Source organism: Oncorhynchus mykiss, chromosome 12 (assembly GCF_013265735.2).
Source record: "Oncorhynchus mykiss isolate Arlee chromosome 12, USDA_OmykA_1.1, whole genome shotgun sequence".
NCBI classification, from domain to species: Eukaryota; Metazoa; Chordata; class Actinopteri; order Salmoniformes; family Salmonidae; genus Oncorhynchus; species Oncorhynchus mykiss.
In genome coordinates this window covers 18817572-18958310 of record NC_048576.1, presented here as the reverse complement: position 1 = coordinate 18958310, position 140739 = coordinate 18817572, and the positions used below count along the sequence as shown (strand labels likewise).

The 140739-nt window shown below is 42.1% G+C and overlaps 2 protein-coding genes and 1 pseudogene across 2 annotated transcripts; 2 read left to right on the top strand and 1 right to left on the bottom strand.

Annotated features, from left to right (window-relative positions):
* The first annotated feature begins 8403 nt into the window (after positions 1–8403).
* Positions 8404–20093, top strand: LOC110536808 (annotated as a pseudogene).
* A 3216-nt stretch (positions 20094–23309) lies between these two features.
* Positions 23310–25257, bottom strand: LOC110539124 (relaxin-3 receptor 1-like). The gene has a single exon (XM_021626096.2). The coding sequence runs from the start codon at positions 25024–25026 to the stop codon at positions 23764–23766; it is 1263 nt and encodes a 420-aa protein (XP_021481771.1). The 5' UTR covers positions 25027–25257; the 3' UTR covers positions 23310–23763.
* Positions 25258–50933: 25676 nt separating this feature from the next.
* On the top strand, positions 50934–125192 carry LOC110537130 (ankycorbin). Its single transcript, XM_036939132.1, has 18 exons — positions 50934–51077; positions 53942–54021; positions 90463–90593; positions 96541–96629; positions 98414–98458; positions 100880–101044; positions 102014–102084; positions 115248–115354; positions 115567–115754; positions 116153–116181; positions 116672–116758; positions 117180–117269; positions 117573–117722; positions 118069–118170; positions 118369–119901; positions 120519–120680; positions 121743–121808; positions 121908–125192. The coding sequence occupies exons 1-18, from the start codon at positions 51026–51028 to the stop codon at positions 121992–121994; spliced, it is 3234 nt and encodes a 1077-aa protein (XP_036795027.1). The 5' UTR covers positions 50934–51025; the 3' UTR covers positions 121995–125192.
* Positions 125193–140739: the final 15547 nt, after the last annotated feature.

Genomic DNA, 140739 nt, shown 5'->3' with positions numbered 1-140739 from the left:
GTACCAGGCGATAGGCAGGCTCGAGGACTGCCTATCACTCAATCACAGGACCTAATGAAGAGATAAGTCTTCAATAAAGACTTAGAGGTCGAGACCGAGTCTGCGTCTCTCACATGGATAGGCAGAACGTTCCATAAAAATTGAGCTCTATTGGAGAAAGCAGGAAGCCAGTGTAGAGAGAACACATTCTTATTTACAATGACAGCCTACCAGAGAACAGTGGGTTAAATGCCTTGTTCAGGTGCTGAACAACAGATTTTCACCTTGTCAACTCTGGAATTCGATCCAGTAACCTTTCGGTAACTGTCCCAACTCTCTAACCACAAGGCTATCTGCCACCACATCATGTTTTGCACCATCATGATGATGATGTGTTTTGCACCATCATGATGATGACGTGTTTTGCACCATCATGATGGTGACGTGTTTTGCACCATCATGATGGTGACGTGTTTTGCACCATCATGATGATGATGTGTTTTGCATCACCATGATGATGATGTGTTTTGCATCACCATGATGATGATGTGTTTTGCAACATCATGATGATGATGTGTTTTGCATCACCATGATGGGGTGTTTTGCATCATCATGATGGTGTGGCAAGTGACACTTTGCTTCTTGAAAACCTGCTGGGACTATATTAACAGTGGACTAATGAAAAAATATGATTTTTCCTTTAAGTTATCATGGAGTTAATGTGATTATTTTGACATTTTAGAAGTCCTTTTAGTCATGAGTAAACAGTACACGACCCTCAGAGCTCACTCAGTCAGTCAGTCAGTGATTGCGTGAGTGAACAAGCATGTGAGGAGGTATTTCAGTGTACTAGCGAGAGAGCAGGCGGACTCATTGATGGCAGGGAAACCGGCACAGGGTGGTGTGAGTTTGTGTATAGTAGGCTCTAATCCAGCAGATACTCAGTCATGGTTTGGAATTGAGAGAGGGGTGGCACATGACCTGCTAGTCACTGGTATGTGGAGGTGTGTGTGTTTTCTTCATACAGAGAGGATGGTTGTAATGATATTTTTCTTTTGTGTTGTTCATTTGCTTTGCAGTCACACGGCCTGAACAAAAAATATTCCTTGACCTTCGTTTTGACTACCCTCACAACTCACAAAAATGTATTCGCTTGTGAAATAAGAGGATAAATGCATGGAAATATACAAATAAAGAAACCAAAACATTTCATGTTGTGTTGAAAAAGGCCATGTCCAAGAGCTTTGAAGTATCTATGGATTATTATTTTAGAACTAGAGTTGTTTCCATCTCTAGATGTTTTTAGAGATTAGTGAAATGTATTATTTTTAAGCATGTGGAATGTTAATAGGATTTATGGTTTTGGTTTTATATCCATTAATTCTAACTCGCACTGTGTCTCCAACCATCAAATTAGAATACTGTGAAACTTTAATTCCTTGACAGAATAATTATTCTCATCTATGACTGCATTTTCGGACGATTTATAAGGGTCTGTACTCCCAAAGTTGTTGACTGTTTTTTATTCTAGGCAGTTACTGTAGCTAGCAGTTCAAGACACATTTCAGTTGAATGCATCCAGTTGTACAACTGACTAGGTATCCCCTTTCCCTTTCTCAGCTGTTAGCAGCCATTGGCCAGCAGTTTCTTACTGGCGATAAAAACGGATGATTGCCACCATTTTATGTTGTTGTTGTCATTACTCAATTATTTAATGTAACAAATCAAACACAACCTCAAAAATTCATGGTAATTAATGGTAAACCTGTTAACAATTCATGTAGACTCTGTGTTTATTTGAAACAGGCAATTATTTGCTGAAATGTATGCTGTTGCCCAGTTGTTTGAGACTTAGAAGAAAGAAAAAAAGATGGTAATGCAGATGTGACTTTTTCTAAACTGCTTCTTTGGATGGATACAAAATGGATAAAGTTGTACTAGTTTCTCTGCAATACCATACCGTTTACCATAATGGAAGGAGGGGGCTAGGGTTGCAAAACGTTCAATAAATGCCATTGTTTTCCTGAAATCCCAGTTGGAGGATTTTCAGGTTCAGAAGGGAATTAACAGGAAATCTAGAATTCTCCAACAAGGATTTCTGGGAAACCAGGGAATTTATTGAAAGTTCCCTAGAGGGGGCCAGTGAAACTATATATACATTACATACATATAGCCTACCATGTCTTTCTCTATATATGGCTCTAGAGAGGGTTTTTGATATTATAGTCAGGGAGTATGCACGAATGTGCAGTGACATTCGTGGTACACAAAATGCATAATTTATGAGAACGTTTAATTTGCAAGCAGGTTTCTTATAGGTAGGGTGCAACATTTAGGGAACATATTGTGTGTCCAGACTTAATGCAGGCAGACACTTGACATCCAATCCTAGTTTGACACACTCAAAAGTGCTGCACAATTTATGAGAAAGATTGATTTACAGGTTTCTCATTGTAGGGTACTGGTGTAAGAATTGAGGGAACATATGTCCAGATTATTGGGATATGTCTAACAGAACAGGCCACTTGTTCTGTGTGCAGGATCACACATACTACGTGACAAAACATATTTATCATTACTCTCAGGTTCTATGAGATAACCCAGCCTCAACATTGGATTGTGACATGAGCTTTATGTTCAGATGTAAGAAGCATTCTTTTATAAATCAGACCTTGTGGGTATTAATACAGCACATGGTACAACCACTACAGGCAAATGTTTTTGCAGATAATCATATGCAATCCAGGAATTGTACTGTATTTATAAACATTTGCCTGAGGTGATTTTGAAAATATTAAAAATTTCCATGAAGATAGTGTACTCAATATCTGATGATTGCTTACATTTACATAATTTAGCAGACACTCTTATCCAGAGCAATTTACAGTAGTGAGTGCATACATTTTCATACTGGTCCCCCATGGGAAACGCGCCAAGCTCTACCAACTGAGCCACACAGGACTTGGGCTATGACTAGTGGCCTTGGGCACCCATCACCTGACCTGATAACCAATCGGTATTGTGCATGTTGTCTTTTGCAGGGCTAGGGGGTGCCTTTGGGTACTTAATCTTAATCTTGTATTGCCGCTTTGCCTGTTTGATGGTTCAACTGAGGGCATAGCAGGATTCCTTATAATCATCTGGATTAGTGTCCCGCTCCTTGAAAATGATAGCTCTAGCCTTGAGCTCGCTGTGGATGTTGCCTTTAATCCATGGCTTCTGGTTGGGATATGTACTTACATTTACTGTGGGGACGACGTTGTCAATGCACTTATTGATGAAGCCGGTGACTAAGGTGGTATACTCCTCAATGCCATTGGATGAATCCTGGAACATATTCCAGTGTGTGCTAGAAAAACATTCCAGTAGCGTAGCATCTCACCACTTCCGTATTGAGCAAGTCGCTGATACTTCCTGCTTTAGTTTTTGCTTGTAAGCAGGAATCAGGAGGGTGGTGGCGTCATGGTGGTTACATTGTCATGCTGTGGGGATGTTTTTTAGCGTCAGTGACTGGGAGACTAGTCAGGATCAAAGGAAAGATAAACGGAACAAACTACAGAGAGATCCTTGATGAAAACCTGCTCCATAGTGCTCAGGACCACGAAGGTTCACCTTCCAACAGGACAACGACCTTAAGCACACAGCCAAGACAACGCAGGAGTTGCTTCGGGACATGTCTCTGAATGTCCTTGAGTGGCCCAGCCAGAGCCCGGACTTGAACACGATCGAACATCTCTGGAGAGACCTGAAAATAGCCATTCAGCGATGCTCCCCATCCAACGTGACAGAGCTTGAGAGGAACTGAAGAGAGGAAACTCCCTAAATACTCTAAATACACCATAAATACAGGTATTCCAAGCTTGTAGTGTCATACCCAAGAAGACTCAAGGCTGTAATCACTGCCCAAGGTGCTTCAAAAAGGTACTGAGTAAAAAGGGTCTGTTTTTTAAAAATACATTTGCAAAATATTCTCAACCTGTTTTCGCTTTGGCATTATGGGGTATTGTGTGTAGATTGAGGAAAAACCTTTTTTAAGCTGAAACGTAACAAAATGTGGAAAAGTCAAGGGGTGTGAATACTTTCTGAACGCACTGTGTCTCTCTTTGGACCATTGTGAATAGTCTGTATCCATAATAAAAATGTATCATCACTGTGTGAGACATACATGTATGTGTTTAAATGTCTCTTTTGTGTTCATACAATTGTACATACAGTGGGGCAAAAAAGTATTTAGTCAGCCACCAATTGTGCAAGTTCTCCCACTTAAAAAGATGACAGAGGCCTGTAATTTTCATCATAGGTACACTTCAACTATGACAGACAAAATGAGAAAAAAAATCCAGAAAATCACATTGTAAGATTTTTTATTAATTTATTTGCAAATTATGGTGGAAAATAAGTATTTGGTCAATAACAAAAGTTTTTTTGTCTGTCATAGTTGAAGTGTACCTATGATGAAAATTACAGGCCTCTCTTATCTTTTTAAGTGGGAGAACTTGCACAATTGGTGGCTGACTAAATACTTTTTTGCCCCACTGTATGTAGGATATTAATTTGGTGGTGAGAATTGTCCTGTAGATGAGCTTCGGAATATTCATAAATTCACTGGAAACCCGCACTAACAAGTGGCGGCCCATCATTCAGGGCAGAGCCCCACCTGTTTTGAGCCCCACCTGTTAGCTGAAAGAAATACATCTCTATTTTTTTCCTGTTTTGCATGTTATTTTGGCATTAATACGTGTCACATATCAGTTTGCAAACAATAAAAAAACAATCATTGAGTTAGTAAAGGCGCATACGAACATGGTCTCTTATTTGCTTTCTTGAGTAAGACAGCTCCAAAATGCAGGTGTTTCAGCCTAGCTCAATGCTTTCCGTGGTGGTGAGGCAGAAAATACAAGGGTTGGTAATGTTCTCTAATTGCACTCTGATTGGTTGGCTCAGTGTTCTGTCACTCATGGGGACGCTATGTCACCGCAAAATCTACAGGGAGAGCTCAAAAGTTCAAGCCCCTTGGTTGCTACCATAGAGTTACTTTAGAAGTGCCCATCCAAGAAGACTCAGGGTCATTGGCTACAGATAAAATTAAGTCAAATCACGTTATATCTACTGTAGCTTTAATTGGACTGATCATGTCAACGTCACACATTCAAAATCTCAGCTAGCAAGCTAGACAAGCAGTCATCGTCATGAATCTACTGGCAAATGTTTTTTTTAAATTACAGAAATTCTATATAAAATGTATCGATGCTCTATGGCCATGGGACATTTAACATTACTCAACAAGTTGGAAATCGCAAATTCAACTATTTGTTTTCTTGGAAGGAATCAGTGGCTAACTACAAGTGTTGCAAACCAATCACTAGCCTGCTATTCAGTGGAGTGGGTGTGTGGTATACGTTTGGGTTTAAGGGTCTCTTTCCCAGGCTTAAAAGGATAAACATTCAACACCATGGGCCAGAAAAGGTTGAATACATTGGCCATGCTGTCAATCCAGCATGACTTCTCCGCATTCAAAACTACTGGAAACTTGGAACTGGGAAATCTCAGAATTCAGTGAGTTCAAGACAACTGGGAACGAGCTCCAACTGGAGACATACGTTTTGAATGGTCATCCAACTTAGAATTCCAAGTCGGGAACGCGGTCCTCTTTCTAAATCTCCGACCTGAAGGTCACTGAAGTCATGATTCAACCGTGTTTTCTAAACCCAGAGAATGCCAGACTTTGATGACAAAGTTTGATGACAAAATTTGCCCACAAGGACCGCCGCTCCACCTTCCTGCTCAAGTGAGCACAGCAAGGTGAATCCAAAAATGTATTGTATGCTGCTGCATAAATTATGTAATATACCAGGGAGATATGTATACTGTAGCAAAGAAAGTAATACTAAGTGTATGTTGTGTAGTAAAGTGTTAGAAGCCTATGTGCCTCACCCTAATAATCTTCCCCCCTCATCACTTAGCCTACTGTTCTGACTTGGTGATGCACATGCATCCTATAGCCTGTGTTAGAGAAATGTAATCTTTTAATATTTTAAGAGCATTCATTGCCTGCTTATATGCCCCTTTATTTCTCCTACAGTTCTGACTTGGTGTACAGGGAGAATACTGTAAGAATGGCCCGTGTTCTGAATTCTGTCGCTGTACATTTCAAAAGTCCTGAATAAATAGTTATATTGCCTACGTCCTTCCTAGCTCACTCATTAATGTCTTAGTAAAAATTACGGATTGCCTCTTATCCTCTCGTCATCCTCTTATTCCATAGTTTGTACATCTCAATTGTCAGTAGAAACCATATTTCTTTAAGCAAGTCAGCCATATCAGCTATGTTTTTTACAAAGGCGGTAAATGAGGCTGAATGATCTGTTTTGCTGCCAGACAAGGTTCTGCTGATAGCCAGGTGTAGCAATGGTAAAGATTCACTCCATGGTACTGAAAAGAAAGCCCTGCTGTGGGACAGCTTTATGTGGGCCCTAACTATTTGTGGGCACCGTTTGTCACCGTTCTAGTACAATTAATGTATTGTTTAGTGTTGTGTAGCGGCTTTGCTGGCATGCATCAAAAAACATTTTGGGTTTTTGCCCCACCAAGATTTAGATGCTAAAATCACCACTGGCACTAACACACGGTCTAGACTAATTTTGACCAGCTAATAGCCTAACCACTGATCAAACAACATTATGTACAACATGTTAAAATCCTCTTGCTGCAGGATTATTTTGCTGTTATAATTCAGGTCAAATTAAGATCCTACATGTGTAGCATTGAAATTAGCTCTGGTGTGTGGCAATGGTGACCACTCCCCAGTCATTGCGAGATGTGAGAATTGTTAGAGGACAAGGGTCATGTAGTTATTCTTAGTTACCGGCGGCAGCTGGATCGCATGCATGGATACCTTGATGTTGGTGAGACCAGGCAGTCGTCAGGGTGTAAGACAGTCATTAAAAGTGTAACTCTGTGTTGTTGTTTTTGTTGCACTGTTTTGCTTTATCTTGGTCAGTTCGCAGTTGTAAATGAGCACTTGTTTTCAACTGGCCTAGCTGGTTAAATAAAGGTGAACTAAAATAAATAAATAAAGGTTATAATGTCACCTCGTTCACACAGATAAAGTAATTGAAATGGCCATTATACTGTATTACATGTATAGGTAGCTCACGTCCTGGAATTAAATGAATGATATGATCTCTAAGGCTCAGACAGTCATTCAAACCAGTGCTCTGAATGAGATTCATTGAAACTCAGACTAGCATTCAACAATTCAATTCAGCACCATAGCATTTGACAATGGTAATTTAATGATGATGGATATTTATGCCCAGTGAGTAAATATAGCTGGAAATTAACGATGACTTTGCAGAAGTAATTCAAAAATCTACGAAAAGAGTCAGGAAGTACTTACTATGAATCCTTGCTAAAGAAGACTCTTTTGCAGGCAAGGTTCTCCATTATCACAGTAGCCAGACAGGGCACTTTGGTGCAACCATATAGATTCTCATATTAATTTTCGATTTTGCAGAAGCATTCCTGTAAAGGTTTATGGGGAATATATTTTGGGATGATGATTCGAATAAATGTATGCTGTCATGACAATCTGTGTACACGTAAGCAATAGAAAAACGTTGAATCCTACAGAACACAGAACTATGGTATATTAAACCAGAACAAACTTAAAGAAAGAGCACATGGTTTTAAAAAACAATTCTCACCCATTTCTTTAAATGTTTTATTTTTTAAATTCCCTCTCTTCCTGACTTGTTAAAACATATATATTTTCAGCATAAGGCTAGTGTATCTGTCATTAGCTACTAGCTTTCATCTGACGTCTTTATTCTTATCTGACACCCTGCTGTTCCTTGTTCTTTTTTAAATTTCCTGTTTTTGACATTCACTGACTCCCTGCTGTTCTGTGTGAGACCCTCTGAAGTCTCATGATCTAATGATCTGCCATGTGTGTGTCTCTCTATTGTGTCTGTCTGCAGAAGTCTCATGATCTAATGATCTGCCATGTGTGTGTCTCTCTATTGTGTCTGTCTGCAGAAGAAGTCTCATGATCTAATGATCTGCCATGTGTGTGTCTCTCTTGTGTCTGTCTGCAGAAGAAGTCTCATGATCTAATGATCTGCCATGTGTGTGTCTCTCTATTGTGTCTGCCTGCAGCAGAAGTCTCATGATCTAATGATCTGCCATGTGTGTGTCTCTCTATTGTGTCTGTCTGCAGAAGAAGTCTCATGATCTAATGATCTGCCATGTGTGTGTCTCTCTATTGTGTCTGCCTGCAGCAGAAGTCTCATGATCTAATGATCTGCCATGTGTGTGTCTCTCTATTGTGTCTGTCCGCAGAAGTCTCATGATCTAATGATCTGCCATGTGCGTGTCTCTCTATTGTCCGCCTGAAGCAGAAGTCTCATGATCTAATGATCTGCCATGTGTGTGTCTCTACCCTGTTTCTGCCTGCAGAAGAAGAGGATAACTCTGAAGTCCTGTATCCTGGCTATGATTAACATACCCAGTCACTACCGCTGTCTCTGTGTCACTCACTTGCTGGGATGGACCATCTTCCTCTGCAACAGGCTCTTCTTCACAGACTTCATGGGACAGGGAGAGAGGAAGGGAGGGAGAGAGAGAGACCATTAAAGGACAAACTAATTATATCACTCAGACTACTAATGATTGCCCTTATTTGACAGTGGTCATAAGAGAACTTAATGTTTTCACTCCATTATGCGATCGAGGTTCATCACTGTGTTCATTAAAAGGCTTCCTGTTTATTTATTTAGCACCATCACAACATGCCCTGATTGGTGGGTAGTCTCTCGTCACAGCCTTGGCTGATTTGGTTCTGTGTGCCCAACTATTAATTGCTCTGTAATGAAGACATTGACAGACCGGCTTTATGGTGGTCAGGTCTCATCTGATCTGTATGCTGATGACTGCTCTTACGCAGGCTGCTGTCACATGGTGGTGGTGATTTAGTGGTTGAGACTGAGGCAAACTAAGCAGCAGGTCAGACCTAAACATACTGTGCTTTCACTGTATCAATAGAGAGCCGTGGCAGATGTTCTACACCTGCATTGCTTGCTGTTTGGGGTTTTAGGCTGGGTTTCTGTACAGCACTTTGAGATATCAGCTGATGTACGAAGGGCTATATAAATCAATTTGATTTGATTTGATGTGGTTTATGTTGTTGACACATGGGATGGAACTTGTTAACTGTTACAAGCTACTGTACAGCACATGCATTTTAAGATAAATACATCATCGTCCTCCATCACTTCATGCAGGCAAAGGCTTTTATCTTAACCCTCAACCACCATACCACCACTTATTGATTATATGTCAGAGGAGTGGGTAGAGATTGGAGAGACATATTGAATCAAACACCACATTTATGTAAGTAACTAGTTCAATTCGTATTCAGCTGTGGTGGTGACTTTGTCTCCATTGTGCATGTAATTATCATAATTATGATAATCATCATACTTGGTCATAAAGTGTGTGTAATAATGGTTATTTGTGTGTGATGACAGATTGTGTATAAGGGCAACCCGTATGCGGACCATAACTCTACAGCCTATGAGCGGTATGAGAGGGGGTGGAGATTGGATGCTGGGGTCTCTGTATCAACTCTGTCTCCTCTGCTCTCTATTCCTGTTGTGTCGCAGCATTCATAAGTAAGACATTATTGACAGGTAGCCTAGTGGTTAAGAGCATTGGGCCAGTAACTGAAAGGTTGCTGGTTTGAATCCCTAAGCTGACTTGGTGAGCATGGAGATGTGCCCTTGAGCAAGGCACTTTACCCTAATTGCTCCTGTATGTTGTTCTGGATAAGAATGTCTACTAAATGACTAAAATGTCAAACGTAAATGTAATTGTAGTCATCCAATGTCCACAATGTGATTTAGCTCCAGGGTATTCGTGTAGTCACCCAATGTCCACAATGTGATTTAGCTCAAGGGTATACGTGTAGTCACCCAATGTCCACAATAGAGCCGTAGCTAATATCCTTTGCGAATGTTTGTTTTGTTGTAAAGAGACTTACTTCACTCCTGATTCTAAAGCTTATGAGTTCATATCTTGTCTGCTCATGTCCAAACAACACAGGGAACTTTCCACAGAAGTTTGCTCCGAGCCTGCTTGGCGACTGTGGTAACATGTTGTGTGACACACACTGATGTAATAACGCATACCCTTAAGCTAAGTCACAGCACAGAACGTATTCAATCATTCACTGCATAAGTGCATAGCAGATGCTTATAATTTCATTATTGTTCGGTAATTTATTTAATTAAGTAAGACTTACTTGTCTTATACTTAAACTCCAATCACTGAAAGTAGAGCATGGAGAACAAACCAAATTGATTTTCTGTCTATGGAGAATAGTGACACACATTTGCATGCATTAGATCCAATGCCAGTAAGCAGAACAGCAGGCCATCGTCATCCCATGTAACTGAATTACCAATGATGACGTGTTTGTTTATTCAGTGGCATTCACATTTTTGACACAAGGAAAGCAAAGTAATAAGGAGCACTATCGCAACACTTTGCTAAAATAGATGAGGGATAAGAAATGGCTTATTCAAATCCCAAGCAGATAGAATTTTTGTTGTGCCCTTGAGTAAGAAATCACTTCTCTATTTAGTTATACCTGCAGTCTTCTTAGACATGTTGCATGTTCTTACACAGTAGTATATACTGTAAAAATAAAAATAAATCTTACTTGGCAGTACCAATCCACATACCGTGTAAAGATGAAATCTCCCTCCCTCTCTTCCTTCTCTCTTTCTACGTCTGATGTGTCTTCAGATGTCCAGAGGCTGCTGCAGCCCTTCGTTGATCTGAAGGGGCTCAACTTTGTGGGATACTTTGTGTTTGGTCTGGGCATCAGTCTGATCAGCCTGATCCCCAACATCATCACCACCCTCATCCTGTCTTCGGAGTCATGTCCAGCACCTTGTACACCATCCCCTTCAACCTCATCTCAGAGTACCATCAGCAGGAGGAGGTCAGTACCCTCTCTCTCTCTCTCTCTCTCTCTCTCTCTCTCTCTCTCTCTCTCTCTCTCTCTCTCTCTCTCTCTCTCTCATTGCCTGGTTCCACGTGTTTGTCCAACTACAATGACCATAGGAGTTGGCAAGACTGCACAAACAGATATCGGACCAGGCTAGTCTCTCACCTCCAGATAGTTATCATGGAACTGACAGTGGGTTGTGCATTCTGGAGCTGTAAATGCTTACATTAAAAGTTAATAATGTGTAGAGTTTGCAAAATTCATCCACCACCTGTCTGCAGCTCAAATATGGAGTGATGCGAACAGCTGCCCTTTTAAACTTGAATGCTCACCATGTCATTTACCACAGTGGAGAGGTGACCTCCCCTTTTCCTTTTGATGGAGGTGTAAAGGTACTTTCCAATTATCTTTATTGATTGGCTCTATATTCTGGTTTCTGTCCAAAGTGTCATAAATCACTTGTAATTCACATAGCAAATGTAATCCCACTGTAGGTTGGTGTCTGTGGAATACTTGAATATCATCTATGCCAAATTACTTTTTACCCTAATTTCTTTTGAGTTTATTCCAAAACTGTCTAAATCAATACCCATCACCCTCCAAAGAAGAGGGAATTTACCTGCCAGCTTGGCCCGAAAATATTTTTGGGTATCACAGATTGTTCTGGCAGTTCTCACATAAAAACTTAATTGTGAGGAATGTGTAACTTGCTTTTTACATTTGTAACACATACAATGTTTGGGAAAATCATGCTGAAAGGGGCCATTCTTGGCCCTTTCAGAACCTTTTCTAAATCCACTTTGAGCCAGGAGAGATTGACATGCATATTATTAATGTTAGCTCTGCGTGTACATTTAAGGATCAGTCGTGCTGCTCTGTTCAGGGCCAATTGTAATTTGCCGATGTCCCTCTTTGTGGCGCTTTACCATATGCCTGGACAGTAGTCCGGGTGCAACAAAACTATGGCCTGTAGGTCTTGTTTTGTTGATAGCAATGTCAAGAAAGTAGAGCAGCGCTTTATTACGGACAGACCTCTCCCTATCTTAGCAATATGTTTTGACCATAACAGTTTACAGTATTTAAGGTGCTCCAATGCTTGGTAAATTAATCGCACAAAGTCAAAGACCTAAAAATCCTACAGCCTATCCCACCCCGAGCTGCAACACTGACAGGCTAGGGGCTGTCCACACTTGAAGAGCTGAGTGAATATTTGTTTTTAGAAGCTCTGTGCACAGGCATGACAGTTGGTATAATTTACTTGAAGCAAAAGTCTACTGCAATGAGACTTTGTCCTTGTGTTTCTTGGCTATTTACATTGTTATGTTCACAAGCTTGGTTGTTTTTCAATATTTGAGTTTCAACTGCTAGGGAAGAGAAGACAACGCAGCCACAGATAGAACAATGAGACAGATATTTCACCGGATGTGTAAATGTGAAGCAACCGCTTGGCATTTCCACTCACTACCCAATATGGTAATGAGAGGAAGCCCAGTGGCTGGCAGTGGGAGAAGATGGATTTTGGCCAACATTCTGCAAATGTTCTCATCGATAGTTCCCACTCTTCCCTAGTTTTCTGTTCCCAAAACTAAAATCTGTTATGAACAGAGTTGGCTACGTTTTAAATACTTTAACCTTTGTCAAAAAAAAAAAAAATGTTGTTTAGGAGTGCAAAGGCGAATTTAGTTATTGCACACGTGCACTTCACAGAGTAGGCGTTCCCTAGTGGAAATATGCAGATGTATGCTAGAATGGGCTAATAGGACCTCCTTGCTTGTTCTGCCCACGATGATTCATTTGTTCCCATTGGAAACGACAGGCTGGGGTCTGTCTTGGTTTATTTATACAAATCTTTGACGCAGTCAGACTCTCATTCTCACAGGAGAATGACTCAAGTCGCATTGCTACGGAAATCTCCCACCCTTACAGGGACAGGTGAACATCTGTTAAACAATATACCACATTACTTCTTATTAGTAATGCATTTATTGTTTTAGAAACATTACAAAGCATGCTCATCCATTTTTGTTTTGTTGGTGTAATTTTTGCTGAAAAAAAAAGATTTTGTCTGGTAAAAATCTGAATGGCTGGTAGATTTTTTAATTTACCTGACACAGTGGCTGGTGGACAAAAAAAATACATTTTTGGCCCTGATAATACTATATTGAATGCATTAACAGAAATGACCATAACCAAACAAACATTGCAGATTAGAAATGATGGACAGTAACGGTAACTGTAGGCTACTAACTGGTGATATATGTAATGGGGAATTGATAGACAGCAAACAACGCACACAATGAAGTTATGAAACAATGAATACGCACAAAAAGGAGGTAGTGAGCACATCCTGGAGAGAGACGTACCTTGTGCATCTGAGCCACAATCCCCATATTCTTGGTCCGTGTCATCCCTGCGGCTTCTTCAATGGATTAGTCCACTGAGAGAGGCGCAAATCAGACAGGTCTGGTGTGATACTTAACTTGACATTTCTGCCATCCATCGTGAGATCGTGGGAGGACAACCAACCTTTCAATTAATGGCAATGCATTTCTAATATGCAATAAATGCTAGGTTACACAATTTCTTATAATAACAGTCTCCAGTATCATCATTTCCAAGCAAACAAAAACAGGGAGAAGGTCGTATCTGTAGACATGCTGAGATAAAAGAACATCCTCTTTGTCAGAATTCAGTCAGCCTTCACAAGATCAGGCAAGTCAGTTAAGAACAAACTCTTATCTACAATGACGGCCTACACCGGCCAAACCTGGACGACGCTGGGCCAATTGTGCTCCGCCCTATGGGACTCCCAATCACAGCTGGTTGTGAAACAGCCTGGATTTGAACCAGGGTGTCTTTAGTGACACCTCTAGCACTGAGATGCAGTGCATGATATTCAGTTTCACTGGCAGATACTGTAGTATGTTCTATAGATGGTCTTAAACTGCAGTAATGTATGTCTGAGATGATATGAACATGACTGGGCATTCAAAAATATCTGTATCCACTCATCATCATCAATAGTGTCTCCCAGGTCTTCCTCACATTTTAGTTTGACATGTTTTGTGTTATTGGGAAAAGCCTCTATCAACCTTAAATACAGTTTGGAAATCAACTTGAGGTTTGTCAGACTGCCTTAAAATAGTTTCAATCTTTGAAGTTTCTGGCTTGTCCAGTGTTTTCTGCACTGAGAGAATAAAGTGTTGTATCTGCAAAAGTTCACCTCAGCGCCGTCACAGACTGGACTTCCCTGGCTGTCTGACCCTGATGAGACCCCTGTCACCATCTGATCCTGCTCAGATGAGGCATGACAAAGAATTACCTTGGTGTACATTTATACATTGTTTTATCCAATAATATAATCAATGGTTCTATAATTGAAATAAGCATTATCCCCAGATCCCAGACTGTAGCCCACCCATCAACTCAAGAAGGAACTTTATACATTCATTGATTGTAATTATATACTGCAAAATTCACCTGTTCTCCGTAGACTGCTCTTCCCTGGCTGTCTGACCCTGCTGGGACACTTGTCACCATCTGATCCTGCTAAGACTGACTGTGCACCATGACAGCATAGTCTGTAGAGCTGTTTATACTGTGTCAGTGTGAAAAGTAGGGAATTAGCTAGGGAAACCGAAAGATCAATAACGTTACATTGTTTTACTGATTCCAATAAAAACGCACATTGCACTGTCAAAAAAAGTCAGAATATCGGTCTTCAATCATTTGGCTGCTGGTTTCATTGTTTGATTCAGGTCTAGTGTGATTGAGGCAAAGATAATAGCTAAAGTTAGTAAGATAGCTACCTAATGTTTGCCAACTTATTGCTAGCTCTAAGGGTACATCAACTGACGAAAACTAGCCAAGTTAATTGCTTTCTGTTGAAACGGGACAAAAAGGATACAAAACATTTTCATACACACCCCAGCTGTTAGATACTGCTACCAGACAGATAACTCAAGCTGCACTGGCTGTGGTAGCTACTAACTAGCTAGGTAGTTCATTCTCTTCAGACAGAACTTCAAGCGAGAAAGGATGAAACATCACCATAGCTAAAATTACATGTTAGTTACACTACTAGTTCAGCAGTTACCTCGCCAGCTACATCAGTCAAATAAAGAGTAGCCAGTTTCTGCTCTGCTCGCTTTTACAACTAAGAGAAAATGCCCCCTTTCTGTCCTTACAACCCCAATCTCACCAATTAACATTACTATAATAGTCTGGCCATAGTTCAGCGTTACCTGCTGAGCCTGTCAATGCTGAGTGATCAACAATTTGTTGGTCAGTATGTGACCTAAGCTAAGAGCAGGTGTGACCTTCACAACAGACACACGTCCCAAAAACCCTCCCCTCTCTTCAGACAGAGAGGACAACCTCCTCCTCTCCTTAAATCAGCAGTCAGCTGTAGAAACAATAACAAAGCCGTGTCCCAGGCCCTGGTTCGGTACAAAGCTGAGGGATGGGGCTGGAGAAATTTAACCACTCTAAAATTCATAGACAGAGCTTTGGATGCAAGGACTGACTATCCATGATATCACAATTATTGCTTTAACCATGTTTTAAGGCTATATAGTGTTTGTTTATATTTTCTTTGTTCAAAAATGTTGAAATAAAACCAGATGTTATTTGGGGTTCTGATGGACTAAGCTCATGAGGCATTTATAAGTAAGTTATATTCTTCAAAAATCAATGGGTACATATCATTAATTCATAAGTCCAAAAATGTATGTGGCTGATTGACCCTCTGAAATCGTTTCTGTTAGATACAGATAAGATTAGCATTCCTGCAACATTATTCTGAGAAATTAAGCTAATTGATTGCACCCAAAATGGCAATTTTAATTTATAGCATTCATCTAATATTTAATAAATATAGTACCTAACATCTGATTTTTCTAACAATGAGTTAGGAATCCAAAGAAATGGTGAAAAGCCACCCAAGGACACCCCACGTCAATCCTACCATAACAACCAGTATATAGTATCAGTTCTCTATCTCTGACAAGTAGTATGGAGCTGCAGCTCAGAGTATTGTTTCTTCACCCTATGTAACATATTCTCAGTGAATTTGGTGATGTTCAGAGAAAATATTAATTGAAGTTGTTAGGTTTTTGTCCCACCCCACATTCTGATATTACCAGGTTCTGACCAATAGATGGTGGTGTTCCCTCTACTAGGTGAAAATCTGACACTTTTGTTGGCCACTGTTTCAAATGTTGTTTCACAAGTCAGTGCATTCAGAAGATATTCAGACCCCTTGACTTTTTCCACATTTTGTTACGTTACAACCTTACTCTAAAATGGATTCAATACCCCCCCCCCCTCATCAATCTACCTACACACAATACCCCATAATGACAAAGCAAAAACAGGTTTTAAGACATTTTTGCAAATTTATTTTAAAAAAAATGAAATATTACATTTACATAAGTATTCAGACCCTTTACTCAGTACTTTGTTGAAGCACATTTGGCAGCGATTACAGCCTCGAGTCTTCATGGATATGACGCTACAAGCTTGGCACACCTAAATTATATTTGGGGAGTTTCTCCCATTCGTCTCTGCAAATCCTCTCAAGCTCTGTCAGGTTAGATGGGGAAATTAGATGGAGAAATTAGTCATCTGAACAGAGGAAAACAAATCCCACAACTCACTGAGAACACAGGACATAGGATGAAGAAACAAAACTATTTGCCACAGCCCCATACTACTTGTCAGACATAGCAAACTAATACTACACTGAATAAAAATATAAACGCAACATGTAAAGTGTTGCTCCCATGTTTCATGAGCTGAAATATAAGGTTCCAGAAAGGTTTCATATGCACAACAAGCTTATTTCTCTCAAATATTGTGCACAAATTTGTTTACATCCCCGTTAGTGAGCATTTCTCCTTTGCCAAGATAATCCATCCACCTGACAGGTGTGACATATCAAAAAGCTAATTAAACAGCATGATCATTACACAGGTGCACCTTGTGCTGGGGGACAGTTAAAGGCTACTCTAAAATGTGCAATTTTGTCACACAACACAACTCCACAGATGTCTCAAGTTTTGAGGGAGCTCGCAATTGGCATGCTGACTGCAGGAATGTCCACCTGCAGTCAGGTTGCCAGATAATTTAATGTTAATTTATCTACCATATGCCACCTCCAATGCCGTTTTAGAGAATTTGGTAGTAAGTCCAACCGGCCTCAACCGTAGAGCACGTGTATGGCATCGTGTGGGCGAGCGGTTTGCTGATGTCAAAGTTTTGAACAGAGTGCCCAATAGTGGTGGGGCTATGGTATGGGCAGGTATAAGCTACGGACAATGAACACAATTGCATTTTATCGGTGGCAATTTGAATGCACAGAGATACCGTGACTATATCCTGAGGCCCATAATTGTGCCATTCATCCACCGCCATCACCTAATTTTTCAGTATAATAATGCATGGCCCCATGTCGCAAGGATCTGTACTCAATTCCTGGAAGCTAAAATGTCCCATTTCTTCCATGGCCTGCATTCTCATCAGACATGTCACCCATTGAGCATGTTCCACCCAATATCCAGCAACTTCACAAAGCCATTGAAAAGGAGTGGGACAACATTCCAAAGGACACAATCAACAGCCTGATCAACTATGCTGTGTGAAGTGTGTGTGGTGCTGCATGTGACAAATGGTGGTCACAGCAGATAATGACTGGTTTTCCCAGTCATGTGAAATCCGTAGATTTGGGCCTAATTTATTTCAATTGACGATTTCCTTATATGAACTCAGTCAAATCTTTTAAATGATTACATGTTGTGTTTATATTTTTGTTCAGTGTATATATACTTGTTGTTGGGGTGAGATTGGCATGCGGAATGGCTTTTCACCATTTCTTTGGATGCCTCATGTCTTACTCATTGTCAGAAAAAACGTTTGGCACCATTTGGATGATAGGTACTATATTTATTGAATATTATATGAATCCTATTAAAATGGCCAATTACATTTTATAATATATTTCAAAATGATAACGTTGCAGAAATGATAATCTTATCTCTTTCTAACTACAGAAACGACTTCAGAACAATCTGAAGTGGTGGGTGTCATGATTTGCTGAAATGACATGGAACTACCCAGATGTGAAACAGGCTTCGCTAAGACATAATGCTTTTCTATTAGTGTTTTGATTTAGAAGTGAACACAACCTTTCAGGATGTAAATAGGGAAAGGTTTGGCTTTGGATGGAAAAAGTGATTAATGAGATTATCTTCGGCCAATCTGCACTTTACCTTATATTCAACCCTTCCTGTCACCTTCAGTAAGGACATCTCTGGACAGCACTTTTCACTGGTTAGTGAAAATATCTATGAACTTAGGACAGTTTTGATCCAAATCTGAATTTGATCTAAATCATTTATATTGTTTATGTTAATATATCTCAATGAAAATCAATTTTCTTTGATATTTAATTAGCATAATCAATCTAAATTATTTGGATCAAATTCAAATTTGGAACAAAACTCTCCTGAGTTTTAAGATGTGTACTATTTTATCCATATTATCCACCTGAGAACATAATGTACCGTAATAAAGTTCCAAATTACTAACTGTAGTCCAGTCTGCCGATGCACGAGGCTGATTAATTTCAGTAGAGATAATCCTTAAATCACTGCTTTCACTATAAATTGGGGAAATACTAATACTGCATAATAAAACAGATGGAATGATTCCAAACAAGTTCATAAGTTACAAAGCAAAAGTTCTCCCACCCTTGCTCCCGGGTGGTCAGCGGTCGAAGGCACTGCAGCTCAGTGCAAGAGGTGTCACTACAGTCCCTGGTTCAAATCCAGGCTGTATCACATCCGTCCGTGCTTGGGAGTCCCATAGTGCAGGGCACAATTGGCCCAGCATTGTCCAGGTTTGGCCGGGGTAGGCCGTCATTGTAAATAAGAATTTGTTCTTAACTGACTTGCCTAGTTAAATAAATAAACACATTTTAAAAATCCTCAATTTCACTACCATAGAGCACATATTTGTAATGTGCCTGCTTTCCACTATCCCCTCTGATAGATTAGTCAATTACACTGATTTATTTCAAACTCAGCTCCATTGCCTAGTAATCTATTGTGTTATCAATTTATTTACTCCCTATTGTAATGATGGGGCGGTGAGTCGGAAGCAGGTGCAGATGAAATGTTTTAATAAAACAACAAAACCAAGAACACGACACTAACATAAGGCAGGACATCAATACACAAGAACAATGCAAACTGGTGAATGAAATGGGGACTGACATATAAAGAGGAGGAAATTATGAAGGTAACGGAGGCCAGGTGTGAATCATAATGATAATGATTCCCAGGTGCACGTAATGATGAGTGCCAGGTGTGCGTAATGATGAATCCCAGGACCGGTGGTTAATATTCTGGCGATGTCGTACGCCAGAGGGGAGGAGCAGGAGCAGACGTGTCACCTACAGTATAGAGCAGGACATGAAAGGGATTTGTGTTAACTAGTTTATTGATTTGGAGATGAGGCATTGCTTCTAATTCTGCTTACCAGGCATGTTCACAAGACTCTTCCCCAGCCACTCTTACTCAAGTATTGTGTCACCATGTCTCCCATTCCCTTCAGTTTTACCACATGCTTTTCACTACATGTTTTATAGTGTGAACTGTGAATACGTTTGTCATGAATACATTTTGTTGTGTGTTTGCATATGTGTGCACGTGTGTGTGCGCGTATGTGCATATTTGTGTGGTGTGCACACTTGAGTGTGAGAGTGTTTCTTATGGAATTTCCAAAATGATTTTTTTCCTCTTGTGACATTATACTTATAAAAATTGAATGTTTTCCATCCTCCCACCGGGTGTAGAGGAACCTGGGGAAAGGTAATCTTGCTGGACAGGATCGAGGCACCGGCATGGATTGTGCAGCGCTCACGTGTATGATGCAGCTGGCTCAGATCATCGTAGAGGCGGGACTGGGTCGTTGGTCAACATGGCAAGAAGTGTGATTGTGGTGGTCCTCTTCACATCAACAATGTCTTTACTTGGTTGTCTGTTCATCGCCCTCCACATCAGATACGTGGAATAATCTCTTTTAATAAAGATATTTACGAAGACCCTGTATTAACCTGGTCTCCCTATATTCTTTAAATCATTTGAAGGGTTTTGTAAATGGCTTCAAAAGATGCATTATACAGTTGAATTTGGAAGTTTAAGTACACCTTAGCCAAATACATTTAAACTCAGTTTTCACAATTCCTGACAATTAATCCTAGTACAAAATCCCTGTTTTAGGTCAGTTAGGATCACCACTTTATTTTAAGAATGTGAAATGACAGAATAATAGTAGACATAATGACTTATTTCAGCTTAAATTTCTTTCATCACATTCCCAGTGGGTCAAAAATGTACATACACTCAATTAGTATTAGTATTAGGTAACATTGCATTTAAATAGTTTAACTTGGGTCAAACGTTTTGGGGAGCCTTCCACAAGCTTCCCACAATAAGTTGGGTGAATTTTGGCCCATTCCTCCTGACAGAGCTGGTGTAACTGAGTCAGGTTTGTAGGCCTCCTTGCTCGCACACACATTCTCAGTTCTGCCCACAAATGTTCTATAGGATTGAGGTCAGGGCTTTGTGACGGCCACTCCAATACCTTGACTTTGTTGTCCTTAAGCCATTTTGCCACAACTTTGGAAGTATGCTTTGGGTCATTGTCCATTTGGAAGACCCATTTGCAACCAAGCTTTAACTTCCTGACTGATGTCTTGAGATGTTGCTTCAATATATCCACGTAATTGTTCTTCCTCATGATGTCATCTATTTTGTGAAGTGCACCAGTCTCTCCTGCAGCAAAGCACCCCCACAACATGATGCTGCCATCGCCGTGCTTGACGGTTGGGATGGTGTTCTTGGGCTTGCAAGCCTCCCCCTTTTTCCTCCAAACATAACGATGGTCTTCATGGCTAAACAGTTCTGTTTTTGTTTCATCAGACCAGAGGACATTTCTCCAAAAAGAACAATCTTTGTCCCCATGTGCAGTTGCAAACTGTAGTCTGGCTTTTTTATGGCGGTTTTGGAAGTGTGGCTTCTTCCTTGCTGAGTGGCCTTTCAGGTTATGTCGACGTAGGACATGTTTTACTGTGGATATAGATACATTTGTAGCTGTTTCCACCAGCATCTTCACAAGGTCCTTTGCTGTTGTTCTGGGACTGATTTGCACTTTTCGCACAAAAGTACGTTTATCTCTAGGAAACCGAACCCGTCTCCTTCCTGAGCAGTATGACGGCTGCATGGTCCCATGGTGTTTAAACTTGCGTACTATTGTTTGTACAGATGAACGTGGTAGCTTCAGGCGTTTGGAAATTGCTCCAAAGGATGAACCAGACTTGTGGAGGTCTACACATTTTATTTTTTTTACAATTTCTTTTGATTTTCCTATGATGTCAAGCAAAATTACTTGCACTGAGTTTGAAGGTAGGAAATACATTCACAGATACACCTCCAATTGACTCAAATGATGTCAATTAGCCTATCAGCAGCTTCTAAAGCCATTACATAATTTTCTGCAATTTTCCAAGCTGTCTGAAGGCACAGTCAACTTAGTGTAATGTAAACTCCTGACCCACTGGAATTGTGATACAGTGAATTATAAGTGAAATAATCTGTCTGTAAACAAATGTTGGAAAAATGACTTGTGTCATGCACAAAGTAGATGTCCTAACCGAATTGCCATAACTATAGTGTGTTAACAAGACATTTGTGTAGTGGTTGAAAAACTAGTTTTACGCCATCCTAAGTGTATGTAGACATCCGACTTCAACTGTACAGTATATGTTACTGAGCATGGCAGAACTAACTGTGTGCAGATCAATGATTTCCATTCCACCTCCCTCTCTTCCGGTGTAGATGTTCTCAAAAAGATCTTGATAAAAACATATGAAGCATTCTAATGTTGTGCAAGGCTTTTATTTTTTTTATTTTACCTTTATTTAACTAGGCAAGTCAGTTAAGAACAAATTCTTACTTACAATGACGGCCTAGGAACAGTGGGTTAACTGCCTGTTCAGGGGCAGAACGACAGATTTGTACCTTGTCAGCTCGGGGGTTTGAACTTGCAACCTTCCGGTTACTAGTCCAACGCTCTAACCACTAGGCTACCCTGCCGCCCCTGACTACTCTCCAACATCAATCCATCTATTAAAGCCTAAACATTAAGAAGTTTAACTCCTCTGAAAGAGATTTACACAGAAGCATGTTTATCGCGTGGTATGCATCCATAGAGATGCAGTATGTCATGCGGGTTATTGTCAATGATGTGCCCCTTGCAGTGCTCTTTATAGTTGGGACCGAGAGACTGAAAAACAGCTTCTATCTCAAGGCCTTCAGACTGTTAAACAGCTACCACTAACATTGAGTGGCTGCTGCCAACACACTGACTCAACTCCAGCCACTTTAATAATGGGAATTGATGGGAAATTATGTAAAATATATCACTAGCCACTTTAAACAATGCTACCTAATATAATGTTTACATACCCTACATTATTCATCGCATATGTATACGTATATACTGTACTCTATATCATCTACTGCATCTTTATGTAATACATGTATCACTAGCCACTTTAACTATGCCACTTTGTTTACATACTCATCTCATATGTATATACTGTACTCAATACCATCTACTGTATCTTGCCTATGCCGCTCTGTACCATCACTCATTCATATATCTTTATGTACATATTCTTTATCCCCTTACACTTGTGTCTATAAGGTAGTAGTTTTGGAATTGTTAGCTAGATTACTTGTTGGTTATTACTGCATTGTCGGAACTAGAAGCACAAGCATTTCGCTACACTCGCATTAACATCTGCTAACCATGTGTATGTGACAAATAAAATGTGATTTGATTGATTTGATTTGAGTGAGTAGGTGTCTGTCAACCCCCCACCTTTCGTAAGCAACTTTACAGGTCACTGCACACCTCTGGCATGCCAATTTTTCCTAGAAGCAATTAGCTCAGAATAAAGGACTAACTGCTGGTGTATGCTCTTATAATATTCATGATTACAAGTGATGTCAAATAACTATCTCACACACTGCACCTCTAAATTGAACTCTGAAAGACAATGAAGGACAGAACATTCAGATAAATGTGGGGGGAGAGAAGAGGGTAAGATAGCCCACTGTTTTTTCCACTTCAATTACTGACTTATAACATCTTTGTGCAACTTAAATAGATTCTGCACAACTGAATACATTCCCTACCGGTTAGATATATCCCAGTAATTGTAAAAAGGCAGTGCAAGTCATGTAAAACCAAGGAGCATGTGTAAGATTTATTTACCACATCACAGTTGTAATCTATCAAGCTGTGTATGTCAAGATGATCCAGGTCTTTATTTTGATGTGCCACACATAGACATTAAAGCCCACAATTTACATAAGATTAACCGACCGACTTATTTTACACATGAATGATGTGCATCTATGAAACACATTTCGAAGAGGGAAATGCCCGTTATTCAGTTGTAACACGATTGAGTGGCATTGGAAAAGGTCTCAACAATACATTTCTGAATCTGTCTAGGCAAGTTTTGGCTTCAATCAGTCCAGGGCATGACACTTCTCACTGATGCGTAAAATTGACAAAAATAGTGTTGATAGAAATAAATAAATACATGTATACATATTTAATAAATAAATAAATCGATCAACACATTAATACATCCAAACAAATCGACTTGGCACCGTTGACAGCTTGGTAGGCTGCATGTACTACGTACTGTTCGGGAGCATATCGTTTCTCCCATTGTAAATGACAACACCAGGTGGATAGAAAACCAAGGCTGGCTCTGCCGGACTTAACGGTACCAACGCATGTCCATGCTCGTCTTGCTCTGGCTTGGTCGTCGCCGTAAATGGTCTCATGTTGGTCACGGATGGAGAAGTTATTTGCCAAAAAAGTTTTTTCAAAGCCTTTCTGAACTCTCTTCTCATTAGACAATATAATATGGGGTTTAGACAGCTGTTAGAGTGCGCCAAACAGACAGACACTGGGAATACATATGCCTGCGTGGTGTAATATGCCCAACTGAAATGCACAAAGTTGAGTTTTATGAGAATTCCCCACGCCGTTAGTGCCTGGTTCGGCAACCAACAGAGGAAGAATGACAGAACCACTATAGTCACAGATTTTGTCACTTTGGAGCGCCTCTTTGCGCTGGAGGTATTCACATTCCTGGATGTGATGAAGCGCAAAAGCAGCAGGTAGCAGACGGAGATGATCCCCAGCGGTATTAGAAACCCGATCAGTACTTTTTGACTATGGTAAAGTCCAAGCCAGAATTGTGCGTCAACGGTGTCTGGAAATTTAACAAGGCACAGTTCCTCGTTGGAGACAGTCGCCGTTGTGGAGAACACCGCATGGGGCAAAGCTGCGGATATAGCAGCAACCCATATAACAACGCTCATAAAGCGCGCGGAGCAGCAGCGGTGACGGCGCCGCCTGCTCTTGAGAGCCGATGCAACCGACCAGTACCGTGCCACACTCATAGCAGTCAGGAAAAACACACTTGCGTACATATTCATCGCTGTCACGTAAGACACTATCTTGCACATGGCTTTTCCAAAAAGCCAGGTGAAGTCCAAAGCGTTCTCCACTGCCCAAAAAGGAAGAGTTAATACAAACTGGAAATCAGTCAACGCTAAACTCGTCACGAAAAAGTTAATGGACGATTTCTTCCATACTTGTTTAGACTTCATGAGATATAAAACAAGGATGTTTCCTATCAACCCCAAGGTACAGACCACAGAGTAAATCACAGAGATTATTATTCTCAGGACGGCGGATCCATCCCCGAATAAATAACTTTTCTCCAAATCAGACAAGTGAGCGTACTCTCCAAAGGACTGGTTCGTTTCGTTAAGCATGAAAGAGAAGTTGAAGTCAGCAACAGGATATAATCCTGAACCTTCCTCGCTTTGTTCCCCATGCATCTCCGACCTCAGCCCCGCACCGCTGCCGCTCAGAAAATCCATTTCATGTCCTGACAGTTGCCTCGGATGTTATGGGTATCCCAAGTGTCGAGACGCACCTGCTGCAGCTTGGTCTCTCTCACAATGTTATGGGTAGTGTTCTTGTTGAGTCTTGCAGAAACACACACAACAACCTGCTAGATGCCAAATCCGCTTTGAAATGGTCGAATCACGATCACAGATGACCATTATCAAGTTTTGAACGGTTATATCATCATGAAGAAATGAAGGGACCCATCCTCTGAGTGTTAAGTGGGGTATGACTTGGAAGGATCTACCTGGGACGTGTCTTATTTAAACATCGCCGCAGGGATTGGACAATGTGCCTTTTTACGCATGTGCATTTATGGCGCTGGCTGCAGTGCTGGTTTTAGGGAGGTTGCTTACATGAGCGACAATGGATCTATCCAAATCTCTTCTCCCCGCTGCAGTACATCTTTAATGGAACGAAAAGGGAGTCATAAACCATTTGAGCTCATGCATTATATCATAGACCCATAATTGTATTACTCTGCCATTAATCCTGGAGAGCTCCATTTTACCTGAAAAACGTATGAGGTAAACTTAAGTTTGTGGCTTCAATTCCACTGCCACGTGATCTGCAGTTGTGTGAGAGAGCCATGCTTTTCAGCTAGGCTTTCTAGTACATTACATACATTTATGTTGATTATAAATAAAAATGTTATCTCAATCATCAACTGTAAACCACTTTTTGACAACTGTTGATGCAAAAGGGATTACTACATATAATGTAATTGATTGATTTGATGAAGTGAGATAATAAAACAATAATTATCTTTATCCTCCTCATCAGTTTTACTAGGCACGTCGCCCTGCTCCACATCCCCAACACTGTCTCAGGACTCGTCTGAAGTGGATAAAGCTGATATGGCAACTTCTGTCTGTAGCATATGAACCGTTTGAGCTACAAACTAATATGACCTACTATGGAAAGGGGAGATTCTCACGAACACGATGGTACTCTCCTTCTGAAGGCAATCCATACAAACAGGCCACTCCAGGACCTTGAGATGATTCTTACGGAGCCACTCCTTAGTTGCCCTGGCTGTGTGTTTCGGGTCGTTGTCATGCTGGAAGACCCAGCCATGACCCATCTTCAATGCTCTTACTGAGGGAAGGAGGTTGTTGGCCAAGATCTCGCAATACATGGCCCCATCCATCCTCCCCTTAATAGGGTGCAGTCGTCCTGTCCCCTTAGCAGAAAAGCATCCCCAAAGAACGATGTCTCCACCTCCATGCTTCATGGTTGTACTCATCCTTCTTCTTCCTCCAAACACGGCGAGTGGAGTTTAGACCAAAAAGCTCTATTTTTGTCTCATCAGACCACATGACCTTCTCCAATTCCTCCTCTGCATCATCCAGATTGTAATTGGAAAACTTCAGACGGTCCTGGACATGCGCTGGCTTGAGCAGGGGGACCTTACGCGCACTGCAGGATTTTAATCCATGACGGCGTAGTGTGTTACTAATGGTTTTCTTTGAGACTGTGGTCCCAGCTCTCTTCAGGTCATTGACCAGGTCCTGCCGGGTAGTTCTGGGCTGATCCCTCACCTCCCTCATGATCATTGATGCCCCACGAGGTGAGATCTTGCATGGAGCCCCAGACCGAGGGTGATTGACCGTCATCTTGAACTTCTTCCATTTTCTAATAATTGCGCCAACAGTTGTTGCCTTCTCACCAAGCTGCTTGCCTATTGTCCTGTAGCCCATCCCAGCCCAGTCTACAATTTTATCCCTGATGTCCTTACATACAGTGCCTTGCGAAAGTATTCGGCCCCCTTGAACTTTGCGACCTTTTGCCACATTTCAGGCTTCAAACATGAAGATATAAAACTGTATTTTTTTTGTGAAGAATCAACAACAAGTGGGACACAATCATGAAGTGGAACGACATTTATTGGATATTTAAAACTTTTTTAACAAATCAAAAACTGAAAAATTGGGCGTGCAAAATTATTCAGCCCCCTTAAATTAATACTTTGTAGCGCCACCTTTTGCTGCGATTACAGCTGTAAGTCGCTTGGGGTATGTCTCTATCAGTTTTGCACATCGAGAGACTGACATTTTTTCCCATTCCTCCTTGCAAAACAGCTCGAGCAAGGTGAGGTTGGATGGAGAGCATTTGTGAACAGCAGTTTTCAGTTCTTTCCACAGATTCTCGATTGGATTCAGGTCTGGACTTTGACTTGGCCATTCTAACACCTGGATATGTTTATTATTGAACCATTCCATTGTAGATTTTGCTTTATGTTTTGGATCATTGTCTTGTTGAAGACAAATCTCGGTCCCAGTCTCAGGTCTTTTGCAGACTCCATCAGGTTTTCTTCCAGAATGGTCCTGTATTTGGCTCCATCCATCTTCCCATCAATTTTAACCATCTTCCCTGTCCCTGCTGAAGAAAAGCAGGCCCAAACCATGATGCTGCCACCACCATGTTTGACAGTGGGGATGGTGTGAGCTGTGTTGCTTTTACGCCAAACATAACGTTTTGCATTGTTGCCAAAAAGTTCAATTTTGGTTTCATCTGACCAGAGCACCTTCTTCCACATGTTTGGTGTGTCTCCCAGGTGGCTTGTGGCAAACTTTAAACGACACTTTTTATGGATATCTTTAAGAAATGGCTTTCTTCTTGCCACTCTTCCATAAAGGCCAGATTTGTGCAATATACAACTGATTGTTGTCCTATGGACAGAGTCTCCCACCTCAGCTGTAGATCTCTGCAGTTCATCCAGAGTGATCATGGGCCTCTTGGCTGCATCTCTGATCAGTCTTCTCCTTGTATGAGCTGAAAGTTTAGAGGGACGGCCAGGTCTTGGTAGATTTGCAGTGGTCTGATACTCCTTCCATTTCAATATTATCGCTTGCACAGTGCTCCTTGGGATGTTTAAAGCTTGGGAAATCTTTTTGTATCTAAATCCAGCTTTAAACTTCTTCACAACAGTATCTCGGACCTGCCTGGTGTGTTCCTTGTTCTTCATGATGCTCTCTGCACTTTTAACGGACCTCTGAGACTATCACAGTGCAGGTGCATTTATACGGAGACTTGATTACACACAGGTGGATTGTATTTATCATCATTAGTCATTTAGGTCAACATTGGATCATTCAGAGATCCTCACTGAACTTCTGGAGAGAGTTTGCTGCACTGAAAGTAAAGGGGCTGAATCATTTTGCATGCCCAATTTTTCAGTTTTTGATTTGTTAAAAAAGTTTGAAATATCCAATAAATGTCATTCCACTTCATGATTGTGTCCCACTTGTTGTTGATTCTTCACAAAAAAATACAGTTTTATATCTTTATGTTTGAATCCTGAAATGTGGCAAAAGGTCGCAAAGTTCAAGGGGGCCGGATACTTTCGCAAGGCACTGTAGCTCTCTGGTCTTGGCCATTGTGGAGAGGTTGGAGTCTGTTTGATTGAGTGTGTGGACAGGTGTCTTTTATACAGGTAACGAGTTCAAACAGGTGCAGTTCAAACAGGTAATGAGTGGAGAACAGGAGGGCTTCTTAAAGAAAAACTAACTGGTCTGTGAGATCCGGAATTCTTACTGGCTGGTAGGTGATCAAATACTTATGTCATGCAATAAAATGCAAATTAATTACTTAAAAATCATACAATGTGATTTTCTGGATTTTTGTTTTAGATTCCGTCTGTCACAGTTGAAGTGTACCTATGATAAAAAATGACAGACCTCTACATGCTTTGTAAGTAGGAAAACTTGCAAAATCAGCAGTGTATCAAATACTTGTTCTCCCCAGTAGGTTTTCCAGTTTCTTGAAATACTATGCAATTGAAACTTATTAAAAAATTAAATGGTCTATTCATTCCTTTTACTAAACACTCTACTTACAGTAGTGATGTCATGTTGTGTCTTGTCTCTGTCCTTTCCCTTCACCCTGTCTCCCTCTGCTGGTCGTTGTTAGGTTACCTTTTCTCCCCCGCTTTCTCCCAGCTGTTCCTTGTCTCCTCTAACTACCCATTCACCCCGTTTCCCACCTGTTCCCTTTTTCCCTCTGATTAGGTCCCTATATCTCTCTCTGTTTCTGTTCCTGTCCTTGTCGGATTCTTGTTTGTGTTTCATGCCTGAGCCAGACTATCGTCATGTTTGCTGTAACCTTGTCCTGTCCTGTCGGAATCTGCCGGTCTATCTGAGCCTACCTATGTTTGGTTATTAAAGAAGCTCTGTTTAAGTTAGTTCGCTTTTGGGTCCTCATTCACTCACCATAACAGAAGAATCCGACCAAGAATGGATCCAGCGACTTCGGATCCTCTCCACTCAGCCGTCGGGATCCAGGGAGCGATGCTAGGCAGACACGAGCAGGAAGTGTCTGCTGCTCGACATGCCGTTGAGACCCTGGCCACCCAAGTCTCCAACCTCACAGAACAGGTTCACCATCTCCGCCTCGATCCACCGGCCACTTCCAGGGCTTTCGAATCTCCGGAGCCCAGAATCAATAACCCGCCGTGTTACTCTGGGGAGCCCACTGAATGCCGCTCGTTCCTCACCCAGTGTGATATTGTGTTTTCTCTCCAGCCCAACACTTACTCCAGGAGCACTGCTCGTGTCGCCTACGTCATATCTCTCCTTATTGGACGGGCTCGTGAGTGGGGCACGGCAATCTGGGAGGCAAGGGCTGAGTGTACTAACCAGTATCAGGACTTTAAGGAGGAGATGATACGGGTTTTTGATCGATCTGTTTTTGGGGAGGAGGCTTCCAGGGCCCTGTCTTCCCTATGTCAAGGCAATCGATCCATAACAGACTACTCTATTGAGTTTCGCACTCTTGCTGTCTCCAGTGGCTGGAACGAGCCGGCCTTGCTCGCTCGTCTTCTGGAGGGTCTCCGCGCAGAGGTAAAGGATGAGATTCTCTCCCGGGAGGTTCCTTCCAGCGTGGATTCCTTGATTGAACTCGCTATTCGCATTGAGCGACGGGTTGATCTTCGTCACCAAGCTCGTGGAAAGGAGCTCGCGCTCTCCGTCGCCCCCCTCTCCGCATCACTACCATCTTCCTCTGCCGGCTCGGGTGCTGAGCCCATGCAGCTGGGAGGTATCCGCATCTCGACTAAGGAGAGGGAACGGAGAATCACCAACCGCCTCTGTCTCTATTGCGGTTCCGCTGGTCATTTTGTCACTTCATGTCCAGTAAAAGGCCAGAGCTCGTCAGTAAGCGGAGGGCTACTGGTGAGCGCTACTACTCCTGTCTCTCCTTCAAGATCCTGCACTACCTTGTCGGTCCATCTACGCTGGACCGGTTCGTCAGCTTCCTGCAGTGCCTTAATAGACTCTGGGGCGGAGGGCTGTTTTATGGACGAGACCTGGGCTCGGGAACATGACATTCCTCTCAGACAGTTAAAGGAGCCCACGGCCTTGTTCGCCCTGGATGGTAGTCCTCTCCCCAGGATTCAGCGTGAGACGCTACCTTTAACCCTCACTGTGTCTGGTAATCATAGTGAAACCATTTCTTTTTTAATTTTTCGTTCACCTTTTACACCTGTTGTTTTGGGCCATCCCTGGCTAGTTTGTCATAATCCTTCCATTAATTGGTCTAGTAATTCTATCCTCTCCTGGAACGTCTCTTGTCATGTGAAATGTTTAATGTCTGCTATCCCTCCTGTTTCCTCTGTCTCTTCTTCACAGGAGGAGCCTGGTGATTTGACAGGGGTGCCGGAGGAATATCACGATCTGCGCACGGTGTTCAGTCGGTCCAGGGCCACCTCTCTTCCTCCACACCGGTCGTATGATTGTAGTATTGATCTCCTTCCGGGAACCACCCCCCCCCCCCCGGGGTAGACTATACTCTCTGTCGGCTCCCGAACGTAAGGCTCTCGAAGATTATTTGTCTGTAGCTCTTGACGCCGGTACCATAGTCCCCTCCTCCTCTCCCGCCGGAGCGGGGTTTTTTTTTGTCAAGAAGAAGGACGGGTCTCTGCGCCCCTGCATAGATTATCGAGGGCTGAATGACATAACAGTGAAGAATCGTTATCCGCTTCCTCTTATGTCTTCAGCCTTCGAGATCCTGCAGGGAGCCAGGTTTTTCACTAAGTTGGACCTTCGTAACGCTTACCATCTCGTGCGCATCAGGGAGGGGGACGAGTGGAAGACGGCGTTTAACACTCCGTTAGGGCACTTTGAATACCGGGTTCTTCCTTTCGGCCTCGCTAACGCTCCAGCTGTCTTTCAGGCATTAGTCAATGATGTCCTGAGAGACATGCTGAACATCTTTGTTTTCGTTTACCTTGACGATATCCTGATTTTTTCACCGTCACTCCAGATTCATGTTCAGCACGTTCGACGTGTCCTCCAGCGCCTTTTAGAGAATTGTCTTTTTGTGAAGGCTGAGAAGTGCACTTTTCATGCCTCCTCCGTCACATTTCTCGGTTCTGTTATTTCCGCTGAAGGCATTAAGATGGATCCCGCTAAGGTCCAAGCTGTCATTGATTGGCCCGTCCCTAAGTCACGCGTCGAGCTGCAGCGCTTTCTCGGCTTCGCGAACTTCTATCGTCGTTTCATCCGTAATTTCGGTCAGGTGGCAGCTCCTCTCACAGCCCTTACTTCTGTCAAGACGTGCTTTAAGTGGTCCGTTTCCGCCCAGGGAGCTTTTGATCTCCTCAAGAATCGTTTTACATCCGCTCCTATCCTTGTTACACCTGACGTCTCTAGACAGTTCGTTGTCGAGGTTGACGCGTCAGAGGTGGGCGTGGGAGCCATTCTTTCTCAGCGCTCCCTCTCTGACGACAAGGTCCACCCATGCGCGTATTTTTCTCATCGCCTGTCGCCGTCGGAACGTAACTATGATGTGGGTAACCGCGAACTGCTCGCCATCCGGTTAGCCCTAGGCGAATGGCGACAGTGGTTGGAGGGGGCGACCGTTCCTTTTGTCGTTTGGACTGACCATAGGAACCTTGAGTACATCCGTTCTGCCAAACGACTTAATGCGCGTCAGGCGCGTTGGGCGCTGTTTTTCGCTCGTTTCGAGTTCGTGATTTCTTATCGTCCGGGCTCTAAGAACACCAAGCCTGATGCTTTGTCTCGTCTCTTCAGTTCTTCAGTAGCCTCCACTGACCCCGAGGGGATTCTCCCTGAGGGGCGTGTTGTCGGGTTGACTGTCTGGGGAATTGAGAGGCAGGTAAAACAAGCGCTCACTCACACTCCGTCGCCGCGCGCTTGTCCTAGGAACCTTCTTTTCGTTCCCGTTCCTACTCGTCTGGCCGTTCTTCAGTGGGCTCACTCTGCCAAGTTAGCCGGCCACCCTGGCGTTCGGGGTACGCTTGCTTCCATTCGCCAGCGTTTTTGGTGGCCCACCCGGGAGCATGACACGCGTCGTTTCGTGGCTGCTTGTTCGGTCTGCGCGCAGACTAAGTCCGGTAACTCTCCTCCTGCCGGCCGTCTCAGGCCGCTTCCTATTCCCTCTCGACCGTGGTCTCACATCGCCTTAGATTTTGTCACCGGACTGCCTTCGTCAGCGGGGAAGACTGTTATTCTTACGGTTGTCGATAGGTTCTCTAAGGCGGCTCATTTCATTCCCCTTGCTAAGCTTCCTTCTGCTAAAGAGACGGCACAAATCATCATCGAGAATGTTTTCAGAATTCATGGCCTTCCGTCAGACGTCGTTTCGGACAGAGGTCCGCAATTCACGTCTCAATTTTGGAGGGAGTTTTGCCGTTTGATTGGGGCTTCCGTCAGTCTCTCTTCCGGCTTTCACCCCCAGTCTAACGGTCAAGCAGAACGGGCCAATCAGACTATTGGTCGCATCTTACGCAGTCTTTCTTTTCGCAACCCTGCGTCTTGGTCAGAACAGCTCCCCTGGGCAGAATACGCCCACAACTCGCTTCCTTCGTCTGCGACCGGGCTATCTCCTTTTCAGAGTAGCCTCGGGTACCAGCCTCCGCTGTTCTCATCTCAGTTCGCCGAGTCCAGCGTCCCCTCCGCTCAGGCTTTTGTCCAACGTTGCGAGCGCACCTGGAAGAGGGTCAGGTCTGCACTTTGCCGTTATAGGGCGCAGACTGTGAGGGCTGCTAATAAGCGTAGAACTAAGAGTCCTAGATATTGTCGCGGTCAGAGAGTTTGGCTCTCCACTCAGAACCTTCCCCTTAAGACGGCTTCTCGCAAGTTGACCCCGCGGTTCATTGGTCCGTTCCGTATTTCTCGGGTCATTAATCCTGTCGCAGTTCGACTTCTTCTTCCGCGATACCTTCGTCGCGTCCACCCGGTCTTCCATGTCTCCTGTATTAAGCCCGTTCTTCGCGCCCCCGCTCGTCTCCCCCCCCCCCCCCCCCATCCTTGTCGAGGGCGCACCCATCTACAGGGTCCGCAGGATTTTGGACATGCGTCCTCGGGGCCGTGGTCACCAGTACCTTGTCGATTGGGAGGGGTACGGTCCTGAGGAGAGGAGTTGGGTTCCCTCTCGGGACGTGCTGGACCGTGCGCTGATCGAGGATTTCCTCCGTTGCCGCCAGGTTTCCTCCTCGAGTGCGCCAGGAGGCGCTCGGTGAGTGGGGGGGTACTGTCATGTTGTGTCTTGTCTCTGTCCTTTCCCTTCACCCTGTCTCCCTCTGCTGGTCGTTGTTAGGTTACCTTTTCTCCCCCGCTTTCTCCCAGCTGTTCCTTGTCTCCTCTAACTACCCATTCACCCCGTTTCCCACCTGTTCCCTTTTTCCCTCTGATTAGGTCCCTATATCTCTCTCTGTTTCTGTTCCTGTCCTTGTCGGATTCTTGTTTGTGTTTCATGCCTGAGCCAGACTATCGTCATGTTTGCTGTAACCTTGTCCTGTCCTGTCGGAATCTGCCGGTCTATCTGAGCCTACCTATGTTTGGTTATTAAAGAAGCTCTGTTTAAGTTAGTTCGCTTTTGGGTCCTCATTCACTCACCATAACAGTGAATGCATATATTTTCGTACTGCCCCACTGTTGGAATTAAACCCACAACCTTAGCATTGCAAGCACCATGCTCTACCATCTGAGCCACATCATCACATCACATCATCACAAACCACTTGATGTCTCATTGTAGGCCTACTCAATTACTGTATTGCACATGTTTTTCTTCATGGTGATGGAAAGTCTACAGGTTCCAAACCTAGATGACCAGCCAATGTACAATACAGTAATATACATTTACATTATGTGGTTTGTAAGGATGGTAAATTAATACTGCAGAAAATTCATTTTAGAAATTCCATAAGAAACACTCTCACACTCAAGTGTGCACACCACACAAATATGCACATATGCGCACACACACATGTGCACACATATGCAAACACACACACATATGCACACACAAATAAAATGTATTCATGACAAACGTATTCACAGTTCATACTATAAAACATGTAGTGAAAAGCATGTGGTAAAACTGAAAGGAATGGGAGACATGGTGACACAATACTTGAGTAAGAGTGGCTGGGGAAGAGTCTTGTGAACATGCCTGGTAAGCAGAATTAGAAGCAATGCCTCATCTCCAAATCAATAAACTAGGTAACACAAATCCCTTTCATGTCCTGCTCTATACTGTAGGTGACACGTCTGCTCCTGCTCCTCCCCTCTGGCGTACGACATCGCCAGAATATTAACCACCGGTCCTGGGATTCATCATTACGCACACCTGGCACTCATCATTACGTGCACCTGGGAATCATTATCATTATGATTCACACCTGGCCTCCGTTACCTTCATAATTTCCTCCTCTTTATATGTCAGTCCCCATTTCATTCACCAGTTTGCATTGTTCTTGTGTATTGATGTCCTGCCTTATGTTAGTGTCGTGTTCTTGGTTTTGTTGTTTTATTAAAACATTGCCTTGTCAAGGTCTATATCTGTCCATTAACACAATACCCAGTGCACTACTTTTGTGAAAAAATATTTATAAAAAAATAATTATATATACAGTGCATTTGGAAAGTAATCAGGCCACTAGACATTTTCACATTTTGTCATGTTCCAGCTTGATTCTAAAATGGGTAAAAAAAAAAATGTAAAAATCATCAATCTAAACACAATACCCCATAATGACAAAGCAAAAACAGCTTTTTAGAAATTTTTGCAAATGTATGAAATATGACATTTACATAAGTATTCAGACTCTTTACTCAGTACTTTGTTGAAGCACCTTTGGCAGCGAATACAGTCTTGAGTCTTCTTGGGTATGACGTTACAAGCTTGGCACAACTGTATTTGGGGAGTTTCTCCCATTCTTCTCTGCAGATCCTCTCAAGCTCTGTCAGGTTGGATGGGAAATGTCACTGCACAGCTATTTTCAGGTCTCTCCAGAGATATCCGATCAGGTTAAAGTCCGGGCTCTGGCTGGGCAACTCAAGGACATTCAGAGACTTGTCCCGAAGCCACTCCTGCATTGTCTTGGCTGTGTGCTTAGGGTCATTGTCCTGTTGGAAGATGAACCTTCGCCCCAGTCTGAGGTCCTGAGCACTCTGGAGCAGGTTTTCATCAAGGATCTCTCTATACTCTGCTCCATTCATCTTTCCCTCGATCCTGACCAGTCTCGCAGTCTCTGTCGCTGATATAACACCCCCACAGCAGGATACTGCCACCACCTATGCTTCTTGTGGACTGAGAGTCCTTTGGGTACCGTTTGGCAAACTCCAATTAGGCTGTCATGTGCCTTTTACTGAGGAGTGGCTTCCATCTGGCCACTACCATAAAGGCCTGATTGGTGGAGTGCTGCAGAGATGGCTGTCCTTCTGAAAGGTTCTCCCATCTCCACAGAGGAACTCTGGAACCTTCGGGTTCTTGGTCACCTCCCTGACCAAGGCCCTTCTCCCCCGATTGCTCAGTTTGGCCGGGCAGCCAGCTCTAGGAAGAGTCTTGGTGGTTCCAAACTTCTTCCATTGAAGAATGATGGAGAGCACTGTGTTCTTGGGTACCTTCAATGCTACAGAAATTTGTTGGTACCCTTCCCCAGATCTTTGCCTCGACACAACCCTGTCTCTGAGCTCTACGGACAATTCCTTTGACCTCATGGCTTGGTTTTTGCTCTGACATGCATTGTCAACTGTGGGACTTTATATACAGTAGATAGGTGAGTGCCTTTCCAAATCATGTCCAATCAATTGCATTTACCACAGGTGGACTCCAATCAAATTGTAGAAACATCTCAAGGATGATCAATGGAAACAGGATGCACCTGAGATCAATTTCGAGTCTCATAGCAAAGGGTCTGAATACGTATGTAAATAAGGTATTTCTGTTTTAGTTTTTTTTATACATTTGTACATTTCAAAAAAACTGTTTTTGCTTTGTCATTATGGGCTATTGTGTGTAGATTGCTTAGGCATGTTTTTTAATTAAGAAAAAAAAACAATTGAATCAATTTTAGAATAAGGCTGTAATGTAGCAAAATGTGCAAGAATGTAATGGGTCTGAATACTTCCTGAATGCACTGTAAATAGAGTCATTGAACACTGGTCACTTTAATAATGTTTACATACTGTTTTACCCACTGTTTATGAATATGCTGAATTCTGTCATGGCTCATCCTATATAACTACTGCTGTACACACCCTTTCTATTCATATCTGTCCATATTGTCTATACAAACCATTTATATATGCTGAGTATACCAAACATTAGGAACACGTTCCTAATATTGACAACGTGTCAAAACTTTCTACAGGGATGCTGGCCCATGTTGACTCCAATGCTTTCCACAGTTGTGTCAAGTTGGCTGGATGTCCTTTGGGTGGTGGACCATTCTTGATACTCACTGGAAACAGTTGATTCATACCCCGTTCAAAAGCACTTATGTATTTTGTCTTGCTCATTTTAATCAATTTTAGAATAAGGCTGTGATCTAAAAAACTGTAGTACACGCTCCGAATGCACTGTAAATATATTTTATATCACAATTTTTCAGTACCCCTACTTCCTGTGGCTATTGGTGGTTTGTCCTTTCTGTTATACTTTGAGCAGTGATGAAAAGTAAGGGTTGAAAGAAGAAGAAAGCATTTGTTTTTCAAATAAAAGCGGAAGGTTAACATATGGGTTAACAGAGAACTGTGCTTTGCTGGTAAAACCTTTGAGCGACACAGTGTGATTATATTCACCTCTGAATAGAAAGCTTTGATTTAGCCCCGGGGAGAAAAACATGCATGATACCTGCTCCTCGATTGTAGAAACACATGTCCAAAAGCCATATCAAGACCCCCACATCTCTCTTGCGTTCTCTCACACACACACACACACACACACACACACACACACACACACACACAAACACACACACACACACACACACACACACACAAACACACACACACACACACACACACACACACACACACACACACACACACACACACACACACACACACACACTTTGTGTATTATGTAGGTGTGAGTGTCTCACTTGAAGGCATGTTTGTTATCGTTTACCGTCTCCTCTTCAGAATGGCCTCTTACAAAAGTTCACTTCCCGCAATCCTCTTTTCTATCACTGTCACCTGCCAACCTCTGTCACATACTCTTGAGGCATTGCAACTTAAAATAAGTCACTTTCCTTCAATTGTACTAGCTTGCTTTGAATACACATACTCAGTCGAATCAATTTGTATTCTGCTTAGTAGGAAATCATTTTTATTTTCTTGTTTTACCACAATACTTATTGAGGGTCTCACATCACAGGACCCAGAATAAGGGCTTTGGCACTCTTACTAACATAAAGCCCCTTGTCACCTGTGGAGCATAAGGCCTTTACTGTGACACAAACTGTAAGTGTACACAGGGTTGGGTAGGTTACTTTCTAAATGTAATCTGTTACAGTTACTAGTTACCTGTCCAAAATTGTAATCAGTAACGTAACTTTTGGATTACTCAAACTCAGTAACGTAATTAGATTACTTTCCCCTTAAGAGGCATTCGAAGAAGACAAAAATGTATGTTACCAATTGAATGTCATCTATTGCAGGATACATCAATGTTAAAGTTTACATAGCTGGCCATATATGGATGTTCAATTTTACTTTATGGGTTGGTTATGTAGGCTTCTTCTAACCCATTGCTTTCTACTACATATAATACGATTAAATAATGCGATTAATCTTTACATTAAAATCCAAAGTCTATCAGTATTCCAGTCCTTCCAATAATTGTTATACCCGGTAATTAGCGAAATGCTTGTGTTACTAGCGCCTAATGCAGTAAAAATATCAAACAAGTTTTTTTCTCCTTCAGACTGCATTATTTATTCAAGAATATGTCATGACAGCATGAGAATAATCAGTGAATTCTGCTACAGCACTGAACACAGGGACATCTAAGAACATGTTGTGGAGAGACACCCAGCTGATATGTAAAATTGAAGATTTGCCAGTGTGCTTTTGCTCTTTTGCTCTACTCGCTATGCAAAATCAACCACAAGTCAATGGTTGAGCCCTGGGAAGATGACAGTTTGTTTTGAAAATACTTTCAGTGAGAGACTTGGAAGAAGAGAAAAAGCAATATAACTTTTTCAGTTGAATAGAGTGCTTCCTCTGCTGTTTCTATTCAGGTGAGTACAGAAAACTACATTAATAATTTACATGATATGAATTAACTAGAGGCAAAATACAGTGTGTGAGGCATGATTTACTATTTCACATCTAATTTATAATATTTCCATGGCAAAATTATACCCTAGAGGTAGTTAGCTTGATCTTTTCCTAATACTTTTTTATTTTTGTTCATTTTCCCCAATTTGTAATATTTTGTTAGCAATTAAGTAATGTATTTGGCAGTAGTGAAGAGAAAGTCTAAATTAATTTCAGGTGATACAACACAGGTTACAATAATAGCTTTTTTATTATTATTATTATTCACCACACACACACACACACACACACACACACACACACACACACACACACACACACACACACACACACACACACACACACACACACACACACACAGCAATCCCAGTAGAAGGGTTTGAAGGACATTGTGTAGGTGTCTTACATGAAAGCATGCTTGTTATCATTTATCATCGCCTCCTCTTGAGAATGGCCTCTAAAAATTTATCACATCCAGCAATATTATTTTCTGACACTGTCACCTGGCGACCTATGTCACATACTCTTGAGGCATTGCAACTTAAAATATGTCACCTTGCTTCAATTGTTCCAGCTTGCTTTGAAAACAGATATTCAGGTGAAACATCTTCAGCTGCCAATCTGTATTCTGCTTAGTAGTTTTTATACTGGACCAATTAAAATAATTGGTATTCTCAAAAACAGAAGAAAAATAATAACCCCACTCCCCTAGGACTCTTGATCGACAGCCTAGTCAATTCATTCAGAAAAAAATAATTGACCTCGAGGCTAACGGTAATAGGGTCGGTCAAAGAAGGAGCTGTGTCCCATGGGCATTCAAATGTATCTCTTATCTTCTTCTTCCAAACTTTGGACTGTCTCCTTAGGAAAAAATGCATATACTATTTTTACCCCTTTTTCTGCACTGCGCCCAGCCCGCCACAGGAGTCGCTGGTGAACGATGAGACAAGGACATCTCTACCGACGCTAGGCCAATTGTGCATCGCCCCACGGACCTCCCGGTTGCGGCCGGTTACGACAGAGCCTGGGCGCGAACCCAGGGACTCTGATGGCACCACTGCGCCACCCGGGAGGCCCCTTGGGAGGCCCCTGAGGTTTCTTATAAGGTATAATGCCAGCTAGCCTCCCTGTGAGATTTTAGTTGTACTGTTATTGTCATCAGATAAAACAGTGAGAGAAAGATACTGGGAACGTTTTGTAAACTCTTATTTTCTATGTGTCTGTCATCTTCAACTCAGAATTTGGGAAGAGGGTTGATGACCACAAGTTACTCATGCACACCACATAGTCCCAATACCTTGTTTGAACAGTTAACCTCACACTCTATACTGGTGGCAGGTAGCCTCAAGGTTAGATCGTTGGGCCAGTAACTGAAAGGCCGCTGGTTGAAATACTGGAGCTGACAATTTGAAAAATGTGTTGCTGTGCCCTTGAGCAAGGCACTTAACCCTAATTGCTCCAGGGGTGCTGTACAATGGAGCCCTGGGGAGTTGAAATATGCAAAGCAAATGTTTCCATTACACACTTGTGTGTAACAGGACTAATATAAGCACCCCCCCAGTTATTATTATCTTTGTCATACGGCAGTTTTCTTGCTCCCAGGTCCTCTGACATGTTTTTGTGTCTAACAGCAACTAACATTTGGCCCCTTCAATCGTTCAAAAGCAGTTGCAACAGTTATAGAAGTTGCAATTGATTTTCTTCATCTTTTATAAAGGTTGTCTGCAGTACATTTCCTCCAGTGAGTTTTCTTCGCCAACCATTGTTCATAGACCCAGAGCATCTGTAGTTAAAGTAGAACAAAGACATACTGAACTGTAGTTGCTTAGTATTTTCCTTGTCAATGAAGTGTTTGTGTGTGTGTGTGTGTGTGTGTGTGTGTGTGTGTGTGTGTGTGTGTGTGTGTGTGTGTGTGTGTGTGTGTGTGTGTGTGTGTGTGTGTGTGTGTGTGTGTGTGTGTGTGTGTGTGTGTGTGTGTTACTACATAGGACAGAAATTGTATTTCTAATTGCACAAAAACAAAACAGTCCATATCTGTGTCTACAACTGGAAACATTTTCAAGGACAGTTGAGTTGACAATGTCTTAGATGTCAACTTTGAGTGCCCAAGGAACCGGATTGGATGGTGTGCTGTACATCTCTGACAGAGCATAAAGAACAATCTGGCCATTAATTGTCTGTTTGCTTGTCTATGATAGAACTAATGGGAAAAGAAAAATACAAGTGTCTTGAAGTTTAAAAGATCACCACAGAAAGTATAAAGATGAATATGTGTATAATCTGCAGGTATGAGGTAGGCCTAAAACAGAGACAAAGTTAATTAACAATGGATTAAGCAAGACACTTTTATCTCAGGTAGTGCGGCTGATAAGATATACTTCTTCGGGCTACTCTTCTTCAAAGAATTCTGAAATATGATGAAAGGTGATCTACTGTTGCACAAGACCCCTGTATCTGAACTGATAGAAAGGTAACAACTCAGCCCTAGGTCTAAACTTAAGTTTGACTGTCAGTGTCAAAAACGTTTAAAAGTGCCACATTTTACAGTGTAAGAGTTGCGTCTTTAAATGTTTGATATCTTTACACAGCGCTAACATTTCAAGAACGACAATGGATTAAGCAAGACAATACATGACACATTAGAGATTTAGAAAATCCTCTGAGACAAAATCAAATCTTCAAACTCATACTCCATTGCCTTGAAAATAGTACATTAGTGTCTGTTATAAAAATAAAAATAAACATTGTGAGTGAACAGTGTTGACAGGAAGTATCTCTGCTCTGCTGTGTCTGACTGAGAAGCAAGCACTGGGTGGAGTCCACTAGCTTCCATAGCCAAAAAGTCAGATTGCACAGCCAAAAAGTCAACATGTGATTTTTGATCTTAATTTAAGTTTACGGTTAGGCATAAGGTTAACAGTGTGGTTAAGGATGGAGTTAAGGTTAGAGTTAGATTTAAAATAATATTTTAAGAACATAAATTGTGGAAATGGGTGGGGTTTATTCCTTTGTGCACTGGGGAGAAAGCCCTTTTCTCAAAAAGCTTTTAACACCTCTTAGATGTAAAGTTCCCTGTTTATGCGACCTGCGTGATTCTGGTACCGGTTCAGACCGGAATTTCTGCTTATAAACCAATAAACTGATAAGCTTATAAACTGTGGACACCCTGAGATCGAAATGGCTTGCATTGAGCGAAAGCCCTGGTTCCCATTTTTTGCACCTGTCTGATGTAGGATGTGAAATCTGAAACCACTTGATTTTGGGATGTCCCTCCTACCATTTCATTTTCTCTTCTGACTGTCCATCAACTCCTGACTGAACCAACTCAAACTTCCCCTAACTCTGACGACGCTGAGTCAATTGCGGGCTGTCAGGGAAATTGTAAGGAGTGAAACGTACATCATTTTCTTTAGGAATGTAGTGGAGTAAAACTAAAAGTTGTCAAAAAATATAATAGTAAGTACAGATACCCAAAAAAACGACTTAAGTATTTTTACTTAAGTACTTTACAGCACTGCGTAGATTACATTTTAGATTACATGTCGTTACATTTATTAAAACAACAGTGTTAAACCTTAAGTAACAGCCTTAGACAAGTGTTGTTTCAGAAGATCCATGTAATGGCTGTTGGAAGGAGTGGAGGACCAAGGTGCAGCGTGGTACCGGTTCATCTTTATTATTTGAACGGAACACTGATTAACACAAAAACAACGAAGAGCACGAACGAAACCAAAACAGTTCTATCTGGTGCAGAAAGACACAAAACAGAAAACAATTACCCACACCACACAGGTGGGAAAAGGCTATCTAATTATGGTTCTCAATCAGAGACAACGATAGACAGCTGCCTCTGATTGAGAATCACACCCGGCCAATCACACAGAAATAGAAAACATAGAACACACATAGAACACACAACATTGAATGCCCACCCCAACTCACGCCCTGACCAGACCAAGTTTTCTGGGCCACTCAAGGACATTCAGAGTCTTGTCCCGAAGGCACTCCTGCGTTGTCTTGGCTGTGTGCTTATGGTCGTTGTCGTGTTGGAAGGTGAACATTCACCCCAGTCTGAGGTCCTGAGTGCTCTGGAGCAGGTTTTCAGCAAGCATCTCTCTGTACTTTACTCCTCTCATCTTTCCCTTGATCCTGACTAGTCTCCCAGTATCTGCCACTGAAAAAACTCCCCACAGCATGATGCTGTCACCACCATGCTTCACCGTAGGGATGGTGCCAGGTTTCCTCCAGATGTGACACTGAGCATTCAGGCCAAAGAGTTGAATCTTAGTTTCATCAGTTCAGAGAATCTTGTTTCTCATGGTCTGAGAGTCTTTAGGTGACTTTTGGCAAACTCCAAGCGCGCTTACATGGGCCTTTTATTGAGTAGTGACTTCCATCTGGCCACTCTACCATAAAGGTCTGATTGGTGAAGTGCTGCAGAGATGGTTGTACTTCTGGAATATTCTCCCATCTCCACAGAGGAACTCTGAAGCTCTGTCAGAGTGATCATTGGGTTCTTGGTCACCTCCCTGACCAAGGCCCTTCTCCACAGATTGCTCAGTTTGGCCGGGCAGCCACCTCTAGGAAGAGTTCAGGTGGTTCCAAACTTCTTCCACTAAGAATGAACAAGGCCACTGTGCTCTTGGGGACCTTCAATGCTGCAGAAATGTTTTGCTACCCTTCTACAGATCTGTACCGCAACACAATCCTGTCAAGGAGCTCTACGGACAATTCCTTCGACCTCATGGCTTGGTTTTTGTTCTGACATGCACTGTCAACTGTGGGACCTTATACAGACTGGTGTGTGTCTTTCCAAATCATGTCCAATCAATTGTATTTACCACAGGTGGACTCCAATCAAGTTGTAGAAACTCAAGGATGATCAATGGAAACAGGAGGCACCTGAGCTCAATTTCGAGTCTCATAGCAAAGGGTCTGAATACTTATGTAAATAAGGTGTTTCTGTTTTTATTGAAATAATTTGGAAAAAATTCTACAAACCTGTTTTCTCTTTTCACTATGGTGTAGTGTGTGTAAATTTTTTAGAATGAGGCTGTAACGTAACAAAATGTGGAAAATGTCAAGGGGTCTGAATACTTTCCGAATGCAATGTATACACTGCACTCTAATTTTTGGGACAGTGAAGAATGTTTTCTTCTTTGGGCTCTATACTCCAAAAGTTTGGATTTTAAATCAAACAAGGTTAAGTGAGAGTAAGAGGTTAAAGTGTAGACTGTCAGCTTTAATTTGTGAGTATTTTCATCCATATCCGGTGAACCGTTTAGAAATTACAACACATTTTGTACATCGTCCCCCCATTTTAGGAGATCAAAAGTTTGGGCAAATTCACTTATGTGTATTAAAGTACTCATAACTTTAGAATTTGTTTCCCATATTCCTAGCACTCAATGATTATATCAAGCTTGTGACTCTACAAACTATATTGGTGTAACGTCCATCGTTAAATGAAGACCAAGGTGCAGCGTGGTAGGCGTACATTTTCTTTAATTATACATGTTCCACCAAAAAACAATAAACAACTCAATGAACGTAAAGCTAGGAGTGCAACATATGCAACACAAAAAGACAAGATCCCACAACCTAAATGTTGGAAAAAGGTTGCCTAAGTATGATCCCCAATCAGAGACAACAAGAGACAGCTGCCTCTGATTGGGAATCACACTTGGCCAAAAACAAAGAAATATAAACATAGATTTCCCACCCTAGTCACACCCTGACCTTCCAAATAGAGAATTTAAAGGATCTCTAAGGTCAGGGCGTGACAATTGTCCATATATCACAAACCCCCGAGGTGCCTTATTGCTATTATAAACTGGTTAGTAACTTAATTAGAGCAGTAAAAATACATGTTTAGGCACGATGCAACCTTGAACCACCCAGTTGATAATGGTAAATAATGTATTGTGTCATTTTGGAGTCACTTTTATTGTAAATAAGAATATAATATGTTTCTAAACAGTTATGATGAGGGAGAAAGATACAAATACATAGATAGCAACTTGTCAAGACGCTGACTGTCCACGTGGTCACTTTTAAATGTTTCTAAACACTTCTACATTAATGTGGATGCTACCATGATTACGGATAGTCCTGAATTAATCATGAATAATTAAGACTGAGAAAGTTACAGACGCACAAATATCATACTTTCAAGTCACGCTAACCTTTCACCATTGCAATAGCAGGGGAAGATAGCATTTTGGGGGGTGTATGATATATGTGCATCTGTAACTTTTTCACTCATCATTATTCACAATTCATTCAGGACTATCCGTAATCATGGTAGCATCCACATTAATGTAGAAGTGTTTAGAAACATTTAAAAGTGACCACGTGGACAGTCAGCGTCTTGACAAGTTGCTATCTATGTATTTGTATCTTTCTCACTCATCATTATTCACAATTCATTCAGGACTTTCCGTAATCATGGCAGCATCCACATTCATGTAGAACTGTTTAGAAACATATTCCATTCTTATTTACAATAAAAGAGAATCCAAAATGACACAATACATTATTTATCCATTAATTTCTATAGGGCACAAAATAATCTGAAAAAACCCCCAACCAAAACAAACAGCGAATGCATCCAATAAGTTTGTAGTCACAAACTTGATTTATGGGAATATAGGAATATGGGACCAAATACTAAACTTTTGAATACTTGAAAAAACATAAGTGAATTTGCCATAATTATTTTTCTCCCCGAAAATGGGGGGACTATGTACAGAAAGTTCTGTAATTTCTAAACGGTTCACACAATATGCATGAAAATACTCTCAAATTAAAGCTGACAGTCAGTTTAACCTCATAGTCATTGTATAAGTTAAAATACAAAGTGCTGGAGTACAGAGCTAAAATAACAAAAAATGCTTCACTGCCCCAGTAATTACGGAGGGCACTGTAAATACTGTACGTGCTAAAACACATGACACGTTTCTCCAGCTAGTTCACACTTTTTGCAAGCAGTGTAACAGTCGGAAAGAGACCAGAAACACAGTCTTGAAAAAACATCTTTCAAGTCAAAGTTGTCAAAACCAAGGTATCGTCTGCAGGTGGTGTGAACAGCATATTGGCTATGAGTTTGTATTTTCCAAACTTGAAGATCAAAACCACAAGAGAAAAAAAATAACCACAGTAAAAGCAGAGCCCTGTCTTATCTCAGCCCCCTCACCCCTCGTGCTGAACACATACAAGGTGCCTTCTTCCATGGACTCAGTGGGCTGCTCTACCAGGCCACAGGATGGAGAGATTCAGCAGAATCATATGTTTTGGGGAACACTAGTGCAAACCACCCTCTTGATTGCCTCTGTTTGGAAATTACCTTTATGTCCATCTTTCAATCTGTCAGTGGCTGTCACGTTGTGTTACTCTAAAGCACTGTGCTGTATTGTATCTACTGTGACACAGCTTGCTCTGAGGTTACCATCGTGGGAGGACATGAGGTCAAGCCTCACTCCAAGCCATGGATGGTGTCCCTTCAGGTCTATAATGAGGTCTATAAAGATGGTGTCCCTTCAGGTCGATATAGTCACCTTTGTGGAGGGACTCCGAGACCAGTGGGTTCTAACAGCAGCTCAAATCAAATCAAATCAAATTGTGTTGGTCACATACACATATTTAACAGATGTTATTGCGGGTGTAGCGAAATTCTTGTGTTCCTAGCTCCAACAGTGCAGTAGTATTTAACAATTCACAACAATAAACACAAATATAAAAGTAAAAGAATGGAATTAAGTAATGTATACATTTGAGGACGAGCAATGTCGGAGTGGCATTGACAAACATACAGTAGAATAGAATACGGTATGTACATATGAAATGAGTAAAGCAGTATGTAAACATTATTGAAGTGACTAGCGTTCCATTAATAAAGTGACCAGTGATTCCATGTCTATGTATATAGGGCAGCAGCCTCTAAGGTGCAGGGTTGAGTAAACGGGTGGTAGCCGGCTAGTGATGGCTATATAACAGTCTAATGGCCTTGAGATAGAAGCTGTTTTTCAGTCTCTCGGTCCCAGCTTTGATGCATCTGTACTGACCTCGCCTTCTGGATGGTAGCGGGGTGAACAGGCTGTGGCTCGGATGGTTGATGTCCTTGATGATATTTTTGGCCTTCCTGTGACATCGGGTGCTGTAGGTGTCCTGGAGGGCACGCAAGTCCTGCAGTTACTGGCGGTGCAGTTGCCGTACCAGGCGGTGATACTGTAAGGGGTAGGTTAATTGACTGATAGCCTGTATTAACACCATGGTAATACAGTATCATATTTACAGAGTTCAGGCAAGGACACCATACATACACCGTACTGTAAAAATAATAGTTTTTTTGCTTTCATTTATATTGTGTGTGATTATACTATTTAGAAATGGCCAGTTCAGATGAAAGTATACTGCATAATGTGAACAAGAAAAACTGTGCCTTGAATTACAGTTTCTTTGGGAGTCTAAGAAATCAGTGACAGCCCTCCTTGGAGCTCACTCTGACGAGCAGCAAAGACACACAGTGGGTGGACATAGAGGAGTACTATATGCCGGGCACCTACAGTGACAAAACATAGGCAGAAAACATCATGTTGATCAAGTTGAATTAATCACAGCAACTGTAGACACATTAGGGCCTCATTAGTAGAACATGCGGCATCAATAGTTCTATTCAGGTTGATGTCTGAATGTATTTGTTTATTGAAGATGCCATGAGGATGCTTGCATCACGTAGTGCAAGATACACCAATATCCATTTCAGACATAGGATGTGGAAAGAAAAAGTCTGGATTTCATCATCACAAGATAATTACCTGGTGCTGAACAGTAGGGTTGTATTTTTGTTCTTACCTTTATTAAACTAGGCAAGTCAGTTAAGAACAAATTCTTATTTTCAATGACAGCCTGTTCAGGGGCAGAATGACAGATTTGTACCTTGTCAGCTTGGGGATTTGAACTTGCAACCTTCTGGTTACTAGTCCCAACACTCTAACCACTAGGCTACTCTGCCGCCCCAAATGGCAAGAGTCAAGACAACAAAGTCAAGACAACAAAGGCAGACGCTTGCCAGGTATGGTGTGTGGGGGAGCTGATAGATCTAACTCTATTTATTACCACTTTTTTGCAACATACTGTGTGGGCATTTTTCCAAGGTTAATTACCTTATGAACCAGTCAGATGCCATGAGGTCTAGCTACTTTGCATGAAAGATCAAATGTGCAACTAGAGTGGTGCCAACTTTTTCCTGACAGTTTTCATTTCCTTTCTAGAGGATGCATGTTTCAATGAAAAATAGAGAGGGGCTTTTCAGTGGGCTTTTCAATGCATTCTCAAGCTGACTTGAAACTTAGGCAGGCTACATTAGGTAGGCTACATGGATGAGGTGAGGTAAACATTAAGCATTGGGTTGGGCAGTACATGCTAGTCGCTGGATTTGTTCACACAGATTTTGGATGCCCATAGCACATTGACGTTATGCAAAGATGTGAAGATTCACAGGGCAAGAATGAACTACAGTATAAAGACCACAGCACAGTGAAGACCACAGCAAGGACAAGCACAATAATAACTTTTAACTTTTGTTTTGTTTGCAAAATATATTTCATTATGCAGTAAAACAGGTCCTGTCACTTAATAATTTACAAAATCCATAAAACAAGAAAAGCAGCTAGTTTGAAGGATTTATTTTCTCCGACAATAACACTATTCTCGGTCTACCATTATTTCTAAAATGAATATAGTGGTATTCTTGATTTTCCAAATATTACAACACCAACATCAGACTAAGGATGGATGAAAAGGACTAAAATATTAATGAGAGGAGAGACTCATGGGAGCAGAATTCTCGTTGCTGTAGGACTGCAGCAGGACTTTCAGTACCAATCTTATTCCCAAAAGACCTGTGGAAATTGGGGGAAAATATCAAGATAAACATACAAAATGTTGAAATATGACTGCTGTGCTATCATGAGATCCTTTTCTGTGGATGTGTCAAGTAATGCTCGCCGAAAAGGCTTCTGGAAAAAGGCTTCAATCAATGTAAGAGCTGACAGTTTATTAAATCCAAGAGTAGAAGCCTAAAGGTGGGTTCTACTCTTGACAGAAAAGGATATACGGACACTCCTGACCTGCAAACCAACATTTTATTACCGAATTGGTTCAAATTAAATTAAAGTTAGGATTAGGGTTAGGTTTAGGGTTACGGTTAGGTTTAGTGGTTTGGTTAAGGCTAAGGTTAAGGTAAGGGTCAGTTTTAGATGTTGGTTAGTCGTTTTACAAGTCAGGAGTGTCTTTATAGTCTCCCCACTATGACCGAGCCAAGCAATCTCTTCTCTAGGCCAAGAGAGGCCAGAGAGTGGCCATCTAATAGCCAGATAGACAGGCATTGAGGCATTCAGTTGCTGTTAGATGGGACGTTAAAATGGGCAAAACGGGTGACCGAAGTGACTTTGAGCGTGATATGATCATCAGTGCCAGGCGCGCCGGTTTCAGTATCTCAGAAATGGACGGCCTCCTGGGCTTTTCATACACAAGGTGGTCTATGTTTTACCGAGAATAGTGCGACAAACAACAAAACATCCAGTCAGAGGCTGTCCTGTGGGCGAAAACAGCTCGTTGATGAGAGAGGTCAAAGGAGAATGGCAAGTATCGTGCAAGCTAACAGGTGAGCCACAAACAGGCAACAGCACAGTACAACAGTGGTGTGCAGACTGGCATCTCGGAACACACAACTCGTTGGTCTTTGTCATGGATGGGTTATTGCAGCAGACGACCACACCGGGATCCAGTCCTATCAGCTTAAAACAAGAAGCGGCTCCAGTGGGCATGCGATCACCAACACTGGACAATTGAGGAGTGGAAAAACAATGCCTGGTCCGACAAATCCCAGTTCCTGTTGCGTCAGGATTTGGCATAAACAGAATGAGTCCATGGCCCCATTCTGCCTGGTGTCAACGGTACAGGCTGGTGGTGGTGGTGTAATGATGTGGGGAATTTTTTCCTGGCACACGTTAGGTCCCTTGATACCAATTGTGCAACATTTGAACGCCACAGCATATCTGTAGCTGTTCTGGAGGCAATGGGGGGTCTGACCCGGTATTATATGGGTGTTCCTAATAAACTGTCCACTGAGTGTATATATCTCGAGAGCAGAGCATCTTGCACTTTACAGCCCACACACCCCTACACTATCTCAGCACCATAGTGAGGATGAATGAGTAGAGAGGAAATTACAGAGCATTACCACCATCTACTGGACAGATTTATAGAAAGCACTTCCCATATTGTAACTGCACCAACAGTGTAATCCCTGCAGAGCGTGCAACATTGATGCAATCTCACTCCGGGTATTATGCAGTCCTGACTACAAAGCCCACATAGAAGGAGGGTTTTGGTGCAGTAATTGCCCATCTCTGTTAACAGTTAAACAGAATGGAAAAAAAGGAGAAGACCGATACTATTCAATCCCTTTTTGCTCATGCCCCTCGTCAATTGCTAAAGTCTTGCCATAAAACTCTCAGTGGATGATATTTCACTGCTATTACATCATGAATGAGACTTGAGCAATGATGCTCCTTTAATCTCCAGGGTAGAGTTAGCTCAATATCCAATATGCTGAGGCAAAGTTGAGGTCAGACTGGTAGAGGCTGTTCTTCAGTACTGGTCGTTGCGTTGAGACCTATAGGAGAAGGAGGTCAGAGTGTTTTTGCACACACAGAGTGTGCATGTTTTTGTTCCAGCCCGGTATTGTAGGCAGGGCCGACCCTAGGCTTTTCGGGCCCTGAGCGAGATCTACCTTGCTGGAATTTTTTTTTAGTGTCACTCCTGTTGATGACAGAGAGAAAATAAATGTTTTAAAGAAACTGTCCTTCAATTTTACACCTTTTGCCATGGGACGTAGAGAAAGTGTTGCAGTTTTAAAGCAAGCTTTCTGCAGTTCTACACAATTGCCATGGGACAGAGATTTTTTTGCAATTTTACAAATTTCATGCAATTCTACTCATTTTGCCATGGGGTAGAGAGAAAAAATGTGCAATTTTACAGATAATTTCTTGCAATTCTACACATTTTGCCAGGACTTATGCCATATTGATAATATCTGAGAGAGTGATACAAATCAATCGGAGCCAACTGGAAGTCCCCTGTGTCACGCCCTGACCGTAGATTGCTTTGTATGTTTCTAGTTTGGCCATGGTGTGATGTGGGTATTCTGTTTGTATTTCTGTGTTTGGCCTGGTATGGTTCCCTATCAGAGGCAGCTGTCAATCGTTGTGTCTGATTGAGAACCATACTTAGGCAGCCTGGTTTCGTGCCTTCCGTTCCCAGTTAGTATTCGTCCATGATTACAAGTTTAGATAGCTGGTTTGACTAATTTACCAATCTTAAATTGTTAGCTGAGTGACTGTCAGTGACTGACATAACAAGAGAAAAACTGCTGATGAACAACCAAATTCCAACCTTGCACTATTCTACTGTTCTAACTATTAACAGTAAGTTGAGAGCTAACTGAGTTCCTATATACAGTGGGGAGAACAAGTATTTGATACACTGCCGATTTTGCAGGTTTCCCTACTTACAAAGCATGTAGAGGTCTGTAATTTTTATAGGTACACTTCAACTGTGAGAGACGGAATCTAAAACAAAAATCCAGAAACACATTATGATTTTTAAGTAACTCATTTGCATTTTATTGCATGACATTAGTATTTGATACATCAGAAAGCAGAACTTAATATTTGGTGCATAAACCTGTGTTTGAGATCATACGTTTCCTGTAGTTCTTGACCAGGTTTGCACACACTGCAGCAGGGATTTTGGCCCACTCCTCCATACAGACCTTCTCCAGATCCTTCAGGTTTCAGGGCTGTCGCTGGGCAATACGGACTTTCAGCTCCCTCCAAAGATTTTCTATTGGGTTCAGGTCTGGAGACTGGCTAGGCCACTCCTTAGTTGCCCTGGCTGTGTCTTTCGGGTCGTTGTCATGCTGGAAGACCCAGCCACGACCCATCTTCAATGCTCTTACTGAGGGAAGGAGGTTGTTGGCCAAGATCTCGCGATACATGGCCCCATCCATCCCCCCCTCAATACATTGCAGTCATCCTGTCCCCTTTGCAGAAAAGCATCCCCAAAGAATGATGTTTCCACCTCCATGCTTCACGGTTGGGATGGTGTTCTTGGTTGTACTCATCCTTCTTCCTCCAAACACGGCGAGTGTAGTTTAGCCCCAGACTGAGGGTGATTGACCGTCATCTTGAACTTCTTCCATTTTCTAATAACTGCGCCAACAGTTGTTTCCTTCTCACCAAGCTGCTTGCCTATTGTCCTGTAGCCTATCCTAGCCTTGTGCAGGTCTACAATTTTATCCCTGATGTCCTTACACAGCTCTCTGGTCTTGGCCATTGTGGAGAGGTTGGAGTCTGTTTGATTGAGTGAGTGGACAGGTGTCTTTTATACAGATAACGAGTTCAAACAGGTGCAGTTAATACAGGTAATGAGTGGAGAACAGGGGGCTTCTTAAAGAAAAACTAACAGGTCTGTGAGATCCGGAATTCTTACTGGTTGGTAGGTGATCAAATACTTACGTCATGCAATAAAATGCAAATTAATTACTTAGAAATCATACAATATGATTTTCTGGATTTTTGTTTTAGATTCCGTCTCTCACAATTGAAGTGTACCTATGATAAAAATTATAGACCTCTACATGCTTTGTAAGTAGGAAACACTGCCGATTTTGCAGGTTATCAAATGCTTGTTCTCCCCACTGTATATATATTATTAAATATATTTATTTTCAAATTGGTCTGGGGCCTCCTAGTGGCCAGGGGCTCTAAGAGACCGCTTAAGTCGCTTATGTCTGGGGGCCTTGACTGTAGAACAAAAATCGAACCAGGCTGGTGACAGCCTTTATGGTAATGTGGATTAGATGGACAGATGTAGGCTACCACAGGCAACTTTTGTTGCTTCATTAATCCAGCCAGATGTCTTTGTAACATGGCTTCATGCATGATTCAAATGCTGTAGGTCTGCCATGAAATAGCCTATATATCTGGTGAGGCTAGATTGCACTGATGTTTGGTATCTAAATGTTTGTATAGTAAACCATTCTGCTGAGCTGAGAGAGCAAGAGCCTGATGATATCACAGATGTTCACATTGGATAAACATAGCATTAAAGCAGACATAAACCATCTCATAAGTAAAACAATTAATGTTAACAGTGAGAGAATAGATTTGCATCGGAGAAAATATGAAAAATAGACAGAAGGGCAGAACACTGTCTATTTGTAGCTTATACAGTAGTGTTGCTATTTTTGCGCATACCTATGGGGTGCAGCCTTTAGGAGAAATGTAGTGTGCTTTTGCGTACATGCTATTGCTGTCTACCTATTAGAGAAGTGTGATCAGTCACGTTGGTGTTGTAAACAGTGTTTACCTGTTGTAATTGTTGTCAAATATTACAATAAACACAAGACTATAATTCAATTTCACATTTAGCCTACAAAAGGTTTATTCATGATTGGGAATATGCAGAAATATTTGGTCACGGGGGAGGAATGACGTCACCATTTCAACTGGAGTAACACTCAGTGAGCTAGCTTCCGAGCAGAGCGATAGGCACTTGAATAGTCCAACTTTTAATGTATTCAGCCTGAACCTAGCCAGCATAGCCTATCTAGGCGGGCTATTTGTTCACACTAGCTAGCTATTCCTTTTCTGTTTGTCGATTCTAATTTTAACATATTTCTACCGACTGACAATTTAGTCAAATCTGTAGGCTGTCGAACAGAATATTACTGTGAGTCCCAACTTTTAAAGGGTAAGTGTGCAGCGTGTTCATACATTATTTACAAAGTTGATGCTAGACTGAATTGTTAGCTTGCTAGCTGTTCCTATCTTTTGCTAAAGAGCAAGCGTGGTTGAATGATACAAATGTATCAGAGTACAAATAAAATATGTTGCCGTTGAACGTTGTGCACTAATTGTAGCAATTATATACAGCAATCTATTGCTACAGGCTAACGTTACTGTGACCACCTCAAAATAACTTCAAACCGTGCCATGGGACACGCGATGGATACTTTGTATCAGCCTATACGTTCTGTCCCTTAGTTTGTTTTTATTCATTTGTGCTGGGTAGGCTATTGCGCCGATGAGTGCAAGACACGTTTATATTGCAAATGGTTAAAATTACACAGTTACACATGCATAATAATAAGGGCCAACTCTCAAATAAGTTACCATGAAATCAGAGAAAAGTGTTACATTTGCACATGTTGCCTCTCCCTGTTGCACTTTAGAGACGACTTATTAAAAGTATAAGATGTGTAACTCATTTTTTTTGTTTGTTTCAGAGGCTCACCTGGATACGTGGGAAACTGTATGGACCAGGCCTAAGATGAAGAGTTTTAAAGCAAAGTTTAGGAAGAGCGATGTAAGAACATGCATTACTTTTCAATGGGGTTTTGCGGTTGTGGTGGTATGTTCTTGCCTGACAGAATGCTTTCATTCATTCATCAATCCGTATGGCTCTGTGACTGTCATAGCAATGAAGCCCTCTGCCATAAAGTTATTTCAGTAACAGCCTCCATGGTAGTTTCTCCATAGTTGTGACTGAATCATTTGGGAGTGACTTTTCCAGGCTGTGTTTCCTAAAGATCCTACTAGGGAGTGACTAACTTCCATTGAGTGTGACTCATCAGTAGTCACAGTTAAATAGTTTCCTACTTAAATAAAGTTTAAATAAAAAATGAAGACAGTGACTGTAATCAGACGGCATCAGTGCCAGAGAGGAAGTGTGGCTATGAAGGGGGCGATTTAAACACTTTAAATTGGGTACATCCGTCATCTTGGATGAGTACGTACCTAATCTGGAAGCTGGGGATAAACCAAAAGTCAGGCAACTAGAGTTTTTTTTTTGTTGAACACATTACATTTCATAAATCAATGTACATTTCAGAACTGTTCCAATGTTTTTGACAGGTGGATTTTTAAGGCAGAATACCTTCACTGAAATATGTAGGAGTTGAAGATTCCTTCTGAGTCACTGGAATACTTTGAGTTTTCAAGAGGCCCAAGGCAGTTTTGGGGTGTGATTGTCTATAGGAAGTACTCTGTGCTTAGTACTATTAATGTGCCCATATGATATAGAGAAGATAAGATATATACGTAGAGTATAAACCTAGAAACCTTTATTAGCTTGTAATTATAAAAGTGAGAGACTATATACAAATATTATTTCCACAAATAACAGGGTATTGTATCTGATGCTGTTGTTGTAAAACATAACCATTGCTTATGGCTGACTAATGTATTTTAACAGTGGGAGTTGAAACCCGTGGGTGTTTTTCACATTTGGGTTGCTTAGGAACAGTCCGTCCGTATCTCTGTAACCATCCTCTTTGATAGTTAACACCCACATAACCACTTCTCACACTTGCTTTGCTATTAAAAAAAATAATATTCTGTCCACAAGATTGGCTACAGTTTACTGTTTCCACTGGTCCCGTTAGTGTTAGTAGATAGAACATTATCTAAACTGTGATCCGATAGTCAACTCTCATTCTCCCTGGCGAAACATGCCATTGGCGGTTGTGGAAGAGTCTTGGACTGAATACATTTAAACACACTTTCCAAAGTGTTCACTCATGAAAAAAATATCTGAAGCTGTTGAAGACCTGCCTTTTTAAAAACAGATTTATTATGTTTTGGTTGAATTCTGGTTTTGCATAGAATTCACCCCATCATATGAATTTACTAGTTGAGAAGTGTCTCATGAGAGTTTTTCAAGTTGAGCTATAGGCCCATACATATTCTATGTGGCCTATAGATGGACAGCCTTAGTCAATACCATACCCATGTGTCATTATGTCTATTGACTGAGAAAACCCTCCTCATATACTGTAGTAGTGGGGTTACTGTGGATCATCTAGCTCCACAGACCACATTCATTTTGCTTTCATTAATACCACATACTGTGCTTTTTATAAAGAGCTCATCAAGAGCAATAGAAACAAAATATCCTGATTCTATTTTAGGGCTATGTGTCAGCTTGACCTTGCAGTGGAATTCATTCCAGAGCCAGACATTCATTCTTTTCACAAAAACAAGGAGATCTGGAATGCCAGTATAAATAGTTTTATGAAGTCAGCCATTTGCCAAATAGCCCTTGTAATATAATAGTTATTTTATCCAAGGACTACCACAATGTTAGTGTCAAATCAATGCTAAATGTCTTTCAGGATCCCTTTAATCTACAACGATATACCTGCGATATATATATATATATATATATATTTTTATTTCACCTTTATTTAACCAGGTAGGCTAGTTGAGAACAAGTTCTAATTTATAACTGTGATCTGGCCAAGATAAAGCAAAGCAGGGCGACACAAAACAACAGAGTTACACATGGAATAAACAAACATACTTGATCAAGAATGATCAGGAATTAAGTGGAGTGTCTACAGTAATTAAAAAGTCTTGCTCAGCGCTTCCAGCTGTGTCTTTAAAGTTCATAGAGTACATCCTAGTCCCAGCTACCCTTCCCTATGCACCTCCTCCCCGCCCCCCTGTTTCTCACGGCCCAAGTGCATATTTTTGTTTTGAAATAGGAGACAGACCAGACAGTAATCCTCTAAAGGCATGTCCTCACCTGACACCTCCGGTCTGTTACAGGTTAGCCTATTTTGCTGCAACTTTATCTTACTGGTTAGGCTAGACCCTGTTGCAACTGTTTCATACAGGTTAGACAGTGTTGCATTGACCTGAGGCTGTTACGAAGTGCAAGCACCTTCAAAACCCTAATTGGAACTGGATCATTTATTGTAGACATGTATTGACAGGGCCAGGTGGTGTATATGTACTCTCCCAGTTTAGTATTAAACACATTTAATGTTGCATGAAGGAAACTGTTATATCAGGAAGCAAGCCATGTCTAAAAATAAGTTTCACTGGTAAAGAAAAAACAACAAACAGTAGCAGGTGTCTTACAGTTCCTAGCTATACAAGGTCATCCTAAAGGAGAAGAGCTCATGCATTTTTTTGTGTCTGTGAATACATTGTTAGAATTTTAGCCTAAGCCTTTTTGGCCCTGTTTTTGGCCCTGTTTTTCTGTCTCAGTAAGTCCGTCTGTGGTTAATGGCCAAGCACATTCCCAGAAACCAGGTTATATCCAGTCTGCTCCATCCTAGGCACCAATCAGAAATCCACAGCTGCATCTTGACTACAGAGCCAATCAGGAGAGAACTTGAGACCTGGTCAAACTGCAGGTGACCAGTCATAGAATCTGTTAGTGGTTCAGCAAAAGGAATGAGACTGGCTGGGTGCATCAATGGGACAGGGAGGAGTTCAAGCCTTTTGAAGTACTACGATATTAGAGTCCTTGTGGAGCCCTATTCCTGAGTTCTCTGTGATTTACAGCAGCTAGCTCCCTTCTGGTCTGGCTAAGTTATCATGCACCACACCTATACATTTCACAATATTCCTCATTTGAAATATTAGTGAAATATAAATCTTGGGAGTGTAGTCAATGTCGTTCCGTTAATTAATATGAGAATCGTGCTTTTCCATCTAGATTTACCCCCACACCAGGGTATCGCCAGTGTTTTATGTTAATCTGAGCTCTAGTGTTATTGTGTTTCCTAAAGACTTGTGGTGAGCAGTATCAACAACCTCTGCATCACTCAAGACTGTTGCTTTGTGAGGAGGTGTTAACGTTCATAGTTAGCCATTGTTATGTAAATGACAGATGAAAAGTACCCAGGGCCTTGCCTTGGCTACTATACTTGCCACTATACTTGCCACAGTCAGAGCAGGTTGTCATCTTGGCCAGTGAGACACGGGTGTCGGTCCACGTAGATGGAAACAGAAAAGTCACTTAAACACCTTGGTAAATCCTTAGTGGAAATGTCCCATAGAGTGTTCTTACATTACCCTTCTCCTTCCCAGACAGACTCTTTAGCTTACTACCATACAGTTTAAACATTACACTGCTCCCAGCTGCCCTGCATTGGCTGCTCAGAGGGATTAAGTAAGGCTTGTAAAAACACATTGCCCCCTCCACAACCCTCTCCAGCCTGTGCCTAATTCATGTGTGTGGTGGATTATGCATCCTCGACTCACCAAACACAGCTGTCTGAATGGCTTAGAATGATCTCAGAGCAGACTGTCTCTTATCGCTGTCATCTCACTGAAAGGCCTCTTAATGGGGGACAATGACAGTAAACCAGTGTAGTAGGGCATTAATCTGGGCTGCCTGAAGGGGTGTGGGGGGATGGATCCTCGAGGCTTGTCTTAGGGGGGTCCCAGAGACAGCCCAAACACTGAATTGAGTCTATTAAAAATAGGACCATGCGATTTCTTTATCTGTTGTTTACAGAAGCAGAGAGACAGTAGGGGAACTTCTGGTCAACAACAGATGGCTTGACTCAGTAATTGTAGGTTGAGCTGACTCTAATCTTGAGCATGGTATAGAATGACTCTGTGGATGTTGGAGATGTTTAGTGTGGCACTAATTCTGTCTCTGTTTGAACACAATAATGAGAAAAATGTGTTAATAAATCAAATGTTCCTTGCCTCCCTGGGCTCAGGCTTGTGTCGGTTACTGTATCGCCAGGAATGAGGTAATGGTACATGCCAATGATCACAGTTACTAGAGCAGAGGAAGAGAGAAATGTAAGCAGTGGGGACTAGAGAAGTCAAGGAAGGCCTCACTTTAACGTTAACTTGGAGCATATTGTGTTACTGGATCCATGGCAAGTGAACTGAAAGAGTTCAGGTGAAAAGCTTGGCATGAGATCAATGACAAGGTCATACTGCTATCTGTAAAGATTTGGCAACCTTGTGTTCATTTGTTGTTCTCATAACATTCCTCAGTCATCTGATTTAGCTGGTATTTTGTCAGTTGCTCCTCCTACTGCATAGATTCAGGGTAAGAAGAAGAAGAAGAAAGATATTCACATGCCTTACAGTAACCATGTTACATGTATGAATGTGTGTCTGTGAGGGAGAGGTGTTTTTCCTCAACCCCAATTTCTGAACAGGCATTCAGTCTTTTCAGAAATGTTTATTTATAGAACAGGCTATTTTTGTTAAAGGAAGTGTAGTACTCTGACAATTTTTTATATATGCTTCAAAAGTGACAATTAGGCCTCTGCTCTGGGACATAAATGTAAGGAAACTCCAGCACAATGAACCTCACTCCACCAACTGCAATGGTTCAGAAAATCAACATCTTCACCAAGATCACATATGAGGGAAAACATGTTGTTCTTACTCTTCAACCCATAGCATATACATAGATCCATATGCCACGTTATGTCTGTGACTTTGTGTTTGGCTCCCTGCTCTCTCTCTGACTCAGCGCTCCTCCAACAACAGTCCCTTGTCTGTACTCTGCCTTGGCCTACTCAGAACCTTCACAATAAGTGAAGGCCATCTAGCCAAGCTCAAGAGTCAGCTCTGTGGTGATGGGGAGGGAACAACTGAGACTCTGGGACTTAAGGCAAAAGGAAATGTTGAAATTATAATATATAGCAGAAGTTTATATAGCAACTGTTGATGCCATGGCAATACTGTATACAGTAGAGTGTTTGCATGATTTTAATACTCCACATGTTTATTATCTGCGATTGCTAGTCTAAATAGGCTCTAAAGTTAATTTGACTAAATGTGCGGTTGTGCATTCAAACACATTTTTTGTTGTTTAATACCATGAGGTGATCTATGGGAAAATGTATAATTTTGTATGAAAAAAGAACACTGTTGTGCTGTAGTGTCTGAGAGTGGAAGTCTGTCTGAAACTTACCATATGGTCTTTGTTTAGCCACGATTTCTCTGTGGTTTCCAGTCCCTTATGTTAGAATTTCTGTCATGTAAACGGCTCGAGTCTATTTGAGACTGCTTAAGCAGTTTCAGCTGTTATTTAGTAGAATGGAGGCATTGTTTGGGGACATTGTGCATATGCTTTGTATTAGGAAGTGCTTGAAATGAACATTTAATTGTTTATCGTAAGGCTGTAGATACTATACTTGCCACACTTTCTACACAAACATGCATCGTTGTGGTGGTAGACAGACAATACCCATAGGGACACATTGGCATTGGTGTCAAAACTCGGGTCATCAGCTGTTCCTCTGATTGTTTTGTACAGTTTTCTTTGCTGAGACTGAGAGACATATGGCATTGCCTGTAGCAAGTTTTTGCTCCAGTATAAAACTTTACTCACATTTCAATTATGAAAAGCGTACTAGTCTACACGCAGTAAGATCATGGCTCTGGGGTTTCGGTTGTCTTTGGGGGGTCCAGAGCAGAGAGAGAGTGACTTTTACAGCTGCTGTCTGTCTGCACTTACTGGTATCAGTATAAATCTAGGCTGAAGATTTCACCAGCAGCCCGTAGTGGAAGTCGTTCAGACCAGACCCCAGACTTGGATGCTACTGTAGTATAGTGAGAATACCAGAAGCAGCAGGTATGTCTTACAGTATGTTGCTCTTATTGTGTGGAGAAGTAATCATTGAAGAATTGGCACAGTCCAGTATAGTGAGCATTGGATTGAGAACAAGTCTACATATTGGAAAATTTGGGTGGAATGGCAATCCAGAACACCCCATATACTTTAGTATTGTGTAGAAAGTATATGCCTTGTTTTGCAGTATTTGCAGGAATACTGATGTTGAAGGAACACACTTTCCATGGACTGCTTGATGTTGAGTTCATTGCCCTCTCCCTCTGTTATGGATTTCATCAATATGTAGAGCAGAAGAAAATCTATTGGGCAGCAGATTATGGCTTTAGTGTACTTTTGCCTTAAGGAAATTGCATCCGGGATAGAGCTTTGCAAGATGTCCTCATCTTTGTTTGACTGGAAAACAACAGTGCAATTGAAGCAGTTTCCAGAAATGCTGCATCTGCATTTCTCATGGTTAATCTCTGCTATCCAGGGAAAGCTGTGCTGTTAAACTGGTGTGACCTAGTGAGCATAATTTACAGTGTGTTTATGATGTTGGCCCAGTTGTCTGCTGTACTGTAATGTAAGTGGTACGTTATGTTTATTACATACCTGGCACAGCTAGCAGACCCTTGCATGACCTGTGGCTAAATAAATTATGCACTACAGTTTTTTAGACAGACGGCACTCAGTCTTTTGATGCGTTATTGTTATTATGTAATTAGCAACATTGGTACTTGTTTTGTTGTTTTAGCCTCATACTCCGGTTACTGCTTGAGAGGATGTGGAAGTCTTCTGATGTAGACATTTCCTTTTTGATTTTTGATCTCCCTCTTCCTAATTTAAAAAGTGGGTAAAACTAAACAAATACGTTGAGTGTAGCTGAAGGAATTACAACTTTGCGGGTCAGGTTTGTTTTTTCATTTGGAGACATGGGGGCCTCAGAGGACAGGAAATGGACTCTAGGACAGATTTGGAATAACATTTGATGTGAACATTTACATTCCCCTAATTAATGTCTATTTTCTTTTAATTCTCCAGGCTTCTTAGCAAAATGCTTATGATGACTTGGGATGCATTTGTATATTTGTGTTGCATTCAAAACTTATTTTGTTATTTGCTATGAGGATAAGCATTTAAAGTGATACAATGTGTCACCTAAATGTCTCCCAGAGACTAAATTGATAACCTGTTGGGGTTTTGACAGACACATCCAGTGAGGTTTACAGTTCTCACATAAAGTAGTCCCTCTGGACACCGTACTGTAACCGGACTCACCAGGGATAGAGCAGTTTGTGAAAAACATGCTCGGATGCATTACAATAATACAATTTCAAAAATACTCTCAGGCTACTTTATGGCAAATTTAGTAGGGATGCATGATATATCGGTGAACATATCGGAATCAGCTGATATGAACTAAAAATGCCAATATCGGTATCGGCCAATGTCTAGTTTAACGCCGATGTGTTAAACAGTTGTCAAAGCTGACGTGTATACCTATATAACTTAGGTACATGCCGTAATGACGCCACATAAAATGTTGCGCTATATGTGCAACACAGCATTGGTAACCTAGCCCACAATGTCTGCTGTGTGGATCGAGCAGTCATTTGAAAGAGTAAGAACATTTCAGTGAGACAATTCAAAGTGAAATCCATTAAAGCCAAGATAATGAAATTCATTGCCCTTGACAATCAACCGTTCTCTGTCGTGGGTGATGTTCGCTTTCGCCGACTGGTCGAGCACCGGTACACAATACCAAGTGCGCTATTTTTCAGATGTTGCCCTACCGGAGTTACACAGTAATAGCGTCACTGTTATTAGCTTGAAGACATACATACTTTGGAAAGCCATTTGGGTCTTTGCGTGTCAAAAAAGATACAGCAGCACAGTCAAATCTGTACAAAAAAGTCTGCAAACAAGCAAACACCGGCCACGAACGATGTGTTTACAATACCGCGTTGGTAATAAAGCATCATTTGTTCGACCGCAACTTCTGGGGTAGCTAGTTTTAGCTTGGTACCTAGCTAGCACCAATACAACCAGCCTGAAAACAATGACCAGTGGAAGCTGCAGTAATTTTCATTATTCTTGGCAATGATTTAGGAATCCTTGCGTGTAAGTATTAGCTAGGTTACCACTTGCTGTTCGCCTATTGAAATTGAACTTCAGTTCATGAAAATAAATAGCTAGCCAGCTACTTAACCCTGTTGCCCAAAGCTAACATTATAAGCAGTCGTGCTAGCTTCATCTGGCTAGTGAGGCTCGACTGGACTTGGCACAATAGTGGAATTTGCGGTTTGCCTTCAAAATTACTACTACATACTTTTATTTTGAAGGCTAACTGCAAAGTCCACTATTGTGGCTAATCCTTATTGTGGCTAGCTAACTGTAGCTACTGAAACTGATTGTCGTTTTGCTATCTTTTTAGGGAAGAACATTATTTGCATCCATGAGCTAGCTAGCTTTTTTATGACCAGCACGGTAGGTGTGAGAGGCAACTTTACTAGCATCATAGCATACGTATCGATGAATCGTTGTGACGTGAAATACAAGTGATAGTGTAATAACGCCGTAAAAAATGTATGAAGGCGTTCAATTATTATGTGATGTGCAGTCATATTCAGGTCGTGATTGGTCAACAAGCTTTTTTGACACGTCAAATAGTGTTATCTACTGGTCATTGTTTTCATTTTTGACACGCAATGACCCAAATGGTGTTCCATAGCAATGACCCAAATGGTGTTCCATAGCAATGACCCAAATGGTGTTCCATAGCAATGACCCAAATGGTGTTCCATAGCAATGACCCAAATGGTGTTCCATAGCAATGACCCAAATGGTGTTCCATAGCAAAGACCCAAACGGCGTTTCATAGCAAAGACCCAAACGGCGTTTCATAGCAAAGACCCAAACGGCGTTCCATAGCAAAGACCCAAACGGCGTTCCATAGCAAAGACCCAAATGGCGTTCCATAGCAAAGACCCAAATGGCGTTCCATAGCAAAGACCCAAATGGCGTTCCATAGCAAAGACCCAAACGGCGTTCCATAGCAAAGACCCAAACGGCGTTTCATAGCAAAGACCCAAACGGCGTTCCATAGCAAAGACCCAAATGGCGTTCCATAGCAAAGACCCAAATGGCGTTCCATAGCAAAGACCCAAACGGCGTTCCATAGCAAAGACCCAAACGGCGTTTCATAGCAAAGACCCAAAACGGCGTTTCATAGCAAAGACCCAAAACGGCGTTTCATAGCAAAGACCCAAAACGGCGTTTCATAGCAAAGACCCAAAACGGCGTTTCATAGCAAAGACCCAAAACGGCGTTTCATAGCAAAGACCCAAAACGGCGTTTCATAGCAAAGACCCAAAACGGCGTTTCATAGCAAAGACCCAAAACGGCGTTTCATAGCAAAGACCCAAAACGGCGTTTCATAGCAAAGACCCAAAACGGCGTTTCATAGCAAAGACCCAAAACGGCGTTTCATAGCAAAGACCCAAAACGGCGTTTCATAGCAAAGACCCAAAACGGCGTTTCATAGCAAAGACCCAAAACGGCGTTTCATAGCAAAGACCCAAAACGGCGTTTCATAGCAAAGACCCAAAACGGCGTTTCATAGCAAAGACCCAAAACTGCGTTTCATAGCAAAGACCCAAAACGGCGTTTCATAGCAAAGACCCAAAACGGCGTTTCATAGCAAAGACCCAAAACGGCGTTTCATAGCAAAGACCCAAAACGGCGTTTCATAGCAAAGACCCAAAACGGCGTTTCATAGCAAAGACCCAAAACGGCGTTTCATAGCAAAGACCCAAAACGGCGTTTCATAGCAAAGACCCAAAACGGCGTTTCATAGCAAAGACCCAAAACGGCGTTTCATAGCAAAGACCCAAAACGGCGTTTCATAGCAAAGACCCAAAACGGCGTTTCATAGCAAAGACCCAAAACGGCGTTTCATAGCAAAGACCCAAAACGGCGTTTCATAGCAAAGACCCAAAACGGCGTTTCATAGCAAAGACCCAAAACGGCGTTTCATAGCAAAGACCCAAAACGGCGTTTCATAGCAAAGACCCAAAACGGCGTTTCATAGCAAAGACCCAAAACGGCGTTTCATAGCAAAGACCCAAAACGGCGTTTCATAGCAAAGACCCAAAACGGCGTTTCATAGCAAAGACCCAAAACGGCGTTTCATAGCAAAGACCCAAAACGGCGTTTCATAGAAATCCTGGTTGAGAATGAAACGACTGAACAAATGAACAACGAAACAGCACAGTAAGTGAAAGAAATAGGTTTTGATTATGTTTTACTGGTAATGGGGACATGCATAAATGCCAACAAAATTACTTTTTGGTGTGTGTGTGTATGTGTGTGTGTGTAACTTTTATTTAGCTAGGCAAGACAGTTCAGAACAAATTCTTATTTACAATGACAGCCTACGCCGGCCAAACCCGGACGACGCTGGGCCAATTGTGCGCCGCCCTATGGGACTCCCAATCACGGCTGGATGTGATACAGCCTGGATTCGAACCAGGGACTGTAGTGAAGCCTATTGCACTGAGATGCCGTGTCTTAGACCGCTGCGTTCATGTGTGTTAATTATTTAACTTCTTGACGCTACCCATCCCTGTCGAGGGATCATTTTTGTCAGCAACCGCTGAATAGCATAGACAGTCAAATAACATTACTAAAAAATATTCATGAAATCACAAGTGCAATATTGTAAAACACAGTTTAGCCTTTTGTTAATCCACCTGTCGTCTCAGATTTTGAAATTATGCTTTACAGCGAAAGCAATCCAAGCGTTTGTGTAAGTTTATCAATAGCCTAGCATAGCATTATGTACACTTAGCATCAGGAAGCTTGGTCACAAATCAGAAAAGCAATCAAATTAATCGTTTACCTTTGATCTTCGGATGTTTTTACTCACGAGACTCCCAGTTACACAAATGTTCCTTTTGTTCCATAAAGATTATTTTTATACCCAAAATACCTTATTTTGTTTGTCGCGTTATGTTCAGAAATCCACAGGAAAGAGCGGTCACGACAACGCAGACGGAAATTCCAAATAGTCTTCATAATGTCCACAGAAATATGTAAAACGTTTTTTAGAATCATTCCTCAGGTAGTTTTTAAAATATATATTCGATAATATATCAACCGAGTGTGTAGGTTTTTCAATAACAGTGGGAGGAACAATGGCTGCTTTACTCTGTAGCGCAAAAACTCACTCTGAGAGCCCCCACCTATCCACTTACGCAATGTGATCTTTCACACTCATTTTTCAAAATAAAAGCCTGAAACTGTCTAGACTGTTGACACCTTAGGGAAGCCAGAGAAAAAGGAATCTCGTTGATATCCCTTTAAATGGAGGATAGGCATGCATAGGAACAGAAGGGTTTCAAAATAAGAGGCTCTTCCTGATTGGATTTTCCTCAGGGTTTTGCCTGCAATATCAGTTCTGTTATACTCACAGACAATATTTTGACAGTTTTGGAAACTTTAGAGTTTTCTATCCTAAGCTGTCAATAATATGCATATTCTAGCATCTGGTCCTGAGAAATAGGCCGTTTACTTTGGGACGTTATTTTTCCAAACATGAAAATAGTGCCCCCTAGCTTCAAGAGGTTAACTGTACTAGAATGCTTAAAAGGCCGCAACAAATTTTTATGTGATAGGAGTGAAGCCAAATACGAACTGGCTTCCCTTTAGTCTTTTTTTGGTGTTCCAGGACCATTCACAGTTGAGCTCACTAATTGTGTATTATTTATACTTTTTTAACAAGGGAGGCCAAATGCTCGCTGGCTTCCCTTGCATTCAATGCTACGGGCGGCAACAATGTCATACTCTTTTTCACCAGACAGCATTGGATAGATGGCCTGCCTACACATACAGAGACAGAGGCACTGTTTCGCTCACTTGGATGCTTTCTCTGGTGAGATACAGTTGACGTCGGAAGTTTACATACACTTAGGTTGGAGTCATTAAAACTCATTTTTTTAACCACTCAACAAATTACTTGCTAACAAACTATAGTTTTGGCAAGTCGGTTAGGACATCTTTGTGCATGACACAAGTAACGTTTCCAACAATTGTTTACAGACAGATTATTTATTATTTCTTCAGATTAATTGTTTCACAATTCCAGTGAGTCAGAAGTTACATACACTAATTTGACTGTGCCTTTAAACAGCTTGGAAAATTTCAGAAAATTATGTCATGATTTTAGAAGCTTCTGATATTGATGTAATTTGAGTCAATTGGAGGTGTATCTGTGAATGTATTTCAAGGCCTACCTTCAAACTCAGTGACTCTTTGCTTGACATCATGGGAAAATCAAAAGAAATGGTAAAATCAAAAAAATTGTAGACCTCCACAAGTCTGGTTCATCCTTGGGAGCAATTACCAAAACGCTCTGACTCCTAGACATGAACATACTTTGGTGCGAAAAGTGCAAATCAATCAGCAAAGGACCTTGTGAAGATGCTGGAGGAAACACACACATGAACGCAGCGGTCTAAGACACGGCATCTCAGTGCAAGTGGCGTCACTACAGTCCCTGGTGTGAATCCAGGCTGTATCACATCCAGCCGTGATACAAAAGTATCTATATTCACAGTAAAACAAGTCTTATATCGACATAACCTGAAAGGCCGCTCAGCAAGGAAGAAGCCACTACTCCAAAACCGCCATAAAAAATCCAGACGACGGTTTGCAACTGCACATGGGGACAAAGATCATACTTTTGGAGAAATGTCCCCTGGTCTGATGAAACAAAAATAGAACTGTTTGGCCATCGTTATGTTCAGAAGAAAAAGGGGGATGGTTGCAAGCCGAAGAACACCATCCCAACCGTGAAGCACGGGGGTGGCAGCATCATGTTGTGGGGGTGCTTTGCTGCAGGAGGGACTGGTGCACTTCACAAAATAGATGGCATCATGAGGGATGAAAATTATGTGGATATATTCAAGCAACATCTCAATTCATCAGTAGGAAGTTAAAGCTTGGTCGCAAGTGGGTCTTCCAAATGGACAATGACCCCAAGCATACTTCCAAAGTTGTGGCAAAATGGCTTAAGGACAACAAAGTCAAGGTATTTAGTGTGGCCATCACAAAACCCTGACCTCAATCCTATAGAAAATTTGTGAGCAGAACTGAAAAAGCGTGTGTGAGCAAGGAGGCCTACAAACCTGACTCAGTTACACCAGCTCTGTCAGGATGAATGGGCCAAAATTCACCCATCTTATTGTGGGAAACCTGTGTAAGGCTACCCAAAACATTTGACCCAAGTTAAACAATTTAGAAGCAATACTACCAAATAGTAATTGAGTGTATGTACATTTCTGACCCACTGGGAATGTGATGAAAGGAATAAAAGCTTAAATATATCATTCTCTACTATTATTCCTGCATTTCACATTCTTAAAATAAAAAGTGGTGATCCTAACTGACCTAAGACAGGGAATTTTTACTAGGATTAAATGTCAAGAATTGTGAAAAATGTAGTTTAAATTAAAACATTCGGCTAAGGTGTATGTACACTTCTGACTTCAACTGTACATTCAGCCTCTTGCGAATTGAAGGAAAATGATGAAACACAGATTTCTGACTCGGATCAGGCTCTAAATTGTTTTACTTCTTTGCTAAACTGTATTGCAGACAAGTATTCACCGTTCAAGAACCTAAAGTTAAAGGATAGAGCTAATTCCTGGTTCACACATTAACTATCAGAAAACTTCAGGAGAGAAATTCAGCTTGGGCTGACTGATTCTTTGTCTGACTGGCAGTCCTTCAGACGCTTGAGAAATAGATGTCTATCCCCGATTAGAAAAGCTGAATGTACATACTACTTGAAATATCTGTGAATGGTATAAATCCAGCTGCCTTCTGGAAGATAGTCAAATCATTGAAACAATACTCCACCCCGTCATTGCCCCAGCAGGTTTTGACGGCCTCTGGTCCCATAATATTTACATTTTGTGGTGCTTTTAATAACCACTTTGCCTAAGCAGGCCACTTATTTACAAAAAAAATGCTTCTGAAAACTCTGATTCCAGTAGAGGGAGTCCTTAACTCACCTCAAGCCAGGTTGCAGAGAACGATACATTCCCAGATACACATTCCTCATTTTAATTTCTACCATTTTATGTCTATGATGTACTAAGTGCCTTATTGAAGATCACTATTTAAAAAATCTACTGGGGCTGACTCACTTGACCCTTTCTGCTGCAGTTTTCTGCCACACTTATTGCAGAATCATTAACTTATATTTTTTACTTGACAATTGTTTCTGGTGTTATCCCTAAGATCTGGAAAATGGTACATATCCTCCCCCCTACACAAAGGCGGAGATCCTCCTGATTTCGATAACTACCGTCCGATTTCCAAGCCATCTTGCCTTGACAAATTTTAGTATCCCTGGCCAACTCTCAGCTTTTTACTTCTCATTCTGTTCTTAATGAGCACCAATCTGTTTTTAGACATGGACATAGCAAAGTTTCAGCGGCTACACATTTATTAGATGATGTGCCTTATTGTTTAGACTTTAGACCATAAAAATCATGTACTGCCTCATTTATTGACCTGTCGAAGGCGTTTGATAGGGTTGATTATTTCTTAAAGTTGTCTGAAATAGGCTAGATTAGGCATCTTGCAATTTGTTCATGGACAGTCTAACGGACAGGACACAATGTGTGCATACCTTTTTTTAACGATGGTTTTCTTCTTCTTCAAACAATGCCAAACAAACACATATACAAGACAGCATACAAACGTTCTTTTGATGTTTGAGTGCATCACACCTGCCCAGACCCACCTGCTCACAACCCCATCTCCAGCGTCCTCATCACTCTCTGCCACATTTTATTGTATTTATTTAACCTTTATTTAACATGGCAAGTCAGTTAAGAACAAATTATAATTTACAATGACGGCCTACCCTGACCTCAAGCTCAACCATTTTGTTTCTCGACGTCACCCCCAGAAGTCATTGTTAGTTTTACACATGACTCTCCGTTGTGCTGTAGAATGAGAATTTTGTCTCGTATAATACATTCTATACATTAATTTATACTGGATTAAGCATAAATTTTTGTTAATTGTAATTTTGTTTGTTATGTTCCAACATTCCCTCCATCTTGTTCCAATATAATTTATTTTTAAGTCTTTGTTCCAATAATTTAAAAAAAATGTCATGAATATCCTTTTCTGACTCAAATAGGATTCCTTCAAGATTGCTCTGATGTCCAAAATATTTCAAATATAAATTTCATCATATGTTAAGTTGCATATATTTGAACATTTTACATTGGTCAGTCCAAAATTGCTTTTTTAATTCTGTCATGAAAATAAATGTATTCATTAACAACAAATGTACAGATTCTACTATGTCTTTAGTTTTCCATGTGGACCAATGTATCAGTGAATCCTTTAAACCCATCCAAGGATTGTGTTTTTAGGGAGTGATATTGGTTCTTGTAGAAAATAAGTTAAATTTTCTTCCATATTGGGGGTGGCAGGTAGCCTAGTGGTTAGGGAATTGGACTAATAACCAAAAGGTTGTAAGATCGAATCCCTGAGCTGACAAGGTACAAATCTGTCGTTCTGCCCCTAAACAAGGCAGTTAACCCACTGTTCCTAGGCCATCATTGAAAATAAGAATTTGTTCTTAACTGACTTGCCTAGTCAAATTAAAATAAAAATATTGTTAGTGTTCTTAAGAATGAAATTGTTAATGTTCTTAGCTCCATCCTTTGAAAATATACACGTGAAAAGTTTTTGGAGGTGAGCATGCACATCTTCAAATGTACCCATTGTTCCTCTTTAGTTTATTCAACTATATGTCTCAAGTAAAAGCCTTGAGTGGCGAGTTCATACAATTCCATATCTGGAAGGTTAAAACCACCCTCAGACTGTCACGCTCTGACCGTAGATATCTCTGTTTTCATTATATTTAGGTTAGGTCAGGGGGTGGGTATCCTAGCTTTTGTATTGTCTATGGGTTTTGTAGGTCTAGGTATTTGTATGTCTATGGTGGCCTGATATGGTTCCCAATCAGAGGCAGCTGTTTATCCTTGTCTCTGATTGGGGATCATATTTAGGTAGCCATTTCCCTTTTGTGTTTGTGGGTTCTTGTCTATGTTTAGTTGCCTGTCAGCACTAGTTTGGATAACTTCGCGTTTCATTTGTTCTTTATTGTTTTTGTTCGGCGTTCATTTAATAAATAGAGAATGTACGCATACCACGCTGCGTGTCTTCAGCCTGGTGCCACCTGTACCGGTCCCACGCACCAGGCCTCCAGTGCGCCTCCACAGTCCGGAGCTTCCGGCGACGGTTCCCGGTCCGGAGCTTCCGGCGACGGTTCCCGGCCCGGAGCTTCTGGCGATGGGCGGATCAGCGTAAGGAGGGGTTGCGTCCGGAGCCGCCACCGAGGGTAGATGCCCACCCGGACCCTCCCCTATAGGTTCAGTTTTGTGGCCGAGAGTCCGCACCTTTGGGGGGGGTGGGGGGTACTATCACGCTCTGACCTTAGATATCTCTATTTTCTTTATATTTTGCCCATATAAAGTCTGTTATGACCAAGTATACACTACCGTTCATAAGTTTGGGGACAATTAGAAATGTCTTTATTTTTTAAAGAAAAGCACTTTTTTTTTGTCCATTAAAATAACATCAAATTGATCAGAAATACAGTGTAGACATGGTTATTGTTGTAAATGACTATTGTAGCTGGAAGCGACAGATTTTTAATGGAATATCTACATAGGCGTAAACACCAGTCTCAACGTCAACAGTGAAGAGGTGACTCTGGGATGCTGGCCTTCTAAGTAGAGTTCCTCTGTCCAGTGTCTGTGTTCTTTTGCCCATCTTAATCTTTTCTTTTTATTGGCCAGTCTGGGATATGACTTTCTCTTTGCAACTCTGCCTAGAAGGCCAGCATCCCGGAGTCGCCTCTTCACTGTTGAGACTGGTGTTTCGCGGGTACTATTTAATGAAGCTGCCAGTTTAAGACTTGTGAGGTGTCTGTTTCTCAAACTAGACACTAATGTACTTGTCCTCTTGCTCAGTTGTGCACCGGGGCCTCCCACTCCTCTTCTATTCTATTCTGGTTAGAGACAGTTTGCCATATTCTGTGAAGGGAGTGGTACACAGCGTTGTCCGATATATTCAGTTTCTTCCTTTCTCAGAACAAGAACACACTGACGAGTTTCAGAAGAAAGTCCTTTGTTTCTGGTAGAGGTCGACCGATTATGATTTTTCAAAAACAAAGTGTTGGAGAAGAAAGTAAAAGTGCAATATGTGCCATGTAAGAAAGCTAACATTTAAGTTCCTTGCTCAGAACATGAGAACATATGAAAGCTGGTGGTTCCTTTTAACATGAGTCTTCAATATTCCCAGGTAAGAAGTTTTAGGTTGTAGTTGTTATAGGAATTATAGGACTATTTCTCTCTATACGATTTGTATTTCGTATACCTTTGACTATTGGCATGTTATTATAGGCACTTTAGTATTGCCAGTGTAACAGTATAGCTTCCGTCCCTCTCCTCGCTCCTACCTGGGCTTGAACCAGCAACACATCGACAACAGCTACCCTCGAAGCATCGTTACCTATCGCTCCACAAAAGCCGCGGCCCTTGCAGAGCAAGGGGAACAACTACTCCAAGTCTCAGAGCGAGTTACGTCACCGTTTGAAACGCTATTAGCGCGCACCCTGCTAACTTACTGGTTACACCTGCCTAATCTCGGGAGTTGATAGGCTTGAAGTCATAAAGAGCTCAATGCTTGAAGCACAATGAAGAGCTGCTGGCAAAACGCACAAAAGTGCTGTTTGAATGAATGCTTACGAGTCTGCTGGTGCCTAGCATCACTCAGTCAGACTGTTCTATCAAATCATAGACTTAATTATAACATAACACACAGAAATACAAGCCTTAGTTTCCGGATTCGACCATATTAATGACCTATCATCTCAAACAAACATTTATTCTTTCAGTGAAATACGGAACCGTTCCGTATTTTATCTAACGGGTGGGTGCCCCCCCCCAAAAAAATATATAGTCTAAATAGTCTAAATATTCATAATGTCATAATTATGTAAAATTCTGGCAAATTAGTTTGCAACGAGCCAGGCGGCCCAAACTGTTGCATATACCCTGACTCTGCGTGCAATGAACGCAAGAGAAGTGACACAATTTCACCTGGTTAATATTACCTGGTAAATATGCAGGTTTAAAAATGTATATTTCTATGTATTGATTTTAAGAAAGGCATTGATGTTTATGGTTAGGTACAGTTGTGCAACGATTTTATAAATAATATTGGTATTTCTGTTAACCTGTAACATTCATGTCTACGTGGATGGTATTTATTTACTCCTGTGTCCTCTCAGTACAGCAGGCCATTCATGACCTTCAACGTGGTTTTGACTCCATTCAAAAATCGCTTACTGTTCTTAAACTAGTACTAAATGCTAATAAAAGCAACTTTATGTTGTTCTCTCGGTCTTGTTATATTGACCATGAGGACCTGCATATTTGCACATTGAAGGGAGCCCAAATTGAACACGTTCCCCATTATAAGTACTTGGGTGTTTGGAATGATGATAAGCATTGTAAATAAGAATTTGTTCTTAACTGACTTGCCTAGTTAAATAAAGGTTAAATAAAAAAAAAAAAGAATAGACCACACCTGTTGTTTAGGGTGGGGGTTATGTTTGTCCCATGTCTTTCTTTTCCCTGACCGTCATTTTAGCCACAAGCCCCTCCTGATAATAATGTTGAGTGTTTCTTGTTTTTCCAGGGCCTGGCCCCGACTCAAAAGAGACCTGGGCCGTTTTACACAATCTCTCTCTGGGCTTTCGGTTTCTGAATTGATGTAGCTAATCTTGGTTCAGTTTTATATGCATCCAAAACTAATTGAAAATCTGTTCAATTGTTTACCCTTTGACTTTTTCATTAGTTTGAGTCTAAGCATATGCCTCGAACCCCACTCAAACTGATCACCTGTCTCCCTGTTCATGTTAGACAAAAAAAGCATATTCCAGCCTGAGTTGACCCATGCCGACCCATCACTGATGTGATCCATGTCATTCTACTGATCTGTAGCTAGTGTTTGCATGCTGTTTGATGGGGCTCCCCTGATGCAGCCGGATACGGTATTCTGAGTTAAGAGTTCATTTGTTAAACTCTGGATTAGCCGTTGCTCCAGATTTGTTTTAAATGCTTGTAAATCTGCACTGGTCCCCTATAAGTTAGGCCCTAAGCTCTGAGCAGGGAGGAATTTCGTTCCTCTCACGCCTCGTGCAAGGGCTCATGGAAGTTGGCGCTGACAGACATGGCAGCTCTGCTTCTAGCTCCTAAGCAACTTTGCAATATTTTGTTTTTGTGTGTGTAATTTCTTACATTATACAAGCATTTTGCTTCATCTGCTAAATATTTGTATGTGACCCCCCCCCAAAAAATATTTTGATTTTAGTGTAGTGACTGAGTGTTCTATAAGTAAAGTGTGAATACTTTTTGAAGGCACTGGTAAGTGTGTATTACTGTGCTCTAGCATTTGCAAGCACTAATATTACATTTAATTGCGGGGTTTACTGTTGTGCATTTTATGGCAACACAGCATCCAGTCATGACAATATTACAGTGGTTTTGAATTCCATTCCATGGAATGTCACTTCCTTTGAAACTTGAGCATTGCATTCTGCTTTATTTAATCCTCTAGTGTAGATCTGTCAAATATAATGTTATTAAGGCATCCACATACTGTACCACTGCAGCAGTAGCCCTCCTCCTGTGTGTCTGTCTCATCTACCGTATTACATAGTACAGTTACACGATATTGTTCAGTGTTCTGTTTGGTCAGTTCTGGAGCACATTAGTCTTTTTAAGTTTTATGTTCTTCTCTGTTCAGCTGCAGTTTGAGTAATGCTGGTGCAACCACAGTTCCACAGACATCCCCTGGGTGCAAATTAAAGAAAACTGAACTCTGGATGTGGATGTAGGTCGGAACGGAGCCTGCAATTTCTTTTTTCGCAGGCTCCTCATCAGTATATGCAAAACAATTCATAATAACTGTGAAACAACTTTCTTCTATACCTTTTTCTAAACGTGAACATCTAGATGGAGTGTAGGCCTAATGGTCAGGGAGCTAATGTGGACTTTGACCCCAGTCTGTCTATATGTCAGAGGTGTTGGAGAATAGAACAGAGCAGGCCTGTCACCAAATACAGTAGCTACACTGTGTATCTTTATTAATCTGTAATCCTTGTGGTTAGTGTTAACCCTCCTACACATTCTGTCTGCAGCCGCTATAGTCCCTTTATCTGGCTGTCTGGTTCACTCCCTTACTTTACTTTACACTGACCGAGTCTGTTACTGTCTGTGTCTTGATCTGGTTCACCTCTTGTTGCAATACCACCTACTACTGGTTATTTTACTATACTGACCGATCAATCAAATTTCATCAATCAAATGTATTTATAAAGCCCTTTTTACATCAGTGGTTGTCACAAAGTGCTTTTACAGAAACCCAGCCTAAAACCCCAAAGAGCAAGCAATGCAGATGCAGGAGCACGGCGGCTAGGAAAAACTCCCTGGAAAGGTAGGAAGCTAGGAAGAAACCTAGAGAGGAACCAGGCTCTGAGGGGTAGAGATTATAAGAATACATGGCCAGTAAGGCCAGATTGTTCTTCAACATGTTCAAACGTTCATAGATGTCCAGCAGTGTCAAATAATAATCAGGGTGGTTATAGAGGGTGCAACAGGTCAGCACCTCAGGAGTAAATTTCATTTGGATTTTCATAGCCAGGCATTCAGAGGTCGAGAGAGAGAACACAACAAACTGGATTAGCAACATGACAAGGTAGCTCTTCCAGTGAACAGGTCAGGGTTCCATAGCCACAGGCAGAACAGCAGAAACTAGATCAGCAGCACGACCAGGTGGAACATGTGGACTGGGGACAGGGACAGCCAGGAATCGTCAGGACAGGTAGTCTTGAGGCATGGTCCTAGGGCTCAGGTCCTCTGGGAAGGGGAGTAGAGAGAGAGATGGGAGAATTAGAGGGAGCATACCTAAGATCACACAGGACACCAGATAGATTACACCAGATAGGACAGGTGACCCTGGCCCCCCGGGATATTGACTATTGCAGCATAGATACTGAAGACTTAGATGGGAGAGGTGGCCCTGTCCAAAGTGGACAGGGCCAACCAGCAAGGATATAACCCCACCCACTTTGCCAAAGTACAGCCCCCACACCACCAATGGAATATCAACAGTCCACCAACTTACTACCCTGAGACAAGGCAGAGTATAGCCCACAAAGATCTCCCCCTCCGCATGAGCCAAAACTGGACTGCAAGATCACGTCAGTGACTCGACACACTCAAGTCGAGTATAGTGAGAAAAGCCTGGCACAACATAATGCACCCCTCCTAGGGACGGCATGGGAGAGCGCAAGCAAGCCAGTAACTCAGCCCCCGTAATAGGGTCAGAGGCAGAGAATCCCAGTGGAGAGGGGAGCCGACCAGGCAGAGACCGCAAGGGTGGTTCATCATGGATAGGCAGACCATTCCAAAAATGTTTAGCTCTGTAGGAGAAAGCCCTGCCTCCAGCTGATTGCTTAGACATTCTAGTAACAATAACGAGGCCTGCATCTTGTGACCGTAGCATATGTGTAGGTATGTACGGCAGGACCAAATTGAAGAGATATGTAGGAGAAAGTCCATGTACTGCTTTGTAGGTTGTAGGCTTTGTAGGTACAATCTTGAAATCGGCCCTAGTCATAACAGGACTAGCTTTGGAGTAAAATGGCATGTTGGGGGGGTTCTAGTCAAGATAGCAGCTGAACTTTAGCACTGGCTGAAGTTTATTTAGTTCCTTATCCAGATAGCCGGAGTAGAGCATTTCAATAGTCTAGTCTTGAAGTGACAAAAGCATGGGTTATCTTTGCTGCATAATATTTTTACAAAAAGTTTTGGATTGTTGCAATGTTACGAAGATGGGGAAAAAAAGCAGCTATGGATTTAAAATATATAGACACTACCATTCAAAAGTTTGGGGTCATTTGGAAATGTCCTTGTTTTTGAAAGAAAAGCTACTTTTTTGTCCTTAAAATAACATCACATTGATCAGAAACAGTGTAGACATTGTTAATGTTGTAAATGACTTGTAGCTGGAAACGGCAGATTTTGTTTATAAAATATCTACATATGCGCACAGAGGCCCATTATCAGCAACCGTCACTCCCATTTATAATTTTGAAAGGTTAATTGATCATTAGAAAACAGTTTTTCAATTATGTTAACACAGTTGAAAACTGTTGTGCTCATTTAAGAAGAAATAACTGGCCTTTAGACTAGTTGAGTATCTGCATGTCACGTTCGTCGTATACATAATGAGCGGACCAAGGCGCAGCGTGAGTAGAGTTCCACATATTTATTCAAGTGAACCTTCAAAAAACAACAAAGAATAAAGAAACATGAAGTTCGTAGTGCACATAGCACTAAACCAAAATGAAACAATATCCCACAAATGCAGGTGGGAAAAGGACCACACTAAGTATGATCCCCAATTACAGACAACGGTCATCAGCTGCCTCCAATTGGGAACCATACTCACACCAACATAGAAATTCAAGACTAGAACACCCCCTAGTCACGCTCTGACCTATTGCACCATAGAGCACCCCAAGGGCTCTCTATGGTCAGGGCGTGACAGTACCCCCACCCAAAGGTGCGGACTCCGACTGCAAAACCTGAACCTGGATGGGGAGGGTTAGGGTGGGCAACTAGCGTCGGTGGCGGCTCCGGTGTGGGACGTAGCTCCCGTTCAGACCGCGGATCTGACCCTGAAGCCGGGCTGAACGCCGTGCCCGGACTGGGCACCGGAGCAGAGGAAGGCTCCGGCCATGGAGCGGGACTGGATGCCGTGCTTGGACTGAGCACTGGCGCAGAGGAAGGCTCCGGCCATGGAGCGGGAATGGACGCCGTGCCTGGACTAGGCACCGGCGCAGAGGAAGGCTCCGGCCATGGAGCGGGACTGGACGCCGTGCCTGGACTGGGCACCGGCGCAGAGGAAGGCTCCAGCCATGGCACCGGCGCAGGAAGCTCTGGGCCGTTGACAGTCACCAGAAGCTCTTGACCGTCACCGGAAGCTCCGGAACGTTGACCGTCACTGGAAGCTCCGGAATGTTGACAGTCACTGGAGGCTGAGGACTGTGAACCATCTCTGGAAGCTCTGGACTGTGAACCGTCGCTGGAGGTTACGGGCTGTAGACTGTCACTGGAGTTTCCAGACCGTCGCTGGAAGTTCTGGACCGTGAACTGTCGCTGGAGACTCCGGACTGTACACACGCACTGGTGGACGAGTGCGGGGCCCCGGCACAGGACGTACCGGGCTGGAGAGGCGCACTGGAGGCCTGGTGCGTGGAGCCGGTACAGGTGGCACCGGACTGATGACACGCTCTTCAGGGCAAGTGCGGGGAGCCGGCACAGGACGTACCGGGCTGGGGAGGCACACTGGAGGCCTGGTGCGTGGAGCCGGTACAGGTGGCACCGGACTGATGACACGCTCTTCAGTGCGAGGAACCGGCACATGACGTACCGGGCTGGGAAGGTGCTCTTCAGGGCGAATGCGCTGCAGAATACACCTGACCAACATTTCTCTCCAATCTCCTTCCTCCAACAGCTCCATCGACTCCCCGACAGTCTCTGACTCTATCCTCGGCTCGACCGACAGCCCCTTGTGCCTCCCCCCAAAAATCTTGGGGTTTCTGTCGCCGCGGACCCCGGTGTCGTCACTGTCCTCCTATACTCCCGCCAAGGAAGGGTTTCGCATCCACCCATTATTTCCTCCCATGTCCAGCTCTCCTTTACCTCCATGGTACGCTGCTTGGTCCTGTAGTGGTAGGATGTTCTGTCACGTTCGTTGCATACATAATGAGCGGACCAATGCGCAGCGTGAGTAGAGTTCCACATATATATTAAAGTGAACCTTCAAAAAACAACAGAATAAACAAACAAAGTTTGTAGCGCACATAGCCTAAACCAAAACAAAACAATAACCCACAAACGCAGGTGGAAAAAGGACCACACTAAGTATGATCCCCAATTAGAGGCAACGATCATCAGCTGCCTCCAATTGGGAACCACACTCACACCAACATAGAAATTCAAGACTAGAACACCCCCTAGCCATGCTATGACCTATTGCACCATAGAGAACCCCAAGGGCTCTCTATTGTCAGGGCGTGGCACTGGAGCATCATCATTTGATAACAGGCTAAAAATGGCCAGAAACAAAGGACTTTCTTCTGAAACTCAGTCTATTCTTGTTCTGAGAAATGAAGGCTATTCCATGCGAGGAATTGCCAAGATACTGAAGATCTGGTACAACGCTGTGTATTACTCCCTTCACAGAACAGCGCAAACTGTCTCTAACCAGAATAGAAAAGGAGTGGGAGGCCCCGGTGCACAACTGAGCAAGAGGACAAGTACATTAGTGTCTAGTTTGAGAAACAGACGCCTCACAAGTCCTCAACTGGCAGCTTCATTAAATGTTACCCGTAAAACACCAGTCTCAACGTCAACAGTGAAGAGGCAATTTTGGGATGCTGGCCTTCTAGGCAGAGTTACTCTGTCCAGTGTCTGTGTTATTTTGCCCATCTTAATCTTTTATTTTTATTGGCCAGTCTGAGATATGGCTTTTTCTTTGCAACTCTGCCTAGAAAGCCAACATCCCGGAGTCGCCACTTCACTGTTGACGTTGAGACTGGTGTATTCTTGATAGATAAGATCTAAACCAGGCAGGAACTTGTCCTCGTAGACCTATTAGGGTTTTCAAAGAATGTGGTGAACGATGGGGTCGAAAGTGGCGCGAGGCATGAGGACAGACGCCAGAGCCTTGGTCTGTGTCTTGATCTGGCTCACTCCCTCACTAAACTGACTGTTAGGCCTGGCACAATAATCGTATAATAGAAAATGATGTGCAATAATCGTGAACAAAAAAATGTATACATAGATTGGGGTTAAGGACCTGCGTTAGACTAGCGTCCTGGCCAGGGGGTGTATTTGTACATCAAGTTGCCACACACAGAAACAGGAGATAGGTTCCTGCCCTATGAGCTGTCCCAGCTCGCACAAGCCAAGGCTCGTGCAAGGCTACTTACTTAATACATTTTAGGACGGGTGGGATTCAACTTTATTTTCAAGTAGATATAGTTTAGAATAGCAGTTTTTTTATTCATGTAGAGGGTAAAATTGGTTAGAATTTTATGAACATAACAGCGTTGTCAGGAGAATCTTAATTTCCAAAAGTTCCAAGTTGTCAAAACCATTTTATTTTTGATGTCACCAAAGTATTCATTATGTATGTTGTAGATACTTTTCACAGATGCATTATGATACATTACAAGCTCAAAGATGTTTTCAACAAAATGACAATTAGCTATGACAATAACCGTTTTAATTTGCATGACAATTAATCGTTACCCAAAAATCAATAATCGCCGCAGCCCTACTGAATGTCTGTCTGTCTGTCTGTCTTACTCAACCCTCTCTGTCTATCCTGTAACACTCACTGTATCAGATATTTAATTACCAGGAAATTGCGTGTGATGAGCTGCTGGATTTTACGGCTTGACTTTTCCCTACCCTCAACTAGCTGGCTGTAGTTTGCCTAGCCGACTGGAATAACGCTGGCTATTCCCAAATCTCTTGCAGAGCTGTTTCTCATTACGCTGCATACCAAAAATAGTGACAGACAATAACAGCCAGCAGACACCCAGCCCCTCTACAGTGTCTATCAGAGCTGACCTCGCTGCTCTACTTTCCCCTGGCCCCTACTGTGGCCCTGCTGTGTACAAACTGCAGGTCACAAGGTCCTTCACCAGCACGGCTCAGATAGTGTTACAACAGCAAGGGATACATTCATTTATAAACCAAGCACTGTCAGCAGTAAGCAGTGAACACCACTGTTCAATCACAACACATGGACAAATTAATGCGGTATAAAAGCATTTTTGTGAGTACATAAGTGTCTTCAGAAATTATTCACACCAACTTTTTCTAAATGTTGTTTTGTTACAGCCTGCATTTAAAATGAAGCCTACACACAATACCCCATTATGAATAAATGAATAAAAAATGAAAAGCGGACATGTCTTGAGTGAATAACTATTTAATAACCCCTTTGTTATGGCAAGATTAGTTTTGAATAACTACCTCGTCTCTGTACCTCACGCATACAATTATCTCCAAGATCCGTCAGTCGAGCAGTGAATTTCAAACACAGATTCAACCACAAAGACCAGGGATGGTTTCAAAAAATCTAATCAAACTTTTTGTCACATGCGCCGAATAAAACAAGTGAAGACCTTACCGTGAAGTGCCTACTTACAAGCCCTTAACCAACATTTTCAAGAAGAGTTATGAAAATATTTACCAAATAAACTAAAGTAAAAAAATAATAAAAAGTAACACAATAACAACGCTATATACAGGGGGTACCGGTACCGCGTCAGTGTGCTGGGGTACAGGTTAGAGGTACTTTGTACATGTAGGTAGGGGTGAAGTGACTATGCATAGATAATAAACAGAGTATCAGAGTATCAGCAGTGTATAAAACAAATGGAAGGGGGTGGGGCGCGTCAATGTAATAGTCCGGTGGCCATTTGATTAATTGTTCTGCAGTCTTATGGCTTGGGGGTAGAATCTGTTAAGGAGCCATTTGTTCCTAGACTTGGCGCCCCAGTGCCGCTTGCCGTGCGGTAGCAGAGAAAACGGTCCTCTGACACCGCCTATTATATAGGTCCTGGATTGCAGGAAGCTTGGCCCCAGTGATGTACTGGGCCGTACGCACTACCCTCTGTAGCGCCTTACGGTCAGATGCCGAGCAGTTGCCATACCAGGCAGTGATGCAACTGGTCAGGATGCTCTCAATGGTGCAGCTGTAGATCTTTTTGAGGATCTGGGGACCCATGTGTTTTCTCGTGCCCTCTTCACGACTGTCTTGGTGTGTTTGGACCATGATAGATTGTTGGTGATGTGGACACCAAGGACATTGAAACTCTCGACCCGCTCCACTACTATTGATGTTAATGGGGGCCTGTTCATCCCGCCTTTTCCTGTAGTCCACTATTGTCTTGCTCACATTGAGGGAGAGGTTGTTGTCCTGGCACCACACTGCCAGTTTTCTGACCTCCTCCCTATTGGCTGTCTCATTGTTGTTGGTGATCAGGCCTACCACTATTGTGTCGTCAGCGACCTTAATGATGATGTTGGAGTCGTGTTTGGCCACACAGTCGTGGGTGAACAGGGAATACAGGAGGGGACTAAGTACACACTTGAGCGGCCCCAGTGTTGAGGATCAGCGTGGCAGACGTGTTGTTGCCTACCCTTACCACCTGGGGACGGCCCGGCATGAAGTCCCAGGGTCCTTAGCTTAGTGATGAGCTTTGTGGGCACTATGGTGTTGAACGCTGAGCTGTAGTCAATGAACAGCATTCTCACATAGGTGTTATTTTTGTCCAGGTGGGAAAAGGCAGTGTGGAGTGCGATTACAATTGCGTCATGTGTAGATCTGTTAGGGCAGTATGCAAATTGGAGTGGATCTAGGGTATCCCGGAGGATGCTGTTGATGTGAGCCATGACCAGCCTTTCAAGGCACTTCATGGCTACTGATGTGAGTGCTGGGGTAGTAATCATTTAGGCCCGCTGGCCCTGCGGGTTTATGAATTGTTGACCTGATTAAAGGTCTTGCTCACAACGGCTACCGAGAGCGGTATCACACAGTCATCCAGAACAGCTTGTGCTCTCGTGCCTGCTTCAGTGTTGCATAAAAGGCATTTAGCTCGCATCACTGGGCAGCTCACGTCTGGGTTTCCCTTTGTAATCCGTAATAGTTTTCAAGCCTTACCACATTCGACAAGCGTCGAAACCGGTGTAGTAGGATTAAATCTTAATCCTGTATTGACGCTTTGCTTGTTTGATGGATCATCTGAGGGTGTAGCGGGATTCCTTTTAGGTGTCCGGATTAGTGCCCCGCTCCTTGAAAGAGGCAGCTTTAGCCTTTAGCTAAATGCAGATGTTGCCTGTAGTCCATGGCTTCTGTTGGGATATGTACGTACGGTCACTGTGGGGACGTCGTCATCGATACACTTCTTGATCAAACTGATGACTAAGGTGGTATACACCTCAATGCCATTGGATGAATCCCGGAACATATTCCTGTCTGTGCTAGCAAAACAGTCATGTAGCATAGCATCCACGTCATCTGACCCCTTACGTGTTGAGCGAGTCACTGGTACTTCCAGCTTTAGTTTTTGCTTGTAAGCAGGAATCAGGAGGATCGAATTATGGTCAGATTTTCCAAATGGAGGGCGAGGGAGAGCTTTGTATGCATATCTCTGTGTGGGGTAAAGGTGGCCCTCTGGTTGCACATGTGAAAACCTGGTGAACCTGAAAAACCGGCCACTAGGAGTGCCGCTTCTGGGTGAGCATTTTCTTGTTTATGGCCTTATGCTAATGGCCTTATAGAGTTGGTTGAGTGCGGTCTTAGTGCCAGCGTCGGTCTGTGGTGGTAAATAGACGGCTACGAATAATATAGATGAGAACTCTCTTAGTAGATAATGTGGTCTACAGCTTATCATACAGTACTCTACCTCAGGCGAGCAATACCTCAAGACTTCTTTAATATTAGACGTTGCGCACCAGCTGTTATTGACAAAAAGACACCCCCACCAGACAGCTTCTCTGTTCTGCCGGTGCATTAAAAATCCCTCCAGTTCTATTTTATCTTTGTTGTCGTTCAGCCACGACTCTGTGAAACATAAGATATTACAGTTCTTAATGTCCTGTTGGTAGTGTTAGGTTCTTATTTTTCAGAGTAAATAACCCACGGACACTAGAGAAGCTTTAACCAAGTTTAATTCTTCCCAAAGATTCTGTATAGCTGTAATCAGACAGCAAAACATTTCTCTCCAATGGTTATATACATCCTACTTCAGACACTCCCTCTCTCCAATCCTTAGTTTATGCCCAAGAGAAATAAGGTAACCAGATGCTAACCCTGATTACTCCCTTAAGGGGAACTGACCTCACCCCCTGACCAACTCCTCCTTCACCTAATCCACAGATATCCATCTGTCTGCCCTATATCAACACATCGCTCTCCTCCATCAAACACATTCCAAAACCTTCTGGCTTTCTACAGAGAACCCTTAACTTCTGACACAAAACCCATTATTTTCCACTCTTTCTATTCAAGGCATCTTCTCTATAATTTATTTAATATCTCAATGTTCAAAGTTTAGCCGATTCCAACAGTAGGATAATCGTACTTCATCAATTTTATTTTCCAATGATTGCATGTTATCAAGTAGAATTGATGGCAGTGGGAGTTTACTCGCTCGCCTACGGATTCTCAAAAGGCAACCGATTTGCGTCCTCTTTTCCTTTGTCTTTTCTTCACGCAAATGACAGGGATCTGGGCCTGTTCCCAGGAGAACAGTACATTTTTCTCATTGGACTCGTTAAAGGAAAAATCTTCTTCCAGTTCGTTTTGAATAATCCCACTTCTGATGTTCAAAGTTATTTTCAGTCATAAGAGACATTATGTTCAAAATAAGTAAAACAAATAAGTTACAAACCATGCCAAAAAATATTATTTTTTTGGCACAATTGGTTATGGGCATGTAAAACGTCAGCTATCCTCTTCGGCGCCATCTTAACAGATTCTGTGTTTTCCAATGCCTCGCAAAGGGCACCTATTGAATATTCCTTTGAGCATGGTGAAGTTAATTACACTTTGGATGGTGTGTTAATATACCCATTAGCTATTTATTTCATTTTTAAATGTTTTGTTTAACCTTTATTTAACTAGGCCAGCTAAGCCAGTTAAGAACACATTATTATTGACAATGAGGGCCTACCAAAAGGCCTCTTGTGGGGATGGGGGCTCAGATTAAAAATATAGGACAAAACACACAACGACAAGAGACACCACAACACTACATAAAGAGAAACCTAAGACAGCTTCACAGCATGGTAGCAACTAGAGGTCGACCGATTATTTTTCAACGGCGATACCGATACCGATTTATTGGAGGACCAAAAAAGCTGATACCGATTAATCAGCCCATTTTTTTATTTTATTTTTTATTTGTAATAATGACAATTACAACAATACTGAATTAACACTTATTTTAACTTAATATAATACATCAATAAAATCAATTTAGCCTCAAGTAAATAATGAAACATGTTCAATTTGGTTTAAATAATAAGTGTTGGAGAAGAAAGGAAAAGTGCAATATGTGCTATGTAAGAAAGCTAACATTTAAGTTCCTTGCTCAGAACATGAACATATGAAAGCTGGTGGTTCCTTTTAACATGAGTCTTCAATATTCCCAGGTAAGAAGTTTTAGGTTGTAGTTATTATAGGAATTATAGGACTATTTCCCTCGATACCATTTGTATTTCATTAACCTTTGAATATTGGATGTTCTTATAGGCACTTTAGTATTGCCAGTGTAACAGTATAGCTTCCACCCCTCTTCTTGCTCCTCCCTGGGCTCGAACCAGCAACACAACGACAATTAGCGCGCGCTAACTTGCTGGCCATTTCACTTCGGTTACACGAGCCTCATCTCGGTAGTTGATAGGCTTGAAGTCATAAAAAGCGCAATGCTTGACGCACAACGAAGAGCTGCTGGCAAAACGCACGAAAGTGCTGTTTGAATGAATGTTTACGTGCCTGCTTCTGCCTACCACCGCTCTGTCAGATACTTAGATACTTGTATGCTCAGTCAGATTATATGCAACGCAGGACACGCTAGATAATATCTACTAATATCATCAACCATGTGTAGTTAACTAGTGATTATGATTGATTGTATTTTATAAGATAAGTTTAACGCTAGCTAGCAACTTACCTTGGCTTACTGAATTCGTGTAACAGGCAGTCTCCTTGTGGAGTGCAACAAGAGAGAGCCAGGTCGTTATTGCGTTGGACTAGTTAACTGTAAGGTTGCAAGATTGGATCCCCCGAGCTGACAATGTGAAAATCTGTCGTTCTGCCTCTGAACAAGGCAGTTAACCCACCGTTCCTAGGCTGTCATTGAAAATAAGAATGTGTTCTTAACTAACTTGCCTAGTTAAATAAAGGTGTGTGTGTGTGTATATATATATATATATATATATATATATATATATATATATATATCTCGGCAAATCGGCGCCCAAAAATACCGATATCCGATTGTTATGAAAACTTGAAATCGGCCCTAATTAATCGGCCGACCTCCTAGTAGCAACACTAAAAACAGGTGTCCTTCCTAGCTAATTTTCCAGAGTGGAATGAAACTGCTCAGGGATTTCACCATGATGCCAATGGTGACTTTAAAACAGAGTGTAATGGCTGTGATAGGAGATAACTGAGGATGGATCAACAACATTGTTGGTACTCCACAATACTAACCTAAATGACAGAGTGAAAAGAAGGAAGCCTGTACAGAATTCACCTTACAGCAGATCAATAACTAAAACACAAGGCCAAATACTGGAGTTGCTTACCAAGATGACATTGAATGTTCCTGAGTGGCCTGGTTACAGTTTTTACTTAAATCTGCTTAAAAATCTGTGGCAAGACTTAAAAATGGTAGTCTAGCAATGATCAACAACCAACTTGACAGAGCTCAAAGAATTTGAATCCAGGTGTGCAAAGCTCTTAGTGTTTTCACTTTATCATTATGAGTTATTGTGTGTAAATGGGTAATATATATATATATATATATATATATATATATATATATTTTTGTCCATTTTGAATCCAGGCTGTAACACAACAAAATGTGGAATAAGTCAATGGGTTTGAATCCTTCCTGAAGGCACTGTACATGCTAGAAATGTTGTATTGATATTTGATTTAACAATTCACTTTTTATGTTCCTGCAGTGCACAATGTCATATTGTACATCTATAGGAGCTTTAAAAGGGCCTTTCTCCAGACTATATACATATCAGGTTATCTACAGATCACAGCTTTCAGATGCGTTGACTAGTCTGCTGTTACAGTACTTGAGCTTGATGTTTATAAGAGGATGCATCTCTACATATAACAACAATGTCAGATCATCCTGACAGTATATCTCCTTCACCACTTAACCACTACTAAGAGCAGGAGTTCTACAGGGCAGAAACATGCGTCCACTAATTGTTTCCGCTAGACTTGTCTCACCTAATGCTGTAACAGAGACTGGTCTGAGTTTATCAAAGAAAACCAGTTGTCTAAATCCAGATGCATGTTTGGGAAGTTGGAAACCAGTCAGCTGTAAAGAGGTTTCAGATTTCTTATTGGACTTATTTGTCCACTTAGGTATGTTAGTTTTTAGTCATACCCTGCTGTGTTTACCAGGTCAAATAGTGCCTTTTGCCGGTGTGGAGTTGGGTAAGGTTTGTTATTCCCAGACTGTCTTTGAGTTGTCTTCTGTTACAACATTCCCAAAATTGAATGTTGTAACATCATTTAACATTTTTTATTAGTCGTATGTACAGGATACACACGGGATACACCATCCAATGAAATGCTTACTTTCAGCTTCTTTCTTCGACAATGCAGCAACAAAAATAAATAATAAAAGATTAGAATACGAATATAAAGTAAATTGCTCAGTGGAATAGGATAGTAATTCTTGCAGAAGTATAATACAGGAAAGCACAATTTATAGTAAAATATTTATACATATTTTGGGGGTCAAGTGTTTAAATGTAAAAGGGGTGATTGACTTCAAATGGGTGTGAGACCGTGATCATCTTGGAATTTGAGGTTATGTTAATTGGCCAGGCCAATGTACATGGTCACCAACAGTACCATTGGGGGGGATTGGCACATATCAGACTCAAAAGAAACACTTGGTTTTTCTCTGCAACTTCACTATTAACATTACACTTCGTTATTATCAGTATAATTTCATTATTATTATTATTCAAGTTACTACCTCTAAATATTAGTCTAGTATACAGATGAAGGAATGTCAGATAGGAGAGGATTTCCGAAAAAATACAGATCCCGATATTGACGCACTAAACCATTCACACCAAGTTCGATGCGTTTTTCCCTCCACTTTTCCGAACAATTTGCACAAGGTCACCAACGTTTCTACGGTTATTCTCTGTGGCAATTTGTTGTTCAAAGTGGCTAGAGAGGATGGATGCAGTAATGAGAGAAAAATCATATACTACTGGAAAAATAATATGCTGCTGAGAAGATTAGAATATGGGCTATGCATCCTATAGGATGAATCATGAAAGGAGCTTGGCTACGTTTCAGTCTGTTGCACCCCATTTAATAAGAGAAGAAATTCAAAACTGGCTCCTGTCATCATTCCTAGCACATATGCAGACAAGACACCGCTTTTTTTCTATCAGATTAAAGAGATGAAGTCCACACAGTCTAGGCCTATTTCAGGGATACTTTCTGAATGGATATAGAGAATTAGTGAACTCATACATGCTCACCCACCCACCTAAAAATCCCCATCAATCAAAGCCACCTGCAGCACATTTCACTCAGACACGTAAGCAAATCAAATTTGTCCTTTACGAAAAACGTATTAACTTAGCTTCAAATCCTTTCTGTAGGATAGGAAAAAAATGGTCTACATTATAGGATGATGCTACATCAATGTAGCCTATCATATACACTGCAGAGAAAAGTTAAGGGTGATATTCAACGAGTGTACAAAAGATTAGGAACACCTTCCTAATATTGAGTTGCACCCCATTTTGCCCTCAGACCAGCCTCAATTAGTCAGAGCATGGACTCTACAAGGTGCCGAAAACGTTCGCCAGGGATGCTGGTCCAGGTCGACTCCAATGCTTCCCACAGTTGTGTCAAGTTGGCAGGATGTCCTTAAAGTGGTGGACCATTCTTGACACACCATCCCCCATATAAAGGCACTTCAATATTTTGGCTTGCCCATTGGCTTGCCAATTCAGCCTCTGAATTAGACACAAAATCCACGTCTCATTTGTCTCAGAGTTTAAAAATCCTTCTTTAACCTGTCTCTTCCCCATCATCTACACTGAGTGAAGTGGATTAAACAGTTGACATCAATAAGGGATCATAGCTTAATGATCAACCTGTCAATAGCATAATGATCAGCCTGTCCATAGTCTAATGATCAACCTGTCCATAGCCTAATGATCAACCTGTCCATAGTCTAATGATCAACCTGTCAATAGCCTAATGATCAACCTGTCCATTGATCAACTGGATCAATTTTAGTAAAGCAATGGCTGGTTATGTTGACACTACATTTTGAGTGAGTGCTTTATCTAAATTTGCGCAACCACTTATTGATAAGGTTAAACTCCAGCTGATATTTATTTTCTTGTCTTTTAGAGTTGCCTATAGCACAGGTGGTCTAGGCCTAGATTCACTTTAGTAGGCCTATAATATATAGCCTATTATAAACTGGTTACCAACGTAATTAGAGCAGTAAAAATCCGTTTTTTTCATACCCATAGTATACGTCTGATATACCATTTCTGTCAGCCAATCGGCACTCAGGGCTCGAACGTCCCAGTTTATAACAGACTGTATACCAGACCGTATACTAATGGGTTAGCTGCTGGTGCATCAAACAAATGTTGGAAAGAGGAGGAGATGTAGACAGATTAAGTTAGCAAATAAATTGCTTATAATCATTAGTAAACACTCCCGCTATTAGGTAAAGTTTATCTACATGTTAATACATTTTTTTTTTTTATGTAGGCCTATTTAAACAGTTGACTTATTTTATTTCCATGGCGGTCTTTATCCGTAACCGTCAGTTACACAGTTATTCAATACCCATCACAGCCCTACCCCTCTGTTCTTTCTGCAGCTCATCTATGCATACCTGAGTTTACAGGCCCCTTCCTCATGTGGCAGTGTAGAGATGGTAGAACCCATAAGAACTAACAACATAGCTTAACTTTGAAATAGAGTAGGAAAGGACACCATGGAATAGCATCTCCTACCATTCATATACTTTAAAACCTCTTGGCCTTGTGAAATGTCTGTCTCATAGAAATCTTGACTTATGATGACACTTCTATTGAAGGATCATGGCCCTAAAAAAAAAACTGAATTGATGCGAGCTACCAGACCAGACAGTTTATTTCAAAGCAGCACATACAGGTGCACCATCCTGATTTGACCCTGCTTCTCACAGCAGGAAAATAATCTTGCAGCAACAGGAAACGTAAATTATTATGTGGATTATTACATTTTTGTAGGGGTTGGGGCAAATCAAGTCATTAGGGCAAATTTTTAAGTGGAAATGACAAACTTTAGATTTTGCATTTCCTACTGTGCAGGATGTTCTATGTGACAAAAGAGTGATCAAATAAAGATGTCAGATCTGTAAAGCTCAGTACATGCGTCATGCACCTTACTTTCCCTCCTCCTGTGTGTGTGTGTGTGTGTGTGTGATAGATACTCTTTCCCCCCGGTTCATAACTCTTCTCTTTCAGACTGAGCCTCCCATCATCCTAACAGTTAAGCCAGTGCCTTAACCCTACGAATAGATGGAAGTGAATGGGTGCATGGCTGCTATAATCAAGCCTGTGTGTATGAGCATGCCAGACAGGGTAGGACAGAGTCAGTGAGGCCAGCCAGTCACCTCAAGAAGGAACACACAGCCCCCACTATGAGGTCAGGCTGGAGCCCTGTATGTCTTGACAGTCAAGCAGGGTTTCAAATGTGGGAAATTTGTTGTGAAAATGGACTGCAACTGAGTTTAGGACATTAGTCATTTTCGGTGCATTTCAACCGTTCATGGGCTCTGGTGAAATTCATGCCTATATAAATCTCTGCAGAGAAGCTTTCATTTGAGGCATTGATTTCATGGTTTAGGTGCAGGGGGATGCTGGCTTCCTTAGGCATTGTGTTATCACAGAAATACGATCCAATGGTTTCAGGTGAGAAAGCAAAGTATAGGCTAAGCGTTTCGAACTGAATGACTGTCGTGTCATGACTGGCCACGGTCTTCAAGGTTGAAAATATGTTGAAAGTGAAACAATCTTCTGTTGATGGTGTTGAAACAGAGCTCTGGTTCAGCATGCCTAATGCCTATATGCCATAATGAAACGTGTTTTCCTCAGGTTATGTAAGGGGAAGCTCCCTACTTAAGGATTAAGCATAAATGGGATAATCACCCTCTAGACTAGAGGTTACCAGAGAGACATGGCTGGCCGCGTTCACAGGCTGAATTGTGTTAGGTTCACGGTGGAGTAAAACCAACAAACAGCTATGACGTCTTTCATCTTTTATGCTAATTGTCTACAACGGGTAAGGGGCTGTGGTTTGAACAGTAATGATTCAGTAATAGATATATTCAACTGTGAATGAGAAGCATTAACCTCTGATGTTTTATCTCTCTCTCCTCAGGCCCATGAATGGAGCAAAAATGATGAGCGCCTCATGGTAGCTGTGGAACATGGGGAGGTAGAGAAGGTGGCCTCCCTCCTCACCAAGAAAGGAGCCAGCGTGTTCAAACTGGACAGTGAGGGCAAGTCAGCGTGAGTATCAAGGGTTGAGGGACAGGGTTTGGTCAGACACAGATTAGAAACAGGGAATTGGGACCGCTTAGGATGTGTGTTGTGCAAACTGAATTAAGGGACAATGTGGAATATCAGTATAGTAATGTTTATTGTTAAAATCAATCACATTTCTGCTCATCTTCCCTGAAACATCTAACATTTCAATATTGATACCTTTTCAGTGCAGCAATGAAGTTACAGTACTTAGATATTCCCTCAAAGTTCTATAATGACACATCTACAATAGTTGATAGTGATAGAATTGCCCCCAGGCAAATGTTCAGATCGATAAGCCATAGTCCCTGTCACTATTGGAGATGCTACTGTACTGAACAGAACTGCCCTAGATACAGTATCTTGAGACGACTTCTGTTGAAAGAGGACTCAGTCATGTGGAGTTAGATTAGTTTGAGATTTTATCATGGTTAGAGACCTGTGATGGTCAATGGCCTTTCATTGATAGCCTATAAAACAAATATACAATTCCCATAATGTACAGTCGGCATGGTCTCCTTTGTGTGTTTAACAAGCTTCCAATTATCACGCAGCGTGATTGTGTCCTGATATTTTCCTGATTTCTATAAGCTCTGAATGGATGTGACCGCCATTTTAATTTTATTTATTTTAATTGTATTTATTATGCTTCCTAACTGGACCTGATAATGTTCATGTTTGACCATTAGGAAAATGTGCCTAATTGCATGATGTGTTATTGCAAGAACAAAGACATCGTCATTAATTAATACTGATTTATTGTCTTCTAGGAGTTAAATTGTCCACTAGTGCTTGTTATTAAAAATTAATCATATCAAATTGTATTAGTCACATGCACCGAATACAACAGGTGTAGTAGACCTTACAGTTAAATGCTTACTTTACAAGCCCTTAACCAACAATGTGGTTTAAAAAAGACGAATAAGAATAAGAAAGAGGCTATATACAAGGCGTACCGGTACAGAGTCAATGAGCGCGGGCACCGGTTAGTTGAGGTAATTAAGGTAATATGTACATGTATGTAGAGTTATTAAAGTGACTATGCATAGATAATAACAGAGAGTAGCAGCGGCGTAAAAGACAGAGGGGCAATGCAAATAGTCTGTGTAGTCATTTGATTAGATATTCAGGAGTCTTATGGCTTGTGGGTAGAAGCAAATAAGGAGTTGGACCTAGACTTGGCGCTCCGGTACTGCTTGCCATGCGGTAGCAGAGAGAACAGTCTATGACTAGGGTGGCTGGGGTCTTTGACAATTTTTAGGGCCTTCCTCTGACACCACCTGCTATAGAGGTCCTGGATGGCAGGAAGCTTGGCCCCAGTGATGTACTGGGCTGTACGCACTACCCTCTATAGTGCCTTGCGGTCGGAGGCCGAGCAGTTGCCATTCCAGGCAGTGATGCAACTGATCAGGATGCTCTCGATGGTGCAGCTATAGAACCTTTTGAGGATCTAAGGACCCATGCCAAATCTTTTCAGTCTCCTGAGGGGGAATAGGTTTTGTCGTGCCCTCTTCACGACTGTCTTGGTGTGCTTGGACCATGTTAGTTTGTTGGTGATGTGTACACCAATGAACTTGAAGCTCTCAACCTACTCCACTGCAGCGCCGTCAATGAGAATGGGGGTGTGCTCGGTCCTCCTTTTCCTGTAGTCCACAATCATCTCCTTACAAAGCATGTAGAGGTCTGTAATTTTTATCATAGGTACACTTCAACTGTGAGAGACGGAATCTAAAACAAAAATCCAGAAAATCACATTGTATGATTTTTAAGTAATTAATTTGCATTTTATTGCATGACATAAGTATTTGATACATCAGAAAAGCAGAACTTAATATTTGGTACAGAGACCTTTGTTTGCAATTACAGAGATCATACGTTTCCTATAGTTCTTAACCAGGTTGGCACACACTGCAGCAGGGATTTTAGCCCACTCCTCCATACAGACCTTCTCCAGATCCTTCAGGCTTCGGGGCTGTCGCTGGGGAATACGGACTTTCAGCTCCCTCCTAAGATTTTCTATTGGGTTCAGGTCTGGAGACTGGCTAGGCCACTTCAGGACCTTGAGATGCTTCTTACGGAGCCACTCCTTAGTTGCCCTAGCTGTGTGTTTCGGGTCGTTGTCATGCTGGAAGACCCAGCCACGACCCATCTTCAATGCTCTTACTGAGGGAAGGAGGTTGTTGGCCAAGATCTCGCGATACATGGCACCATCCATCCTCCCCTTAATAGGGTGCAGTCGTCCTGTCCCCTTAGCAGAAAAGCATCCCAAAAGAATGATGTTACCACCTCCATGCTTCACGGTTGGGATGGTGTTCTTGGGGTTGTACACATCCTTCTTCTTCCTCCAAACACGGCGAGTGGAGTTTAGACCAAAAAGCTCTATTTTTTGTCTCATCAGACCACATGACCTTCTCCCATTCCTCCTCTGGATCATCCAGATGGTCATTGGCAAACTTCAGACGGGCCTGGACATGCGCTGGCTTGAGCAGGGGGATCTTGCGTGTGCTGCAGGATTTTAATCCATTACGGCGTAGTGTGTTACTAATGGTTTTCTTTGAGACTGTGGTCCCAGCTCTCTTCAGGTCATTGACCAGGTCCTGCCGTGTAGTTCTGGGCTGATCCCTCACCTTCCTCATGATCATTGATGCCCCACGAGGTGAGATCTTGCATGGAGCCCCAGACCGAGGTTGATTGACCGTCATCTTGAACTTCTTCCATTTTCTAATAATTGAGCCAACAGTTGTTGCCTTCTCACCAAGCTGCTTGCCTATTGTCCTGTAGCCCATCCCAGCCTTGTGCATGTCTCCAATTGTTGCCTGATGACCAGCTCTCTGGTCTTGGCCATTGTGGAGAGGTTGGAGTCTGTTTGATTGAGTGTGTGGACAGGTGTCTTTTATACAGGTAACGAGTTCAAACAGGTGCAGTTAATACAGGTAAAGAGTGGAGAACAGGTGGGCTTCTTAAAGAAAAACTAACAGGTCTGTGAGAGCCGGAATTCTTACTGGTTGGTAGGTGATCAAATACTTATGTCATGCAATAAAATGAAAATTAATTACTTAAAAATCATACAATGTGATTTTCTGGATTTTTGTTTTAGATTCCGCCTCACAGTTGAAGTGTACCTATGATAAAAAATTATAGACCTCTACAACCTTTGTAAGTAGGAAAACCTGCAAAATCGGCAGTGTATCAAATACTTGTTCTCCCCACTGTAGTTGTGCATGCTCGCAGTACACGTTCTGGTAATCAGTCTTGTGAATGTTGACCTGTTTAAAGGTCTTACTCACATCGGCTGTGGGGTGTGTGATCACACAATCGTCCAGAATAGCTGGTGCTCTCATGCATGTTTCAGTGTTATTTCCCTCGAAGCAAGCATAGAAGTAGTTTTGCTCGTCTGGTAGACTCGTGTCACTGGGCATCTCTCGGGTGTGCTTCCCTTGGTAGTCTGTAATTGTTTGCAAGCCCTGCCACATCCGACGAGCTTCGGAGCCGGTGTAGTACGATTCGATCTTAGTCCTGTATTAACACTTTGCCTGTTTGATGGTTCGTCAGAGGGCATTGCAGGATTTCTTATAAGGTTCCAGGTTAAAGTCCAGCTCCTTGAAAGTGTCAGCTAGCCTTTAGCTCAGTGCGGATGTTGCCTGTAATACATTGCTTCTGGTTGGAGTATATACGTACGGTCACTGTGGGGACGACGTCATCGATGCACTTATTGATGAAGCCAATGACTGATGTGGTGTGCTCCTCAATGCCATCGGAAGAATCCCGGAACATATTCCAGTCTGTGCTAGCAAAACAGTCCTGTAGCTTAGTATCTGCTTCGTCTGACCACTTTTTTATTGACCGAGTCACTGGTGCTTCCTACTATAATTTTTGCTTGGAAGCAGGAATCAGGAGGATATAATTATGGTCAGATTTGTCAAAATGGGGAGTGGTGGAGAGCTTTGTACGTGTCTCTGTGTGTGGAGTACAGGTGGTCTAGAGTTTTTTTCCCCTCTGGTTGCACATTTAACCTCTCTGGGATATGTGGGATGGTAGCGTCCCACTTGGCCAAAATCCAGAGAAAATGCAGAGCGCCAAATTCAAATAAATTGCCATAAAAATCAAACTTTCATGAAATCACACATGTAAGATACCAAATTAAAGCTACACGTGTTGTGAATCCAGCCAACATATCAGATTTCAAAAAGGCTTTTCGGTGAAAGCAAACAATGCCATTATCTGAGCATAGCACCATAGTAAACGAAAGAGAGAACATTTCAACCCTGCAGGCGTGACACAAAACGCAGAAATAAAAATATAAATCATGCCTTACCTTTAACGAGCTTCTTCTGTTGGCACTCCAATATGTCCCATAAACATTACAAATGGTCCTTTTGTTCAATTAATTCCATCCATATATCCAAAATGTTCATTTATTTGGCGCGTTTGATCCAGAAAAACACCGGTTCCAACTTGCGCAACGTGATGACAAAATATCTCAAAAGTTACCTGTAAACTTTGCCAAAACATTTCAAACTACTTTTGTAATACAAATGTAGGTATTTTTTAAAAGTAAATAATCAATAAAATTGAAGACGGGATGATCTGTGTTTAATACAGGAAGAATACAAACTCAAGCATGCTTTCTGATCTTGTGCCTCTATCAAACAGTCAAGTTCAAGATGGCCGTACTTCTTCATTACACAAAGGAATAACCTCAACCAATTTCTAAAGACTGGTGACATCCAGTGGAAGCGGTAGGAACTGCAAGCAAGTCCCTTAGAAATCTGGATTCCCAATGAAACCTCATTGAAAACAGGGTGACCTAAAAAATAAAAAAATCTGAATGGTTTGTCCTCGGGGTTTCGCCTGCTACATAGTTCTGATATACTCACAGACATGATTCATACAGGTTTAGAAGCTTCAGAGGGTTTTCCATCCAAATCTACTAATGATATGCATATCTTATCTTCTGGGGATGAGTAGCCGGCAGTTGAAATTGGGCATGCTTTTCATCCAAAATTCCAAATGCTGCCCCCTATCCTAGAGAAGTTAACATGCTGATAGAAATGAGGTAAAGCAGATTACAATTTCCCTGCATGGACCTTGCAATTTATGTACTTGAGGAAGTGTAATTGGTGTTGAAATGTGGGCTATCTGAGGAAGCTGTTGTAGAAAACAGAATTACCCCTGAAATTTATCGGTCTGTGCCAGGCATATCAAACATGTTCGTCAGGCAAGTGTGTTTTAAATTGCTCTCCATTCTGAGGGGAATACATTTCACGAGAAAGGTCAATGAAATAGTCTAAACACTTGCTTATCTCAGTATTCCTGTATTAGATCATCTCTGTTCATTAAATAAGTGACAACAACTATTTGGAAGAAATGGTTTTGCTTTCTCTTCCAAATCTGTTATGCTGTTTCCTGTTTCAATGTAGTGAAGACATCCTCTATAGCAGTGGTAATTGCTCTGTCTTCGTGTTCTTCAGTGGAGGGGTCCTATGGGTAACCCAGCTGCCTGTGTTAGCTCTGTGTGTGTGTGTTAGCTCTGTGAGTCTGCGTGATGGCCTAGAGAGCAATGCTCATTGATCCACAACAGTGCACTAACCCTGTTCTAACAACACATGCGAAAGGCAAAGCTCAGAACATAATCAGTACTTTGGCGCATGCTGAATAAACTCATTCTCTAGCACAGAATTCAATAGTCCCCACACTACTTAAAATTTTCTTGATGTTTCCACCTTAATTAAAGAAGCAAATCTAGCCAGTGAAAATTATATTGACCGATGTCAATTACCTTCATTTTCATTTTATAGAAGGAATTGGAGGGATTTCTTTTTTCAGATTTGATTGCTGTACTTTCTGTTTATTCATCCAATGACCTGTTGAATCTCCCTTGTATTAGACTGATCATGTTGTTGCTCTGTGCTGTCTCTCTCTTCCCATACAGTCTCCATGTGGCTGCCACCCGTGGTCAAACTGAATGTCTGGCAGTCATGCTGGCCCATGGAGCAGACACATCTGTCATAGACGCCTCAGGTTAGTGGACTACAAACCTGGTACCGTGCCTGCCCAACAATGAATCAAAAGGCCACCCAGACTATTTGCATTGACACCCCCCCCTCCCCCCACCCCCTATTTATTTTTAAACTGCTGCTACTCGCTGTTTATCATCTATGCATAGTCACTTTACCCCTACCTGCATGTACAAATGACCTCGACTAACCTGTACCCCCACACATTTACTTTGTACCGGTAGCCCCTGTATATAGCCTCGCTATTGTTATTTTATTGTGTTACTTTCTATAATTTTTTACTTTAGTTTATTTTGTAAATATTTAGCTGCATTTCTTGAACTGCATTGTTGGTTAAGGGCTTTTGAGTAAGCATTTCACTGTAAGGTCGACACCTGTTTTATTCGGCACATGTATTTGATTTGAGATCCAGATGAATATTTGAAGGCAGAGCTACTTACATAACGTGAGTCTATCCTGAGCATACTGTAGGTGAACATTCCCTGTAAAACTAATCTGCCCAAAAACTTTTCTCAAGTATGATTTTACTAATAGTTGTTACATATATTACTGCTAGTGGTTACAGATATGACTGCTAGTGGTTACAGATATGACTGCGAGTGGTTACAGATATGACTGCTAGTGGTTACAGATATGACTGCTAGTGGTTACAGATATGACTGCTAGTGGTTACAGATATGACTGCTAGTGGTTACAGATATGACTGCTAGTGGTTACAGATATGAATGCTAGTGGTTACAGATATGACTGCGAGTGGTTACAGATATGACTGCTAGTGGTTACAGATATGACTGCTAGTGGTTACAGATATGACTGCTAGTGGTTACAGATATGACTGCTGGTGGTTACATATTTAACTGCTGGTGGTTACATATTTAACTGCTATTGGTTACAGATATGACTACTAGTGGTTACAGATATGACTGCTAGTGGTTACAGATATGACTGCTAGTGGTTACAGATATGACTGCTAGTGGTTACAGATATGACTGCTAGTGGTTACAGATATGACTGCTAGTGGTTACAGAAATGACTGCTAGTGGTTACATATTTAACTGCTATTGGTTACAGATATGACTGCTAGTGGTTACACATATGACTGCTAGTGGTTACACATATGACTGCTAGTGGTTACACATATGACTGCTAGTGGTTACACATATGACTGCTAGTGGTTACAGATATGAATGCTAGTGGTTGCAGACATGACTGCTAGTGGTTGCAGACATGACTGCTAGTGGTTATAGACATGACTGCTAGTGGTTATAGACATGACTGCTAGTGGCTAGAGGCTAGTGGTTATAGATATGACTGCTAGTGGTTACAGATATGGTTACATATTTAACTGCTAGTGGTTACAGACATGACATGACTGATAGTGGTTGACTGCTGGTTGAAAAATTCATAAAAATCGGCACTGGACAATTTACCCCCCCCCATCTTGTACACTTCTGCTACTCACTGTTTGTTTGTTACCTATGCATGGGCACTTCGCCCCTACCTACATGTACAGATTACCTCAACTAGCCTGTACCCTCGCACACTGACTCGGTACCGGTGCCTCATTATTGTTATTCTTTTGTGTTGCTTTTTATTTTAGCCTACTTGGTATATTTTTTCTTCTTCTTGAACTGCACTGTTGGTTTAAGGGCTTGTAAGTGAGCATTTCATGTTAAAGTCTACACTTGTTGTATTCGGCGCATGTGGCAAATAAAGTTTGATTTGATTTGTACTTGGGAGTTGAATGCAACGAAAATATGTCTTACCTGGATGTCTTTTTCTCCTCAGGTTTTAGTGCTTTACACCTCGCTGCCAAAAACAACCATCAACCAGGTAAGATGGAGCTACTGAATGAATGAAACTGCAAACATAAATGGTGACCGATAACTCACTCACTGACTGTATCGGATGAAGCCATTGATTTGTTCTTGGGTAGTTCATTATCACCCTTATTGATGGGTGATTTCTATGCCGGAGAGCTAAAACAGTTGTGCTTGTTGTTGAATCACAATTTAAAAATGCACTCTGACCAATGTGAAGATGAGTTCACTGACTGACTGTAACACAACTTGTGATGGGAGACATGTGATATCTGTCTGTGTTCTGCCTGGTGATCCTCCGGTCTGTCCTAATGTATCTGCTGATCTAACACGTGAACCCCTCTCTATCTTCCACACAACCCTGATATAACCTCAGTTTAGCCATACATAAAATAACGCTATAAAAGGCTTCTGCAGGAGCAATATTTATAGCTTGTGGAAAACAGTACAGTACAGTGGACAGCTGGTTCAAGTCCTATTGTAGTATTTTTGTGTAGGTATTTTTGTGTAGTTCAGATATTAAGAACACATTATCTGTGCATGAACTGTTGTTAGTTAGTATTATTCAGCATGTCATAACTGTGGTACAGTGAGGGTAAAAAGTATTTAATCCCCTGCTGATTTTGTACGTTTACCCACTGACAAAGAAATGATCTGTCTATAATTTTAATGGTAGGTTTATTTGAACAGTGACAGACAGAATAACAACAAAAAAATCCAGAAAAATGCATGTCAAAAATGTTATTAATTGATTTGCATTTTAATGAAAGAAATAAGTATTTGACCCCTCTGCAAAACATGACTTAGTACTTGGTGGCAAACCCCTTGTTGGCAATCAGAGGTCAGATGTTTCTTGTAGTTGGCCACCAGCTTTGCACACATCTCAGGAGGGATTTTGTCCCACTCCTCTTTGCAGATCTTCTCCAAGTCATTAAGGTTTCGAGGCTGACGTTTGGCAACTCAAACCTTCAGCTCCCTCCACAGATTATCTATGGGATTAAGGTCTGGAGACTGGCTAGGCCACTCCAGGACCTTAATGTGCTTCTTCTTGAGCCACTCCTTTGTTACCTTGGCTGTGTGTTTTGGGTCATTGTCATGCTGGAATACCCATCCACGACCCATTTTCAATGCCCTGGCTGAGGGAAGGAGGTTCTCACCCAAGATTTGACGGTACATGGCCCCGTCCATCGTCCCTTTGATGCGGTGAAGTTGTCCCCTTAGCAGAAAAACACCCCCAAAGCATGTTTCCACCTCCATGTTTGACGGTGGGGATGGTGTTCTTGGGGTCATAGGTAGCATTCCTCCTCCTCCAAACACAGCGAGTTGAGTTGATGCCAAAGAGCTCCATTTTGGTCTCATCTGACCACAACACTTTCACCCAGTTGTCCTCTGAATCATTCAGATGTTCATTGGCAAACTTCAGACGGGCATGTATATGTACTTTCTTGAGCAGGGGGACCTTGCGGACGCTGCAGGATTTCAGTCCTTCACGGCGTAGTGTGTTACCAATTGTTTTCTTGGTGACTATGGTCCCAGCTGCCTTGAGATCATTGACAAGATCCTCCCGTGTAGTTCTGGGCTGATTTCTCACTGTTCTCATGATCATTGCAACTCCACAAGGTGAGATCTTGCATGGAGCCCCAGGCCGAGGGAGATTGACAGTTATTTTGTGTTTCTTCCATTTGCGAATAATTGCATCAACTGTTGTCACCTTCTCACCAAGCTGGGATGGTCTTGTAGCCCATTCCAGCCTTGTGTAGGTCTACAATCTTGTCCCTGACATCCTTGGAGAGCTCTTTGGTCTTGGCCATGGTGGAGAGTTTGGAATCTGATTGATTGATTGATTGCTTCTGTGGACAGGTGTCTTTTATACAGGTAACAAACTGAGATTAGGAGCACTCCCTTTAAGAGTGTGCTCCTAATCTCAGCTCGTTACCTGTATAAAAGACACCTGGGAGCCAGAAATATTTCTGATTGAGTCAAATACTTATTTCCCTCATTAAAATGCAAATCAATTTATAATATTTTTGACATGCGTTTTTCTGGATTTTTTGTTGTTGTTATTCTGTCTCTCACTGTTCAAATAAACCTACCATTAAAATTATAGACTGATAATTTCTTTGTCAGTGGGCAAACGTACAAAATCAGCAGGGGATCAAATACTTTTTTCCCTCACTGTACATGAAATTCAAAGCTTTGGTGTAGCAATTATGTACTAAAGCTATTTTTGTGATTTGATATTGATTGATCAGTTGGGAAGCTGAAGTCAGATGTAATACATATCCTTCCCTCTCTGGTCATACCTGTCAAATGAATGGCCAGCTAAGCCATTGCCCATACAGATCGACTTGACACACTGTCGGAAATCTGATGCAAGGGCACTATCATTAACTCCAATTAAAATGCATCTCAAAAACATCTGACATACTCTTAGCAAACAGTTCATTAAGGCTCAGTCACATTTTTCAGATCAACCATCACAGTGATAAAGAAATAATATGGTCATATAGATGTCGACCTAAACCTGTGTTTTCCCACCAGAGTAAATGTGTGTTGGATACTCTGGACTGCTCAGGGAAGACAGCCCTTCACCACGCAGGTAAGACTTGGTTAGAGATAACTTAATGAGTGTTATACCTATGATTAAGGGCTCTATAATGCCTACATAAAGGTATGAAAAGTTATGGCTGGGAAATTGTAATTTAGCCATTAATTAACGATTCAACCTGAAATTAGATGAATTTGTATTTCTTAAATTGACATCCATCAAACTAGGAGGATAATACGTCTCAATGATTCTTCTTCTTAGGCGCAAAGCAGCAGATAGCGTATCTACTAAGCACCTGATCCCCATTCCCCTCTTTCTGTCGTGGTCCTCCAGCTGCAACTATGACAGTACCAATCTATCTCACCATCCACCCATTGCACCCTGCTGTACCTCAGCTAAAAGGCCTGCTGATGATTACCGAAGATTAGCTGCAGCTCTAACACCAGACTACCCATTATGTGTACAGTAGATGACAGGAATGTTTCTAAGCCTGGAGTGAACCATACATGTACTGTACTCTTGAATGGCTCAGAGAAGAACATCTTTCGCTGTACACTCACTGTGACACTAGTCAGTGAATAGGCCACTTAGTTAGACAGATATTAGATACAGGAGTGCTGTTCCAGTTGTTAGTGTTTGTGAAATTGGAGGCATACTGGAGAGTTTCCTACCATTTTAGAGAGCTTTCAGCTGGCAGGGGATGCTTTTATCTTTGGATGAAAGACCTGGATCAAAGAGAACTGTATAAAGGACCATATCAATTACACAGAAGACTCTCTATTGCCAGGTTCTGCCTAATTATCTCCAGGGTCCCAACTTCCAGCTATGAACAACTGTAGGATAGTTCCACCATGTTGGACACAGTGGAGTTCTATTCAGGCAATGAACGGCTAGATAAGTAGTCATGCCTGGCTCCTGTGGGAGATCAAAAACATGTTGTTTTGTATTAGTGCCATATATAACTCCATGGTAGACAAGGCATTTTAGGTGTTCAAATTATTATTTTATTTTCTCCCTCAGCTGCCAGTGGAAACATTGTGATTGTCCAAACCTTATGTGAGCGCAAGTGTCCAGTGAACGTCAGAGACATGGTATGTATGCCATTCAATCAGATACAGTCCAGTTCCCTCATTCAGTTCAAGTTATTGTTTGTATAGGGCTTCTTTGAATGTCTTCAACTCAAACTAAAGAAATAGGGAAAATACTTCCACATAAATGCAGCATGCAGTAGTCCTATTGTTCTGGTTCTGCTGTGCCTTAAACATGACAAACAAACTAACATCCTCTGACTGACTGACTGTGTGGGGGTGTGCATGTGAGTGTGTTTCTTTGGTTGATGTCATGTTATTGTGGTGTTAACTGTGTGTGATGTGGGTTTGCTGTGTGTGAGAGGCATGCATTGCGTATTTGTGTTGTGGTAGCTGGGCTGCGTCCCCGAATAAAACAAATCGTGGTTGACCGAGAGTCATCCTGTCTCTCGACCAATCGATTGGTTGAAATGTTTAAACTTATGTGTCCATTTATAGACACACACCCTATGTGTTTGAATAAAATTGCCTACATATGCTTGTATGATGCTTTAAGCACACTGTTTGATTAAATAATTAAGACACACAAATGACTCAAGAAAGAGCCCAATGGTCACACTGTTTAAAAAAATTACAGTGAATTACTGTGTGACTGGCGCATATTGTCTCGCTCTCCTCCCTACTGCAGCGAAAAGGCACCACAGCACAGCAAGTGTATTGCGCTGTCCATGCTAAAGCTGCAACATAATTTCAGCCATTTAGTTTCTTATTTGTTTCTGACTGAAAAGTTCTGTTTCCGAAATCCCAATTTTTTTTAGGAAAAACATTCCCTATTCCCTCAACCCTTGCTCTCTTTACGTGAAACATGTTAACCATCGCATGCATGTGACCAATAGGGCCTGACATCAGTAAATGGATTATTACAAACTCTCAAAAACAGTAACTCGTGACAGCAAAATGGATGCGGAGCATGTGAAACAGACACTTGAAATTGGCAAATGTTTACTGGTTGCTCAGGAGGGAAAGTGGAAGTCAGATCTGTGGAAGACATTTGACTTAGTTGTGGAAACTACTGGAAATCAAGAAAAGGGGAGGGTATAGGAGCAAGCCTAGCATGAGTATTATGAGTATTATATTAAACTCTGTTGGAGAGCCTTTTGCATGTACTTTGTGCATTGGTGCGGTGATGATGAGGAAGGGAAGGCTCTCCTGGTGCATGGATCCCATGGTGAAGGTGAGTGGTGCTGTGATGTGGGTGATGATGCCAGATCCCACTGGTTGATTATCCAGAGCAAGGACCGGAAGAGGAGAGGAGAGTGGGTACGAGGAGAGTTTCATGAAGGAGACGTGGGCCTGGTCGATGAAGTTCCCTGCTGCACCGGAATCCACTAGAGCGGTAGACACAACACATGTGGGACACCCAACCAGTGAAATGGGAACCAGTGAAATGGGAACCAGGAGCGGTCTTTCGGAAAATGATGATCGCGGAGTACTTATGCCTTTCCTGGGAGTCTGATGATCAGATAACCGCCTCTCTGCTCTTATGGATCCCGGGCTGGGACGCACCGAACATCGCTGGAGTTGGTGCCCCTCCTTATCACTATATGTGCAGAGCCCCAGCTGTCTCCCATTTGACGCAGCTCTGCTCCAGGGAGGTGTGTGGACCCTATCTTCATGGATTCAGGCTCTCTCTCTGGATGGCCAAAGGAGGGAGGTGAGTGGTGAGGTGGGCACTGTCGCTCCCGAAGTAGGTTATCTAGACGGATGGCCATCGCGATGACTGCATCCAAGGATGTCCTCCCGACACGCCAACTCCATCTGGACCTCTTTGCGCAGTCCTCTCCGGAATAGATTTTACAATCTCGGTTGACCAACAGCCTATCGACCAAACAATCGACCAGCCGACTAAATGGGGTCAGCCCTAGTAGCAGCGAACTTGTGGTCTCCATTGGGGCGAGGTTACATGTCTGTGGTTTCTTTCAGCTCTGTGTTGTTTTTCCTCCTCCTCTTTGGGATGTGTAAGGCCACATCCCTGCTGTTCGAGATGTCTCCCTCCCTCTCGCCAGCTTCACTGACCAACTCTCCCAGCACACATTCATTGACATCTAAAAATGCCCATGTTTTTTTCCCAATTACATTAATTGCAGCACAGGGGTCATATAAAGAGCTGTGAGGACTTTTATGTTTTTATTTTTTACAGTTATTCTGATCCAGTAATCTACAATGGAGATACATGTTTAAGAATGTATGACTTGGTATTATGAACTGGGTGGTTTGAGCCCTGAATGCTGATTGGCTGACAGCCAGGGTATATTCAGACTGTATACCACAGGTACGACAAAATATTTATTTTAACTTAACTGCTCTAATTAAGTTGGTAACCAGTTTATAATAGCAATTACGCACCTCGGGGGGGTTGTGATGTACGGCCAATATCCTCTTACAGCTACCCCCCTACTATTTTCAATTTCCGCCTGAAGACATACCCAAATCTAACTTCCTGTAGCACAGGCCCATAACCAAGGATATGCATATTCTTGGTTTCATTTGAAAGAACAAACTCTGAAGTTTGTGTAAATGTGAATTGAATGTAGGAGAATATAAGACAATAGATCTGGTTTAGATAATACAATGAAAAAACCATACGTTTATTATTTTAATTGTTGTATCATATTTAAAATGAACAAGACAAAACAAACATTCAGATAGGATGATGGGGACAATTTCAGTGAAAATCATTAGAGGGCAACAGTACCTGTGCAAAGTTTCAGAATGATAACTTCCAAAATGAGTGTGCTACATGACATTTATCATGAAGTCACCCAGGTGTCCCACACAAGTTGCCCAAATGTACCCAAGTGGCCAAATTGGTGAAGTTATACATTTTGAATGGAATAACTATATACAAAATACCAAAATGGTATTCTAACACCCCCCCCCCCAAAAAAAAAAAAAAATTGAGAAAAAACATGAAGAAAAAATATATATACATTTACAAAATAGCACTTTCAATATTTGGAAAGACCCTCAGTCCTCAACACAATATTGTGCTGCTGATGCCAGGTGTCATATCAGTCTCTTTCTGCTGTAAAGCAGAGGGTCACCAAGCATGTGGTGCAGGTGATGCAGAAATACATTTGGGCAGATGAACACCACTTGTGGCAGGAGCAGAAGGGACAGAGGTAGAGGGGCCAGAACATGGTGCTGTGGTGCTTTAGCCAGCAAGCTCCTTGATGAGCAGCTCTCTGAAGGCTAGCTGTGAGATGGGGGGCTTTCCACAGCTCTTAGCCATTCCCTTGTGTAGGATGAATGCATTCACCACAGCAATGTCGATGAAATGATAGAAGGTCTTGTACCATTTCATCGTCTTATGGAGAACATTGTAATAGCCTATCAGCGCATCTGACAGGTCCACGCCTCCCATGCTCTTGTTGTAGTCCTTTATTGCAGATGGAATGGGGACATTTTTTGCGGTCCATGCCCCAGTAGCGCTGAGACAACAGGTGTCCGGCTGGATGAACCAGCTTCAGTGGGTGATGGACACCTTGTCACTGGGGGCTCCCATTCGGAGTCAGTGTCACTGTGAAAGAAAATGTTCAATTAGAATAATTTCACATATGAGCCCTGTATCAACAGGTATAATAAACAGATATATATAGAGTACAGGGAACATACGGTTGAATATATTATTATAGACCCGCTAGATCTACTGTCTCATTTATATTATGATAGACCAGCTAGATCTACTGTCTATTTTATATTATGACATTTCAGCTAGATCTACCGTCTCTATTATATTATGACAGACTAGCTAGATCTACTGTCTTTATTATATTACAACAGACCAGCTGTATCTACTGTCTCCATTTCACTTTGGCCATTGTTGTGGGCCTGCCCTCCCCCAAACAGCCTCAAATAGGCTATTTCATGTGGGGGTGGGGTGGGGTGGAGCGGCAGACACACGCATCTCGGCCATGCTCCCTCTAATCCACTATGTGTATATACAGTGCCTTGCGAAAGTATTCGGCCCCCTTGAACTTTGCGACCTTTTGCCACATTTCAGGCTTCAAACATAAAGATATAAAACTGTATTTTTTTGTGAAGAATCAACAACAAGTGGGACACAATCATGAAGTGGAATGACATTTATTGGATATTTCAAACTTTTTTAACAAATCAAAAACTGAAAAATTGGGCGTGCAAAATTATTCAGCCCCTTTACTTTCAGTGCAGCAAACTCTTTCCAGAAGTTCAGTGAAGATCTCTGAATGATCCAATGTTGACCTAAATGAGTAATGAAGATAAATACAATCCACCTGTGTGTAATCAAGTCTCCGTATAAATGCACCTGCACTGTGATAGTCTCAGAGGTCCGTTAAAAGTGCAGAGAGCATCATGAAGAACAAGGAACACACCAGGCAGGTCCGAGATACTGTTGTGAAGAAGTTTAAAGCCGGATTTGGATACAAAATGATTTCCCAAGTTTAAATATCCCAAGGAGCACTGTGGAAGGAGTATCAGACCACTGCAAATCTACCAAGACCTGGCCGTCCCTCTAAACCTTCAGCTCATACAAGGAGAAGACTGATCAGAGATGCAGCCAAGAGGCCCATGATCACTCTGGATGAACTGCAGAGATCTACAGCTGAGGTGGGAGACTCTGTCCATAGGACAACAATCAGTTGTATATTGCACAAATCTGGCCTTTATGGAAGAGTGGCAAGAAGAAAGCCATTTCTTAAAGATATCCATAAAAAGTGTTTAAAGTTTGCCACAAGCCACCTGGGAGACACACCAAACATGTGGAAGAAGGTACTCTGGTCAGATGAAACCAAAATTGAACTTTTTGGCAACAATGCAAAACGTTATGTTTGGCGTAAAAGCAACACAGCTGAACACACCATCCCCACTGTCAAACATGGTGGTGGCAGCATCATGGTTTGGGCCTGCTTTTCTTCAGCAGGGACAGGGAAGATGGTTAAAATTGATGGGAAGATGGATGGAGCCAAATACAGGACCATTCTGGAAGAAAACCTGATGGAGTCTGCAAAAGACCTGAGACTGGGACGGAGATTTGTCTTCCAACAAGACAATGATCCAAAACATAAAGCAAAATCTACAATGGAATGGTTCAAAAATAAACATATCCAGGTGTTAGAATGGCCAAGTCAAAGTCCAGACCTGAATCCAATCGATAATCTGTGAAAAGAACTGAAAACTGCTGTTCACAAATGCTCTCCATCCAATCTCACTGAGCTCGAGCTGTTTTGCAAGGAGGAATGGGAAAAAATTTCAGTCTCTCGATGTGCAAAACTGATAGAGACATACCCCAAGCGACTTACAGCTGTAATCGCAGCAAAAGGTGGCGCTACAAAGTATTAACTTAAGGGGGCTGAATAATTTTGCACGCCCAATTTTTCAGTTTTTGATTTGTTAAAAAAGTTTGAAATATCCAATAAATGTCGTTCCACTTCATGATTGTGTCCCACTTGTTGTTGATTCTTCACAAAAAAATACAGTTTTATATCTTCATGTTTGAAGCCTGAAATGTGGCAAAAGGTCGCAAAGTTCAAGGGGGCCGAAATACTTTCGAAAGGCACTGTATACACACACAAACAGGCTATGGGTCATACACATACATACATACAAACATACCCCCACCCACAATGTATAGCCAACGTGTACTTTACACATTTCATTACATTTTTTATATTGCGACTAAAATAAAAAAAAATCACAAATAATATTTTATATTATTAATTTCAAACAACGGCATTAGCATGAGAAAAACTTACCAGTCCAAAACGATGTCCTCTCCGTTCAAAAAATATTCCTCCATTTGGGAATCAAAGCTATGCTAGCTAAATTAATCGCCCTCCAACAATCTCTGTCTCACTTTCCCGATCAATTTCTTCTAAAATTGTGTGTACATCTGTATATCTAGACTTAGATTTAGCTTTCCCTGACTTTGTCGCCATACTGATTGATATATAAACAGCTGAAGATGCGCTTTACCAAAATAGTGCTGTGCGTAACATGCGTGGCTTCTTCCAGTATGAATCTTCAATGGCGAATGACCCTCTTTACGCCGGAGTTTACTACATGGGTTGGTCTTCCAACATATAACCATTACATATTGCCGTTTACCTCAGCTTATTGGCTATCTACCCAGCTAGATTTCAAGACGATCAATGGTCATTGGGTTAAAATACAGTCAATCAACGAAACAGTGGTCATATCATTGGTGCACAATGATGGCATTACTTGTTGTCTGCAAATCGGTTTCTTTCAGTCAATACGTCCCGCGAAATGACGCATCATGTTTGGTTGCGTTACAAACATCCAGTTGATTGCAATGAAACCAAACATGACTGGATAAAGTCACGTTTAGTGTGTGTATTTACAGCGACTGTGTCGTCAAATTGAATGAGACGGAATTCACGACACAATCGGTTCACAAAATATTTCGTGTTAGGCTATAAAAATTGAATTTATCAAACAAAAGACATTCATTGTGTAACAATGAGCATTGGGATTGCAAACAGAGGAAGATAGTCAAAGGTAAAAAATTATTTTATTGCAATTTGTGATTTTGTTGCGCCTTGAAATCGTTTTTTTTATGGGGCTCTGTCCTCAGATAATCGCATCGTATTCTTTCGCAGTAAATCATTTTTTAAATCTGACAACGCAGTTGGGTTAGCAAGATTCTAGGCTTTCGAAACATGTGAGACACTTGTATTTTTATGAATGTTTAATATGATTATTTATGTAGCGATCACCGTATGTTGTCGAATTTAATCCCGCTAACGGGTTCAGTGCGCAGAGAGGATATTCCATGGCTAAGGGCTGTGTCCAGGCACTCCGCGTTGCGTCATGCATAAGAACAGCCTTAGCCTTGTTATAGTGGCCATATACCACACCCCCTCGGGCCTTATTGCTTAAATAACCAATACAGCACATTCAGAACTTCTGATTAAACTCTGCCATAGAGAATCATACTCTTCCTTTAGTGAGGGTTCGTGTTACATACAATCCTCAATACTTGATTGTTTTAAACGTTTCTCAAATCCTGCATTACCAAGTTTATAACACCTGAGAGAAAACTATACACACAACAAGATGGGATTTAGAAAACTATTTTGTTAACAAAGGAATCCATTTGGCGCAATCAAAGATTCTCCAAGGAACTAACTGGGCTCTGGAGGGTCCTGAAAGGGAGTCACACACCAGTCAGAGCATTTAAGTCCATTGTTTTCATGCCCCACTCAAAGCCGGACACGTCTTCATTACTGTGAGCTTGTTATCATGTCTGAATCCTCTAGATGGTAAACACACAAGATGACTGTGTTGTCTCTGTCAGAGAGCTATTGCTGCAATCAAAATTGTCTCTCTCAGAAACAATCAAGTGTAATGGTGTAGTGCTCCACAGTGCGATCTATCCATCAGATATAAATGGGCTTTGATGCCATCTGAACAGAGATACTTTAGCTGTGTGGGCAGAGCCTGCTGTTCAGACAGAGAAACAGTCGGGGCGGGAGATAGGGAGCAGTAGGTATCCTTGTTGAGAGGTTTTGTAACTTTACAGAGTATGACCACACTAGAAGGTGATGGAGACGGTCGTCAGCAAGGTTAGGTCAAAGAATGTAATTTGGCTGCATTTCACATTCAGTGGGATGAGCTGTAGCTTATGCACTGTGGACATGCGCACACACACACACACACACACACACACACACACATACATTTGTTTTACTATCCTTGTGGGGACCAAACAATTTATTCCCATTCAAAATCCTACTTTCCCTAAACCCTAACCATAATGGGTTACTTCGGGATTTTGACAATTAAGCCCTTTATCTACTTCCCCATAGTCTGATTAACTATTGGATACCATTTGTAAGTCTCTGCGTTGAGTATGAAGGAAGTTAGAGGTAGTTTTGAGGGCCAAAGCAAACTAGCGTTAGCGCAATGACTGGAAGTTTTTGGTATCTACTAGCATGCTAGCAGTTACCATAGACTTCCAGTCATCGTGCTAATGCTAGTTAGAAACTTCCTTCAAACTGCACGCAGAGACATACAAATGGTATCCACTGGGTAAGTAGACAATGGGCTTAATTGACTAATTATCCCTTTAACCCGAACATTAACCCCTAAACCTAATCATAGTTCTAACCCTAATTATAACCCAAACCCTAAACTCTGAGCCTAAAATAGCCTTTTTCCGTGTGGGGACCAGCAAAATGTCCCCACAAAATGTCCTTGTCACACATAGAGTTCTTAAAGATTCACGGTCATGGAGGAGTGGATGTTTATAGTGTGGTTGTCTGTAAGCCATGTTCATGTCAACGTACCGATACAACACACAGAGACAGAAGTATCTCAGTATTATACAGGATGGTGATGAGGTGTAGTCACTCATGCCTTGCCTTTCACTTGCAAGTGGGACACATACATACATACATACATACAGTGTCTTCGGAAAGTATTGACCCCTCGACTTTTTCCACATTTTGTTACGTTACAGCTTTATTCTAAAATTGATTCAATTGTCCCCCCCCCCCCCCCCCCCCCCGCCCTCAATCTACACACAATACCCCATAACAAACACAGGTTTTTAGAAATGTTTGATTATTTATTAAAATATAAAAACGGAAATATACATTTACATAAGTATTCAGACCCTTTACTCAGCACTTTGGCACCTTTGGTAGCGATTACAGCCATGAGTCTTCTTCAGTATGACGCTACAAGCTTAGCACACCTGTATTTGGGGAGTTTCTCCCATTCTTCTCTGCAGGTCCTCTCAAGCTCTGTTAGGTTGGATGGGGAGTGTTGCTGCACATCTATTTTCAGGTCTCTTCAGAGATGTTCAATCTAGTCCATGTCCAGGCTCTGGCTGGGCCACTCACAGACACTCAGAGACTTGTCCCGAAGCCACCCCTGTGTTGTCTTGGCTGTGTGCTAAGGGTCGTTGTCCTGTTGATAAGTGAACCTTCTCCACAGTCTGAGGTCCTGAGTGCTCTGGAGAAGGTTTTCATCAAGGATCTCTCTGTACTGTGCTCCATTCATCTTTCACCCATCCTGACTAGTCTCCCAGTCCCTGCCGCTGAAAAACACCCTCACAGCATGATGCTGCCACCAACATTCTTCACCGTAGGGATGGTGCCTGGTTTCCTCCAGATCTGGTGCTTGGCTTCAGTCTTTTTTTCATCAGACCAGAGAATCTTGTTTCTAATGGTCTGAGTGTCTTTAGGTGCCTTTTGGCAAATTCCAAGCGGGCTGTCACATGCCTTTTATTGAGGAGTTGCTTCCGTCTGACCACTCTACCACAAAGGCCTGATCGGTGGAGTGCTGCAGAAATGGTTGTCCTTCTGGAAGGTTTTCCCATCTCCACAGAGGAAAATGGAAAACCATCGGGTGACCATCGGGTTCTTGCTCACCTCCCTTACCAAAGCCTTTCACTCCCAACTCCTCAGTTTGGCTGGGCGGCCAGCTCTAGGAAGAGTCTTGGTGGTTCCAAACTTCTTCCATTTAAGAATGATGAGGCCACTGTATTCTTGGGGACCTTCAATGCTGCAGAAATGTTTTGGTACCCTTCCCCAGATCTGTGCCTCGAAACAGTTTTTGCTTTGTCATTATGGGGGGCTATTGTGTGTAAATTGCTGAGGATTATATATATATATATTTGAATCCATTTTAGAAAAAGGCTGTAACATAACATAATGTGGAAAAAGTAAATGGGTCTGAATACTTTCCAAAGGCACTGTAATTAATGTAACATTGTGGCTTTGCTAGGACCCTGTACCCACTCCTTCATGATTAACCCTCTCTATCTCTCTGTGTCAGGCCAGACAGCCTTAGCCACAGCTCTCTGTGTCAGGCCAGACAGCCTTAGCCACAGCTCTCTGTGTCAGGCCAGACAGCCTTAGCCACAGCTCTCTGTGGTGCACTGTGCTGAGTGCTGAGATTACACATGGCTTAATTGTCAGATTGTTACATAGGCTTCCTGGGCCCTGGCAGACAGCCTCTGCTCCGCTGGCCTCAATCACAGATGCCATCCTGTGGCTTTATTTAGGCATGAGGATCAGACCACCTATTTCTCATCCCCCCCAGACTGCGAGAGTATGAAAACAGTCACTCTCTGCGGCTGCCAGAGCTTTGTTTTTTTGTCATATAAATCCTTAGAAACCCGCATAATAGCTGTGCCCTTTGTGATATATGTTAGTAGTGTACCATTAAGCAAGTCTGACACATTTCTAGTGGACTCTGACATATTTCCTATCCCCATTTAGATTCCCCAGGAGTGTCAAATGTCATATTTGTCACACCTGCACACAATGGCTAGTAATGTTTCCTCTTTCCTACCAAGGTTGATTTTGTCCTCTCTCACCTACAGACATACAAACACTTATTAAAACTGTACAGTGTCGTCTGAAAAGATTCCCATGTTATTTACCAAAGGTCATTCCAGTGAATAAGAATAAGGTATGAGGTGGAAACTGTGTGGTCTGAACATAGTAAGCAACTTCTCCTTTTGATGACTGCTTATGTTGCGTCGATATGAGTCAAACTTTTATTCTAGTGTTCAAATTGACTACAAAGTGTACATAAGATAATTTTGGTCATAAATTCAGTATCGTCCAAAACTGAGATTTGCGAGATAATTAGTAATAAAAAAAAATGTATGTCAGAATGAATGGTACTGTAGCAGTTTTCCTTCGGTTGGTTTTTATTTCAATCCTACCCAAATTCCCACAGATTGCAACACCCAACTAATCATCAGTTTGGAGCACAGCTGCACGCCACCCGATCACAATGCCGATATCCCTAAGGGGATAGTTATGGACCATTAGTAAATTACACAATATACATGGGACAACATTTTAAACTATCAATAGCTCCAAATTCCAATGACATAAAAACCACAAACAACTATAAATTGTAGGAATTCATATACAAATAAGACAACAAAAAGGTGTGCAATATGAAATAATTGTCCAATTTATATTGTATAATTTATTGGCATTCTCTAACTGACCCTACAGACAGGCTATCCAAAGTCAAACCAACTTTTGCCACGGTTGCACACTGAACGGCTGAACCTAATTGGCGAAAGAATTTGGCTAGCTTGCTAGCTAGTCTAGGCTACTTCCAGACAAGACCTGGTTAGACTGTTTCAAGTTATCTAGAAGGGTGAGTGACTGTAACTCTGTACGGTTTTGGCGACGTGAAAGTACAAACGCTTCTCACTTTCAAACAAACACACAAGATAACCACATCAAAGCACGCCTCCAAAACCCAAATCTCGTTCTGTCGCATTTCCTAATGAGAAGAATTGAAACCGACGCTAAATCAGGAAGTTCAGCCCCCCTTTAAGCAGCTGTGAAAGTTCCATTTTATACACCAAGAATCATCGGAGGTCATTCTTGGTGTTTAAGAGCTGTCAGTGTTCTCACACCTGGCTGTCAGAAGGCTCACCACGTGGACATGGCTGGTTGTCAGCATATTTGACAAGTTATTATCTATGTATTTGTGAGTCTGCATCTTTCTCACTCATCATTATTCATAGTTCATTCAGGACTTTCCCTAGTCATGGCAGCATCCACATTCATGTAGGAGTGTTTAGAAACATATTCCATTCTTATTTACAATAAAAGAGAATCCAAAATGACACAATACATTATTTACCATTCATATCTATTGGGCACAAAATAGTCTGAAAAACAACCAAACAAACAGCAAATGCATCCAACAAGTTTGTAGAGTCACAAGCTTGATGTTGTCATTGTATGCTAGGAATTTGGGACGAAATACTAAACTTTTGACTACTTCAATAGACATATAAGAGAATTTGTCCCAATACTTTTGGTCCCCTAAAATGGGGGGTCTATGTACCAAAGTGCTGTAATTTCTAAACGGTTCACCCGATATGGATGCAAATACCCTCAAATGAAAGCAGACCATCTGCGTTTTAACTTCATAGTTCCTTTATCATTTCAAATCCAAAGTGCTGGAGTACAGAGCCAAAACAAAAGAAAATGTCACACTGTCTCTACTTTTGGAGCTCACTGTATCACCAGAGAAATCACTCAACCTACGGGTTGTGATGTTTGGTGTCCCTGGGGAAAGTACATTGGTGAAATTAGTTTTCCATTGGCTCCTGGTTTTAATCTATGGTCGAAGTTATGAAGTTAATTTGAAGTTGAGTATGAAGTCTAGCGTCAGCCATTAGTATTTCACGTTTATGGTTGTCCTTTTGTGTTATGTAATTTTGAAACCTTTTCCATCTACCAGTGAGACAGTAGATCCATATGATCCTGTTAAGTAACGAGTCAACGCCCAGTGCAGTGTGTAATGTTCCATGAAGCGAAGACTGGGCCTGTAGATATTGCCTGACTCTGCTTTTGATGAGGTGTCAGTTTCCTGAACCTTGTTAATAAGGCAAGCCAAACCCTGGGAAAGAAAGGTAGAAATGAAAGGATAGACAGAGAAATAAAAATAAAACAAATAAACACATGGCTGGCTGGCTGGCTGGCTGGCTGGCTGGCTGGCTGGCTGTGTTGTGTGCATTAGTTGATAGTGAGGACTGTCTGTGCGTCAGAGGAGAAGGGGCGGATGTTTGTGGAGGTGTAATGAGGGGTTTGTGTATGTGGGTGTGTGTGGCTGCCTGGTAGAGAGATAGAGGGGGGTAGAGTAAAGTTTTTATTTCTCTCTTTTTCCCTCTCGCTGAGCTGTGGGGGAGAATGGCCAACTCAGTGTGCCAAAAGGATACAATAAAAGGACTTGGCTGCTTTGCTTTCATGTGTTTCAGTGGAGGTTGGAGCTATAAAGTCATTCTTCTACTTTAGCAGGATGCTGAAGGATGTAGCCCAGCCTGTTACTGCTCATAGTGTTGTCTTTGGAATTGAATTGTGGTCATGGACTACATGACTGAAACAGCTTGTTTCTAGTATGGTATGCTTTCATTGCAGCAGACCAAACAATGTACTATCTTCTAGTATACACCAGCTGAATATACTGTAAAGCTTACATTCCAACCACTTCTTCCTCTTCTTCCTTTCACTTCCCGAGAAACAAGGTCATGGAGCCTTTTACAGTACATTATGTGAACTTCAGTATGTCAGTACAGTATGCAAACTTCTGTTCCGTGTTACTATGATCAAGGCATCTGTACACACTGTATGCAATATACTGGTAGTGAACTATGATGTGTGTGTGTCTTGCAGGATGGCCTCAGCCCCCTGCTGCTGTCTGCCAGACACGCCCATGCTGATGTTTGTAGCAGCCTCCTGGACTGGGGAGCTGACGTCAACGCGTGTGATAAGAACGGCAGGTAGGGAAGGAGTAATTTGTCAGATCTCACGTGCATTCTACTTCATAACTTAATTGAATCATTACAGGGTCGTCTTCAAGCACATTACATCAAAATACCCTGATGGTGATGTTGTGGTTGATGGTAATGATGGTGATGAGGATGATGATGATGAAGAATATGTTAATGATGAGTATGATGATGATTATACTATTTCTGACTGTTTGATACAGGACAGCAGTGATGCTGGCCAGTGAGAGCAGCAGTATGTCTGTAGTAGAGGTTCTGGTCCAGAGAGGAGCTGTTCTTCAGGCTGTGGACTCTTTGGGTCATGACGTTCTGCACTACGCCAAGCTGTCTGGCAGCAGTGAGATCAGGGCCGTCCTCACTGCCGAGTTGCACAGTGCACATTCAGACAGCGGTGAGATAGGAACTGTCTTTAGTACTGATCGAGCTTACTATGAGGCAATTAACCAGACACTAGCAGGACCTTCAGACTTAATTTCCCTTCAAATCCATTTGAGGTGACTGAAAGTTATGAAATTCAAGCTCTCGGATGCATGTAAATGGTTGTAACATGAAGCATTGTTCTATTGTTCACACTGTAAAGTTATAAAAAGAGAGATGCTTTGACTAGAAGAACTTCAGGCTTTTCTTTCCTTTCCTCCATAATCGACCCAGATACATCATTGACCTCCTTGTGGTCAAACTTTGAAATGCAACTTTTCAGTTGGCCTATCATGCAGAATTTATCCAACACTGCCATCTTCAGGCTGTGTCTTGAATGTTGTTCTTCCCCTCTCTCCTCCCTATACACAGACACCCCAAAGTCCCCCAAATCTCCTCAGGTAAGTTAGGTCAGCTTGTGCAATCTTTCTATCTTCTTCCAAGCTTCACAACTGCATCCAGTTTTTCCTAATCATTGAACCTACACACATTTAACTTGATATCAACGTGATAAATTACACCTATTAGTCTAATCAGAACGAATCGTACACATTACACAGTCAAACCAATCTCTTTCCACTGTAGTGTCATCATTGACAACCTTATCTTGAATGAGAGGATAGCTTTGTTTAAACCTTATGTTTCTTTTACGTAATGACTCCATTTGAAATGCACCTCAAGCAGCGTGTATGAGCACGAATATAACCCCTTAGCTAAACAGATACATCTCCAGGGCCTTGTTACTCCTCGATAAATACCTTCTCTTTGATCACAAATTCTCCAAATGTTTGATGATTCTTCTCTTTCACTAACTAACCTAACTAAAAACTGCTGGATCGTTCTTCTGTTTTTGTTCTTCTCTTTATTCCCACTCCTTTACTCACACCTCAGCATGATCAAGTGGCTAGGTTAGGTGGCGATCGAAGCACAACTCCCAAAAAACGAAAAGCACCTCCACCTCCCATTAGCCCTGTGCAGGTAAAGGCATGTCTCTGTCTGTTTGTCATCATGTTGGTCGGTCAGTCTGTCTGTCTGTCTGTTGGTCTGCCTGTCTGTTTTTGGTCTGTCTGTCTCCCTTCTGTCTGGTGTCTTCCTTTTTGGGTCCCTTTTGAATGGTCCTCAGCCCTGCTTGTGTCAGGTACCATTTTACTCTTAATGAAGTTCTTAAATGTTATAATATGTGTTTACGTTGTTAGGTTCTGTTTGAATTCCCGTGTTTGTTTTTTTCGGAGCCTCACCCTGCTGCTTTTATTCAAGGACTCTTGAATTCAGTGCTGCATTAGTGTTGTTTTTCTGTCTGTGTGTGTATTTGTATGTATAGATAGTAATTACTGTGTCTATGGTGCAGAATGCAGGAGTAAACAATAAGAAATGTAATTCATGTTTCCAAACTTTCTAGATGTCTAGTCCCAACTCTCCCGCGTACATGACCCCAAATGAAACTCCAGTCTCCAGTAAAAGTTGTGGATTTGAAACATTTAATTATAAGGTACATGCACTTACAATCAAGAACATTTCTTATCAGTCATTAGGCCTCTCATTTGGTTGTTTTCCATCATGTTTTATTTTCTGTGTCACCAACTTTTGTTTGTTGGTTTTGCTCTCTCTCTCGCTCGCTCTCTGCATATCTTTCTCGCTCGCTCTCCCTCCCTCCCTGAATATCTTTCTCGCTCGCTCTCCCTCCCTCCCTGAATAACTTTCTCGCTCGCTCTCCCTCCCTCCCTGCATAACTTTCTTTCTCGCTCTCTATCTCCCTCTTCCCCTCTTTCTCTCTCCTATCTCTTTCTGTCAGGAAGGGGAGTTGCATGGCGTGTCTCAGAGGGAGGAGGTGGAGAAGCTACATGAGGAGAAGTGCATGCTGCTGGAGACCATTGAGAATCTGAAGCAGATTGTGGACCAGACTGTGACTATAAGCCAGACGGAGCCGGGGCAGGAGCCCAAGGCGAGTTACATCTACAGCGCAGGCCTTTAATATCACTGGCCTGCGCTGCTTTGATCTCAGTCCACTAGCTTTCTCGGTCCCATTTCTCTCTCTCTGGAATCCATTTACACAGCACAGCAGCTCAAAAACCCACACTGTAATCTAGTCAGTTATAGTACAAGTTAACCACCCGCTGCACTACTTTACTTAACAGAGTCTGAAATGTTGACTAATATTACTACATGTACCTCAGATATTACTAATGGAAGTGTGATGTAAGTTTCATGAGATGTCCCAAACTCCTTACATAATATTCCCTGGTGGTCCAAACCATTGTATGTTAACTGTATAATTTATGTTGATACAGGCAGAGGACTGTGGGAAGGCAGACTCAGCTCTGGTAGTGGCCCTACATGCCAAGATTACAGCTCTGTCTCTGGAGAACCAGCAGTTAGCCCAAATACTCAAGGTAAGCCAGATACTCAATATAACTTGTCATTCCAGGGACGAAGATATCCCAATATGGTGATATCCCTGTGTGGTGTTTACTGTAATTACACCTTCTACCTAAGAAAGATCCACTTAATAAGATCCTAAATAATCAACTAAATCTCGTTTACTTATCTTTCCCCATGTCATATTTCCTTCTATCTACATCTCTCTGTAGAAGCGTCCGTCTCCCCAGGGAGGTGAGGTTAGCCAAGAGGACTCGTCCCGCCCCAACAGTATGAACTCTAATGCCTCCTACCACATCACCCACAAGTCCCCCAGCGAGTCCCTGCTCCAGCCCCAGGGGACGGAGGAGGAGGACATGTCTGAGGGGTCTGCCGTGGAGCTCAGTAGCTCCTCCGTGAGACAAGAGGAGGAAGAGAGTGGGGAGCGAGGGAAGGAGGGAGGCGAGGAGGAGATCCGACTGCTGAGGGAGACCCTAGGGAGAGTCCACTCCAAACTGCAGGAGACGCAGAAGGAGAACTGCACGCTCCATGCCAGGCTCAAACTTGAGCAGGGGGAGGTGATGGGGAGGGAGGGGGAGGTGCTGCTGGAGAGTCTAGCAGAGCTCCAGGCCAAGCTGACAGAGACACAGGAGAAACACCAGCAGGCCAGAGAGGAGGTGCTGGCCCTCATGGCACATATTGAAAGAGGAGATGGTGGAGGAAGTGAAACGACAGAGCAAGCGCTCCAGAGACTGAGAAGCTCTCTGGAGCAGGAAGTGAAAGAGCTGAGGTCCCAGCTGGCCCAGTCAGAGCAGCAGAGGGAGAGTGATGTAGGCCGGATCAGAGAGCAGGAGGCCAGGCTGAAGGCAGCAGACGACAGCGGTGATCGGGAGAAGAGCCTGCTGGTGGACCGGTACCAGGAGGCGCAGGAGGAGATCAGGATGCTGCAGGAGGCTCTGAGGGGGACGGTCCCCGTGGAGGCTGCAGCTAAAGACTTTGAGGAGATGAAAGGCGAGCTGGGGAGCGTGATCGATGGGCTGCAGCGCCGCCTGCTGGAACTATCCAAGTCCTACAGTGAGGCCAAGAGTGAACTGAGCTCCACCAGGAACCATCTAGAGGAGATCCGGGCTGTCAAGTCTAAGCCTGGCAGCCCTGTAGCCTCCCCAGACAAGGAGCAGGCCATGCTGAGAAGCAGAGTAGAGGAGCTGCAGGCATCGCTAGCCGACACACAGAGCAAGTACTCAGCCTCTCTGGAGGAGATTGCCCTCCTGAAGCAGGAGGCTGAGGCTCAGGAGTCAGTGGCGTTATCTGACCACACCCAGATGGTGTCCTCTCTAGGCAGCGCCATCAAGGACTTGGAGGCCCAGGCAGATGCTCTAAGACAACAGCTGTCCCAGAGGACCTTGCAGGTGGACACCCTACAGAACAGACTGACCATGGAGAAGGACCACACACCGGAGGACTCTATATCACGGCTGGAGCACGAGCAGATGAGAGAGGGCCTGGAGAAGGAGGAGGGCAACCTGACGCAGCTCCTCCAGGGGGCCCTGAGGAAGCAGGATGAGATGGCTCTGGAGGCGGCTGCAGCGTGGCAAGAACTGAGGGAGGGGAGGAGTGAGAGGGAGGCCCTGCAGGAGCTGGCCATCAGCAGGGAGAAGGAGAACCACACTCTGAGCACCAAGCTCAGAGAAGCCCAGGATGCAATTGTTCAGCTGAAGAAACTGGTGGAGGAACATGTCAGCTCAGAGAGAGACAAGAATAAGAAGGTTTGTTATTTACTGCTTTCTGTTGGTAGAGTGCTTTATACAATGTTCAATGGTAATGAATAGCTAGCAAATTCCCTGGTTTGGCAAAGGAAACACTTAAAGGCCCAGTGCAGTCAAACACGTGAATTTCCTGTGTTGTGTGTGTATATATATTTCCACACTATGATTGGAATGATACTTTGAAATTCTTAAAATGATGATTATGCCCTTTTAGTGCAAGAGCTGTTTGAAAAGACCACCTGAAATTTCAGTCTATGTTTGTGGGATGGAGTTTTGGCCTGCCTGGTGACATCACCAGGTGTTAAATTAGTTAATAGACCAATAATAGACCGTTTTCAATTTTCCCGTCCCCACTCAGACAATTCTTGCTTGAGAAATTGCTCTTTGCTAATAAATTAATTTTAATTGAGAGCAATCAGGTACTTTAACAGTAAGGTACTTAATTGCTACTCAGAAATGATTTCATATTGAGATAGAGAACCTCTGCATTGGACCTTTAAAGAGTTTAGAGGTATCCCTCTATTTTGCTTTCTTATGACATTTTGTTTCGTCTTTGGTTATGATAGAAAAGCACTTTTGTCAAAGCACTTTTATTGATCCCCATGTTTGTGTCTCAGATTGATGACCTGTCGAGAGAGGTGGGGAAGTTAAAGGATGCCTTAAACAGCCTATCCCAGCTGTCTTACAGTGCAGGCTCAGCCAAGAGACAGCAGACCCTGCAGCAGCAGCAGCTGGACAACCTACAGCAGCAAGTCAAGCAGCTGCAGTACCAGCTAGGGGTAAGTCATACTCATTCAAACTATATATAATATGGCTTATTCAACCAACAATCAGTGTACTGCATTCAACCTCACTCAGATAGCATCAGAGACAGAAGACAGGATATACCATTTCACACAAATTCCTAAGACTAAATACTTTCCTGGAACATCTGTCAGACAGTTGGAAGCTAACAGTTGGGTGAGTTACTGTGAATCTCTGTACTGTCATGATTAGCCAATACCTTTAGTTTTTTAGAGCCAAGACATCTAATGGCCGGATACAGGGCAGCCTCCTCTGGTCCAAGACATAATGAGTCACAGGCATGTGTGGACTGGGCGACCAAACTCCCACTGGCAAAAAACTGGTTGAATCAACGTTGTTTCCACGTCATTTCAACAAAAACATATGTGATGACATTGAATCAACGGGGAAAACTGATTGGATTTCCAAAAAGTCATCAACATAAGGGAATTTCATCTTTTAACCTAAATCCAATTACATGGTGACATGTTATGTTGATTTCACATTGAATTTACATTAGTTGACAACTCAACTAAATGTACATTTAAAATAGATGTTGAACTGATGTCTGTGCCCAGCGGGCTGTATCTCCCCATCTGTGGCTGCTTCTCACAGGCTGCAGTACACACGGCTTCTTAGTTATTGACCACCCTGTTTCTTTGGAAGTACTTAGATAGCTATGACTAAAGACAATGTAGATGCTGATCTAGAAAGTCTACTGAAGATTATGCGTTTTTTTTATGTCACTGCTGGGGGTTTGCCTGAATATGCAGTCTTCATTTTTGATGGTTATCTTTCATAATTCTGAGCAATTTCAGCATGGTTTTATAGCTGATGGATATTTCACTAGCTAATTGGGTGGCAGGTAGCCTAGTGGTTAGGAGAGTTGGGCTAGTAATCTAAAGGTCGCTCGTTCGAGTCGGCTAGGCGATAAATCTGCCAATGTGCCCTTGAGCAAGGCACCTAACCCTAATCGCTCCTGTAAGGCACTCTGGATAAGAGCGTCTGCTATGTGTAAAAATAACACACTAACCTGTTTCTGCATCTCTTTACTATAGGAGTCAAAGAGGCAGCACCATGAGATAGTGTCCGTCTACAGGATGCATCTCCTATACGCCGTCCAGGTATGTTCTTATGCATACTGTGTACTCTGTATATGATCTCATATTAAACGTTGCAGGTGTGGTTTTAATGTTATGTCACCATTACTTTATTCCTTACAGGGTCAGATGGATGAGGATGTTCAGAAAGCCTTGAAGCAGATTCTGATGATGTGCAAGATGCCAACAGAAGCCAAATTAAGTGTCTGAAATGGAACAGCCTATCTGTTTACTGACCATGCTGGAGAGGAGACGCATGGAAACTAGATCCTTGGTCTCCTAACCTATCTGCTCTATCACACTACAGTGCACGTGTGCCCATCAAAAGCAAAGATAATGATACAAATAAAATACATTCTTCATCTGTCTACAAATGTTGTCAGCAGGGAGCTATGAAGACAAAGGTAGGATGGCAGTCAATAGATTCGACTGCCATCCTACCTTTGAACTAGCAGTGTTTGTTTTGTAATGTTTTTTAGTTTTCTAGTCTGGCTAACACCTAACTCGAAGTCCTCCTGACTTCACAGTGTGAAAAGGCTATTTTGATGTTGTCGGCACGACCACTCACAGCCCCTGAGCGCCGTCCCTTCCAATACAACTGTTGTATTTTCAAATCCAAACAACGTGAGGTCTCAAACCCCCCAGGAAAGAAGCCATTTTTGAGGGAACCAATCAAACAAAGCTCAACCTATTTCAGCGCAAATACTGCATTTACGAACAGACTCCTCTCCAGACCATTGTGTCACAGCTCTCTTTCGGCTGTGTACCATGTGAGTCGCGTCAGCCAGGCTAATGGTGTTCATGATATAATCAAAATAATTTTTTGGATCTCTGCATGCAACTTCCAAAATCAACCAAAGAAGAACACTGCTAAACGCTTTAGTGACACTTCAAATTATAAAAGTAATATTTTCAAATATATGCAAGATTTTTCAAGATACATTTATAAATTAAAACAAAGTTTGGCGGTTGTATTTTTTAACAACCCTATTTGGTGGTTTTTGTATGAATTCAATATTGTGTGTGATAACCTAGGCACTTTTTAGTGTCTGCTATCTGTGAATGCCAATTTTACCCAATTGTGGGTTTTTGTCCTCATTTACACCATATTCCCTTGGGAGTCTTTTTAACTCAATGACTTTATGAACCAAATTGACTTTTAAAATAATGAAAGCCACCTTTCGTTGCTTCAACAATTATACTCATTGAGCAATAATCCAGTACTTGAAGGGTGATGTGGTATCAGAGCTCTGGGTAGTCTCTCTGATGACAGAACATACCCATGTGACTAATGCACTTTCCTCATGCTGTCCTCCTGTTCAAACTCTATAGTCTGCAAGAATATATGGTCTCTGCAGATTACCTGTTACACCTTTGTTTTGTGCCAGCTCTTTTTGTGTTGAAGCCTGACAGATTTGTCTTGATTCTTGAAGGGTTTAAAAGTTATATTGCAGTGTTCTTCTTCCGTGCTTTTGTAATATCATTATAGTGTAAGCTGTATAAGGTATTGTTTCTTGATTTTTGGGGGGATGAAACATCCAACCATTTCAGTGTTGGTATGGCAGCATGTGAGGCTCTTGGGATGTTGAGCAAGTTGCTCAGCCTCATTCAATCCACTTCATCCACCTACTTACTATACCTGAGCAGTACAGTATGTATTGTATTGCGTTGTGGAAATTCATTACGCATAAGTAAGAACTCTAATCTCTCGATGACAGATGCTCGTAACATACAGTAAATGGTAGTAGCATCTGTCCACAGACTGTGGGATCTGACGACTAACGAGAAACTTTGTACCGGTATGCAGATTTTATGTCACTGATCATTTGGACAAATCACGATTTCGCAGGTGCCCACATCTTTAAAATTTCAGAAGGGGAGGGGATATTTGGCCCCTAGACTTGCCCGAAACTGGCTGAGTTTATGTATAGAGGGGCAAAGACTTCGCTAGCCCCGTTAGTACCTTTTCTAACACATCTCCCCAAAAAATTTAAACAAGCATCTGATACAATCACTCAAGATTTTAGTACAGTGTGTCCTAGATAAGTATGGCTCCAATGTGTCTGTGGTGCTGTTTGTTGTACTGTATTACGTTTAAATCAAGTGCTGTATGATCTCATTGTAGCCTGAGTGTAACAACTGCACTATTTCAGCCCTTCACTTCCACTGTTGTCCTCTACAAATCATGTCTTTTCAACAGCCTAGGAAATCTGAACTCTTTTCAGTACAAGCAACTTTACGGTTGTACAACTGCAATGTTACAAGGAATAATGCAGCAGATGCATCCAATGATAAATAACTGGGTATGTTAGTGGGTTGAACACACAGGATTGTCACAATTACATGGAATGTGACATATCTTACACATCGTGTACTCCCATAGAATGATTACTGTGGTTGATGTACAATTACATCAGAGCTGTGATATGCAGGATAGCTCCAGATATGGATGACATACTGTACATAACCCAAACCCACCAAAGTGCTGTACTTGATGTTCTTATCATACATTTCTGCACTTAAGGCTCCTCTGATGCTGCACTGTAAACATGTTTTTTTTTTTTTTTTACCTGGCAGTAAGTTACTGTAAAAATAAAAGTACAATATGTTACCATAAATTCCAAATAAACTTTGGTTTAACAGTACATACTGTACTTTTTTAGGTTTACAGTAACATACAGGTGTCAGTAAACTGTCAGTAAGTTACTGTAAAAACAACAGGATTTTTTTTATTTATTTTTTTTACAGCTTTTGTTTACTCATGCATCCCAATTCTGTTATTTTCTCCAATGGAGAAAAAAAGAAAGACCAATTAGTGGCAAAATATCAGTATTGAGATGCCTGTGTAAACGCAGCCTAAATGATTTAGGATTATGCACTACATCTTCATACTACTCATTGGAATACATTTCGAAATGATTACCTTTACAATATCTATGAGTACTTGATCTTTCAGACTAAGTACACGGTACAGACAGGAGTGAAGTTTCCCTTTTATCGCAGGTCACTAAAGGCTGTGTTTAGACAGGCAGCCCAATTCTGATATTTTTTCCACTAATTGGTCTTTGGACCAATGACATCAGATCTTTTCACGTCAAACTATTTTCAGAGCTGATCTGATTGGTCCTTAGACCAATTAGTGAAAACAATATCAGAATTGGGATGCCTATGTAAACGCAGCCTAAGAGTTTCTCAAATAACTCTTGTTAATAAGGTAAAAAGAAGTCTCCTCCCTCAATGACAGAGAAGTTAATAAGCGTTGCCTGAATGTTTTACATTTAGAAAGGGATAAGGAATGATACATGTCCTTTGTGCTTCCTGTTTTCCAACTTGTTTTTCTAATTCAAACAGATTTTTGTGTTTGTTTGCCAATTGCTTTTCACCCACTTCAATAAATTGTGAATGCCTCGCCTGTTCCCTTATCCATAAATATGGCATTGAATGGCTGTGGTGATTACTTTTCATTTCAACCCACCAGAGAGCACAAGGGCCCTTGATCAATTGATCAATAATCAATTATGATGACAGAGGGGCTTCTGCCAAACAATAAAGAATGTCTAGGCTCTGATTTCAACACACGCACACACACACACCACTTTTGGTGATGTAAAGCAGGTGGAAATAATTTGTTCTCTGCAAAACTAGCTTGTTATTTATAGAAGTTGTAGAGCATTAGATGGATGTTGATATGGGTAGCTGCTTAGGTTACCCCAGGCATGGATAGTTGTGTTAGATAATGGCTACTAGATAAGAATTTATCTCTACTAGCCTGACAGTAGACTACATTTACAGCCCTGATGCCATCCTCCTTTTGTATAAAAGTCTGGACTGTCACAATGCTCCATCTCAGGTATTATTAACGTCTGTTCCTCTCAGGCCTAGATTCAATCAGTACTGTGGAAGATCTGCGCTATAGCGCAATTTTAATTTATAGGCATTGTTCCCGTATTCGCTGAGACCGCATTCACGGTAAACTCTGCATATGTCCACTCAATCAGAAATGACCTTACAATTGCGGTATAACACAGATCTTTCGTACAACGGGTTGATTATAGCTCTGTGTCCAACACTCTTATTAGTATGTAAACCCACCCTGGAGGTTCCGATCAAACCCTTCTGACAGTGGGAAAAGCTCAAAGTATTCTATCTAGTTAATACTTTTCTCCATATTGTGTTGCTTTAGCTATTTCTTTATTATAATTCAAAATCAAGCTTTATTTATACAGCACATTTCAGACATGGAATGCAAAAAACTCTGAAATATTTACTACACAACAAACAGAAGATAAAAAACTAAAGAATAACAATAAAAACTGCACGACTATAAAGCACTGCTGCTGTAGCCTCACTGACTGCTGCTGTACTCTAAATGACTGCTGCTGTAGCCTCACTGACTGTTGCTGTACTCTAAATGACTGCTGCTGTAGCCTCACTGACTGCTGCTGTACTCTAAATGACTGCTGCTGTAGCCTCACTTACTGCTGCTGTACTCTAAATGACTGCTGCTGTAGGCTCACTGACTGCTGCTGTAGCCTCACTTACTGCTGCTGTACTCTAAATGACTGCTGCTGTAGGCTCACTGACTGCTGCTGTAGCCTCACTGACTGCTGCTGTAGCCTCACTGACTGCTGCTGTACTCTAAATGACTGCTGCTGTAGCCTCACTGACTGCTGCTGTACTCTAAATGACTGCTGCTGTAGCCTCACTGACTGCTGCTGTAGGCTCACTGACTGCTGCTGTAGCCTCACTGACTGCTGCTGTAGCCTCACTGACTGCTGCTGTACTCTAAATGACTGCTGCTGTAGCCTCACTTACTGCTGCTGTACTCTAAATGACTGCTGCTGTAGCCTCACTGACTGCTGCTGTACTCTAAATGACTGCTGCTGTAGCCTCACTGACTGCTGCTGTACTCTAAATGACTGCTGCTGTAGCCTCACTGACTGCTGCTGTACTCTAAATGACTGCTGCTGTAGCCTCACTGACTGCTGCTGTAGGCTCACTGACTGCTGCTGTAGCCTCACTGACTGCTGCTGTAGCCTCACTGACTGCTGCTGTACTCTAAATGACTGCTGCTGTAGCCTCACTGACTGCTGCTGTAGCCTCACTGACTGCTGCTGTAGCCTCACTGACTGCTGCTGTAGCCTCACTTACTGCTGCTGTAGCCTCACTTACTGCTGCTGTACTCTAAATGACTGCTGCTGTAGCCTCACTGACTGCTGCTGTACTCTAAATGACTGCTGCTGTAGCCTCACTGACTGCTGCTGTACTCTAAATGACTGCTGCTGTAGCCTCACTGACTGCTGCTGTACTCTAAATGACTGCTGCTGTAGCCTCACTGACTGCTGCTGTAGGCTCACTGACTGCTGCTGTAGCCTCACTGACTGCTGCTGTAGCCTCACTGACTGCTGCTGTAGCCTCACTGACTGCTGCTGTACTCTAAATGACTGCTGCTGTAGCCTCACTGACTGCTGCTGTAGCCTCACTGACTGCTGCTGTACTCTAAATGACTGCTGCTGTAGCCTCACTGACTGCTGCTGTAGGCTCACTGACTGCTGCTGTACTCTAAATGACTGCTGCTGTAGCCTCACTGACTGCTGCTGTAGCCTCACTGACTGCTGCTGTAGCCTCACTGACTGCTGCTGTAGCCTCACTGACTGCTGCTGTAGCCTCACTGACTGCTGCTGTAGCCTCACTGACGACTGCTGTAGCCTCACTGACTGCTGCTGTAGCCTCACTTACTGCTGCTGTACTCTAAATGACTGCTGCTGTAGCCTCACTGACTGCTGCTGTAGCCTCACTGACTGCTGCTGTAGCCTCATTTACTGCTGCTGTACTCTAAATGACTGCTGCTGTAGCCTCACTGACTGCTGCTGTACTCTAAATGACTGCTGCTGTAGCCTCACTTACTGCTGCTGCAGCATCACTTACTGCTGCTGCAGCATCACTTACTGCTGCTGCAGCATCACTTACTGCTGCTGCAGCATCACTTACTGCTGCTGTAGCCTCACTGACTGCTGCTGTACTCTAAATGACTGCTGCTGTAGCCTCACTTACTGCTGCTGCAGCATCACTTACTGCTGCTGCAGCATCACTGACTGCTGCTGTAGCCTCACTTACTGCTGCTGTACTCTAAATGACTGCTGCTGTAGCCTCACTGACTGCTGCTGTAGCCTCACTGACTGCTGCTGTAGCCTCATTTACTGCTGCTGTACTCTAAATGACTGCTGCTGTAGCCTCACTGACTGCTGCTGTACTCTAAATGACTGCTGCTGTAGCCTCACTGACTGCTGCTGTAGCCTCACTTACTGCTGCTGCAGCATCACTTACTGCTGCTGTAGCCTCACTTACTGCTGCTGTAGCCTCACTTACTGCTGCTGTAGCCTCACTTACTGCTGCTGCAGCATCACTTACTGCTGCTGTACTCTAAATGACTGCTGCTGTAGCCTCACTGACTGCTGCTGTAGCCTCACACTGCTGCTGTACTCTAAATGACTGCTGCTGTAGGCTCACTGACTGCTGCTGTAGGCTCACTGACTGCTGCTGTACTCTAAATGACTGCTGCTGTAGGCTCACTGACTGCTGCTGTAGGCTCACTGACTGCTGCTGTAGCCTCACTGACTGCTGCTGTAGCCTCACTGACTGCTGCTGTAGCCTCACTGACTGCTGCTGTACTCTAAATGACTGCTGCTGTAGCCTCACACTGCTGCTGTACTCTAAATGACTGCTGCTGTAGGCTCACTGACTGCTGCTGTAGGCTCAGACTGCTGCTGTACTCTAAATGACTGCTGCTGTAGGCTCACTGACTGCTGCTGTAGGCTCACTGACTGCTGCTGTAGCCTCACTGACTGCTGCTGTAGCCTCACTGACTGCTGCTGTAGGCTCACCGACTGCTGCTGTAGGCTCACTGACTGCTGCTGTAGCCTCACTGACTGCTGCTGTAGCCTCACTGACTGCTGCTGTACTCTAAATGACTGCTGCTGTAGGCCCACTGACTGCTGCTGTAGGCCCACTGACTGCTGCTGTAGGCTCACTGACTGCTGCTGTACTCTAAATGACTGCTGCTGTAGCCTCACTGACTGCTGCTGTAGCCTCACTGACTGCTGCTGTAGCCTCACTGACTGCTATTGTAGCCTCACTGACTGCTGCTGTACTCTAAATAACTGCTGCTGTAGCCTCACTGACTGCTGCTGTAGGCTCACTTACTGCTGCTGTAGCCTCACTGACTGCTGCTGTGGCTCACTGACTGCTGCTGTAGCCTCTGACTGCTATTGTAGCCTCACCTCCTGCTGCTGTTGCCTCTCTGACGGAAGTCCTTTAGTCTGTGGTACAGACAGGAAGCACAAATAAGATGTTTTTTTGTCTTTGCTTTGACTTCTTGGAAGTCATTCTCAATTGTTTCCTGTTATCAATCACCCTCCAGCTAGCTGCTAGCGAGTCATCATGTGGCATAGGAAGATATTGAGGCTGTGATGAGAATCTGATTTATCCTGAAGACATTCTATTGATAATTGAAATTGATAATGTGCTTCAGAGAAGTGGAAATAAGGATATTGTACCCTGCGGACATCTACTGTAACTTATGCACAGTCATGCTCCTGCTGACACACACTCATTTTATGTCCATATTATTGTGCCTTCAGACGAGCATGACTGGTACCTGCGGTTCTTTATGATTGTAATCTACCCTGAAAGTGGTTTTCTAATAGCATTCTAATTTCTCCTGAAACTCATATTAACATCACTGCTATACCTTGGTACAGGAAAGCTGTTCTTTTAAAAGATTCAGGGAAGTTAGGAGATGGGCTGACAAGGGTGGAGGGCACTCTACTTCCCCACAGGCCTGTGCTGACCTTAGGACATTGACAGCTCCTTTTGGTATGCACCCGACACACTCACGTCAACCGATTTTCCTTGCTGTGCAGTGGTCTCAGATGTGCTGCCAGCTGAATTTCGGGTAATTTATCCGCTCCATTTTCCTCTTCCCAGTGGCACGACCCTTTAGAGTTTCCTCCCCTGGCTCACTATCATCCCCCTAGGGCTAGAACAGAGAGCCACCACTATAAACCTCTGCCATATACTGACTGAATTATCCTAGCTCCTAGTACAAATCTCATGACTCATAACAATAGATCTTTATAACCTCTCAATAAAAGTTTTTTTCTGGTGGGCTAATGGCTGAATTGTTGCTACGAGAGGCAATGATAAAACCTGTAGAACTTCAAGGATTTAAGTCAACCACACTCCCATGTAGGGTTGCAAAACTCTGGTAACTTTTCCAGAATTCCCAGCTTCCAAAACAGGTTTTCTGGAAAACCTTGGAAATGTGGGAAAGTGATTTTGCAATCCTACTGCCATATTTCCTCAAATCAGGCAGTTTCGTGCAGGCACTAGGCCAGGGATCATCAGCTAGACTCAGCTGCGGGCCATTTTTTCTCTTGAGTGGATGGTCGGGGAGCCGGAACATATTTACAAATCATTTGTAGACCTCAAATTGACCGCAAGAAGCCCAAAGAGATATGTTTGACTAAAACATAATAATTTCAAACCTTGCTTACATTTGTATATGATCACGTGTCTCTCTATTTTGCATGGGAATACTTTGGAACAGATTTCTTCAATGAAAATTACTTGGTTGATTTCCTGTGTTTTTACAGTCTTTTATGTCCAACAATTAAAAAATTATAATAATTCAAAAGAATTGTGCTCAGAAAACTTGGGGAGACAAATAAAACCACCTGCGGGCCATATTCCCCACCAGTTGGGGAACCCTGCACTAGGCCTTCCAGTGCATTGAAGCCAGTGCAAGATTGTGAGGTCCAACTCAAATCATTCAAATTAGTTTGACGAAGTTCAGGAAAATGGTTTTAGAATTATGGTTCGCATGCACTATGTTAATGGTGTCATTGACCATATATCTTTACTTCACCAGTGAAGAAGTCTACTATTTACCATATACTGTATTAAACATCTCTTATGGAAATGTGGAAACATCTTCATAGCAATTCTCTCAGCCCCTGGTAGGTGGCAGTATGGACTTACCAACATTATGGTCACACACAATATTGGCTAAATTATAGACAGAAGTTCAACTTTGTGTGAGTTATTGCTTTGTGAAGTCATCAAACTCAACTGCAGTAAAAGTAAGTCATACTAATCAATACCCTGTCTCTACTCTTTGCATCTGGACTTTATAGGGACATAGAGGAAGTTTGGGGCAAATACAAATTATGAAAGATGTGTAGATGAAGTTGGCAATAAAGTCAGGTAGTCTAGTGGTTAGAGCATTGGACTAGTAACCGAAAGGTTGCAAGATTGAATCCCGAGCTGTACAAGGTAAACATCTGTTGTTCTGCCCCTGAACAAGGCAGTTAATCCACTGTTCCTAGGCCGTCATTGAAAATAAGAATTTGTTCTTAACTGACTTGCCTAGTTAAATAAAAATTATAGGTACAAATAAAAACTATGCTTGTAGAAAGATGATTGCTTGTCTCTGAAAAAGTTAAAGTTGTGCCTAATAGACTGGCCCAGAATCAGAACTGATTAATGTATTCACTGTACAAGACGCATGCTGCTAAATTGCTGCAAGATGGATGGCCAACTTCTTACCCATAGATCACACATAGTGTGGTGGTGCTCGCTCATGAACCCAGGTCAGGGAGGTTGAGTTCCACTGCCAATTTGCAATCAGAATTTGTGGAATCCTAGAGCCTGCTCTGGTACATTTACACACAGGTAGGTATGTGAGTTATAATGTGGGTTTGAAATGATCTATCCCACAGCGAATGGCAAATCTAATCATATACGGGCAAATAGCTTTCTCTCTTTATCTCTTATTTCTGTGTGTAACGACTGTATTCATGTGTGAGTATTCACTCATATAGCCTAACTTTATGTATTATTTAGGATATCCACAATGGTCTGCAGACATGCCTTTTCCCTGGGACGCAGGCTTTGAGAGTACACAGGGCAGAGACTCACTCATCACAGGTAGTGTCAGCACGCTGTGCTGCTAAACCAGGAAACCTACCATTGCCCTCTGGATCCTTAAATCTGCACACAGCATCCACATCAAGTTCTCATGCGCCTAAATCTAAACGTGCCACAACTGGTTTTCAAAACAAGTTAAATTTTATTATTAATGACAAAGAGAGCTTCAACCTGGGGGGGGGGGGGACTTCTCAAAGGCTGGGCTTAAATAGCTCAACACGGTTTCTACTAAGGAAGTTTCTCTGAGCAGGGAGAACCAGAGAATGCCTCTGATTGTCTCAGCAGTAACTGCTCAACATACAGAGTTTACCCCAATCCTAAGCCGACCCCACACACACTCTGTTAGACACATGCTGTTAACAGAGGTGCTACCGCCTTGAACTAAAACCCTGGTCCACCTTTGACCTTAACCACCCGCCGAGGTGCCACTCTAACCCTAACCACACCAGCCCAATGTGCTTTGTTTGAACCCAGGGTGGCACATATAAAGCAATTAGCGCACCCAACTCCCTAAGAAATGGCTTCTTTAACATCCAGTCACACCTGATTCACCAAAAAGGTGTGGAAGCTGCAGTTGCACCGAGTCAAAAAACAAGCAAACAGACACCTTGGGGGAAGAGGTTAAAATGTTTGCAACCAAGTGACAGAATTTATGGGCACACTAAAGGTCTAAGAGTCTGACAACTTTGCCAAATTGTCTATGAGTGGCTTACTAAAAAGGTGAGAAGTGAGTGTCTGGAGAGGGGAATAATTGTGCTTTTAAAAAGGCCAGCGGTGTCGGTGCAGTGTTAGCAAACGTGTGAAGGGAACCCAGGGAGCAAGGGTTTGCTTCTTTAGCGTGGAGGGAGAAACTGCCTGGTTGGACAGGGGAAGGTGGAGGGAGACATACCGCCTGGTTGGGGAGGTGGAGGGAGACACAACGCCTGATTGGAGAGGGGAGGTGGAGGGAGACACACCGCCTGGTTGGAGGGGGATGGTGGAGGGAGCCACTCCGCCTGGTTGGAGAGGGGAGGTGGAGGGAGATGCACCACTTGGTTGGAGGGGAGGTGGAGGGAGACACACTGCCTGGTTGGAGGTGGAGGGAGATACTCCGCCTGGTTGGAGAGGGGAGGTGGAGGGAGACACACTGCCTGGTTGGAGAGGGGAGGTGGAGGGAGACACTGCCTGGTTGGAGAGGGAAGGTGGAAAGAGGCACAGACATCTGTCCAGGTAGCCATGGCCGTAACTACATATGAGGAAAACGAGGTTCGGACCTCTGTAATTGTTTCTATTTAAAAATATATATATACAGTGGGGCAAAAAAGTATTTAGTCAGCCACCAATTGTGCAAGTTCTCCCACTTAAAAAGATGAGAGAGGCCTGTAATTTTCATCATAGGTACACTTCAACTATGATATATATATACACTGAGTGTACAAAGCATTAAGGACACCTGCTCTTTCCATGACATAGACTAACCAGGTGTTCTTAATGTTTTGTGGACTCTGTGTATATTTTATACACAATAAAGAAAATAAATTATGCGTCAACATTTCCCAGCATCTCCCAGCATTGATTAACCCCCTAGAGTCAATGGCCCCGCCCAAGCAGAAATTAATTAGCATAATAGCAACATCCCCATCAAAATCCAGCTATTTAAGCTGGAGATATGTTTTTTTTTGCAATCCACTGCATCCACTGATTTCGCCCCTCTGCATCTGCAGTGAAAGGTGGCAGAGCTAGAGCGATGTTTGTCAGACCATGATACATTACGAAAATCAGTCTGTAGCGTCTGAACGGTTAGGCCTAGAAACTATGGAAAGATGGAAAGATGGGACTCTCATGAAAACTATGGTGTTCTCCGTTTTGCTCTACGGCCCCCACAAGCATCATGGGACTTGTCTGAAGTCGATACAGCCGATCTTCCAACTTCTGTCTGTAGCACAATAATATGACCCATATATGGAAAGGTGAGATTCTCACAAAAACGAACGTCAATTGTTTTGCTCTAGGACGCACACAAGCCTCACAACACTAGTCTGAAGGTAGCTGGACACCAGTTAAAAAATGTATGGAAGTACAGTATATATAGAGATAGGAGATAGTTCAGTGCCTAAAATAAGTGGTTAAATACATGTAAAATATATATATATATTGTACAGTACCAGCCAAAAGTATAGACACAACAACTCATTCCAGGGATTTTCTTAATTTTTTACTACTTCCTATATTGTAGAATAATAGTGCAGACAACAAAACTACAAAATAACACATTTGGAATAATTTAGTAATAAAAAAAAGTGTTAAACAAAGCTGAATATATTTTATATTTGAGATTCTTCAAAGTAGCCACACTTTGCCTTGATGACAGCTTTGCACACTGCTAATGGGATATGTTTTAATAAATGATTAGAATATTACACTCTGAAACCATATGATTCTATGAAATTGATTAGAATCATTAGATTATTTTAATGCTGTGTGGGTTTAGTCAGTAGAATGATATATCCGGGAGTGTAGTTCTTAATCAGAATGAATGTTTTGGTGACAATATGTCTAGTATTTTGATAACAGACTGTCTGAGCAAGATTCGGTGCCGACCTTGGCTGGGGGCACTGAGAACTTCCCAGGGTCTCCCCCTATCTTGAGGGAGGGTGGGAAGAAGTTATTCTCACGGACTCCCCTAATCCCTGTCGGCTGGGTAGCAGGACAGTGTGGGCGTAGGATACCTAATGTTTTGTGTGGAAGTATGTGTGTCGCTATAAAATGAAGGTCTTTGTACTGTGCACGCCAGAACGTTCCCGTGAATAAACATTTGACTATTGTAGACTGGCCTCTGTCTGTTTTCATTTCAATCAGTATTTTACCAATCCTGATTTAGCAGACTGAGTAGTTTAATTAAATTGGTTTATGAACATTGAGAACAATACTCATGACAATTGGTCCTTCGAGCCGGATCTCAAAACTGCCTATGTCGTCCAAGTGAACTGCTGAAAACCGTGCACGGGTGGATCCAGGATCCGTAAGACAGAGACCTGACCTCTGAATTGAGGGTTTATTTCAGGCTAGTGGTGAACTGGTACACGACAGAGGTGGTGACGAGATCTAAACTACATTTATTTTCCCAGTCTACGAGAAGGTCAGTAAATCTTTATTCACGATTTATGGGGAATTGACGCTCGGGCTACATTCAGAAATATATTTGATTGTTTTTGTGTAGTTTAGGTGTTGATTTTAAAAATCCCACAGGGCATTCTTACCTGGTGACCTATTTTTAGAATTTTGTGTAGAGAACCCTGATATAGGTAGTATTCTAGACAATTGGAAAATAGGAATTGGGTGTAGAGCCACCTAGGCAGCAGCAGAAGGGGGTCCGTAATGACCCAAGGTATCTGTGGCCACTACCAATAAACTATCTAATGTTGAGACCTAACCACTAAATTGGTCAACATACTGTACATGAAATTTTTTAAAAAATTAAAAAACATTAGCCGGTCTAACATACTAAGATCTAACAGTAATCGATCTGGAGTATATTAGCAGAAAGGTGAGAGTCAAATCTACTAATAATATGCATATCTTATCTTCTGGGGATGAGTAGCAGGCAGTTGAATTTGGGCATGCATTTCATCCGGACATGAAAATACTGCCCCGTCACCAAGAAGTTAAAACATATAAACTGAACGTTTTAATAGCATGTTTAGGTTAAATTGAGGGACTAATTCATTCTAAATAGCGAGGCGATTTCGATGTAATACGTTTTCTTGCCTAAATGGTCTGCTGGAATAACGTATTGCGAATGGAGTCATATTTAAATTGCTGAATCATAGAAGAGACTGTTACCTAAATCTAATGAATTCTAAATAATAATGGAGAGATAATTACGATAGAGTTGTGCCCATCTAAATATTTTTATTCTTATGGATTGACTGACACGTTATAAATTTAGCGAAGTACATGGTACTTTTACATTTGAGTAGAGAAAGTTGTAAAGTTTGGTTTTACTCTTACGATAGAATTAAAGCAGAACTCAGTTTGAGTAGGGGGTATATTTTTGCCCAGAGGCAGGAATAAGAGAGTTGGTTGCAGTGTTGCCAACTAATTTTCAGGGTAAGTTGCTGGAGGCAGGTTGATTTGTTGCTAAATGACGTTGTGATATCATTGCGTGACAACGTAAAACTGCGTCATTACGTAGAATACACAATAACGTTACTCAAATTGTTTACAGTTGTTCAGGTACAGACTCTCACTCTTTTCTGTACTTCTGCCAGTACAATTTTGATTGAGAGATGTTGATTGATGTTGTAAGTTCTGTTCAAGATCAAACATATGTGACCGACTATATTCATTGGGTTTTGCTTGTCGAACCCGTACATACGTACTACTGCTGCTGCAGTCAGCCTAGAATGATTTGCAATTCGCTGAAATTGCTGCTGCCTGGGCACAGACTGAGTGCCTGCTGCTGATGTCACTCACAATGCACTTTTGCAGCCAGGCAAAAGGGTGACTGAGGGTGGGACACAGAACATTGTTTGTGTCATTTAGATGGAAAATGTGTGCATTATAGCTTTGAGTCAAAAGTTGCTAAAAGTTCCAAATACATTTTTAAAAGTAGCTAAATTTGTCAGGGTAGTCTGAAAATATGCTAAATCTAGCAACACAATTGCTAGGTGGGCATCACTGGTTGGTTGTGCGCGCTGGGCTATATTTGGCTGTAAGGGATTCAGGTCTGAATAGTTGAATCGTAAAAGTTTTGTGATAGTTTCCGGTTACTGATTTTTGGTTTGATTGTTTAGGTAACACCAGTGCAATTGAACAGGAAGTTTAGGTATACTAACATTATAATCTGTTTCCATTACGTGGAACCATAACAGGTCCGCAAAGTGGATTGCAGGTTGAGGTAATTTTATTTTAAAGGGACAGTGCACATAATCACAGTTGTGTGTGTCTAATGGCAGGGTATTCCTATCAAGCATTTTGGGAGACTGTTTGCAGACAGACTGAATGGGTTTTACATATAACCATTGAGGAAATGTAAAACTAATGATTTGAGGGAGTACAGTGGAATTATCATTATTATTAGGTTTTGTTTGTAGTAAACATTCAGGTTTGAGGAGATTTCCATGTTTCCCAGCGACACGATATCTTAACCTCTAGTGACACCCCATCCCGTGAACGGGACCGTTGTCATCATCTGACACTAATTAGCATAATGCAACGGACATAAATATTCCTAGAAAATATTCCTATTCATGAAAATCACAAATGAAATATATTGAGACACCACAGCTTAGCCTTTTGTTAATCACCCTGTCATCTCAGATTTTCAAAATATGCTTTACAGCCAAAGCTAGACAAGCATTTGTGTAAGTTTATCGATAGCCTAGCATAGCATTTTGTCCAGCTAGCAGCAGGTAACTTGGTCACGGAAATCAGAAAAGCAATCAAATTCAATCGTTTACCTTTGATGAGCTTCGGATGTTTTCACTCACGAGACTCCCAGTTAGATAGCAAATGTTCATTTTTTCCAAAAATATTATTTTTGTAGGCGAAATAGCTCCGTTTGTTCTTCACGTTTGGCTGAGAAATCTCCCGGAAATTGCAGTCACGAAAACGGCGAAAAATATTCCAAATTAGCTCCATAATATCGACAGAAACATGGCAAACGTTGTTTATAATCAATCCTCAAGGTGTTTTTCAAATATCTATTCGATAATATATCCATCGGGACAATTCGTTTTTCAGTAGGACCGATTGGAGTAATGGTTATCTCTGTATTTTACGCGAGAATCTCTCTGGGAGCATCAGGTGACCACTTGCGCAATGTAGCCGCCTACAGGTATTCTTCAACATAAATGCGTAAAACTACGTCACAATGCTGTAGACACCTTCTGGAATACGGAGAAAGAGTAATCTGGTTGATAGCCCATTCACTGCTCAATAGGGACGCATTGGAACGCAGCGCTTTCAAAACATGAGGCACTTCCGGATTGGATTTTTCTCAGGCTGATGCCTGCAACATCAATTCTGTTCAGTTTTGGAAACTTTAGAGTGTTTTCTATCCTAAGCTGTCAATTATATGCATATTCTAGCATCTGACAAAATATCCTGTTTACTACGGGAACGTTTTTTTCCAAAAATGAAAATACTGCCCCCTAGTCACAAAAGGTTAAAGGGGTACAATCACATATGGAATATTATAAGTTTTGTTTTCTGAGTTTTAATTAAACGTGAATTCTTTAGATAAAGGGTTCTTTAATTTGTCTAATATAGTATGGAACACAACTGTAAAAGGGTGGTATGACCTTTGCTCTCTATCATGGCTTTCCGTTGTGGTCTGATCAGCCTCATGCGAGGGCCATTTGGATAATGAATTTGAGGTAATTTGTGATACTGATTTTAAGGTAAATGATAATTATGAACGAGTTCATAGCTCTTTGAAATAGTAGTAATTTGAACCAATGAGAAGAAAGAAAGGGCATAGCCTTGGACTGATGGTAGACTTATGTTAACTTCTTGACGCTACCAATCCCTTAAAGAGGATAATTATCATCAGCAACCGTTGAATAGCATAGCGCCACAGTCAAATAATATTACTAAAAATATTAATATTCATGAAATCACAAGTGCAATATTGCAAAACACAGCTTAGCCTTTTGTTAATCCACCTGTCGTCTTGCTTTACAGCGAAAGCAATCCAAGCGTTTGTGTAAGTTTATCGATCGCATGACAAAACATTAAGTACACTTAGCATCAGGTAGCTTGGTCACGAAAATCAGAAAAGCAATCAAATTAATAGTTTACCTTTGATGATCTTCGGATGTTTTCACTCAGAGGACTCCCAGTTACACAACAAATGTTCCTTTTGTTTCATTCATATTCATAATTTTTATATCCAAAATACCTCAGTTTGTTTGGCGCATTATGTTCAGAAATCCACAGGAAAGAGCGGTCACGACAACGCAGACAAATTCTAAATAATATCCGTAATGTCAACAGAAACATGTCAAACGTTTTTTCTAATCAATCCTCAGGTTGTTTTTAAAATATATAATCGCTAATATATCAACCGCAAATGTCTTTCACAGTAGGAGAGGGAAAAACAATAGCTGTCCAAGCTCTGTTGCGTGAGCGAAACTCATGTGACCACCTGACGCGATGTTATCTTTCTGGCTCATTTTCAAAATAAAAGCCTGAAACTATGTTTGAAGACTGTTGACACCTTGAGGATGCGATGGGAAAAGGAATCTGGTTGATATCCCTTTAAATGGAGCAATGGGAGGCTATGGAACATGGAATTTTCAAAATAGAGGTCACTTCCTGGTTTTATTTTTCTCAGGGTTTCGCCTGCAATATCTGTTCTGTTATACTCACAGACAATATTTTGACAGTTTTGGAAACTTTCGAGTGTTTTCTATCCTAATCTGTCAATTATAGTCATATTCTAGCATCTGGTCCTGAGAAATAGGCCGTTTACTTTGGGAACGTTATTTTTCCAAACATAAAAATAGTGCCCCCTAGCTTCAAGAGGTTAAGTATTTAGAACCTAATCCAGGCCAACAGGACAGGGTTATATGACATCTGTGGTGATTCAGGATTATTGATAGGATCGTGATAACTTTAATCACTCTTTGTAATTACTTTAGCGATTGCCACCATAGACATGTTTTTTTCTAAAATCCATGAGTTCAGATAATGCCAAACAGTGAGACACTTAGTTGAGATTTGGAAACAACCCATATTTGATACTGACTGTTATGAGAAAGAGCGACAGACAGATAGGAGAAAGGGTAGACAGAGAAGCTCTCCCCGCACTGCTGAGACCTTGATGGTTGGGGAGCAGAGAGGAGAAGGAGGGGGGCTGTTACGGAGTGGAGACAAAAGGGGCCTGACACTGAACCATTGCCTAGAAATCATTCGGCAAAACAGGCCGAAATAGTAGCATCGACTAGTGCCTGTGAAAGCAGCACAGATAAATCCTAAAGTAAATAAACTAGACACTTGACAGAGAATTGTTACAGGATAGACATTTTTATTTCACCTTTATTTAACCAGGTAGGCTAGTTGAGAACAAGTTCTCATTTGCAACTGCGACCTGGCCAAGATAAGGCATAGCATTGTGAACAGACAACACAGAGTTACACATGGAGTAAACAATTAACAAGTCAATAACACAGTAGAAAAAAGGGGAGTCTATATACATTGTGTGCAAAAGGCATGAGAAGGTAGGCGAATAATTACAATTATGCAGATTAACACTGGAGTGATAAATGATCAGATGGTTATGTATAGGTATTGGTGTGCAAAAGAGCAGAAAAATAAATAAAAACAGTATGGGGATGAGGTAGGTGAAAATGGGTGGGCTATTTACCAATAGACTATGTACAGCTGCAGCGATCGGTTAGCTGCTCAGATAGCAGATTTTTGAAGTTGGTGAAGGAGATAAAAGTCTCCAACTTCAGCGATTTTTGCAATTCGTTCCAGTCACAGGCAGCAGAGAACTGGAACGAAAGGCGGCCAAATGAGGTGTTGGCTTTAGGGATGATCAGTGAGATATACCTGCTGGAGCGCGTGCTACGGATGGGTGTTGCCATCGTAACCAGTGAACTGAAATAAGGCGGAGATTTACCTAGCATGGACTTGTAGATGACCTGGAGCCAGTGGGTCTGGCAACGAATATGTAGCGAGGGCCAGCCGACTAGAGCATACAAGTCGCAGTGGTGGGTGATATAAGGTGCTTTAGTGACAAAACGGATGGCACTGTGATAAACTGCATCCAGTTTGCTGAGTAGAGTGTTGGAAGCAATTTTGTAGATGACATCGCCGAAGTCGAGGATCGGTAGGATAGTCAGTTTTACTAGGGTAAGTTTGGCGGCGTGAGTGAAGGAGGCTTTGTTGCGGAATAGAAAGCCGACTCTTGATTTGATTTTCGATTGGAGATGTTTGATATGGGTCTGGAAGGAGAGTTTAGAGTCTAGCCAGACACCTA

Bases quoted from the DNA above. Each gene is read 5' to 3' on its own strand.
- LOC110539124 (XM_021626096.2), bottom strand. From the start codon at position 25,026: ATGGATTTTCTGAGCGGCAGCGGTGCGGGGCTGAGGTCGGAGATGCAT.
- LOC110537130 (XM_036939132.1), top strand. From the start codon at position 51,026: ATGAACAACCAAATTCCAACCTTGCACTATTCTACTGTTCTAACTATT. The intron at 96,630-98,413 runs GTTAGTGGACTA...TTTTCTCCTCAG, and splicing joins ATCTGTCATAGACGCCTCAG to GTTTTAGTGCTTTACACCTC. The intron at 120,681-121,742 runs GTAAGTCATACT...TCTTTACTATAG, and splicing joins AGCTGCAGTACCAGCTAGGG to GAGTCAAAGAGGCAGCACCA.